The sequence below is a fragment of the Aythya marila genome (assembly GCF_965140915.1).
Source record: "Aythya marila genome assembly, chromosome: 30".
Classification (NCBI taxonomy): domain Eukaryota; kingdom Metazoa; phylum Chordata; class Aves; order Anseriformes; family Anatidae; genus Aythya; species Aythya marila.
Window position 1 is genome coordinate 1,777,002 of NC_139071.1, and position 109,121 is coordinate 1,886,122.

A 109,121-nucleotide genomic window follows, 5' to 3' on the forward strand; every position below is an offset into this window, starting at 1 on the left:
TGAGGGAACCCATAAGGGACCAAGAGAGGACCACAAAGAGCCATGAAGGGGCCATGAGACCAGGAGGGGCCATGAAGAGACCATGAGGGGACCTATGAGGGGACCATGAAGCATTGGACACAATTTGGGTCCCTTCCAACTTGGAATGTTCTATGATTCTATGATGAGGGGCCATGATGGGCCATGAGGGACCCATAAGGGGCCGTGAGCAGACCATGAGGAGACCATAATGGGCCGTGAAGGGCCATAAGGGGCGCGAGCACCCCGCCCCTCCCCTCCGCACCCCTCACAAAACGCAGCAAGGCGCAAGCGCACGGAAGCCCCCCACGGCGGGGAGCTGCGCATGCGCCGGGGAAGACCCCGGCCGAGCGCGCCGTGGGGGCGTGCCCCGGTGCGTGGGCGTGGCAATGGGGCGTGGCAAAGGGGCGGGGCCGAGCGGCTGCCCGGTGCCGCCGCGGGCGGGGGGGGGCGCAGTCGGTGCTGCTGTTGCGACAGGTGCGAGAGGGGGGGACCGGGATCGGGATCGGGACCGGGACCGGGACTGGGGACGGGACGGGACGGGCACAGGGACTGGGATACGGGAACGGGCGTGGGATGGGACCCAGGACGATACCCGGGACCGGGACTGGGACCGGGACCGGGAGCTGGGTCTCGGACCGGGACCGGGGACCGGGGACCGGGACGTGGTGCGGAACCGGTGCTGGGATCCCCCGTCCTGTTCCGGAGCCTGTCGCTGGGGAGTGATCTGTGAAGGGCCGTGCCAGTGCCCGGTGCCCGTTATTGCACCCCTCCGAGCTTCCCCTCCCGGGGCTGCCGGTGAGCAGGGCAGGGCCGGCTCGGTACCGGGTGGGGTGGAAGGCAGCGGGGTCGTGCTGCTGGGGAGCAGCCCCCGAGCTGCTTGGGCAGGTGCCCCGCGCTGCAGCCACCTGTAAGCAGCCCCTCTGGGGCCTTCGTTAAGCGGCGGTCCTTGTTGAAGGACTTTATGAGGTTTGGTCCTGCTTTATGTGGTTTTATGGGGCTTTATGGGGTTTTATCCTGCTGCGAGGTGCCTGGTGGGGTCACCGGAGCCGGGTCGGGTGCGTTATGGTGGTTATATCGTGGTCCTTTCCTTCCCTGCTGGCTCGCAGGTTCCTTTTCTCCTTCTCTATCCCCTTTGGACTCTATGCCCTGTTAAATGTAACCTGCACCATGCTCATGATCTTGTTTAAAATTTAGTACATGCAGTAAAAGGTTATTTCTTGGAACAACTTGGAAAAAGTGTTCAGAACGAGCAGCAAAAGAAGCACAAAAATGCTCAAGTGAGTTGAAGCCGTAAGCATGCAGGAAGGGGCAAAGAATGTGGAATGGCATTAAAAATGCGGGAGCGCGAGTTTCTGGGCATCTTGGTGTTCTGCTTTTTTGTCGTGAATTGTGTCTGAGACTCCAAATGTGCTTCTTAGCTTACCGTTTGAATGACCCAGCAGTAGCTGCTGCCTCTAGGAAGAGATTTTGCCACAACGGTCCTAATTGTCTTAATGCACCTGTGGCTGTAATAGAGAAAATGGAGAGCTGAACAATAAGAAACCAAACAATGACACAACGGGGTGGAAAAATGTATCCATAAACAGTGAGTGCTTCAGTGGAATGCTTAGGCATCGAAATCAGGAGTATTTTCTGCACAATTTAACTAGATTGTGTTTTCTCAATATTTTCCTGAAGCTGTCCTTCCGTGTAAGGTGCACGTCAATCAGCAAGCTGTTATCTCTGCCAGGGGAGGCTTCTAATGAATGCCCTGCTACTGTTTCCTGTGCAAAACTGACTCAATTGAGAGAAAGGCAATTGGAACTGCAAAGTGGGCCTTCAGATGATCTCTTCTTTGGCTCAAGAGTAATCATAAAAGAAAAGTTTAAACCGTAGCATTATGTTTTTTCCTTTTTAACAGAGATGTTTCTCAGGAGTAAATTTTAACTACAGACTCCATGTATGTGTTCTGTGGCTTTGTTAAATCTTTATGCTAAGTGTTTGCTGCTGGGCTTGTTGTAGCAACTGCATCATGTAATCCCAGGAATGCATATTTATTTGTACGTAAAGTGTGCTTGTTTAAAAGTGGGAAAGTTGAGTGCTCCTCGTATTCTAATTAGATCCTTTTTCTTTGTGGATGATCATTTGTGCAGTTGGCAGGGACTGGTAACTATTTTAAACCTGGAGAACAGCATCATTTTTCTAGTTTAGTCTGGACAAAACTTCTCAGGTTAACAGAAGAGGGTAATTTAGTGACGCAAACTGTTTTCTGCAAACTATAAATTTCAAAAAGTAACTCTTCAGGCTGAGTTTCTCTCCCTAGTTGAAAGAGGGATGCATTTTAGAGACTGCCTGAGTTGGGAATGAGTCTGAAGCTGCAGTAAGCTGCAACCATAACACAGATAAGTAGTTTCAGTGTTTCAACACCCCAACAATTTTGGTGTAACTTGTCTCGTTTGCCGTGATAGTTCAACCTGCATATCTAAAAGCACCATCTAAATGATGATCTTGAAAAAACATGTGCTGGCGTGGTGTGTCATTCCCTCCATTACGTCAGGTGAATTAAGGAATGTTAGAGAAAGTCCCACTCTTCCTGACTACATCCACCAAGACAGCAACATGCTCATCTGCTGCCTGTTTTATCTCTACACAGCAGCAGGGTGCAGCACTGGAGAGGTTCCTATGGTTCCAGCATCAAGTGGGCACCTTGTGGACCCAGTGTTCCCCTCTCAGAACTGGAAATCAGGTTCCTCCGATCTGAATTCTCACCAGATCAGTCAGACTCTGCATGCTGCAGCTGAATTCCTTTGGACTGAGGTGTTACAGCATCCCAAATCTGTCTCTTATGAGGAATTGCATTCTATGCCTCTGAGGGTTTCAGAAACATGGGTCTTCCTTACATATGGCTGTTGATATCAAGTTCTCTGAAGGTGTTCCTTCAAATGCGCCTAGTGGTGGAGCAGACCTGTACTCAGACTTCTCGAATTCTGTGACCTAACGGGGCAAATCAGTTAAAGAAACTGATGGAAAAAATGAGAATGAGATCAGCCTGCCCGACGTTAGCGTTGTAGGATCAGTTAGTGCACTTGCTGCAGGCATTGTATGACATGAGGCTAGGGATAAAAGAAAAGAGGAAAAAAGGAAAGGCGTTGCCCCACAAGCTTTATTTTTGTCTTATCAAGGAACTCTTTAAATTAATCTCCCCTCCTTTCCTCCTCCACAAAAGAAAACTAAGTAAAAGTAAAAATCTGATATGCCTTGTTGGCTTCTGTAGTGAAAAGCTGCACAAAATCTCTTCTGGTTTACAGCAAGACAGGGCGGTCAAAAGTATTCCTTTAGGTAACCAATAACAATTGCAACGTGAGGTTTACAGCTGCCTGCATGAACACAAGACTTACTTCAGCTCATGGAGGAAACGGCTGCGGCATTAAGAGTGAATGCTGCCAGGGTGAATGAAAAATGTTTGCATAGGAATTACATCCTCTTAGGTTTCATAACTCAAGCCTTCTTACATAAATGCCAGCACATTTGGTTCAGAAAGCAGAACAAGAGAGGGCACACTAGGGCTTCCTGGAGGCTGTCTGTGTGCACGTGTCTAAAGGAAACACAGAGCTTCACGTTAGCATCCTTTTCAATCACAGCTTGCTTCTTCCTCGTGTTCTGGTTCACAGCTTATCTCTCGCCCCATTTCTTGTGGCTAGTGTTTTTATCAAGGGCCCCATCTCAGTGGCGTCTGCAGAGGAAATTATAACTTCAATCTGATGCTGGTTTTTTTAGTCAGTTGGTGGACAAGATCCTGAATGATTGGGACTTGGTGGCACTAGTATGCTAGGTTCCTGAGCAGTGACTTAATATCAAATTGTGCTGTGAAACTACTTTTCTGCTCTGTATTGACTGACACTGTACTTTCTTCCTGCATAGGTGTTCATGGTGATAAGATGGAGCCTTCCCCATTTAACAGAAGACAATGGACTTCACAGTCTTTGAAAATCACTGCAAAAGAGCTCTCTCTGGTCAATGGGAATAAGTCATCAGCTCTTCTGGAGAGGTTCTCCAGGTAAGTGCTGTGAGGCTTCTGAACACAATCTGTGGGGGGGTTTGGCAGCTGGAACCTTAACAGTACTGCTTCGCTGACAGTTGCTTTGCTTCTCAAAAATAGTGTCACTCTGGAGGCATTTAAAGTTCTGGCTTAATATGTACTGTGCAAAACTTTGTTTAGTTGCTGATGTTATATCGTTTCAGCAATCAGAATTATAATCTCTTCTACCTGCTGTCAGAAAGTACAGCGTTCTCTGTCGAGTTACAATTTGGTTTTGAGGGCAGAGCATTGGAGTGCAGGCAGCTATCGCTGATAAGACTTTTACTCCATCAGAAATGGGCTTTTACAGCTTAGTCACGAGCTAGATCGGCTTCTCTTAACGTGGCATTTCCTGGCCAGTACTTTAAAAAGTAACATTAACGTGTTATCGGTTAACTGGAGACCAGTTAGAATTTGTAGTTCTGTCAACTGCTGGTGATGGATGTAACCCTCTAGGAAGAGCTCTTTAAGGGAATATAGCAGTAGCTATGTTCTTCACAGATGTCACTTCCAGCTGTCTCACAATACTGGTTTAGAAAAGGAATGCTACCCATCCCTTTTCTCTGAGAGATGGATGATAGATTGCAATCAGATCATTAAGTGATATTTTATAAGCTGGGAAAGATGAGTGGCACTAACCTATGTGTTTTGGGGAAAAACAAGCATTTTCTTAAGGAAATAGCTAGACTAGAGCCTGAATTTTCAATGAGAGAGGGGCAGCCCAGTCAGCTAGTCTACTGCATTAACAGTGCACCAAGGTTTTATTTAAATCTTGAGAGTGGGAGAAACTTTATAGAGGCTATAAAGGAAAGATAATTGTGATGTGGACTTTACACAAACATAGCTATTACTCTTCAAGTACTCTGTCCTAGGGAGAAGCCGCTTGCTTTGACCACGCTTGTTAAGGTGATTTATTCACTCATTGAAACTTGATTACAGAACCTGGTCATCTTGCTAAATGTTGATAATCCTTTGGAAAGGGCTTACTGGAAGTAATCCAAACTGCTATTCCTTAATCAAGTGGAGCCCCTCTACATAAGCAGTGTCAGTTCCTTGCAAAAACACAGTCCTACTTACTTTACTGGCTTTGCCAACTCTGCCACTAACAGTGAGGAGCATAATCTTTCTAAATTGCTGATACCTAAATATTTGTATGTGAAAATACTTTTTAAAATTCCCATGGTGTCTAGGTAATCAGTTTTGCCAGGTCAGAGCAATGCAAATTTGCAACAGGCAGAGACTTAAGCAGTGCTCTGTGGTGGGCTGCCTTACCGTGAGCGCTGCCTGGAACTCTTCAATCCTTGTTTATGTTTTCTGCTGTGGTACTGGACTTTCATCCCCATGTCTCTGTTGATTCTTCCCGTATTGATCTCTCTTTCACCATAAACTTACTTTCTCAGCATGTCTCATTCAAATTATGGAAGCTCTGTAGTATAAAAGATATAGGTTAATACATCTGTATTGATTAAAGAGAGCCACCTACAATCCTTTAGCAGCTCTCAGCCTGTACAGTAAATGCAGCTTGTTGAGCAGAAATAAGCAAGGGTGCAATTTGTCCACTCTCCAGCATAACAAGAGAAGAAATGTATGTGGGAGCACACCTTTCAAAACAGGAAAAAAATCACTAAGAAATGAGTTGCAGAACAGGTATTTGCACATAAGTATTTTTTTTTTCCATCTTAGAAGGAACCAAGCCCCTGATATACATTAGTTCTTGGTTTGATACCAGCAATTATTTAAGGTCTGAAGCTGACGACTGTTATAACATTAGTGCCTTGTTTATGGCCTGTAACACATTCACAGTCCTATCAAAAGTAGAATTCCACAGATAAGAAAGACAGAAACATGTTGAGTCATGATTCTTCTCTCCAAAAAGGCAGAGCTCTGGTTAAAAATGGCAAAATTTGTCTTATCTGATTAATTTGGGCATGGCAAAAGCAAAGTGCAGTCACCTTGGGCTGATCGGTGTGGTCTGTGTGCTCCTAGCTGCGGAGTGGAGCGCAGATTGCTGCGTGTAGCGTGCAGATTGCTGGGAGTTTTCTATAGCTTCTTAAAGGACTTTGATTCATGATCCAGGGAGGCTTATCTTCAGAGGACTGTGATTGCTGTTTCCACTGCTGGGATAGTTCAGCTGCTCCTGAAGCAACTGCTGAATTGGTGCAGTTTACAGCCCAGCATAGTAAGATAAACTGGCACTTATGTAGATTTTCTGCGTATGCCAAGCTGTAATTTGTTACGGTTCAGCAGCTGCTGTATAAATAGCTGAGTTATTCCTGCAAAGGGGCACAGCAGACAGCTGGGTGGGAGAAACAATACAGCTATTCCAAGGTAAATTGTCTATATTTGAGAATGAGAGTGCTTAGCTAATGAAAATTATCAACGCACGTTATTATTGTGAGCTGAATGTAAAATGTGGCTATTTCTGTGCATTGTTCAGATACTATTTGCTACTATTTTTCCAGCCTTTGGTTTTATTTGATAGGTCTGGTAAGTGCACAGAATCCTAGGTGGAAATGAAATCTCAGTTATCTTCATGAGCATTCAGTGTCCTAGTTAAAAACTGTTTTTTTTGTTTTTTCTCCATTCTCTTTCTCGAAGGTATCAGAAAGCAGCTGAAGAAGCCACTGCTGAGAAAAAAAGAAGTGTGAGTATTTGTTTCCTAGGCAATAAGCAACACTCTGCATCAAAAATGGATCACCTACATGAAACGTTCCTGTGATAGTTTATTTTGGGAATATCAAAGCTGTTGCTATGTGTCCTACAGAAAACTTAGCTTAGACACAGTGACTGCCTTTGACCCATTCCCCTTCCCTTTCCCAGTGTGAATGAAAGGAAAGAAAATCAAGTGACTTGCCCAAAGCTATATATTGAATCACCAATTCACTTTTAAGCAAAAGGCAGAATGAGTTGGCTGTCAGTCTTCATTTCTAACCACAACCTCTTTGTTCTTAGCTGCAGGCAGTTATGTGGTACCTCTTCCTTTCTTAACTAAATTTAAAAGCCTGCTTAAAAGAAACTGCCAGCCTCTGAAATCTAACATGCATCTCTTTGATAACTATAGAATCTGTTAAAGGGGATCTTCTGGGAAGTGACTTGCAAAGTTCAAAATGTCCCCGAGTGAGGGAAAGCCATCCTTTTTGGCTCTGTTTAGATCCTTGCATCCCCCGTGAAATACATTGCACTCACTATTCTGGGGTCACCCTGGTGGAAGGCCAGGCAGTAAGACTTAGGTCTGTTTTTATAAGCAGATCCTTTAATTTTCCTTTGGAAAGACCAACAATGTTTACAGGATATATAGGTAAGTCTTTGCTAGAGCACACTTCTTTGAGCTCTTTAATGCTTGAGGAGTCGTTCTTCTGTTTGGAATACAAGTGTGGCAAAATAAGTGTTCTAAAAGTTACTCTCCAGTCTTAAGTTTTCTTTGTTGCTTTTATGATCAGGGACGGGCAAGTCCCAAGCAAGAATGACTTGTGTTATAAAGAATGCCAGGACTTCATAGCAATATGTCTCACGTGCAGAGGTGGAAACCTGCTGCACACTTTTGAGTATGTCTGTTGTATTAAAACATTTGCCTTACAACTCTAGTACTTTCTTCTAAATACAGTCAGCAAGCGAGCTGATCTTTTTGAAGCCTAGGTGGATTCAAGTTAATTTGCAAAGCACTGTTCAAAATGTGACCAGAAGAGTAATAGGGTGAGAGACTTAAATCCTAATATAGCCGCTAATCCTGATTAATTCCTGTAAGCCTTGCAGACCTGTTCCACTTGCAATGAGTTTGATACAGAGCACTCTCCATAAGGGAGAGACAGCAAAAATGCAATGCTGGCAGGTATTGGATTTGAATGAATCAAACGTGGGCTGGTCTGTTACTGTGGGGAGAGGTAACTACGTGTAAGTAAAATTCGTCTGGAAAGCATTTGAATGGGAGCAGTATTACTGCTCCACGTAGTACCATCTAACTCACATGGTAAGGCAGCACTTGGGGGGGGTGTGGATTTGTCCTCTCTGAGAGCTTTTGATGTGTCAAGGAAATAGAAGAACTCCAGCAAGCAGTCTGGTGTTTATGAATGGGAGCAGAGAGCAATTTCTTGTCAGTACTTAGCTTAAGCTTTACACTGAGTGGTATAAAATACTGGAGGGATCTCTTGTAAGTAAAAGGCTTTGGTTAGCTGATAGCAGAAACACAAAAGACCTACGAAGCAGTGGTTTCTGTGAGCTAATCAGTAGGTTTTTGGATGACTTCCTAGTTATTGTCTTCTGAACCAGCTGGAAGACACTGCAATGCCTGGCACAGCACCCATGCCTCATGCGGCTGTGTTTTCACTGCTTGCTTGTTCCAGGACTAGAGACCCTTGCAGCGTGGATTTGGGTCCCTTTTCCTCCATGTGTGGATTGAAGCCTTTTGTGGCATTTAACTCATTAGACCTTGACTCCCTTTTTCCTTATAAGGCCATCCTGTTTGCTCACTTCCTGCTTTAGCTCCTGACTTTTCTCCCCCCTCCTTCCTTTCCTATCCTGGATGCTTTCTCCATGTGGCACAGTTGTAACTATTCACAGCTGTCTGAAAAAGCCGAGAGCGGAGCTCAGTGCTGAGCCTTTAACTTCCTTTCGCATAGAAAGGAAGTGTTTTAGTGCTTCATCAGGCATATAACTGGAATTAACTTCTTGTTCTTTGCAGAGCGCAGAAAATCTTCCCCCTCATTTTAAAAGGGGGAATCTGAGCGTGCTAAAGAAGAAGTGGGAGAATCCAGTGCTGGGAACGGAGTCTCGGAAGGAAACGCTCCGAAGCAGCTGTGCTGAGGTTGGGCACAAGGTCGCAGGCTCTGAGGTTGGAGTCGGGAACAGCTCTGCCTCTTGCTCAGACCCGGAGCAAAGCCCAGCAGCCGGCACCGCATCTCACGCCCAGGCCTCTTCTGGCACCGCTGGCCAGCTGCCGGGTCCCGCTGTTGACAGCAAAAAGTCTAAAAGCCACTCAGTGGAGAGTGGTAAAATGGAAAACTGTCTGAGAGAGCCCAGAGAAGCGGAAAAGCCTGAAGCTAGTGAAAACACGGACTCCTCGGGGAAGATAGAGAAGTACAGCGTCCCGCTGAACAAGCTGAAGATGATGTTTGAAAAAGGTGAAGCGGCTCAGACCAAGGTAAGGATCTGTCCTTTCAAATCTTAAGAGAAACTAAAACTTTGCTGCCTCCTGGGCACCAGGAAAAGTCCCTGGAGGGAGTGGCTCGGAGCTATTATTGACTCTGCGAGTAATTGTATTCATTGTTTTAGGTGAAACATCGCGTAGCTGCTGTTACTAACTTATTTGAGCTAAACAAATACGTGTAGAGAGCTTGGATTTGTCAGTATTTGTGAGTGCTTATTGCAGATGTAAGATGGATTTGCTTTTGGTAGAGGTTTGCAGTTTAAGATGGGGAAAATTAAGTATGGAATTTACTGCTTTTCCTCTTTTAAACAACCAGGGAGTGTTTATCTCCTGAGGATTAAGGTGAATTATGTAAACAAATTGTGCAAAACATAAATAGTTACATAGAAAAGAGAAAGTAACTGTTTGAAATGAGCTCAGCAGTCTCGGGCAGCTGAGATGGAAATACTTGCCAGAGTTAGGAGCTTTATACGTGTCTGGATGTGTGTCACACATATAGGTGTATAACAATGCGTGTATCTAAAAGTACTGTGAAACGCTCCCATCTTTTCCTTGCTGTTCTCTCATTCTCATATCTTAACAAATGTTTCTTATCAAAAACCCCTCACCAGGAAAAAAATAAGCAAAGATAGCCAGATGAGCGCCTGCCTTCACTAGTTTTGACTTGCAAATGCACAGGGCTTGCATTTTCCTACAACTGCTCATGAAATCTGATCCTGCATGTGGACTGCAGACTGTGTGTCCCGGGGGAGAATTGCTTAACTAGAAAATGAGTTGCATATGCCAGTGACTTGCAACATAGTCCTGAGGCCTTGATGCTGGTGGATTTTCCAGTTTTCTCATATTTTCCTTTACTTCTGGCTTTGTTTTACTGCGGGTGGTTTTCTTGCAGTACCGAGTAAAACAAATATATTTTGTACAAAATTTTTAAAAATATCTATCCGTTAAGGGCTTCAGAGGAGCAGCTCTGTGTTAAAGTGAATTTTAGGTCTGTATATAGTAATTTTGCAACTTAGGTTTTGTAGTCTTTGTCCTTATGTAAGAACTGCCCATACCATCACGGCTATCGAAAGGCTGGGCTGAAGAGGGTGATCTCTTGATAGCACTTATCTGAACTCTTGCTGTAGGATTCGTCAGCCAGGATTCTGCAGGAAAGTACCATTTTGCAGCTGGACTTGAAGGAACTTTATCATAGCCTGGGGAATAAATTGTTTTGGAGCTGATTGAATCTGGAACTGAAATTGCTGTGAAGCTTAGTCATTCGAATGTGGTTGAAAACCAACTGAAGACAGTAAATATCATGCGCTAAATGTGAAACTATTCAGGTTACGTTCAAATTCTGTTCCTATTCCAAGTTAATCTGGTTGGTTTTTAATTTTGGAAGGGAAAAGGCATCGAGTGCTCTGAAGCTTTTGTGATTAGACTCTGAAGTCTTTGTGATTTGAACACCCCACTGTAAGATTTCTGGTTGTGGGATTTTATCTGAGGCTTTGAGGATGAGATCATGTAGTCCTGTACAATGAAGACAGTTAGGCACTATGGCAACACAGACCTTCTTCAAGAAGGTAGGAAGCAATGTGGTACAAGTTTAACTGCAAGCTTTGCAATTGCATCTTCCATTTATGCTTTTCCTGAACTCTATCTGATGATAAACCCCTGATTTAAGTGGAAGCAATGCTTCACCTGAGGGACGGTAATTCTCCTTAGTATTTACTTCAGCCTTGTGGAATAAGCACTGCCAGAGCTTTCCTGACAAAACATCTGTATAAGCTAAGCAGCAGCACTGCTATAACGTCATGGCAGTAAAGATAAAATAACTTGCCTGGTTGCTGGGTAAGTCCATGGCAAGAATCCAGATTACAGCCTGGATTTCCTGACCCCATCTCACACTCTAAACAAACCTATTCTGATGTTCAGAACTGTAAGCAAAACCCTCTTAGTTTCTTCATCTGTTTGTTCAGATCTTGCTCCATCTTCTGCAATTTAAATAGAAGCCAGAAATTTTTCTTCCATGAAGATGCAATAAAAATGCTTCTTGAGACAATAGTCTGAACCAGAAGCAGGAATATCAGTCTAGATTGGTTCAGCACTAAGCAAAGGCTGAACGTGCAGTCTTTTATCAATTTCAAAGAATTCTTCCAGTAAGCGACAGCAAAAACATACACAAGGATGGTCAGAAGAGAAGAAAGAGACAACTTTTTAAAGCAATATTGTAGATCTGCTTGTTCTGAGTTGCTTTGTGCTTTTTCCTTTAAGGCAAAAACTTACTGTGTCTTGTGGATCTAGCCCGGTGTGCAGGGTCACATTTGACACAGTTATTTATAATGAAATAGGTGTAACTTTTATTTGGTCTTTTGCCCAACAACTCCTCGTGCCCTAGGCGAAATGCTGTTAACTCTGTTTGTGGTACCTCTGCACTCGCCTCTTTTGTCTTAGAACCTTGGGGCTTTCCAGACACGAGGAATATTTTATTTCATTTTGCAAGTAGCAGAAGCTGTGGCACTGGCATAGTGGCCCAGCCAGGACTGAGAAGAGAACTGAGTGCCATAAGCGTAAGGCTGGGGAGTTGGGGATTCCTTCAGGCTAAAGGTGTTACCTCCCGTGAACCCTAATTGTCCTAATTGCTTGTGGTCAGTCTATTGGTGCTAATGGAGAAAGTCCCTCATCTTTGGTAAATATTTTTTTCTAGTACCCTGCTTTTTTTTTTTTTTTTTTTTCCTTCCACAATATAAGACTGTTGATACAAAATCTACACAGCTGTGGCTTGCTATTTGCAGGTTTTAGTACTAATTTTTTTACAGAAATATCTCTGAACCGTATCTAAAACTTTTGTATATTGGTGTTTGGGGTTTTTAATCTCAAAACAGGCAAACTGTGTTATTCAGCTCGTCTCCAGGAAAGTTCTTTAGGGGATGCTGTAACACCCCTAGGTGTCGGAGGGGCCAGGAGAGGAGCAGGCAGGACTGGAGGTGATTCAGCTGACAGTAACTCAGTCTGCCTAGCTGGTCGTGAGATGGCTGCCTCTGATAATTGAACACTTCCTGCTGCACTGGATTCTGCAGCATGGTGATAAAATGGGGGGGAAAGCTGCTCGTTTTCGAGTCAGAACTCATGCAGCCTTCAAGTTAGATGAAGGTAATACGGTCACAGACAAGGCTCTTTCTGAGGAATCCTTAAGTGCTGGTAAAATCTGAATTTTTATTGCTTGGAAGAAGTTGTTTTTATGTGCCTAGATGAGATGCTAACAGCTGATCCAGAACTTCTGCTGGTGGCAACAGGCTGATGAATCCTTGTCAGAATTGTTTGGCAGCTTGCTGGCCCTTTGCCACCTCTCATGTAGAAGTTTAATTTGTTTAATAATTAATTTCAGTAATAATAGCGCTTCCTTTGCCCTCTCAACATGAGGGCAGTTCTGCATGTTACTGAAGGCAAACCACAATGAAAATAAATTGAAATGAGATTCTGAAAGAAAGGAGAATGAGAGGGGACAACTCGAACAAGTTTCCAGTCTGGATTTCTAGCTGCCTTTTTTCTCCAGAAAGATGCTGAGAGTTTCTGGAGTCTTGGAATGCCAGACACGGAATCTAAATTTCTTGACCTTTGTTCCCTGGTCGTGAATTCTTCCTTATGCATGCTGCTGACCAGTTAAACTTCTCATGTGTCTGTACTGCAAGCTTTTTTTGTTCCTTTTGTAGATTTGTCGGTCTTGCTGTGTGCAACAAACTGTATGTGGTGCCATGTTAAAAAAAGATTTAAAAAAAAGAAACCCAGCTTCTCTGAATTCAGTAGGGCAGTGATAAAGTAGTTTGGGGTTTCAAACAGGCTAAGAAACATTTTATTTTCTGTGTCCTCACAGGATGTTGTCTTCAGATATATTCTGCCAATAATGACCTTTCCCATATACTAGTCAAAAGCCAGACCCTTTAATGACAAATTTCTGAGCTGTAAGAACTTCAGGCTCGAGGTGACATGAAAGCGGACATCAGCTTAATAAGAATCATCTAAGGGTAGTTTGCACAGAATGAGGAATCTGCAAGTTCTTACAAGTGTGCAGACACTCCCAAACTGAACCTATCAACACACTCAATGGAAGGAAAAGACTTGTCATAGCTAAGCTCTTTTCCAGTAAGAAAAGTTACCGAAGTCTTAAACCACAGAAATAAAAAATATTTCCCATGCTAATGGAAAGAGAGGCTTTCCAGCTGCATTTTCCTTTCCTGGTAAAGTTGCTGTTTTGTATGCCAAAGCAGCCTGATTTTTCACAGTGATTATCTTACAGTGCGGTTCTGTTAAAATAAAACTTTGGAATTTCCTTCAGTTTGGTGACCAGCAAATAAGAAACTTGTTGGAAGGGGGTGGGGAGGCGGGGATGTGTGGTTGGAGCATCTTGCCAAACCTGCCTTTTTCCTTGCATTAGCCTCAATTGTAATTTCCAACTGGCTCCGTGATTTAACTCTTCTGAGGGAGGGAGAGAACAAAGATCTATAACCTGAAGTATTTCGTAGGATGTCTTCAATAGCTGCAAGTCAAAATATCTTGGTGAAGTCCAATTAAAATCTGCATTTCGTGAGCATTTGGCAAAGCTGCTTTTTCACAATTTCTTTTATTGAGCACTAGATTTTGGGGAGTCAGTCTCAACACACGTGCATTAAATCTGATTGAGCCAGTCAGAGCACTTCTGTGGTAGCTACAAAACTGTCCAGCCTTGCAAGTAGTGATTATCCTGGATATCTGAGAATATTTATCTCTAGCACTCTGCTACTTAAGCCTTATCAGACCTAATTAGGGAATTATTTGGTACCAAATGCATGAGCTACCTAAATCAAAACAAGTAGATCTAGATAACTTTCATTGCAATAGTATTTATTCTCCTTCTTGTTCCTGAAAATCCATACAAATTTTTGATAGCATACTCCTTTCATACTTGTTTCTGATTTAAAAACTTCATAAAATTACCCTGAACATTAACTTCAAAAGAAATTGTATGAGCTGCAAAAATCTAGACTGAAGTTTTGTACTTGCAGCCATAAATGCCTAAAAATCTGGTGTGTGGTTCTGATTTTTCAACAAATATAGCTTCTCAAAGGGCACCTACAAACCTCTGCACAAAATGGTTTTCCAGGTGACGGAGGGTCATGTATTCTGTGATCAAACTTTATATTGGTTAAATAAGATGTCACCTGCTAGAGTTGTTTATTCTAGCAAAGCAGATTTGCTAGTGACACCTGTACATCTTAAAGGATTAAGTGCAACAATCTTTGTTTGTCCAGGCAGCTGATAGGTGGGTTTTGTCTCTACCAGGTCCCTAGAGACCAGAGGAAGACAGCAGTCAGTAGGAGGATTTCTGAAAACAGCTTCTCTTCGGAAGACCTTGATGTTGGCCAAGGAGAGAGGAGCCACAGTACATCAGGTCAGTAATACCCAATTGTTTTTTTTAGTTTATAAAGTTAAAACTTACTTTATACAATACAATGGAAATAATTTTTGCCTTTCAGAAATAGAATTGCAGCCATCTTCCATCTGTAAGGTCCACACGATCATCACATTTAATGAACTGAGTCTTGCTGTGAATGTTAAACCCTTAACTCCTTAAGCACAGGAAACCAAGGCATGGGATAGCTAGCAAGTTCAGGAATGGAACCCATTTTTTTTTCCTGCATTTTAATTCTAGGATAATCCTATGACTACTTTTTAATAGTCAATCTACTTTAGAAACCAAGTAGCTGCTGCTGTCATTTGACAGTAACCCTAAAACAATCTTCAGGGTTGGACACGTGGATGTATTGTTTCTGAAACCAGCTGGATAAATTATGAGATTAATTATGACATAAATTATGAGAATTTGAAGCATTTCTATGTTCTTGAGACCTGGAATTTCTGTGGTCTTAGTACTAGTGAAGGGATGGATTAGTAAATGTTTCTGCACACAAGTCTGTTGGTGTTCACGAAAGTTACTCTTTATTCATGTAATTCTTTTCCAGGGCATCTTGTAGATACTAGTCCTGCACTCAGCCCAGATAGGGCAGAGCCCAAGAAAAGCCTGGAGATGCCCCGCTTATCAGAAACTTCGATAAAGGATAGGCTGGCAAAATACCAGGCAGCTGTGTCCAAGCAGGGCAGTTCCACAGGCCTTGCTACCACGGTAAGTCTGAGCTTTGGCTTGTGCAGAAGTGAGTTTTTGTCCCAGCCTGAGGCTGGAGAGAAGATCTTAGGGCAATCAGGCCATTTGAAGATAATGCCATCTTGTTTTGAAAAGACCTCTGTGCTTGTAGGATTCATTTCTGATGAAGACCCTCTACAGACTGCAGGGAGAAATAAGTACTTGCATCTTGCTGCAATGATCATGAAAGTTTTCAAGGGAATTAATTGCTGGTACCCTGACTGAAGTGCTTCTGAAACATAGCTGAACTTTTTCTTTCTGCCTGTCTGTATCTCTGTGTTTTTTTCTTTTTTGAATTAAAAAGAAATCTGTAATGTGCATTAGCTGCAAGCTAGGGGAAACTGAGGCACAGCAGCAGGAGCAACTTTCAGTGTCCTGCAGTGCACAGAACCCAGATTTCTTGGCCTGCAGCCTTGAGTTCACCAGGCAGTTTTTCTCCCCTTTGTTTTCATCTTCCTTCAGGTTTTCTCACCCATTATTTCATTCCAGCTGGCCTTGCAGTGAGTTAACGTATGTCAGTTGTGCAGATATTTGAACAGGAAGTGAGCAATTAATTGAATCATAGTAAACTGCTGCAGCTGAAGAGACTGCAAGAATCTAAGCTTTTAATAAAAGAAGATAAAATGAGCTTAACTACATTTGCTGGAACTGTCTTATGCTTTTGCTTAATGATGGGAACTTTTACTGTTTAAGCATGCCTTTTGTTAACCATCCTAATAAATTTTAATGGGAGAGACCCTTTAAAGTTATGAAACTTGCACTGGAAGTAAAAGCCAAAAATGTTGTTCCTAGGGTTTAGAAGAATGCGCGCTTCCCACATGTCTTTATAATGATGCTAAAATCTCTACCCAGCTGAAATGATTTTTTGAATTTCATGTGCAGCATGGGCTTAATTCTCCAGCCCTTGGGAGGAAAGTCAAGTAAACTTCATGGAAGGAGTAGAAAGTAATTACATCCAGTGCAACAAATGTCATTAACTGCAAATTGCTGATTTCCAAGTCCTGTTTCTCACCTGCATTCAGTTTGCTAGATCATCTTTTCCAGTTTGTGGCTTGGAGTGGTAGCTGATCCACTAAATTATGTCCTAATGTCAAGAGATTTACCATAGATGTTTCTTGAGACCATAATTTACAAATGTCCAGTGCTATCAGTTTGAGAGTCAGTCCAGTGTCATGCTCTTAGATCCCATTTGGCAGAATCTCTTGATTTTTGGCTTGCCCCATCAATTAGGGCAGCAGGTAAGATGCTGACAAGGCTGTTTGCAGTACTTCCAGTAAACCATGACTCTTGGATGTTTTCTTTCTGTGCTGCCAAGGAAATGATGGGTCTTTGATATGGTAGTGTGCTATTTGTATTTCCCTTCTCTGAAAATGTGCTGCAAAGGAAGGACATAATCTGTCTTGGGAGCAACTGTTTTGAGGGTATTGTGGACTAATTAGGTCTGGAATAAAGCTGGTAGGTGTTTTTACAGTTGGTTAGAGTGAGGGTGAGAAGCAATTTATTTCTATAACATTGCAAGCGATACAGAAAGGGGACAGAGGTGAGGAAAAACATATTTAGAGATCTATGTATTAAAACAACAACACTTAATTACATACCTATCAGACATGATTGGTTTACAGAATCCAGTAAGCTGCTGGTGCTGGCATTTGGCTATTTCTCTTCCATGTTACAGAGAAAACGCCTTGTGAATGGCATGAGTCTTTCTCCAATTATCTTGAATCCTGCGACAATGAAACACAAGACTTCACTGGATTTGTTTTTTAAAGTCTGAAAGATTCTTTTGTGTAGATCTTAAGACAGTTCGTAAAGTACAGAGATCTTGGTAAATAACAGTATTTTTTTTGACTAGCACAGAAACAAGGGTAGTATTTGCTTTTATGTTGAATTATATTAATTACATGGTGCTTTAGATGATGCTTGTCTTGAAATATTTATCACTTCAAGTGAAAAATTAACATATCTAGGAAGGGAAAATGTGGAGTGAGCAGGGGAAAACAAAAGAGCTGATTTCAAATGGAAATCTGGAAGCAAGGAAAAGGGCTGCCATTACCTTCAGAGACTAGAGTAAAATTCTACAGCCCCATCTTTCTTCCTCATTAAAATACATCACTTAGCAAGTGTGTATAGATTTTTATGTTCCTTCCTTTAGTTATCAATGTATATGCTTGGAAAACAGTTTTCCAAAAAAAAAAAAAAAAAAAAGGGAGAAAAATAGGAAGTGCTTTCCTAGGAGAAAAGAACCTGTCAACTTTCAAGTGCTTTATTCTATAGAATGAGATTCAAGCCAGTGAAAGTGAACTCAAGAATTACAAATCTGAGCAGAAGGAGAATATGCCACCAAGTTTTGAGGACACCATTTCCTATCAGGATGGGGAGAAGGTAAGATGCTCATGCTGGTGGAGGTCAAGGACTCCACTGTAAGTGGAACAAGTTGAAGAGGGTTGTCTGAAATACTTGTTCCCCATGCCGTTTAGAAATTGAACCTGAGCAGCAGGTACTATTTACACACTGCAAAATTCCTTTTTTGTTTTTGTTTAGATTATATCATATGAATTATAAGATAGCAGGTCTCAGTGAAAGACTTTTTAAGCCGTTCTAGAGAATATTTCGAGATGAATCTTACCAGTGTTCTTGGAGAGTTCCCCTGTCTTCTCAATGATGACATGTCTGTAGTGTGGCAGAATCCTTGAATATCATGCTTACGTATTCTTTTTTAGGGGCTTGAGTTGCTGACTAGAGCTGAAACCTTTGTTTTTGTGTTCAGTTCCTCTATTTTGACTCTGCCCTTAACATTTGATTACAGTGAAGTCACCAAAATTTTTTTGTCATGTTGCCAACCATAAAATAACGATTCACAACTACGTATTTGGTTGTTTTTTTTCAAGAAATGAAAGTATGAAAAGCTTTCTGTGACACACGTAAGGGGACTTTTCACCACTTCTTCTGCATTTAGTGGCTAAATTTTGCTTAAGGTAGCTGTGAATGACAGTTTGGGCTTGCCCCTGTTTTTGAGCTTCAGCTGCAAATAGAGGCTAAATTACTCCGTGAATACAGAGATAATAAAGCATGCTCAAGCATTTGTATACTAAACTGGGGGTAGCAGACAGGATAAAAGTAGCTGAATAATAATTGGGGTACTGTGTATTCAAGCCATGCTGAACACGTGGCAGCCTAATGCCAGGAGGGCTTTTAGAGCTTTCCAGCCTTCCTTGGGCAGGGGGCCAAACTGTTGCTTTCAGCTGTTCCTCGCTGACAGCTGAGCAGCTTCATGTTTAGCTGGTCCAGACTGCTTTTGCTAAAAGGTGAGTTAATTAAAAAGAGCACTTGTGAAATCCGAATACTTCCCTGCTGTTGAATGGGAGATTTGAATAAAATCTCTTGTATTCAGCAGTAATTGCAAAGTTGCTTGTTGAGGATTCCAGGTGCGATAAAGAGCCTGAACAGAACATTGTTTGAGAGGGAGGATTGTTCCTTTGAAATGACATCATCAAGTTGGGAAGTCTAATTAAAACTGCTATTAATAAACATCAGAGGCAGGAATCCTCTGGTGAAAAGGGAGCAAAAGAAACTTGCTAACCTCTATCATTTTTATACTGAATTCATGAAAGATTTAGTAACCAGACGTGTGACTCAGGCACAGAAAGCACCGATGCACTTCTCACTATTCTAGTGGTAGTGATTTGTTCAGTAGAACTTATGTTAATTTATACATTATATGTGTTAATTTAACTTGCTTCATCTGTTAACTCAATTTGCAAACATCAGTTGCTTGCAATGGACTGTTCAATCATTAAAGTGAATTAATGATGATCTGCATTTAATCTTGTTAGTGTTTCAGTTTCTCAGCTACTTATAACTATTTGATTTCATAGCAATAATGCCAAGTTTAACCAGTCTACATCAAGAGCTTTATAAAAAGCTTGATTTGCACTAAATGTGTCTTGCTTGATGTCAAGGGATTTCTCAGTAAGAAAACCGAGGAGGTACCTCAACAAAATCAACAGGGCTTTTTGATATCTAACAGAGAAAGATGTACAAGCTGCAGGTGCTTGGGGAAACAAAACCCCAATGTTTGTGTGAATACTACAGCAGGTGATCCCTGTGTTGCAGCAGCTGTAAGTGTGTGAGGGTGGCTGCCTTGTAGCCACGACAGAACATCACTGGCAGTCAACTGGCTGCTGTCGTGTGCCTCACAAACCAAAAATAGCTTCATGTGCACCTTAGTGTGGCCAGTCTCTTCCTGTCCTGGTGCTTATACTGTCAAATTGTCTGCGTATTATTTGGGATGTTATCATTCAGCCTTCTGAAGGTCGCAGTATTCATTGCCTAATATTCTCTTGCAGGTTTCCCTAGGTGAAAACAGCTCGTCTTTCCACTCCAGCCTTTCCGAGGATGGCAATGGTAAGCACTCGTCTTCCCACCTCACCAAGAGTAGAGTGCGTGGATGAGGAAAAGCACCAACTCTGCCCAGTAGTGTGTAGGATACTTGAGATCACTCCTTCAGATGATGAATTTAATCCTATAAAAGCCTGTATCATACTGAAAGTGTGTCCTGTGCTGGGTATACTTATTTGGTGATCATCCTGCATTAATATCTTTGATGTTGACCGGAGGTAGACAAGTTCCCGTTTATTAAAGTACTCGAGCATGTTCTTATGCTGCATTAGCTTTACACCTGAATTCAAGCCCATGCACGAGCACTTCGCAGAAATGAAGAGTACTTCGTTGGAGTTAGATGTTGTCCATATTTTAGTTTTCTTTATGTATCAACTTAGGTTTTCTGGTACGTGGGAGGAATAGATTTATTGTTTTTAAATATATTTGTTTGATCTAGATCTAATGGTTTAACAGCAAATGAATGTTTCAGCCCTTAGTTGGTAGGATTGCTGTTTGGTTTTATCAGTATCATAATTATCTTTTCTTCCTGCTCTGCTCCCTTAGTTGGACAAAACCTGGAGAGCGAGACAGAAGTTCAGAAACCTGTTGGCACAAAACAGCAAAACTCTGGTTCCAAATCACTTGGCCAGGCAGATGCATCTCTGCCAAAAGCAGTGAAGGTAAAGGAGCTATTTATTCTGTAACATTGGCAATGGTTAAAACCAACTTTCTTCTCTATTTAATACTACAAAGCCTTAATGCAACATAGGGTCTGGCAAAACTGTTGCTATCTGATCTGGCTGTTCATGAGGGAACTTGAGTTCTGGTTGGAGAAGCACCTCCAAGCTGTCAGTTCTTCTTCAGAGGTGAAGTTGGAGTTGCTTGCTGGGAACTCCCTTGCTGCTGCTGAAGTGGTGTGGCCACCACTTTCACTTCAGTGTGGGGAAAGGGGGTTGAGCAGGGAAATCAGGATGCAGATCCTGTCAGGGTTTGTCTGTAAAGTCAGAGCTCCTACAGAGCAGCCTTCAGGTCTTGATCCTGAACCCCAGAGCCTTCAGAAGGTTGGGATCTGGCCCTGTACCTTCCTCTTCCAGCTGTTCCCCAAGCAACTGCAATCGGTAGGAACTTACTATAAAGGATGAGTGACCCTCCAAAAGATCAAGTCTGGCATTCCTAACAACAAGTCTTTAATGTAAAATTTCCATTAGCAAGGTCTATAAGGCAGATGGAGAACTTCTTTGATAGGAATGTATTTGCTAATCTTATGAGCCACCCAAACTGCAGTTCTGAACATTTTGATCATGCTGTACGTGCCTGTCACGTGCGCTGTCTGGAGGTAGGATGCCTGTTCCCTGGGCTGCCACAGACTTCCTGGCTCGCTCTTGAGGAAACAACTGGGCTTTTGTTGTTTTCCCCATCTTAGGGAGGAACAACGCTGACCTCACTGAGCCCACTGAGATGTGGGTTCCTAGTGTTCTGGAGTGTAAATGCCAGTATGCAAAATCAGTCTGCTGTCTGTGATGGTTTTATAATCTCGTTCTGTTAAAGCACCCAAGATGTGTGCAAGCTACGTGTTTCGGTCCTCTGCAATCTCTTTCTATTAGTATAACCGGTTTAGTTCTCTACCTTGTTACTGCTTTTGATGCTGCACTGCTCAGATAGAAACCCAGATGCTGTTTATTCATGTCAGGTTCCTATTTGTCTCTTCCAGCTTCTGTTTCCTGTTCTTGGTTCCTAATCTCTACTCCTGCCTTCTGCTTCCCTCCTAATGTGAGCTCAACTCTCAGCTTTCTCTCAAGTTTTTTATATTTACTGGACCTCACCTTCCTCCTGTAGCTCCTATTTGTAGTATGCCTGGAAAGGAATTTCTTTCTCTTCACACCCCAAAACACCTCTCATCAGGCACAGGGCTCATTGATACACAAGTAAGTTCCTCTTCCTAGATGGGGACGTGCATTGCAGAAGCACATGCCGGCGCTGTAATGTAATGTTGCAAGCAAAACTGAGCTACTGGGGAGAGTCTTTTTGATGGGCAAGCAAATTGTTGCTGCCTTGCTTCCTGTGGCAAATGTGGATGACCAGATTTTTGCTTGAATTGGTAAATGCTCTCATTTTTTGAGATTCCATTTAGCAATTCAAAATTTGGAGTTCGTATGCAGTTTTGGCGGCACCTAGAGATTGTGGCTCTTTTCAAAAGGAGCTCTGAATTCTTTTTGGTCAAGCTGCCATCATAATTAGAAATTTAATCTACTATTACTTAAAGCAGTGCCTTAAAAAATTTACATAGCTGTTGAACTGGGATTAAATTGGCAGCAAATTTTATGGCTGTGACAAACTGACTTCAGCTGGCTCTGTCTTCAGCAATCTGTCCCTTGCATATTGTAACTTTCATTGCCTAACCATTGTTTCTTGTCTGGTATAAATAAATTGCTGTAATGATGTTTTCCTGTCACCTTCCTGTTTTTTCTCCTTAGCCATATTTTCCTCAAAGGTTTTTACTAAGTTTGTAGCAGGTAATTCTTTGGAAAAGGCAAGCTATGATATCAGAGTGTCTATGCAAACCCATGGATATGGAGCCTAGGCACTTTTACCCTGATGCTAAAATAGTAAAATCAAGGCGCAGCCTGAGAATGCCAATTTTTCATCTGCAAATTGAATTTTTTTTTTTTTAAGGTATCTTCCCTGCTGGCCAACCATAATAGTTTCTGAGAAGTGCGTGGCATCAAGTGACCTTTTTCACGAACAACATACTTGTTTTCTTGATGCTTTCAGAACACAAAGTCTGAAACCGTTCCCATACAGCCCAGCAGCGACACTTGACTCCTTAGCGTTTAAGTTTACCCTTGCACTAAATTCTCAGGAAATTCTCTTAGTGAGTACATAAACATTTTTAGCTGTTTAACCTCAAAGCCCTGCTCAACTTTAAGTCTTGGGTGAGTTTGAGGGCTGTTTGTGCTGAAACCCGAGTATGGTTTCTTTGCTATAGAACTGGAATTACTTACAAATGAAGTCAGAAGCGTTTCCTGCTGTCTGCATCTGTGCAGACTATTTTCTTGTCACTAAAAGAAGGGAGCATTTAGCAAAAATGGATTTCAAACTGCTGAGAGCAGCCTGTTCCACTCCTTTTCTTTCTCCACCATCTAGCTATTTATTTTTGAAGTCATTTCAGATCTTTTTTTATGACAACTTTCCTAATTTTGGTAAATCTTATAATGACCATAATCTAGCCTAATATTTCTTCATCATTTTCCTATAAAGAAAAAAAAAATGAGGTTGGAGAAATAGATCAGGCAGATTTCTGGGAACTGGCTTAAAGTTATAACTGAGTTCTAGTACTTTTATTGTTCCTTCTCAGCCACTGCTCAGCTTGCAATGGGGCAAAATCTTGGCTGTCAAACCACACCGACCCCTGTGGGCTCGCCATACCTGACTCACGCGTTGCCCCCCAGAACCCACTCTACCAGAATTAGCACTGAGCTGCAGAAATGCTGCAGTTTTTCTGAGCCCGCTGGAAGCTGCGCATGAACCCGAGCCAAGTCTAGCAGTTGATTAATTTTCCAGCTAACGAGCTTTCTCTTCTTCCCGTAGAAGTTCCAATTGCCAGCGAAGGAAACCTGCGTTGGGTGTCAGAAGACCGTGTACCCCATGGAAAGGCTCTTTGCCAACCAGCAGGTGTTCCACATCAGCTGTTTCCGCTGTTCCTATTGCAACAGTAAACTCAGGTAAACACACTGCTCTGCTTGGCTGCCTTCTAGGAAGCGGGGCTTTCCTCTTCTCAGAAGCTGAGTAAGTTGTTGTTCAGGCTTAGCTGAGGTGAAGGCAACTACAATGAATTGAACAGGAGCTTATGAGTGGTAATACAGTCCTGGTTCTGCCAGGGGCCTCTGCACTTGATGCAGTCTATTTTTTTTAACTCATAATGTCACTTGTTGGGGGAAAGGTGTAATGTCCAGCTCCTGATACTTGAAAAAAAAGGGTTGTACCAACCTCTGAAAGCTGTAAGATTGTCTTTCCTGAACACATTGGAAGAAATTGGATCTGTTCAGCAGCATAAATGAAATCTACACCCACCGCAGTGGCTGAACGCTAACATTTGACTTTGTGTCTTTCTGAACAGTCTTGGGACGTATGCTTCTCTGCGTGGGAATATTTACTGCAAGCCTCACTTCAATCAGCTCTTCAAAGCCAAAGGCAATTATGATGAAGGCTTTGGACACAAACAGCACAAGGAATTATGGGCAAGCAAAACTGAATGTGAAGAATCCCCGGAGAAAACTCTCCATGGCATAAATGCAACAGACAGTTCTCAAAACCCAGGAGTAGAGGATGCCCCGATTGCAAAAGTAGGAGTTCTGGCAGCAAGTATGGAAGCCAAAGCCTCAGCTTTGCCTGAAAGAGAAGAGAGACCAGCAGAAACAAAAAAGCTCAGGATTGCCTGGCCGCCTCCATCTGACCAAAGTGTTCAAGGAAGTGCCCTGGAGGAGGGCATCAAAGTATTCAAACCCAAATGGCCCCCAGAAGAAGAGATTTCCAAGCCAGATGTGCTGGAGGATGTGGATCTGGACCTCAAGAAGTTGAGAAGATCTTCCTCACTGAAGGAGAGAAGTCGTCCCTTTACAGTAGCAGCCTCGTTTAGAACAGTATCTGTTAAAGGCCATAAAACAGACAATGCAGCTTCTCCTAAGGCAGAGAGAGACACGTTGAAAAGAGGTGAGGAACTAGAGAGAGAGGTGGTGGACAAAAAGCAAAAGGAAAAGAAGGTGGAGAATAGAAACATCCAGAATGCTGAAGAGAAAAATAGAGAGGAAGAGCGGGAATTGCCTGTTACCAAAACAGCAGAGCATAACTTTGTGGAAAATGGCCAGGCGAATGAAGAGACAGATGAGGAAGAACACGGTATGGAAGAGAAGCAAACCCCAAATGAAGAATTCCTTGAACCCGATTCTCCTAAACATTCCAGCTTTTCCAGTGTCTTGACTGCTAAGGAATCATCTCCGAACCAGAATCGCAAATCCCAAGACGTTGGTTTCTGGGAGGGTGAAGATATGGAAGACCTCTCTGTGGAAGAACAGATCAAAAGGAACCGTTACTATGAAGATGATGATGATGAAGAATAAATTGGCCTTTTACTCTAAAACTCGCTGCAAGGTGCTGGGCCTTTTTAAATTGGTGTTTTTAGCTTTAACAAACAGCTGCCCTCCATGCAAGTGATGCTATACTGCACATCGACATTAAGGGAATCAGATGTACAAATGATCTCAACCAGAAAAGTACTGTGGGAGCCTGCAAAGGGGACACTTAGGGGCATGGAAATGAGAATCTGTGGCTGTGGGATGGCATCAACAGGTAGTGGCTGTCCACAGGGTGGGAACAGAGCTCTTCTGTACTCCTGTTGTCTTATCCTTTTTGAACTCTGGTACCTGTTTCGCTAACGACTTAGAGAATGCCCCTGCGCTCTCGGTGGTGTGGAGCAGGCTTTGTGTAATACACTACTTGTACCACTACAAATGCGACTGCAGTGCTTAGGGACCAATTTCAAAGGGACTTTGTGACCTGCTTTAAAACTGGTAACTAAATGCACTTTAATACATGTAAAGGGCACAGCTGTTTTTTTATTATGATAAAAGCATTTGGTTTTGCTTGGAATCCATCAGCTAAAGCATTTTAAACTGAGTGCAACGTGACTTTCTTTCTCAAAACTGCCAATGATCAAGACCTACTACTCCATTTTTCTCTGTGCAACTGGAATGGTGTGCCCACTGCTGGAACCAATGTATTTTAGTGCTGATCCAGAAGCTGTGCTGACTCTCTGAGGGCAAGTCAACATTTTTTGCAGGAGCCTGCAGGGCATTATTTTTGCATTTCATATGCATCTGAAGTGTGTTTTTTGACATTTTTTTTCTCCTTAGAGTTCATCATAATTCATTTAAAACTGCAGATAACGTTTTTAAGGCCTTTTGACAATTTTGAAAATTTACTTGTATCAAACTGCCATAAATCTTTTCATTGTGGCTGTGAAATTCTGCTGCATTATGAAATCTTTGGAATAAAACCATATGAACAGTGAAACTTTCTGATTGCTAGCATTGAAGCTTAGTATGTTTTTAAACTTGACTGCATTTATTTTACAAATAATGGAATCTGGTGGAAGGAGGATGTCCTTTTATATTCGCTTTTATTTGTACTGTACTCATGAGAATTAGCTCTAACTCTATTTGAGGTGTAAAATATTCTGCTTTCTTAACAGTCCTGCTAACTTCAATAAAGTTTGGTCATTTACATAAAAAACTAGGTCTGAAGACTGGATTCATGCTCGTTTTGCAAAGAAGCAGTATTTTAAAAGGACCTGGGGGAATGAGAGGTAAAATACTGGTGTTCTTACTTGAAGCTGGAGACCAGACGGTGATTCTTCTGGTGCCACTAGGTGACACTGTGGGTCCACTCTTTTGCGGAATGTCAGATGGGCAGACTGCTCTCTCAGATACAAGACTGGAAGAGAGATTAAAACACGATAGGCAAAAGAAATTAGGGCATGCAGGTATTTTACGTTTCCATTTCTGGTTTCATCTGTTCCTCACGCATGGTAGGTGAAGATAATTGAGAATTGGTTTTGTTTTTTCCTTCCTAGAAGCTTATTTGTATTGCAGTTGTCTTATCTCAAGCCTGGGGTGGTTATGGTTGGGATAGGTGGGGCTAAGATCTGGAAAAAAATGCAGTAAGTGACCTGCAGTAGCATAAGACAGAATGTGGTGGTTTATGGCATGGGGAATGAGGGGGAGAGGGGAAAAACCAACTGCTATCTAGGTAGGTGTTAGTAGCTACACATTGCGAGGTGTACAACCTGCTGGCTGGTACTTCTTAAGGGAGAGCTGAGCCTTGATTTGAACAGATAGAGGGGTATTGCAGAACTAGGAAAGCGGCTGTAAAAGTACATATGGCTTTCTTTAACCTCTAAATCCTTATCTTTTTCTAACGAAATCCACTTGGTATCAGATTGCCTCCTCAAATTACTAAGCAAGTGGAGATCTTTCTGCCTGGAAGCTATTTGTCATGGGCTCAGATTTATTGGATATGCCTACTACTTGTTTCTTAGGAGACACAATTGAATTTTACAATGCAGCCCCAGTTACGTGATACTAAAGGTACACTGGCTGCAGTTCCCAGAGACTTTGCTGTTATACATCCCTAATTCTCGTTAAATCTGAGGCATCTGTGAGTCCTTGAGCCATAAGGATGCTTACTGCTCGCTCAGCCAGGCTAAACATGTTCGTGGAGAAATTAGTGCTACTGGTACGTTTAAATAAAGTTGTTCCACTGGAAAAAAGTGAACATATTATGAACTAGTCTGTCCTTGAATCTATTAATTATCATAGCATTTGAGTGCTTAATGGGCCATTTAATTTGCTTTCGACTGGACGGATGCCAAAAGGGCTATTATAGGAAAGATGGATCATTTGCTGCAATGGGGAAGGAAGCTGATGCTGTCCGCCTTCACCGAGAATTTGAGAACCTAATTAAAAAGCTGACCTAGAGGCTGGGTTGCATTACTTGGTAACCCCCGCCCCAAGGCTGTCAAGCTGAAAACTATGAGGAATTTTCTGAAAGTTCTGAAAACTATTACTATTATCTTAAACTTTGGTAACAAGCATACCTCTGGCTCCGTGTTTTGTGCTTAAATGTTTAAGCGCGTGGGTGTTATTAGTAAAACTAGTCCATGGTACCTTACCATGAACTCTTCATGTGAGAAATCACACCCATTTTGTGCTTAAATTTTGAACCACATGGGTGTTATTAGTAAAAGTAATCTGTGGTACCTTACCATGAGCTGTTCGTGTGAGAAATCGCACAATGCTGCCTTGGAGCTTGATTTTGAGGTGAGTGAAGCGGGCTGTGAGTCTGTGAGAGGAATTTTGCCCTCAGGGGTTTACTGAGGTGTGTGTGGGGGTTATTTGGGGTTTTATTGAGGTTTATCTGGGGGTTGATTGAAGGGGGCTTTTGTCGAGTCAAGGGAGCTTTTTGTCGGGGATTCATGGAGAGGGGATTTATCGGGGGGGGGGTTGATGGAGTAGGTTTTATGGAAGGGTGGGTTATCGGGGGGGGAGGTTTATCCACCGCCATTTGATCCCACAGCGGCTGCCTCAGCTCCTGCCTCACCCAACCCCTCCCCGAGGCAGAGCCCGAGGCCCTCTGAGAGGAACCTTGCGCCTCAGCCTCACCTCGGGACTTTTCCCGAGGTTTTTTTTTTTCCCCTTCGCCCCACCTCAGGCCGCGGGGGGGCGGTGGGGGGGGGGCCGTTCCCGCCCATTCTCCTCAGCGGGCGCCTAACGGTCCGCGGCGGGGGCGGGGCTGGGCGGCACCGCGCACGCGCGCCATGTTCGAGGGAGGGGAGGGCGGGGCTTAGGAGGCGGACAGGCCCCGCCCCCTGGCGGCCGCGGCTGTGGCTGTGGCGGCGGCGGCGGCGGCGGCGGAGGGGGGCGGGGGGAGGAGGAGGCGGCGGCGGCGGAAAATGGCGGCGGCCGCGGCGGCGGCGCTGCGGGCCTGGTTCTGGAACGAGCGGTTTTGGCTGCCCCACAACGTGACGTGGGCGGACCTGGCCGGGGAAGCGGGTCCACCGGGCAGCGGGCTGCAGTACCCGCGAGCCGGCCACGTCCTGTCCGCCTTCCCGTTGGCGCTCGGTATCTTCGCCGTGCGGTTGCTGTTCGAGAGGTGAGCCCTGGTTCCCCCCCCTCCCCCTCACACCCCTCCGGTCCTCCCCTCAGGCCTCCCGCTTCTGCCTCGGGACCCGTTAGCAACGGGCCTCGAGGCCCCGGGGGCAGCGGGGCTCAGCCCTCCCCCCGTGATAACCGGGCTCGGGCCCCCCCCTCGCCCCTCAGGCAGCTGTGAGGCCTCCAGGCACCCCCCTGCTTTCTTTTTTTATCTTTTTGTGTGGAAAAGGAACAGCAAAACCCACCCTTGGGGCTGTCAGGGCACTCAGAACCCCCTCACGGCTCCCTTATCTCATGATTTTGGGCCCTCCAGAGGCTCCTCAGGTGCTGGAGGCGGAGGTGAGGCGAGGAGGAGAGCCCCAGGAGCTGGGTTGATTTCTTTCTGCTCCTGCCCAGCTTGGCTTGCTGGCGTTCCTGGGCTCTGCCCGCTGCGTACTTTCCGTCCCAGTTCCTGGATGAGGAAATTGGGCTCGTTCACATGGCCTGGTGTATCATTAAACAAGTTGTGGGTCCCCCCCCGCGGGACGGAAGCGCGTGCAGATCAGCGTAGCTGCCCGAGAGCAGGTGTAACGCCGCGCTTCCCATCCGCTTGAATATCCATAAGCGTGTATTAACTCTCCCCTGAGGCAGGAGTTTATCCTTTGCATGATGGATATCTCCTATAGCCGTACCCAGGGCAGGCTCTGTGGGTGACAGGCTAATTAGGAAAGCAGCTTGCTTAACAGAACCGTTAGGTGCAGCCAGCTAAAACACCTCGGGTACCTGTTCAAATAGTTTTTCAAAGGTTGGTTTCGTCTTAACTTTCTGCAAGAAAAGAGGGGAAGTATTTCTAAGTGTGGAAAGGGCTGTAGGATTAAAGCAATTAGGGATTGAGTTGGTGTTATTTTGCAAGGTTTCTGTAAGAAGAGTACTTTTTTTTCTCAGCTTTCAGAAGTTAAGCAACAGGAGGGAACTGGGACTAAGTAAAAAGACAGGAGAACTGTAGAGAAGAATGTAAGGCGGGTAAGCAGAGTAGGAGAGAAGTTTGAGCATCTTTTTATTTCCCTCCCTCTCCATCTGATCTTCCAAGTACTTCAGAAAGCTGCTCTCAGCTCAAACCAGTGCAGAGGGCCCAGGAACACCCAGATACGTGGCAGTGCCAAAACCTCATCTTAGCTTTGCACCCTGCTGCTCGTCTTGGCCAGATGTATGCAGTTGCCAGCAGACAAGGCAAGGAAGCTGGGAGACAGGATGCTACCCCTGGAAGGAGCATTGCAGGAAGGTCTCCTCGCTTCCCAGCTCAGTCCAGGTGTCTTACCTTGGGGAAGAAGTGCAAATGTTTCTTTTCTCTGGATTAAGAGAGATTCAGAGAGCTACAGTGCATCCCATTGTACCTAATACCAAAATCTTCCTGCTAACAATTATTTTATCCAGATAATGTCTGCACTGTGCCCTGGTATGTGAAATTTCTTTTGCAGTGTTGGTTTAGGAAGGACTCAAATGGATAATTAAGTACTCCTCCTGCACAATAGAGCCTGGAGACCACAGGCTGCTTCCTGAGAGGGTTTGTTCCTTTCCTTTAACAGTGTCAGCGCTGTCTCCGTGGTGGTATCCCAGTGAAAGCAGATCATGAAGCAAAATGCAAGGTTGTTTCTAGCGTGTTTATTTACAAAGACCACATTTTTCAGGAAGTGCTTTCTTCTTTCTCCTGCCACCTTGAAGATGTCAGAAGTTCAGTTCTGTCTAATAAAATCCCCTTGTGCAGATACCCCAATTCTGGCCTTGGGGATGATTAAGTCAAATGGTTTCCTTGACACACAATTGGCAATCGGACTTGATGACTCAGAACTTGAATTATAAATGTCTGTATTTCTTTAATTTTAGCTCCTCTCTTCATTTCTCTTTTGTCTGTTTGCCATAGATCTTCAGTGTGAGGAAGTGCTTTTGTTACACTGACACTTGTTACACTGGCACATGTTTCTCTGTTGGCAAATGCTGCTGTAAATTACCCTTTGCATCACGATGATGGCAAAATACTCATTGGGCTGGCTCTACATGGGAATGGTGTGTGCTCAAAACCTGACTGTAGGGATGAGCCAAGACTTGCAGGGTGAGGTAAGGTCCTGACTTGGCAGAAGGTGGATTTTTGGGCAGGCAAGATAAAGAAATACTTCTGCGTACGGATTTGTGTGGCTTATTTTTTTTGTTGTGATTGCTGTGACTTCTTCCTATGCATCTTGTCCCACTGCAGGCACAAAATAGTTCCCAGGTATCTGGGAAAACACAAAGCCTGACGTTCATACGAGGTGTTAGTGTTTACACCAGAGTTCATTTTCACTTATAGGTATTCTTGTCACTCTCTGTGTCTGAGGAAGGATATGCTGCTTGTGCTCGTTCTGGTAGGGGAAAAAATAAAGTGGTTTTAGCTGTTGTTTTGTCAGTGCTGTCTGGAAAATTCGGTACAGTTTAAGTGAGGTTTAATCTTAACACAGCAAAACTGAGAGACTATAAAGAGATGAACTCTTGAGTGCATTAGCTGCAGGATGTGCCTACTTTATAAATATTATTTAGGAGATTGTTCTTCCTTTTCAGAATTGTAGTAGGGATTTACCAGACAAACCAAACTGTTCCGCAAAGGAGGATTCTGAGGCTGGATTTGTCAAGTACGACATGCCCAAGAAGTGCTTGTTATGCGTGAGTCTGCGTGCTAGAAAACTGGTGTTGGTTTCAAAATCAGTTCGTCTTAAAAAGCAGGGTGAAACAGATAGGTTGGTAGGCACGGCTTACATCAATGCGCAGGTACGTGTTCCGAAAAGCCTAATAAAAGTAGTGAAATGATGATAACTCCTTGTGGCGAGGGTGTGGTAGGATCTTGACCTTGGGAATAGTTGCTGCAGTATTTTCTATGGTATCATAAAGTAATTTAGATTGGAAGGGACTTCTTGGTCACCTTTGCAGTCCTTTCCTCAAAGCACGACAGTGTTCTAGGTCAGGCTGCTCGTGGTGCTCTTCAGTTTTGAATATCCCCAAGAATGGGAATTCTGGAAAGAATGGGAATTCTACAATTTGGGCAGTGTTTTTTAGTGCTTAACTACTATTGCTGTGCAGTTGTGTTTTATATTTTTTCTATGAGATACACTGCAAAAATTGCACGTCTGAAAACCTATTTTGGGGCCAAAAATGTAAAACACCACAGCCACCTTAGCTCAGCCCTAAAGGCACATCACCTTGCTGGAACTCCCTCCCTTAGTGTGGCGTGTCCTGTGCGCTTGCCTTGATGTCTGCTTGCTTCTGTGCACCCAGAAGTGTTGGTGGGGGTTTTGTTCTGCTCTGTGCTCACCTGCAGGCTTCACTGAGTTCCTCGAGTCCTGCGCAGTATCTGTAGCCTGTAGTGGACTTTCGATGATTTTTTTTTTCCTGATTTCTGGAAACATCTGTATTTTTTCCCAAAGCCTTCTAGTGAAGGAAGCTTATAACTCAGGAATACTTTTTGGCAGAGTTTTTTTTGTTTGGTTGATTGTTTTTTCTTTTTGGTAAGCGTTGGGTCCTAAAGTGAATTATTTCCACTCATTTCTATATCTAAGGAGATGTTCTTTCTTCTTTCTTTGATGCTTCAGGATTTGAATTCTAAGATAAAGCCACATTCTGTGCATCATGTGAGCTTTCTTAACCATTCATTCTCCTCTTGGCTCTTAAGCATTCTCCTGAATAATAAATGTATTGAATGTGCAGATTTCCAGGTTTTCTCTCACATATGAGGAACTTTTCCCAGCCTGAGTATCGTCAGGCCAGATTGAGATTTTTTTTTTCTTTATAGAGCTGCAAACGCCGTGTTCCAGCAAATGAAATAAAGGTATTGATCTGGCATGCTGTGACTGCACACATGTGCTCCTTTGCTGTTGTCATGGTGTATCCTGCAGGAAAGCAAAGTATGGAGATGGGCGCTTTTATGAAGGTCCAGCCAACTGTTTTATAACATCCTAAGATGATTGCTGGCTGGTGGGCTGGATTGGAGAGGAAGCAGTGAGCCTTTAGAGCAGGGAAGAGCCAAGCTGAAAGGAAATCACCCTTTCCTTTTTTCTTTTTGTGTTTTTTTTTTTTTTTTTTTTTTTTTCTTTTAGCTGCAACTGTTGAAACGAACAGGACGTATGAAGAAACAGGGCAGGACAGCGAAACCTGGTGCTGTGGTGCCTGGTACTTGTTTAGCGTTTTCTGAAAGCAGAGGAGTGCCTTTAGGATTACTCATGAGCTGATCCACAGTTTCTCAAGGGGAAAGCCCTAGAACCTGTGTCTGTTCTTAGATCCAGTCAAAGCTATGTGTTACTGGAATATTAACAATGCACTCCCAAGAAAGATTGCGGTTGGAACACTTAGAGTAATGATCCTGCTGAATTTTAATCTCTTCTTTTAAGCACAGGGAGAAATGGCAACAGATTTAATGGCTGGAAAAAGCAGCGCTTTCTGCTTAATGGCACTCCAAGCCTTCTAAATGGAATACATATGTGTAATAAAGTTGTCTCTGAATCAGCCTCTGTTTTGAAGCAAGGTCGATTTAATGATGCAAATATTGGGTCCTTTTCAAAATTGTTTTTGAGAAACAGGTTTTTTGACGTGCTCTCAAAGTAATTGATGTTTTTCTTGAATTTGCTGTTCCTTGAAAGCTCTTGCCCCACCAACAGGAGGGAATACAGGTCACATTTTCAGGTAACACATGCGTTTTCCATAGCATCCCTTGGCCAACTTGACACAAAGGTACAGCAAAACCTACTTATTTTTGAAGGCATGTATTTTCACTTCAGTTGCATCTTGTTTTTGGAGTGTCTGTGCTATAAAATTCACAAAGTGCTAGATCAGCTTTGAGAAAACATGGTGCATACAGGACTGAGATGTTGAGATCTTGGCTCTCGGACTGAGAGACTTGGTACATCTTCCCCATTCTCCCTAAGGAAATAACCCCCTTTTTTTTTTTTTTTTTTTTTTTTTTTTTTTTTTTTGTCCTCTTGGGGAAAAATAGAACTGCGGCTGTGTCTTTTAGGAACCATGTCACTCGAACTTCCCTTTTTTTCTGAGCTATGCGACACCAGGAAGCATTTTGGAAATAAGGCATTTTGTTTGTGGTGCTTTGGGGGCTCTAGTAGTTTGCAGGGATCTTCCATCAGTGTCTATTATTTATTTCTGAGCTAATATATCCTGCATGCTGATCCTGCAAGCCAAGGGCCTTAAGATTTAACTTTTCATTTTAGGTGTGCGTACGGTATGTGCTGTCTACAATTCCCAGGTGGACTAATAAAAAATGTTTCTTTACCTGTGAAGTTCCTTTGAGCAACATGAGTGAAGATCTTCAAAAGGTTTTTCAATAGGTTTTGCAATTTGTGACTAGTTGGGGTTGTTGTGATTTAGGCAGAGGAGGGGAACTAACGCCTTGTTCTAATGCGGCTCTTTGTTTGGAACTCTTTCAGATTTATTGCCAAGCCCTGTGCCATAAACCTTGGCATTCAAGACAGTGGACCTCACAGAGCTCAGCCTAATGCAATTTTAGAGAAAGTGTTTACATCCATCACTAAGGTGAGTCACACTGCGAATTCTGCTGGAAATGGAGGCCTGTAGGAATGAATGTTGATATTTTTTGTCTTCCACTTCTCTAGTGTGAAGAGTGCATTTCACACTGTGCATGCACAAGTGTGCTCTTTATTTTACTTTGAGATCTTCTCGTAGGAACGTAAATTCTCTTTATGGCTGACCTGAGCTTTTGCACACAGAGGAATCTTTTTTGAATCAAAGTTGTTGCCTTTTAAGAAGAGGCTTCTTCCTTTAGTTCCCTTTGTCCAAATTGTAACTAAGGGAACGGGTGACAACTGTTGGTTGAACAAGGAATTCCCTAGCATCTTTCACTTTCTATTGGAAAAGAGCTGCTCCCTGGAGATCTGGTGGCCAGCCGTGTGAGTGCCTCCATCTTCCTTTTGCCTCCTCTGCGATTGCTCAGCAGCTGTCGCAGTGGAAGTCCCTTCCACAAGCAAAGCCATTCAGTCAATAGAAGCATGCCCTGCCAAATGGCAGGCCGTTGGATGTTGACAGTAGGTATTTCTGTTGTTATCAGCTTCAGGTCTTTTCTCTCACTTGAGCTGACAGCGCTCTTTCCCTTCGGAACGACAGAATTGCGTGCTGTCTGTACTCTATTGAGTATTGACGGTTAAATCAACCCAGATGGTGTGATAGATTTTCATTAAAGATAGTAAAATGGAAGGTTTTATGTTCTCATTTGGTGATGCTGAACTTCATTTCGAGTGCAGCAGATAAAGCGCTCAGTGAATGGAAGGGAAATTCTATAAAAACCTTAGCAAAACTTGCCTCGTGGGAACATTAAAGTTCTGAAGTATTTGGGATGACATGTGAACTGAAAGGCCCCTATAATTTGATGCCATTTGTGGGGAGGACTTTTATGTAGGGGATGTCCTTGAAATTAATGTTCAGGAAACCCATGGGGATGCATGCTGTGCAAAATTTATCTAGCTTATGAAAACAGAGCTGCATTTAACTGTACCAGTATGCTTTCTGTGCTGTTGAGATCTGGAGGATCGGAATGTAGGGTGGCACTGATGCCACTGATGAGGGGAAAGATGTCAGTGCTGTTCTGAAACGGGAGCTCTGCCTGTTCTCCTTTGAGGCAGGTTTGCTTCCACTGCACAAGTGTCAGGCAGCCTGAACCTGAGCCTAGTACAGAGGCAAGAGGTCTGGCAGCGATGGAATTACAAGAAAGTTGTGGTTTCAGTACTGAACATCAGCTGACAGATTATTCTGCTTTTCAGTTCAACAGTCTGGTGACTCTTTATTAAATGAGCATTCTGCATAGCTTTTGGGGTTTGTATATAACTCGAGTGGTAAAATGTGTTTATCATCTTTCAGTTGTAAGAGCTCCCTGGCAGAGCTTGTTAAAAGGACACTGGTCTGAAACTAACGTGGCTTATCTCACCACTGGGCCATTTTAGAGGTAGTTATCAGGTTTTGTTCACTTTGCTCTTATAAATCCATTTATGTCATTGTTCAAACAAATAAACTGCCAGTAGAGTTTCCAGTCGGAGAACAGTGATGCATTCTTTATCGTGCAGTTATTTCTGTTGTCAAGCTTAATTTTATTCATAAATTTAAAAGTGATAATGGAAATAATGCCATCTCCATGATGCTCTTTTTGAATATATTCATATCTGATGTGTTAAACCCAAATTTTTACTTTAAAGTTTCCCTAAACTCCACAGTGAGTAACAACCCTTAAATGTATTCAGCTTTGATCTCTCTGAATTCTGGACAGGTCGAGTTGATGTGCAAGTTTTAACAGGTAGGGCAGGACATTTTAAAAGTTGCTCCTCCTCCCAAATTAAGAAACAGAACAATTGCATTCTGTGTAGTAACGTGCTGTCAAATGACGAAATAGATGAGGAAATGTTAAACCAGAAGTGTTCTGAATAATTAAGTCATTAGCGGCTTTTGATGGTTAAACTTGAATGAAAATTTGTGGCAACAGGTTCTTGCTTTTAAAATGTAATAGTCCATATGTAGTGCCTTTGTAGTGTGTTTTTTTTCTCTGTGCATCGTGTCTGTCATAGTACAGAAGGGTTTTCAGACTGCACGCAGATTGAGAAGTAGGAGAAATGACACTTGTTTCGTTTTCCTTCAGTCTCCAGATGGAAAAAGGTTAGAAGGCTTGTCAAAGCAGCTAGACTGGGATGTTCGAAAGATCCAGCGCTGGTTTCGTCATCGGAGGAACCAGGACAAACCCACCACCCTCACTAAATTTTGTGAGAGCATGTATGTTTGTGCAGAGGCCAAGATGTGCCTTCATCTTAAAGCTCCAGCTGTATGTTCTCTTTTCTAACTGAAATTGTCAGCTGCTAACTTAAACTAGTGTCTTGGGGTTGGCTGGTGGAAGATAAATACTCATATAGGCAATTGCAAGACATTAGGAGGGCTTTTTAGGATTGATTTTTCTCAAATACTTTGTATGTGTGCACCAAAGCCCAGAACACCTGTACAGGAATCATTCCTGTCTGCGATAAGCAGCTTTTCATAGCACACCAGGTCCATAATGCAGACAGTAACACTTCAGGGGGTGTGTGTGCATACATGCGTGTGCACAACTCCAGTAATTATACTGAAGACAAGTCTGCTGTCTGCACGCTTACGTTGTAGACCAGTATTTTTCCCAGTATTTATGGCTTGAACAATGGTGTGTGTACTTTGGTATACAGACACTTCTTGAATTCCTGTTCTTTTCATTTCAATTCATTCTTTTGTTCTTTGTTTCCTTCTGAATGCTTATAGTTACCCCTGTTAGCGTAGTAGCATCTGAACATTTTTTCCTGACTTATTTCTCCTGTGCTGGTTTCTTTCCTTTCCAGTAACTTTCTTCATATTAATTCTTCTCCCCAGTATGGTTTTGTCTACTTAAAGCCACAAGGTAAGAGGGACAAATACAGTTATTAGGATACCTTCTGGATAATATGACTTTTGTTGTTATATTGATTTGTTATGAAAGATGCATGATCACTCTGAACTTGGCTGTTGATACAAACTAGTCTGGTTTGAAAACTCTTAAATAGGTTTATCCTTGCACAAAATATTTACAAGTGGAGGATTACTGATTGGTGGGTGAATGCTTTTTAGGTGTCAGAATTGTTTTTGTCACAGTTTGTTCCAATTTTTGTTACAAATGTTAACCAGAAGCTGTTTCTATTTCATACATTTCATTTTCTGCTTCTTTTTCTAGGTGGAGATTTACATTTTATTTAAGTATATTTTTTTATGGAGTCAGGTTTCTCTGGACGGTGAGTAGATTTTTCACACCTCTCCCTCCATACTCTTCTGTGTGATGTGCTACTGGATTTTGGCTGTCTCCCTGAAGTTTCAGGGTTTGATTACCAGTGTGCCTTGTGTGCTTGCGCCTAGCTTAAAACAAGGGGAGTTTAGTGGTGATAGTCATCTTTGTGTTCCCTTATTTGAGATCCTGGTTGTAAACAAATCTGTCATTATGGAAATATTAGAAACCTCTTTGTTGCGTTACACCAGAACAAGACAGCCCTGCTTTCTTGGTGTGGAGAACTGCTTATTTTCTTGCTAATCTCTTTCCTTCCTGCAGGGATACAGATTCATCTCTTTGGGTCATTATTATTAGAGCTTTATGCTTGTTCTTTGAATTTCCATTGCATTGTACCTTGCCTTTGGGTGCCCAAAGAATATTTTAAATCATTATGATGTTTTTACAATAAACTTAGGTTGGATGGTAGAATGGAGATGCAATTTATGTGAAACAGAATTGTAGTGGTCAATTGCCTTAGATGGCAGTGAATTAAAAAACGATAACAACAACAAAACAATGCAGAATAAGAAATTGTCTTTTTCCTTTAAGGCACCCTGGTTCTGGGACACACGACAGTGCTGGTACAACTATCCTTTTCAGGTAGGATGTAAACACTTACTGGATCCAGATCTTCACAATTTCAGTTCGTATTTTTGTTAATGACAGCAAATTGAAACTCGTTAGATGTGGCTGCTTCTCATTCTGTGCATGCTGCACAGGCTGCAACCTGGTAAGCTTTCTAGTTAGTGAGTGGCCATCCCTTTCTGTAGGTACAAAGATGGCATTTGCCCTTCAGATCCTGGTTAGGTTTGTTAAGAGCAGTGTTTCCTCAGATGGAACAGACTCAGTTCATACTCATTTTGTGTTTACTTGCTGCTGAGGTTATTAAAAGTAACTTATTTACAGTGTTATTTTAATTATGCAGCAAGTATGATTGTGTAGAGGCCAACCAGTTTGGTTCAGTGCCTGGCTTTCCTAATCCAAGAGGCTGCAGTATGATTTGTAAACATTGAACTTTATTCAAAAAGAGTAAGATTCTGCTGTCAAACACAAATGTTTGCTTGTGTGAATAAGCCTAGAGGAAGATGGCTGTTGCTTCAGCTCGTTTTTACTAAACCTTAATTCTGGATCTCTTAACTTACGCCTCAGCATTCTGAAGGAACAGAGTGGGATGGGAAGGAAGGAAAAAGTGGATTTTAATGTAAATTTTGAAGTATTTTGTCTTCTAACTGTGCTATGTTTGTTTGTTTTCCAGCCTCTAACATCCAGGCTTTATTATTACTATATCTTGGAGCTGGCCTTCTATTGGTCTCTCATGTTTTCTCAGTTTACAGACATTAAACGGAAGGTGAGATTAACCAGAATTGCACTAACCACTTTGCTAAATAGACAAGACTAACAAAAATTATGAGTGTGCTTGGCCCGTAGAGCTGAAGCATAGTAATAACTGAATTTTCTTCCTTGTTCACATCTCTGTGTAGCCTACCTCCTTCTGTAATCACTACCCAGTCCTGGGGGAAAGGGAGGAGCAAGCCTGCTATGCAACCTGGTGTAGCCTCAAGAGTCCCTTTCACCTTCCAGGGGAAAGAACAGAATCAGTCAATACCTCCTAATAAACAGTCAGCAAATCATTGAGAGAGGGGGAAAAAAAAAAAAAAAAAGATTTAATTAGAAGGCTTGCAAGAAAGCAGGAAAATAAAATGCTCAAAGCATTACCTTGCTGAGCAGGATGAGAAAATGGCAAACACTAAAGCGATAATGCATTCTTTTTTTGAAAGTAATTTTTCTTCTGTGTCTGTAGCAGAATGATGACTGGTCATGATTGCTGGAATCTAATTCCGTTGTATTGCCTTCTAGGATTTGGCTTATTGTTGCTGTTGGAAAACAGTTCAAAATAAATCAGAGTTTATTGCTTCTGTTATACAAACTGCAAAGTAACAAACTATCCCAATTCTTGTATTAACTGTTCAAAAATAAGTTGTTGTTTTTTGTTTTTTTTTTTTTTCCTTTCTTCCCTGTACTGGAATATTAGCTCCAAAATATAGAGTAGATGCAGAAAGAGTGTGATTAACAGCATCTCTGATATAATTTGTTTGTGATATTTAGTTTTGTGCTCTGTGTATTACATTCCTCATGGTAAGGTACACTGAGGTGGTGTGTTAGTGTTGTACCCAGGGGACTGAACTGGAACACAGCCTTGAATGTAATGTACGTGCATTGTGAAAACTTTTTTACTGGAGTGGCCTAGCTCTTGCTGTTGGATTATCTTCTGTTCTATGCCTGCTATGCTCTGGCAGGTTTTTACATGCTGACAACAGTAACAGCAGCGTGCTTACGGTTTGTGCCAAGAGCTGAAAGGACTGGCAATATGACTGCAAAACCAAAAGGAGCCAAAAATAAGGACCATATGTTGTCCTATCAATCTTTTGAGAGGATTCTGCAGCCATACGTATCTTGATCTTGCGAGTATGTGCCAAAGACTGCTGTACTTCTGTGTGCAGAATTACAACCTTACAGAAGCACAGGTGCTGGGAGAGACCTTTCTGGAACCTCTAGCGATCATGACAGATGTTGTGTGATGAGCTGGGCTTTACATGAAGTGGAGTCAAGTCTGAACTGAACTGAAGTAATCCTCTGACCCCAGCTAGTCAGTTTGGTGGCTCTGCTCTAAACATCTGTATTTGTTTGACAGCCAAAGGCTCTGAATTCTTTTTTCTGTTTCCAGGACTTCCTGATCATGTTCGTCCATCACTTGGCTACAATTGGGCTCATTACATTCTCTTACATGAATAATATGGTGCGGGTTGGAACGCTGGTGCTGTGTCTCCATGATGCATCCGATTTCCTCTTAGAGGTGAGTTTCCTTTCAGATCTTTACCTAACACTAGTGTAGTCTCAGGGGAGCAAGCTGACTTTCCTGTTCTTGCTAAAACAGCATTAAATATGCCGTAAAACCTGTGTTGCTGATCCTGCCTTGTCAGCTTTTCCTCATAACTGCTGAGAATAATCCCTAAATGTTCCTAAGTCCTTACAAATGTGATGGCTTGAGGGTTTTGGAGCTCTACAGCCTGGTAATTACATGATTGCATGAAGGGAATAACACTCTCATGTTTCTTTCCTTTTTTAGGCTGCAAAGCTAGCCAATTATGCCAAGTACCAGCGTCTGTGTGATGCCTTCTTCATGCTCTTTGGTGTCGTATTCATTGTTACACGGTTGGGCATTTATCCTTTTTGGTAAGCACCTTGAGGTGTAAGGTCTTGTTTGTTCTTCCAAGCCCTTAAGCAAAGCCTTTGTACCTAGACTTCTTGCAAGCAGTACAGCCTGTCCCCTCAAGGCAGCCTGAAGTTGCAGACAACCTAAGTATCATTTGGAGCAGTACTTTCAATCAAAAATATGAAGAAACCTCTCAACAGTCAGTTGAGAGAGTGTGAAAAGCGACTAGAATCTTAACGCACAGCTGGCCCCTCTCCTCTTACTGCAAAGTGATGACAATGCTCATTAGCTGGAGCAGAGTCAGCTGGTATCTGAACGACTCAGAGGGTTGTTTGCTTCTCTTGACTTGAGAAGTTTTGGAAATAGTTACAGTTGAGGCATGGTCTCTTGAAGTAAAATTAATTTCTGAGTATCTGGCTTAGTCATCATTGCTGCTTTTGATTTCTTATGGCACTTTTGTCCTACCCTTGAGTCGTGACTCTGTAGAGCCTAAAATAGGTCTGAGGTTTCTGGAGAGGTAAAACCCTGGCTAAATGGCTTATAGCTAATCATCGTATAATGAGATTCCCTCTTGCTCCAGCAGGCTTGGTGAGGTAGTTCTGGTGTTAGCCACTTGTTTCTGTAGAAAGAGTGTGCTGAAAATGTGGTTATAGTTGATTATTATTCAATTTATTTTGATTTTACTGCATACATTTCTTTCCTGAGCGACGGACAGCCTGCATGGCTATTCTTTTGGTGTACATTAGTGGCAGACAGAAACAGTCCTTCCTTTATGTTTTGATATCAGGGTTGCAATTAAAGCTCCTGCTTGTTTCCCAGAAAACGCATCAAAGAAATCTGCATAAGGAAGGGCCTTTAATCCCTTTGTTTCCACAGTCTCCTTCCAGTGACAGATGAGGTAGTTGTTGTTGTTTTTCTTGCTGTTGTCTGTCACAAGGTGATGCTCTTGCATCATGCTATTGCTCAGCAGTCCTGTAAATCTTTAATGTATTTTCCACTGGCTGTAATGTAATTCCACAACTTCGTGCAGAAATCTGGCAAGCTCGCAGTGGGTATTGCAAACCTTAGGCTGCTTCACTTCATGTATATTCCCGTCCCTAATTAGTAGTGTAAAACATCAACAGACCTCTGGAGTTGCATGTAAGTCACCGATAAGCCAGCTAGGAGGTAGATGTTTCTGTGACTCTGTTTTGGGGGGGGCGGGGCTCGGGTTCTTCTTTGAAAGGCTTGTTTTTCTTTTCTGCGAAGTGTTCAAAGCTACGTGAAACTAATGGCATCTTTAAAGGTCTCTCCACACGTCTCTACTTCACAAAGTCTAAAATGTTTATTAAATTACTGAAGTACTGGCAGTAACTCCCAGCGATGAGAACAGCAAAGCAGCAATGAAAGGAAGCACAATGCTTTGGCCGTGAACTAGTTTCAAGTCCTCCAGCTTGGCAGGAGAAACCTATAAAAAAATAAGAGAGAAGGGAATAGCACACAGGGAGGCAGACCTACTGGGAACAAAATTCTTCTGTGATCTTTAAATATGGGTGAAGACGGCCCGAGTAGGAATGTGTTAACACTTGTTTTGATGGCCGGAGCAGCTTGACATCACTTCCTGTAAAGTTATTACAAATGCTCATGCTGTTGAGAAGGAAATTGGCAGCAGATCTGTGTGTGTAACCAAACTGCGGAACGTTCGCATCTTCTCCTGTTTGTTGCTCTGTTCAAATGTTTCTAATTAGCTTTAGTCTGTCTCCTAACTCTGGCAGGAGACTAGATGCATTGCTGCTCTGACAGGAGCAAAGCAACAGATGCTTAAATGATACAAACTGTTGTGCAGCTGGCCACTCGTCTTAATTTAGAGCTGGAAGCCATGTTACCAGCACAACTGATCTGTAATGTGTTTCTGGATCTCTTCTAGGATTTTGAACACAACCCTCTTTGAAAGCTGGGAGTTGATTGGCCCCTATCCTTCATGGTGGCTCTTCAATGGCCTTTTGGTAACCTTGCAGGTCTTGCATATCATCTGGTCCTATCTCATCATTCGCACCGCCTACAAGGCCCTCATGCGGGGCAAGGTAAGTCTGGTGGTGACTGTTTTGGGTCCTCTTTCGGTAAGCTCTGAAAGAACCCTGAGAAACCAAGCCCTTCAGTGAGGGCTGGTGCTAGTTCTCAGTGTAATTGCATCAGAAATGTTTTGTAGAAGAGCACTTTGATTTGTTTTTTCACCCTGGTTGCTCTGCAAACTTGAGGGGCCAGGTAGATACAAAGGCAAGGATGCTGTCCTCTCTGCTCTGGTCATACAGGGAAATAATGCCATTACCCAGAACACTGAGATGTTGTAATAATGATGGTGATGACGGATCTGTTAAGTGCTTTGTTTAGAGTGTAAGGCATTAGAAAGCTCATTTTGGGTTGCGATGAGGATTGTGCATCTCCTGCTTGTTAGCAAGGACAGAGGCTTCTGGCTGCCAGTGCATGGCCAGGCATTGAGCTGCAGCATGCAGAGGAGAAAGGGTTACCAGAAATTCCAGGGAGTATGCTGGCTGTTACTGGGGTGCAGCCTAGTTTCAGTCTTACGTATTCGAATTTTAATTGTGTTGGGGTCTTAGGGAGAATGAGGGTGAAACTACAGCAACTTGCTGGCAGCAGATCGTACCCTGAGAGCAAACAATGCTGACTTTTGGCTGCAACCTAAGTTGCCGAGCTTAAAAGGTGCACTTCAGCTGAAGAGGCACGAGACAGGGAAAGCCAGTCTGGGAACTAATTTGGCACTTGGCCAGCCCATCAGGAGAAGCTGCTTCCTTCCATCTACCAGAGTGCAATAACTGATTTACTAGCACAAAATGCCTTTTTTATTGTGTACCTGAGTTTCTCTCATAGCTCTGCTTTATTTTGTTTGACTTCTTAGTTGCCCTTACACATGGCACGTGACCTTGAAGAATATATCGTAGCTGTTTGTGGTGCTCATCACCAGAGGAAGACATTTTAGAGCATGCATGTGATTTTTTTCATCTGTTTGCCGCAGCTGCTACTGCAAGGCTTGTTTTCTGTCTGTGCAGCTGTTCCTACAGCTGAGGTCTACACCTTTTTTCCTTTCCTTGCTTCTCTCCTGTCCAGGTGACCTAGCCAGAGAAAGGACTCTAAGCTTTGTCTTCTTCATTCTTTTCTCACTCCTTTTCCTCTGTGCCAGATTGGAGCTGGACAGTTTCATCCTTTGCATGTAAGTGTGATCTGTACTTCTGTTTCTACACTGAAACACATCTGTGTCTGTTTCTAGGCCGAGTTGAACGCAAAGTTATGGTCTTGGGGTTTCAGATGGGTAGTGCCTTCTCTTAAAATGTTTGTGTCCCAGTTTTGTACAGTGCTGGCTTTGACAGTATGCCAAAATGCAGGTTTTTTCCAAAGGTCTCAGAGGTCTAAGCAGTGTCCTGTGGTGGTTTGTTCTTCTGCTGTCAGATGGCTGCATGACTTTGACCTTTCTGCTTCTGCAGGCCCACAGAGACTCCGATGTCTCTCTTTAGTGCTCATTAACAATCTGCTGGGTGAAAGAGGGCAGCAGAGAAGCAGTTCTTTTTTTTTGTGAAAAGGATGACAACAGTCACTAGCCCCCCAGATAATGGGGAGAAATACTGAGGGATTCCTGCTTCCTTCCTGTCACCCTTTGAACTTCCAATATAGGAGAGTGGGGAAAGATACCAAAAGTTTTGGCAACACACAGAAGCCAGTACGTCCAACAGGCCTGTCAGAACCAATCCTGGAGATCATTAACTTGACCTGGCTTTCCGCCACATCTTCCTTGGAGCTGAAAAACTTCCTGGCTGGTACTGTTTGAAAGCCGTAAGCCTGACTCAGAGCAAGCAGAGTAGGATCAAGTCCCGAAGTGCCTGGAAACATGCTAGCCACAAAGTGCTTGCATCTGAAGCAAATGAGGGCTATTAGTTGCAGCCAGAAGTGTGGAGAGCCCGCCTTGGGGTATGTAAAGCATGTGCCATTCACGCAGCCACAGCTCGGCACCGGTGCGTTTATGGCTCTGGCTCCCAGCCAGCGACCAAGGTGCTTATTTGCAGTTAGGGCCGGGTTTGTGATCCCTTCCCGTCACCTTCTGGTGCACTTGGCTCTGCGGTGTTGGTACACTGCCCTCCTGTGGTGCTCTGAGAGCAGCTAACAGCGGCATGTGCCCGACCCCTGGCCAGAACCGTGCCTGGAGGGGTTTCCAAAGGTTCAAAATCCCACGTACGAATGGAATTCAGCTGGCTTTGCAGCCCATCTTTTAACTAAAACCATAACTCTGTAGATCAAATCTAGATTACCTTGGCTGAGATGCTCCTTCTGTACCTGAACTGTGTTTTGCTGGATTAGGTAGTTGTTTCTTTCCTACAGCCTGCTGTCCAAACACACTTTTGCTCGTAAATGGGATCTCATGTGTGAATCACAAGCTGTGAAAATGGGAGGTGCTTTGTGCAAACAGTGATGTGATAAATATAGCTGGTTAATTTGTAAAATATCAAAGGCACTCCCTAGAGTGTGTTCTCTAGAAGTGATATATGTATATTTTGTCATCATACCTGCTGATTATAAAGGTGTGAGATTTATTTTTTTCAATTTAAAACACACTTGTTGTTTGGAAAAGCAGCCTTTAACCAATCTAAAATGAGGCTCTTCAAAGACAAAAGCAGGCAGAGATCTACAGCATCCTCTGATCTAGTGAGTGAAAATGCGTAGTGCTTCCACAGATGGACAGGGTATTTGAAAAATGGACCTCGTAGCTCCCAACTGCCCTTTCCAACATCTTTCTTGCTTTCTGTACATGAAGACAGGCTCTTCCTAGTAAGTTTGAATTTACTACGGCTGGAATATAGAAGGTAATTGTAAGTGAGCAAGGCTGGTTAATCACATGAATGCAACCTTTTTACTGCTGTTTCCTGTGAATTTATCAACTTCCCTCTTCCCCTTCCCACTACCCAATCTCTTTTGAACTGTTTAGGTATCAAAAGATGACCGCAGTGATGTAGAGAGCAGCTCTGAAGAGGAGGATGTGACTTCCAACAGCACAAAAGGAGTTTTCAGCACTTCGAGCAATGGCTCCAACCGCGTTAACGGCCATGTGGCGAGTGGCCAGTGGACAGAAGAGGAGTAAGGCTGTGGGTCGGCCTTGAGCAAACACGAACTTGTCTTTAAATATCTAGATGTGTTGAGCTCCACATTCCCAAGTGATCTTTAATCAAGATACCCCTTCCCCAGAAAACCTCCAGCAAATCTGAAATGGGCACAATCCAGACCAGGCAAAGGCTTTGCACGACAGAAGGGAGAAAGCCGATTACTAGGGCAAAACCAAAGCCACAGATTCCATTTTAAGCCATGTTGTACCCCATCTTAGTCCCATTGATGTTTGCAGAGGTGTGTTTGTATGTGACAAACTGGTTTTTACTAGGATCAACTCAAGGCGGAAACGAGTTTGGATGAGGCTGGCTGCTGCCCCCAGGAGGGGCCGGGTGCCATCTCGGTGACTGTTCCCTGCGGCTCCTCGATGCACTCCAGAAGCTGCTCAGAGCACGGCGCGAGGGGTGGGTTTCTGGTCCACCTCCGAGCTACCCGGGCTGTAGCAGAGACTTTTCTCAGCCCTACTGCAAGCGCTCTGGATTACAGCCACGCTTTGAATTGGATTGTGCTACAACAAAACCGTTGTTGTGACTCGGTGGTGGGGTGCTGTAGGCTGAGGAGGAGGTTTTCGCTTGTTATCTCTGCTGTCACGAGGGACCAGGCCAGCATTTGCTGCCTCTTTTGGTGCTGCAAGCCCCTCTGAAGTCCTACCTACAGCCTTCCAAAAAGGGGGAGGGGGTTTGCTTACTGCCCCTAAGTCAACTCTCACAATACATGCCTTAATTTTTCATTTTTTTTTTCTGTTTCAAGACATGGTTTTGAAGACTTTTCTAGATGTACTGGCTCGAGTCAGCTAAGCTAGGACCTGAGGGTGGCCCAGGGTTGGGGGGCTGCTCCTAGTTTTCCCCAAACTGTTTCCAGTCCTGCTTGTCTGTACTTCTAGCCAGAAGTGAATGTTGCTGCTCTGATTTTTTGCAATTCTGTGGAGGAAATCACTGGGCTGGCGAGGTGGCCAGGCCGTGGGCTTCGCTTCTTCTTTTTTACTTGATGGTACTTGGGGGCAGCGGGCAGCCCTGCGCGCTGAGCAGGAGCAGAATGTGGGAAACTCCTTGAGTTGTTACCGTTTTATACCATTGTTTACTCTTATCTCCGATTAAAAAAAAAGACAAAAACGCTTCAGAACCACGCCTCGCCTTAAATAAACCCCAAAATCCCTCAGAAAAACCCCAAACCTGATGCACCCCCAGCCCTGGGGCGGGATGAGGACACGACACCGAACTCGGGGGCTTCTCCGGGGGCTTTTATTGCGCTTTTTATGTGGGAATCTTAGTGTGGGGGGGAGGGAAAATCCACGGTCCGAGCCCCCCCCCTCAGCTCTCGGGCCTCGCCGCCGCCGCCGCCTCCCTCTCCCGGCGGCGCTGCAGCAGGCGGTAGGCGCGGACGCCGCACAGGTACCCGCCGTACACCGTCAGCAGCATCATGGAGCCGGAGAACGCCTTGTAGCCGAAATCAGCCAGCTGCTTGCCCGACACCATGCCTGTAACACAAGGCGGCGGTCAGCAAGCGGCCCTTCCCCTCCCCTCCCCTCCTCTCCCGGTCCCGGTCCCGGTCCCTACCGGCGCTTCCGAAGCTCCGCCGCCACCTCAGGGCCGCGCTTCCCGGTAGTGCCCCGTGGGGATGGCGGGGCCGCGCTGCCTGCTGGGAGTTGTAGTCTTTATGGGGGGGGGGGGGTGAGGCTGTGGCGCCATCTGCTGTGTGGCTGCTTCTTCGCCTCAGGAGCCCGCCATCCCCCAGGCGGTGTCGCCTGTCCCTCAGGCTCTGCCCCCTGCCCCATGTCTCTCTGCACAGCTCCCTCAGGGTCTCCTCGCTTCTTAGCACTGTGTGAGGCTGAGGGGCCAGCCCCTCACACGGGCGCCGTGCTCCAGCCCTGAGGTGCTCGGGACACCCCAGGTCCCCGCTCCATGCCTGAGGTGGTCACTGGCTTCTTCACCCTCCCTCAGGGCCCAGGCTGTGCTCACAGCTCACAATTTGGAGAACTTGTTTGCCTCCAAAAAGCGCCGCGGCTGCTGGTGGCACAGTGTGGTGCTCTCCCTCCAAGCCCCGAGCTCCTTGCTTGTAGTTGAGGTTGGAAATGAGGAGATATTTCTTGTCAGAAAGAGTGGTCAGGCATTGGAATGGGTTGTCCAGGGAGGCGTCACCGTCCCTGGGGGTGTTTAAGGACAGGTTGGATGTGGTGCTTGGGGACATGGTTCAGTGGGTGATAGTGGTGGTAGGGGATGGTTGGACTGAATGATCTTGGAGGGCTTTCCCAACCCTAATGATTTTGGGATTCTCGGATCCCACAGGCACAGCACAGCCCCAGGCTGTGGGCTCTTTGAGGTGCTCGGAGTGCAAGAACTGGGGCCACCCCCTCGTCTGCGTCTTCTTGCTCAGGCTGCAGCAGCCCCGGCGCTGCAGAGCCCTGAGCTGTGCAGACCCTGCAGTGCCTGGATGTGCTGAGGCTGCAGAACATAACTCCAAATGTTAAAGGGAAGACTTTTTATAGCTCATGAACTCCAACGCTAGTGCAAGGCACGGGCTGTCTGAAAGCGAGGGATGCATGCGCTGGCCACCCCCAGGTGAGACTCGCGACCCTCAGCAAATGCTGACAAGGCCTGGAGGAGCTCAGGCACTGCCAGCTGTGTGTAATGGCAAAGAAAGCCGCGCTTGGAGCGATGTACTTCTGCAGCTGATGAGCTAACAGCTAAATTTAAGTCCAAAACACAGCTCCTGATCCTGCTGCAGCTCCAGGCAGGTGCTGGCAAGAGCTTTACATGCTGAGGTGAGAGCCTGCGATGTGTCTAGGGAGGAGAGCTTGGACGCTCTCTCCCCTGTATGAGCCTCGTATCCAAACACTTGAGCTGGGATTCCTGAAGCCCATCAAGACAAAAGGAACTAGAAGTTGTGCCAACCCTGCAAGAAGACACTGGACTTCCTTTATTTTCCCTCCAAGCTCATTGAAGTTTCTCAGAGGAAACCGATGTTGGCTACTTTCTGAACGATCGCTGAGTTGAATTTAAAGGTCGTAGGGTGCTACCGAGAATGCGTGTCTAATAAAAGGCACAGAAACAACTGCACTGCCAGCAGATTAAATTCCCCTAGCAAGAGGGCGAGTGGAGAACTAACAGTCCTGGAAAGGTCACTCAGTACGAGATGTGTTTCAAAGAAAGGCAGGGATGAGGCAAGTCCAGCAGGGAAAAGAAGCTGGAGAGAGATGAATAAAACAGCACAGACCGTCCCAAGAAGCTAAGACATCAAAGTCTGGGGTACAGGTGGCACAGTGGGACCCTGGCACGGTTCCTGCCGGCCCCAGGTTAGGATTCTGGACCCAGCTCAGCGCTGCAGTTTCTGCCCTCCCCAGCCCTACAGCCAGACTTGAACACAGGAACTGCTGCTGAGAAAAAGCAAGTGGGACACCGCGTTATGTTCTGAGCCAACATTGTCCTGCAGGGGCACTCTTACTCATTTTTGGAACAGCACACAAGGGTGCAGAGCCAGGAGGGAACAGCCAGTGCCCTCTCCTGCACTCTTAGTGAGACCAGCGGGCACCAACCCAAAGAGAACGATGCACGGGAACCGCAGAGAAAAGCGTGCGCCGCCCCTTCCCTCTCCAAATTTATTATGATTTTAAACATTCATGAAGTACACTGCTAGTCAGAGACCCAATGGCACTAGGACCCGGAACGGGGGCGAGATCTGCAGCAGCTCCAGCAGCCTGCCAGCCCAGACAGAGATCAGTGAACCGCCGGCCACGCGGCCCTGAGCAAACACGAGCAGAGTGAACCAGCTTCAGAGGCCCAGAGAGGCACGTGGCAGCCAGCTGGACAAGGGGCAAGTTTCAAAGGCACAGCATGAGGCACGAGACCTCTGTCCTCTCTTGTGATGCTGGAGGTCTGCCTGTACCCCTGTGGATCACGTCCTGTGCTGCCCCTTGCGCTAGCGGGCAATTTCCAGCACCCTCCCACGAGGGGCGGCAGGGAAAACGAGGAACCTGTTTTCTCAGTTCCTATAAAGCCACGGAAAGAAGCAAAGCCCAGCCTACGGCACAGAGCAGAGCGAGAGTGAAGGCAAAAGCTGCTGCGGGTCACTCATCTAAAAGCACCACGGCCCAACTGCTTCGGCAGGTACACAGCCAAGGGCTGCGCTGCCTGCCAGCTGCTCAGAAAAACTTTGGGGCAGTTGGTCCCTGCGTTGCCAAAGCCAGCCAGAGGACGAACCAAGGCGAGGGAGGAGGGCTGCCCAGGGACAGGCAGCGGGCATGGAATTAGCACAGACAAATCGGTGACAAAAGGGGTCAGCGGCCAGGCTTGGGTGTGAGAGCAAAAAGCTGAATAATTGAGCTCCGAGGGCTCCCTCCGGAGCCGTCCTCACACACGCAGAGCCTCGGCCGTCCCGTTCAGCAGGAGCAGCTGGTGGTGGCTGGGGAAGCAGCGCATGGCAGGGTGGCAGAGCTATTTTCTGTGCTGGTGCTTCTTAGAAAGAAGAGTGCTTGTCAGCTCCTTTGAAAGTCCTCAGGAGCTTCAGTCTCTGGTGGAGCCTGGCAGGGAACCGTGCCCCCTCTGCGATGCAGCAAAGCCCAAAGCAACAGCAGCAAGCAGGAAAGAGCTGGTGTCATGCGAAGTGGCCCCATGGGGCTAATAGCAAAGCTTGCCCTCCAAGGCAGTGCCTCCTGCACTCCTGTATTGATCAAGACGACTTAGCAGAGTCCCTCTGAGAACGGAATCCATCGCAGCGAAAGAAAGTGAAAGGAGGAAGACGCTCAGCCCCGCTCAGGGCAGACCCTAGACAGAAGCAGAAGCTAAACGAGCCCTTCGAAGAGAGAGGGGGATCAGCAGGTACCTCCGTGCAGATGCCAGGCTCAGGCTGGCAGTCTCCAGTGCTGAGAAGGGGAACCTCTGCCCTTCCAGCGCTCTGCAAAGGCTCCCAGGAAATCTGGACTCCTCGCAAAGCTGTGGCAGCAGCAAGTTGGTGCGGGCAGGAGCTCTCTGCTCGTCTCAGCAGGATCGGTGCTTTTGCAGGCAGAGCCCACTTACATGTGCTCGGGGTGGTTCTGGAGACACTTGATGACATCGGTAACAGGTTTGCCCTCGTAGCAGATCTGATACACGGCTGTGAAGAGGGGGAACCTACGGGCAGGATGGACAAAATCAGCCCTTGCTGCATTCCCAGAGCACCTCCACTTCTGGTGTGCCACGCAGGACCGTGGGGCAGGAGCAGGTGGGACTGCAGCGTGCTGCCTCACCCACCAGGCTGGATGCGGGCACTGCAAAGCTTTGCCTGAGCTGCAGGGACACTGAGGGTGAATTTCCCTTCCCATATCTGCGGGGAAGATCCCAGCCCAGCCTCAAAAAAAAAAAAAAAAAAGCAGACAAGGGGGATGAGAGCACTCACTTCTCCACCATGTTCTTGCTTTTGAGGATGCGATGCAGCTCGGCAGACGTCTGGGGACCCTGCAGCTTCTGCCCGTTCAACATCTCCTTCTCCAGCTGCTCAATAGACTGAAACAACCCAACAGAGAGGGGAGCTGGAGCCTGCGATGCCATCCACTGCCCCACAGCTCCTTCCCTGGAGCCAGGCTGTGGCGCTGGGCAGGTGAAGAATGCCACAAGGCTCGCTGGCTCCCTGCCGCTGCCATCTCAGCAGATTGATGCAGGTATTAAGGTCCCCCTCGTTGCCTGCTCCCCGCTCTGCTCACCTTCCCAGTCTTGGCAAAAGCCTCAGCCACCTTGCGGTTGCGACCGCCGTAGCAGGTAGTGATGAGATCGGCCACCCCGCAGCTCTCCAGGAAGGTGGAGGGGGTGACGGGGCCCTTGCAGAAGAGTTTGGCGAAGCCGATCATCTCCATCAGGCCCAGACGGATAACAGCAGCCTTCGTGTTGTCCCCGAAGCCGAGACCATCACAGAAACCAGCCCCTACAGCCACGATGTTCTGCAAGACAATAGCACGGAGCGATCCGTTCCCGCTAGAGCCCAGGGCTTTGCCACATCCATGAGCTGCCCGTGTGATCCCGAGAGCAGGCTGCTGCCTGCCCCTGCCTGTCTAGCAGCCATCAATCCCTCCGAGGAGCCGAACAGGACACACACAGCTGCCTCCAAAACCTGGCCTTTTGCCCAAGCGTCTCGGTGAGCCAGGGTGCAATATCCAGAGGAGTTCATCCAAGTGGCAGCCTCCTCCCCAGAGCTCCCCGCAGAGCTCAGGCTCTGCTAACAGAGACCTGCAGACCTCAGCCAGCAGCTCACCCACCTTCAGGGCCCCACAGATCTCTACGGTGTCAGCCTCCTGCACCACCGTGACGCGGAAATTCGGTGTCTGCATCAGCTCCTTCAGGATCTGCCCGTACTGCGCGTTCTTGCACCCTGACGAGGTAAAAGGAGAAGCGTGAGGAGAGAGGGAGACGTGAAGGAGACCCCAGAGGAGGGCTGCTCTCTTCTCCTGGTAATTTCCTGCAGCGTAGCCCTTGCGGCCAGTGCAGGGAGAGGAATCTCTTGCTCAACTGCTGGACGTTGCTAAACGTTTGTGGGACCACAAAGCGCCACCGTACAGTGCCTGGCGGATAACCAAGGTTCAACCTTGGGATTCCCATGCCTGCCATCGCATTGAGCAAGACAGAAGTGGCATGCCCAGTAGATTAAAGGCGTCTTCAGAGACTGCGAGTTTGTGTTTGGAGGCTGCTGCTCTCTCTGTTCCTGCAGGGCCCTGCATGGGAGCGTTGCTGTGCTTGCAGCGACAGCAAGCTCTGCTTCCACGTCTCCGGTCTCTGCAGCCTTCTGCACGCCTTGTTTGCTTTTGTTTAAAGCACGGACACTTTGAATCTTGTAACTTCTAACCCAGAGAACTGTTCTGTTGGTTTTGGCTGCTCTGTATGATTCACAAACAGCACGGAGGATGTCAGGAGCTGCCGCCAGATGAACTCCCAAGTAGCCCTGGTTAGCAAGGACATGAGATCCAGGTGACTGTCCCTTGAAGCCCCGTGAGATAAAGGTAGGTGAACTCTATTTCCTAAAGGGTCTCTCAGTGTCCATCCCTTCCACTTGGACCAGGCTGCCTGCCAGATGCTCCCAGTCGGTGCTGGCAGCTTTCAGACACACGACTCCGCTTTTAATGAAGTGAGCGCTCACACTGCAAACCCTGTGGATGAGTTCATCCAGCTCCTACGGAGCCTCGCTGCCTTCACAGGCAAAAAGGGACGGCTCTCTCTAGGCAGCACCACGCTCCCCCCCGTTACGTCCTCCTGCTCGTCAGAAACGAGGGCTGCTAACGAGGAAGGACGTCGGCTCCTTACCGATGGTTGTTTCGCAGAACTTCTCTTCTGCCACTTCGTTAGCGATGTTGGCCCCCATGAGGACACTCATCTCGATTCCCAGCTTCTCGTGGATAATGTCTGAGATCAGCCTCAGCCCGTCTGGTCCTTCGTCCACCCCCTGGGAGACAGCCAGGCACGGAGATGAGCACCTGTCCCCTCCAGGACCTGGCCCCCGCTGTCCCAACCCTGTCACTCCCCACCCTGCGATGCTGTCACCCCAACAGCCCCCCCAAAGCTCAGCTGCACCCCACTCACAGCACTTCACACCCCCTGCACGCCCTCACATTCTTTTCTACTCCACAAACACACCTCCAAACCCCCACAAAGGCTTCCCAAACCCTCTTGTACACCACTAAAACCCTGTAGCCCGCTTTTTACTCCAACCCTCCTGGCTCCCCTTTGCAGCCCCACAGAATTTATGACCCCCCAGCCACCAGGGCAGCACTCCTCCTGCTCACACCTTGATGAGCGACATCCCGATAGCATCTTTCTTCACGTGGCCCTTGAGCTGCTCGCACACCTTGCCGATGAACTGGTGGGGCACCACGAACAGGAGGACGTCGGCCCCGGCGCAGGCTTTCAGCAGGTCTGGCTCTGCCACCTGCAGGGTGGGACCGTCAGCACTCACACCCCATTTTTCGTGGCCAGGAGCCCGCCCCAATCCCCAACGAGGGGAAGAGGGGCTGGAGGGCAACTGCGTGGGGTTTCCCTGGGCAGAGGGGCTGGAGCCTGGCAGCACAAAAGGCTGAGCGTACGGGCTCGCTGCGCGCCGCCGATGCCAGCTCGGAGGCAGCCGCATGGCCTCGAGCCCAGCCTGTGGGATGCCAGAGCAGGGGCAAAGGTGGGCAGCGAGGGTGGCCAGGGCTGCGGCTCATCCAAGCGAGCTGCAAGGTCACTGGGAACGTTTAAGCGAGCCCCGTGCATCCCCTTTGCAGCCCGCGGGGCCGCGGCAGCTCCCGGCACGGCTTTTTATTGCCTGTCACCAGGGAGCCCGGCTGCCGGCAGCGGATCTCGTGCTCAGCCACACTCACCACGTTGGGGGGCAGCTTGTGTCCCGGCAGGTACTTGACGTTCTCGTGCTCCGTGTTGATGATTTCGGTGAGCCGCCGGCCGCCCACCTCCTCCTCCAGCACCCACATGCTCACCAGGTTCTCGAAGGTGCTCAGCCGAGCCGCGTTGCTGCCCGCGATCTTGGCGATGGCCGAGCCCCTGCACGGGCAAAACGGAGCCGTAGGCACCGAGGCTGCCAGCACTGGGGGGAGCCCGGGGCACCCCACGGCACTCGCACGGGGGTCCCGGTGTCCCGGGGAGAGTGGGAACCGTGCCACGCTCCGGGAGGGGATGCGGAGTGGCCGAACACTGGGTGCTCACCAGTTGCCCGAGCCCACGATGCACACTTTCTTGCCGCCCATGGTGCAAAGAGCCGGAGCGCTGCGCTGTGCTGAGCCCAACGCCGCTATTTGAAGGCTGCCCCCGAGCAGGGGCGGCCCCAGCCCGCCTCCCGCTCCGCCCCGGGGCAAACCGGGCACCCGTGGCCCCCGGGGGCCGCCCAGGTCCCTGTCCCGGCCGCAGCCGGTGCTCGCAACCCAACGCCGAGCAGTGCTGCAGCCGCAGATCGCTGCCCCGAAGCAAAGGTGAAGAGCACCGAGCTCAGCATAGCAGGGAATGGTGACTGCCCAGCTGCTTCCCTCCCCCCGTTTTCTGCTTAAAATCGTTTTCTTTTCCCCCAAAGAAGGCTCGTCCCCCGAGTAGGAAACGTGAACCATCTGATTGCAGAGCCAGGAGGCAACGCCAGCCTTAATCTCGGCGTTAAGCAGCAGCAGCACCAACTGCTTGACCTTACGCAAAGCGCCCTTTCTTCTAGACACAGAGGATCTCTTTCTCCTGCAGCAAGGCTTTACAAGTGTTCTGTAAAGCATTACGTTTCTACTCCGATAAACAAGGCAGGGTGCAAAGAGTAAAGCCCCGTTTGCATGCCTTTAAACCCATCTCTGGAACCTTTAATACAGTTCCCTCACAATCATGCCTGAATCCCGTGGGGCTTGCAACAGGCTGTCACCGTTCTGCAAGGCGGCAGGGTGAATACTGGGCTGTCTAGATTTTATCAGCACCTTGGCCACTGGATTTCCAGATTTGCTCAAGTTACTTTGCTTATTTCCCACAAAAGCACTCTGCACAGGCTTAGCGGGCGCTGCAAGCCACAGATCCTTACCTGAAAAGGCACTGTGTAACAGGCCAAAACGTGACGAACATTTTCTCTGCAGTTTCTTAAACCAGTTAAAAAAAATAAAGTGAAAATAATCCCGTCCCTTCCCAGGCAAATACACGAGGCATCATCCACCGAGGCAGCTGCTGAGAGAAAGCGTGCTGTCAGCACAGAAGGAGGGAGGACAGCTTCCTTCACAGGAGGCTTTTATTAAAACTGGGTGACATCTACAAGGATACAGTACAAAAAAAATTTTGGTCCATGGAAAAACCCATAATATTCAGTTAAGAAAAGCAGTTATTCTGCAACAGCTATGTTTGCCTACGCAGTACTCAGCATCCTTCATGTGTGACTACCCTGAGGAGTCAGTGGGCTGCTTCATCAGCACCAAGACCTTCACCCCAGTACCACAGAGGAGCCATTTCAAAGAGGGTAAAGGAGAAGGGAAGTCGAGAGCCTATTACTCACAGACATGTAGTAACACAGACACAAGGAGTAGGGCCACCCAGGCTCCCAAATTCATAGTAACCTTCCCAACCACACCAAAGCTGGGTGTGGAGAGGAGGGGGGCTTGTCAGTAATGTGGTTTTGCAGCTGTTTCGAGAGAATATGACCAACTTTTGAGTCCTTTTGCATTAGTCCCGAGCAGAAATACTGAGATCTGGGTTAGAGAAGCCGTTCTCTTACACCTGACCACTAGTTCACTAGTAAATCGTTCCATGACGAGGCATGGGGGCTGCTACTCCCCACAGTAAAGAAAGTCTACTTGTACATTCCTGATCCATGCTGGGCCTTATGGCAGCCCTGGAACCTAAAACTTGACTAAAAACCACAGGAGCTTCAGCATGGAAACATCTCCTAACTCACGTATGCTTGGAGCTACATCCATTCCCAAGAACTGTCCTGTTACACTCAGGTCCACAGAAAGGAGCCTCTGGTCCCCACAGCAAGTGATGTATGACAACTGTCCCGAAGGAATGAGTGTACAACACTCCACCCCTGCACAATTACACGGGCAGCTGTTGCATCCTCTCTCCCTGCTACAGGGAAAAGAAGCAGCCAGGTGGCTTGCTGGAACCCCAAGTGCTCTGAAGTGCAGTGAAGTCTCAGCACTCCAAACACGCCCCTGCAGTAAGCCAACGCTTCATCTCCCCTGTGATTCCCAGCCTAAAGCAGTCTGTCATGAACATGAAGGGAGCAGGACAGGAAAAAAGGGAGAAGGGAAGAAGCGATTCTCTACACAGTCCAGTAACTTCCTCAAGGAGGAGAGGGACCTGTGGGGCAGCCCAGTGCAGCAGCACCCTCCGCGTGAAGGAGGGGAGGGCTGGAGGTATGTCAACTCCTGGTGTCCTGCCCGCTCCATCTCCTGGTACCTTGCTACAAAAAGAGGCAGGGACAAGATTAGCCACAGAGCTCCACCCTTAGAGCAGGTCCAGGCTTCCCAGACCCAGGTCTCGCGTGTGCCACAACTAGATGCTAGTTGAGGAGGAACGGGCTGTGGTTTCTGAACTTGAGAAAAGCTCCAAGTCAGCATTCATACTGGCTACTGGGGACACTACAGGCAGTACGGAGTCACGGAAAGGCTCTCAGAAGCCCTGGGACTGACAAGGCAACAGTCAGGAAGAAAACCAGGTAGAAGTGTGTGCTCGTTGGAGCCCGTCTGCTTGCCACTCCCCAGAAGACCCCAGGTGTCCTAGAGTTGCCCCAAGAGGGACAATGCCAGGATGGATAATGGTGCAGGCCTCAGTGCCGGAGTGGGATTACGTGAGCCATAACAGCGTACTCTGCAGCTCTGTCTCCACAAGTAGCTGTGATGCCTTCTGGCTGGGAAGGAGCGGAGCGGCCTATGTGTTGCGGATCCCCAGGGCCTGCTCTAGTTCCTGCCGTCTTTGCTGTACCTGCAAGAGGAGCCAGAGTTGCAGCATTAACACACAGCAGCGCAGCAAACAAAGTACCACAGGGCCCAGGTGGAAAAGGGGGGGTCCAAACTGGGACCAAGATGCATCAGCAGTGCCTCCAAGTGAGGCTCAGCAATGCCACTTCTCACCAGCCGTGAAAAAGGAGTGCCAGGTACGCTGAGCCACCACGTACAGAGGGGGACACCTGCTTGGGGACGCTCACCTTGGAGTAGAAGTATCTGCACACAGCTTCCTGAGCCCACGGCTGGAAGTAGAACTCAGCTCTACGCTCCTCTTCAGGATTCCCAACAACATCAGTCATCGTCTGGAAAGCACAAAGGACAAAACAGTTCAGGGAGTGTGAAAGCTCTGGCTGTGCTGAGCAAGCCTGCACAGACACCCCCCCTTCCACAAAGAAACGTCAGTACAGTCAGGTCAGGTTCTTATCCTTGACTTCAATACACGTCTTGCTTTCTGAAAAGGAAATTGCCTCTCTCCCTGTCTCTCTCTCTCAGTGGGAGCTAGTAATAATGAGGAAAGAGTGTGACTGGATCCACCTTCCCCACAAGACAAAGCTTTTACCTTCAAGTCCCGGCACTGGGACTGCAGCCAGTCGTTGATGAAGCCCTGAGGATCTCGGGCAAAACTCAGCATGAACTCACGCTGGGTCTTCAGCTGGTTAATTGTCTCTATTGTTTCATGGATCTGAAGGAGATAAGCACAGCAACGAGACTGCTGAATAGGGGAAAATGTCAGAGAAACATCAAGAGATCCAACACACGAGGGTGAATTCTTATACTCCCTGGCTCACTTATCAGATAGGATTCTCAGCTCCCACCTTCCTACTCTAAACATTACCAATTTCCCCACTGACCTTTTCCTTTAAAACTGTGCTTCCAGATAACGCCACCTATTTGAAACCACGGCAGAACTGTCTCCAGCTTCCAAATGCACAACAGCACAAAGCCAAACTGTCACAGTCAGGGGTCACTTTGCTCCACACACACACTCCTACCCAGCACTGAGGACAGCAGACCTGAAGGAACTCCTCTCACCTTGTTATCCAGAGCAGCAATTTCTTGTTGGCTAGCCGTTGAGAGCAGGAATGAATTCATCTGAGTCTTCAAGGTATCATCCACCTCCACATCGATGTCATAGCAGGCTGTTTTCTTCTGGTCATTTGGGTCAACACTAGGGGCATCCAAAAGAATCCAAAACAGGTGAGTAGTTCAAGAATTGAACTACCAAATTGTGGCTACTCTAGGGTGATGCTGCATAAGGACTGCAGGCAGGGACAAGCCAAGCTACTGTTAGCTTCAGCTATAACACCAAACAGCACAGCTCCACGTGGCTTTGCAGCACACGGGCTAAGTAACTGTGTAGATAGAAATCTGCTTGGAGCAACTGTCATGCAAAGGATGGCATGAACATGGGAGAGCCTGGTGGAAAAGAAGGCTGTGATAGACAAGAGGTGGCCATTCCTGGACAAAGAAATGATGACTGGCAACACAGGGGAACTGCTACTGAAAAAGGAGAACATTACATCATCTTCCTGTGCAAGCCTCACCCATCCCTTCCACTCTTCTTTCTGTAAATACAACGCCAAGTGGAGCAGTCTCACCTGATGACGTGATTGATGATGATCGGTTCTGGGGGCATGAGCAGCGCGTGAAGCCTTTGTGGGATTTCAGAGAACTTCATCCGCTGAGATTCAAATATCTGTGCCAGAAACACGGGGCTCAGCGGAGAGCTCAGTGCCAGGGATCCCTGGCTGCTCACAAAGAAACGCTGAGGCAGCCCCAGCCACCATTACCTGCTGGAGGTATTTGTCACAGATGACATACTCCCGCTCGTGGGGGTCCTGGAGCTTGTGGGTCTTGATGTATTGCCACAAAGCCTGGATGATCACCGGACGGGTCTGAGTGTGAATCCCCAGCAGGCGAGCCAAGCGGGGGTCCAGTTTGAACTGGGGAGGCTTAAACAAAATAGCACAGAATGATGAGATGGGAACGTGGCCACAGACATGGCTGAGCAAACACTGCAAGCCCAGCATTTTGCTCCTGACATCTTACCTGATAATCGAGCATCAGAAGGACAGTACAGCGCACGTTGACGTCTCCTGGCCTCTTCACCTGGAAGCCATCCGTCTCCTGGGTTGTTGCAGTCCTGTGCCACTGGAATATGTGGAACAGGAGAGGGCATTCAGATGCACTCACATGCTCGATTTCCTTTGCTCCTGCTGCTTGGCACCCAGCATGCTCGTCAGTAAACCACACCCACTACAGAAAATTCATCTTATTCCCATTTATAGTTTGTAACGAGAGTTAATACATTTATTCAGACCCCTAGCAACTCCACGGAAGAAGCTAAGAAAAGAGACTTCAAGCCTGGCTCCCAGCCACTTGAGCAAATCTTAAATACCCTCACCTCTCAAGTTATACAACATATATACAAATATATACAGTCTCCTGAAACAACAACTCATTTTTAGAGACAATACAGCAAAAAGAAGCTCACCTCTACCAGGTGATTGTCAGGGCCATAGAGGTCTTTATCAAGTTCAATGACCAGAGACTTAAAGAAGGATGAAAACTTCCTTTTCTGCTTGGTGGCATCGTATTTGGACAAAGCAGACTGCAAGCAACACAGGAAGGAAGAGAGTCAGGAGAGCAAGTCCCAGGAACGCAAGCACAGGCACGGCGCCCACAGCGTACCAGCGTTCCTCTACGTTCTGAACGCTTACATTCATCAATACATGGAAAATCAAGTTCCAAGTCAAAAAAAATGGTGAAAGACTGGAGACAGAGATGAGCTTGGAGGAAATTAGCTCACTCAGCAATCAGATAAAATGCAAGCACCCTGGTTCTAAGAGCCACTGACCGTCTCTCACCATTAATTCTTATAGCTATAAGAACTTTGTATAACTCATGTTCTGCCATGGGGATACCCAGCGGTCTCTGAGTTGGGCTCTCGGTCTCGTCACCATCAGACTCCTTGGAAAACAGAGATGAAGGAGGATATCAAGCCCTTAGCTACGCTCTCGGACACTAAGAAACTGGTTTCACTGTCAGTTCCAGATCCATAAAGTCACCTCTGTGGTGTAAGTGTAACTCACACTTACATCTTCCAGCAGCCGTCCTTCCACCCGAAGCTCCCAGGAGGCAACTGTTCCTTCTCCGTCTTCTGCATCTGACTTGGCTGGATTGAAGGTGTTGGAGATAAAAATGCGTAGCTTTCGCTTTTGCTAGAAGAAAAAGCATCAGTTCAGTGTTAATTTTGAAGTAAACAGATGGCTATCCTGCTTATGCTTTGCCAAAACTGAGCTTAATATTCTTGTTTGCGTCCTATTTCCCCTCTCCTAAGAGGAGCAGCAGGGAAAGAAGCATTCCTGGTTCTGCTCCTTGGTTATTCCTGGAATATTAATTAAGATTCCTTATAGGCCACGCTTATAGGGACGAGACCCAAACTTCAATGCCCTCCTCCGCCCTCCACCAAGGTAAGATTCTCCAATCCTTGCTTACAACAACCACGAACGCAGCCCCCACCTACCTTAATGGGTCGCTTCAAGGCCTCCTGGATATCCAGGCGCTTCCTCATGATCGTCTGGTCCAATTTCCTTTCAAAGGCCAGCAAGTCCATATAGGCCTGAGACTCGGGGACAAGCTCACGAATCTACAGCAAAGCACGAGCCAGTCAAGAACCCGAATCACCCCCGGCGCCCTCACGCTCCTTTCATATCATCAGGGGCTGCAACCACGCGTGCCACTCACCCTCTGAGGTAGAATTTTGTCTGCCATCTTTTTCTTTTTAGCGCTGCAAAGGAAGGAAATGAGTGTTAAAACTGTGCAAATTACCAACAGGCAGTCACGAAAGCAGCAGCGTGGTGGCTTGTTCCTTGGTTTAGCCTCTCCGCAGTGACTTGTGATTTCCAAGACCGACTTTTCTAGGAGACTCCTTTTAAACCAAGGGATGCACTGCCAACGTTACCGAGGCATTGCATGGTTCTGCCAGAAACCTAACACAAACGTGCCCTTCTCTAGTAGCTGCGCGTTATTCTTGTATCTGCTGGAAGCTCCCCTCTCCTAAAAAAAGGGGCTGCACACGAAAGCTGAACTCCCTTTCAGCCACCCAACAAAAAGATGCAACGAGAGGCCCGGGCGTGGCGTGAAGGCAAAGCGCTGTGGACACGGGCACACAGAAAAGCTTTGTGCTGCTGTGAGCAGCCAGCAGACGACACAAAGTCAGCCTCGGCTTTGGCAAGGCCTTAGGGCTCGTTCTGTGATTTTGGCAGTGCCCTACCCGCACCCCAAAACCCAATCTTTCCCCATGATGCTTCTGGGGAGAGAAGCAATAAATGTGAGCCTGCCCGGGGATGTTTGAGGGGATCGGGGATGCTTGGGGGGGGGAATCAGGGATGCTTGGAGATTTTGAGGGATGTTTGGGGATGCTTGGGGATGTCAGGGGATGCTCAGGGATGACTGGGGATGGCCAAGGGTGCTTGGGGATGCTCAGGGATGTCCGGAGATGCTTGGAGGATCATTGGGGATGTCTGGGGATGTTTGGGGATGCTTGGGGATGTTGGGGGCTGTGTAAGGATGCTTGAGGATGCTCAGGGATGTCAGAAGATGTCCGAGGATGTTTGAGGATGTCTGGGGATGCTTGGGGATGATCAGGAGATGCTCGGGGCTGCTTGGGGATGCCCAAGGATGCTCAGGGATGATCAGGGGATGTCCAGGGATAGTGGGGGATGCTTGGGGATGCCCAGAGATGCCTGGGGATGTCCGAGGATGCTCAGGGATGCCCACGGATGCTTGGGGATGATCAGGGGATGTCCAGGGATGATTGGAAGATGCTTGGGGCTGCCCAGGGATGTCTGAGGATGCTCGGGGATGACCAGGGATGCCCGTGGATGCCCAAGGATGTTCAGGGATGTTTGGGGATGCCCGGGGATGTTCAGGGACGCCCCGCTACCTCCGCCCCTTACTTGTGGTTTCGGTTGGGCACCGCCTGCGGCTGCACCTGCTGAAGCTGCTGCGGCGCGGGCCTCTTGCGGGCCTGATCCAGGCCGGCCTGCGCCATCCCGGGCCTCACCGCCGGGCTCCCACCGTAACCGGGAGGCCCCATGGAAGGCCCTTGAGGGGCCAAGCGGCTGCCCGGCAACATCCCGGGGCGCTGCGGAGAGAAGAAAAACGCTCCAGAGCCCGCCGGGCCGGGGGGACGACCCCGAGCCCGAGCCCGGCCCCAACCCCTCTCCCTCCCGCCCCGCCGGCCCCTTCCCCGCCTCACCGGGTAGGCGGCCCCCGGCAGCGGCGAGCGGTACAGGCCCTGGCCCGGGGCCGGGCCCATCCGGACCGGCCCTCCCGGAGCTCCCGGCCCCAAGGCTCCGGCCCCGGCAGCGGCCCCCCCGCCGCCACCGCTGGGAGTCACCGACTGGAAACCCGCCCGCGCCGCCATCTTCTGCCAGCACAAAGGGAGCGGAGCCGGAACGGAGGAGCCGGAACCGGCGGGGCCCCGGAGGAGAGCCCGGCCCCAGCCCCAGCCCCCGGCTCCCTGCGGAGAAAGAGGGAGGGAGGAGGAGGGAGGAGGGAGGAGGAGGAGGAGGAGGAGGAGGAGGAGGAGGGAGGAGGAGGAGGAGGAGGAGGAGGAGGAGGGCGACACCTGGCGGATGGGGGGACCTTGGGGGGGGGGGAATGGGGACGTGAGGGGATGTGGGGGGGTGTGGGGGGGGACAAAGGCGGATGGGGGGACCTTGGGGGGGGGGGAAATGGGGACATGAGGGGACCTGGGGGGGCACCAGGGGGATAAAGGGGAGGACAAAGGGGGACACGGGGGGGACAAAAGGGGACACAGGGGGACATGGGGAGGCCGGGGGGGACACGGGGGGACACGGGGGGATGTGGGAGGACGTGGGGGGGCGCAGGGGGGACCAAGGAGGGGCACGGGGGGGACACAGGGGGACACGAGGGGACCTGGGGGGACGCTGGGGGGATTAAGAGGGGGAACAAAGGGAGGCACATGGGGGGACAAAGGGGGACACAGGGGACAAACAGGGGGACACGGGGACACGGGGAGGCTGGGGGTGACACAGAGGGGACCTGGGGAGATCACAGAGGGGGACAAAGGGGGGCACGGGGAGGCCAGGGGCGACACAGGGGGACATGGGGAGGCTGGGGGGGGACACAGAGGGGACCAAGGGGGTGCACGGGGGGGAGCAAGGGGGGCACAGGGGCAAGGGAGACACAGGGGACACAGGGAGGCTGGGGGGGGGGCACACAGTGGGGGAGGGGGACACAAGGGGACATGGGGAGGCCAGGTGGACACTCTGAGGGGACTGGGGGGACACAGGGGACATGGGGAGAAGAGGGGGAGCAGGGAGGGGGACAGGGAGGGTAGGGCGGTTATGGGGAGTTCTGAGGGGTGGAGGGGTCTTCGGGGGGTGGGGGGTTCTGAGGGGGTGCTGGGGTCTTGGGGAGGGTCTTGGGGGGTGTAGGGGGTATGGGAAGAGGCAGGGTCCCGAGGGGTGCAGGAGCCCTGGTGGGAGTACGGGAGGGAGCGGGGTCCTGGTTGTGCTGGGGGCGATGTTCCTGGGGAGCCTGCGGGCGATGTGGGGGGTATGGGGGGGCTGCTGCCAGGAGCAGGGGCTGTGGGGAATCAAGGAGGGGGTGTCTGGGCAGGGGGGAGCCGCAGTGGGAGCCCCGGGAGCTCTCATCTCTGGGCAAAGCCACCTGCGAGATGGGTTCACAGCTCCGAATTCCTCATCTGGCAGCTGTCAAGCGAGGCTCAGGCGTGCTGGGGGACTCATCCACCTCCCTCAGCCGCCGCCGCACCTCGCTCTGATCCCTCCTGTCCTAGTTTAGCCTGGCTGCTTTCCCCCACAGCCGTCAGCTACTGCACAGGGGTTGTCGCTGCCAGTGCTGCTCTGGAGCTGAGGAGGGTTGGGGTGTTGGTCCCATGTTTGCCAGCCCCTACCTGTAATGCTCCCAGTTATAAATCTGTGCCTCTTGCAGGAGATGCTGGTCCCAAAACCTTCCCATTTTGGGATGTGCTTGGAGGAAGGCGGCTTTGCCTGCCCCAAGGCTGGAGGAATCCAACCTGCAGAAGGGTCAGCAACGCCTCTCAGCAGGACGTCTTGGGAAGGAAGCACGTGGAGCATAAATGGGCACGTTTTCATATCATTTATACACATGGGTGTGGTATGGCTAAAAGGCTTTATCCAGGCGGTGATGGGTGCCCTGCAGGTGTACAAAGTTAGCCTTGGGAGCTGCTCGTGGAGTCGTGCAGAATTGCTCTTTGCATGTGGGTGGGTGTGAGTTACGGAGAGACTTGGTGTGTGTTCAGAAAGGGGCTTTCTGAAAGCGATTTTCCAAAGCTGAAGGCAGAAACCTTGTCTCAGCGTACAGGGCTCGAGCCTTGATGCTGTGTGGCTCAAGGGACAAGGAGGGGAATTTGTGGGTGCAGACTGCCGGGCTTCACGGGCTCTGTCCCCTTTGTGCAGTCCATGTTTGGGGTTGGTTTGCTCCAGTTTAGGCTGAGCAGCTGGAAGCAGGATTCCTGTCTCCGTTGACAGTGGCCTGGGGTGCTACAGAAAGCGTGATACTGGAATTAAAGGCCACTTTCTGCAAGTATTAGCGTTACGTTCCCCTGCTCCCCAGAGCACTTATCCTTGCGGTTGTTCAGAGAGAAGAGGGACACAAATCCAGCTAGCATTAATCTGTGAAAAACGCCGAGGGAGCAGTCACACCACAAGTATTAATTAAGCAATTAATGATGACCATGGGTCATTTAGGAGGCTGCCTTGTACAGGGCATGGCGTAGTTGAGCGAGGAAAGAAGCAGGGATATATTTGCACCTTTTCTACCAGATACAGCATTTCCTATCCTCAACGAAAAACACGAAGCTCTGAGCACAGCCATTAACTGTTGTCTCAGCATTCATGTGTCCGTGCAGTTAATTTAATGCCACCTCCGACAGGCTTGGCGCCCAGCTGCCTTATGAAATATTCATGGAGAGGAAAAGCAGTGGAACTTATCTGCTCCATGTTGTTCAGCTGCAACTTTGACTGAGACTTAAAGCCTGGCAGGAGCCTTTGGGGCAGGCTGGAAAGCTGCCTGGCTCTCCTGGGAGGGGACACCCGGAGTGAGGGGAAGCGAGGGCTAACCTGAGAAATTCAGAGAGGGAGGTGGGACATGGATTGCTGCTCAGTTTGGCACAGGGATCAGGGGAGCTGCAGGGTCTGGAGAGACCCCCCCCAGTCGCCTCAGCTGGGGATGTGACCGCAGATCCCCGTCCCCAGGGATGCTCCTTTGCCAGTCCTCGGTGTCCCCTGTTTTTAGCTGTCTCATAAGAAACGCAGGGACAAAATATCCCCGGCTTCCCCGGCTCAGTGTCTCCTTACACTTGTCCTTTCTCCTTCCCTCTGCCCTGAGGGTTTGGTTTGTTCCTCCCAGTGGAAACGGCTGGTGAAATGCCACCCCGCGCACCTTCATTTTCCTGCACCTGCTGGCACAAGGCAGCTCCTCTGAAACCTTCCTCCCCAACCCGTATGGCGGTAGCTCCAGGCAGCCGAGCAGCATCCAGGGCTGTGTAATTATATCTCAGCGCCTGTTTCTGCTGGCAGCGTTCGCAAAGAGCAAGTGGTAACCGGGAATTATTGCCAGGGAGGAGAAGAGGTGATGCTATCTCTGCCCGTGGCTATGTGCACGTTGCATGATTAATCCGAGCTCGGGAGGGTTTCAGCAGCCACACGATCCGCAAGGTAAACACAGCAGTGTGCGAGCAGGTGCTTCCCAGCAATCTCAGACCTGGGTGCGTCGCACCTCGTCCTCACGTGGATCGGCAGAGCTGCTTCCTGCGAGGTGTAATTAACTCCTTGTCTTGCGCACAGCGGGAGGCTCGTGCCGCTGCGTGCCTCGCACACCGTGCAGGCTGCCAGCCCCTCACAGCCCCTGCGTGGTAATCCCCAGCTCAGGCTCCCCGTCCCGTATGCTCCGGCGGTGCGTGGATCGTGTGTTTCCTTGGAGCCTCGAGTCAGAAAATGTGCAGCGTGTCCACTTCGTGACCGTGCTGCTCCCGCTGGTGGCCGGCTCCTGGCTGGGCACCCATCCCTCACCTTGCCTCGGCTCCAGGGGTGGGAAGTGCATCAGCTGTGCTGCTTTTGGGGTCCTGGCAACCCCTCTGTGAGGCTGTTCCAGGCTGTGGCTCACCGGCATCGCTTCCAGCAGCAGCAAAACCCTCAGGCAGTCGTGCTGAGGCTGGGGAGGTGCTCGTGCAGCACCAGGCTGTGACAGATGGGTGGCCACCTCCTAGCACAGCCCAGCACGTTAATGGGGAGCCCTGGAAGAGCTGGAGTCGCTGCCTGGTCCCTGCAACAGGAGCCATGTGAATGGCACCGAGGAGGAAGCGGGCACGGTCAGCTGCTCTGGCTACTCACAGTGTCTGGCTGCAATTAATTTAGGTTCATTAACTCCCTTCTGGGCTTTGCTGTATCATCTTGTTCCTATTCAAAGCCCACCCCGTGGCCTTTGCAGCACCAGCTCTGGCAGAGAAGGACCAGAATAGCAGCGAGTCTCTTCTAGTTTAAATGCAAAACACCCGTCTGCCATTTCCAGGAGCAAGAAGGACGTGGCCGGAGCCAAGCGACTGGGGGGAGTTTGGCATTTTCGTATTCCCTGCCCACTGCCCATTCGCTATTATGCAGCCTCCACAGGGTCCTGAGGGGCCTTTTGAATGCCCAGGACCCGGAATGTTGCTTTTGCTCTTTGCAGCTGGAAATCTGAAGGACAGAAGCTGTGTTTGCATAGGCCTTGTACTACAACTGCTACTAACTTAGTTAAATTAAAACCAGGTAATATTCCAGCCGGTGACTCATTTCTGCTGAATCTCAGGTAGCTGTCCCAAAGCACAGAAGTGTTAGATTTGTCAACGATCAGCAGCTGCACGTATGTCAATTCTCCTCCCCCTGCTTGAGAGCAAAAGTCAGCTCCCATCCTCCAGCCCTGAAGCATCCCTCGGGGCACATTGGCAGCACAGGACCAGGCAGGGATAGCAGGGATGCCGTGTCGGAGATATATAAAGGGGCTCTTTAGTGGGACTCTGTTCAACATCATCTCTGTTGTTGCAGGTATTCACGTGAGCATTTGGAGGCTGTACTGGAAGTCTGGACCAAAGCTTTATCCTTCCCTTTCCCCTTTTGGCTCCAGCATTTCAGGGATGCCTTCAAGAACATCCTGGGATGCTGCCGTCCCCCCCCCTGCCTCCTTGGGGAGCATTTCCTGCAGCTCCGTGAGAGAGAGAGGCTCAGTGCTCGTGAGTTATATCATTCTTTATATCATCGTTAAGAGTAGCAGGTATTGATGTACAATGCATCTGTCATCTTATTGTGCTTCCTATGAAAATGTGTGTACATAGTACAGATACCAGAGAGAATTCAACACTTTATACACTTGAAGGCATTCAGAGATCAGTAACAGAAAAAAAAAATGGCACAAGAACAAGGCCTAAATGCTACGGGATGGGTATCTACACTGATATGATGCATATATAGATATATATATATATATGTACACATATATATATAGTCATATATATTATATATAAGAAATATAAAATGCAGATGGCATAATAGAAACAAACGAAAAAGTGTATGCTTCAACAGGCGAGCATCAAGGTCAAATCCCAGCCCCATCTTTAAAAGCTTTAGTGGGAGAGAACGAAAGAAAATAAATAAATGACGTGAAATGAAACATTAGGAAAAATCCATAAGAAAATTTATGGATGCGGCCGACCTGTCATCTTTGGGTGATCGCTGGATAACAAAGGACTGCCCCCCAGTTCCTAATTTTGGTCAGGAAGCAAATAATAATAATAATGACAATAAGAAGAACGAAAGCACACCGTAGAAATAATAATTACCAAAAAGACTTATTGCAAAAGCTCTTAAAGATAAGTGGCACTTCAGCCCCGGGAGGGCTTTTGCTTGATGCCAGGGGGCCTGGGGGCTGGCAGGGGCTGGGGGAGGCCGATTGCCACTGACCCTGGAGCCAAGTGGCCGTGCGCTCGCGGGTCCGGGGAGCGGAGACTCGGCCAGAGCCGGCCAGCCGGCCCCCACTGCTGGGAAGGGGCAGCGACAGGAGGAGCAGCGGGGGTCCCAGGCGGCGAGCTGGCGGGCACCCCAAAGGTGCCCGGGGCTCGTGGCCCCCGGGGGTGGCTACTGTTGGGGCGGGGTGGGAGCCTGCGGTCCCGCAGACCGGAGCACCCTGTGCCGTGGGGTGTCCCTTAAGCCTCCAAACCCTTTTGGTGTTGGGGCTCCTGTGCCCGCCTGGCTGAAGGGGTGCTGAGGGGCTCTGCCTTGTGCCCCTAGCTGAGCCAGGCCAGGAATTGAGGCCAGGAGCTTTCCTTATGCCTTTCTCCCCAAGGATGGCTCTTTTTGGGGCCGCACGGGGTAGCTCCAGGTTCCCTGGGGACACTAGGGACTGCGGGGAAAAGCCCAGGAGAGACAGGCAGGGAGACCACCCCGTGACACAGCCGAGGCAGAGCGACTGGGCAGCGGGGTCTTCGATACCAAAGTGGCACCCCCAGGCTGGGTCCTCCACGGCGCTTGCAGCCACCGGCGAGCTCAGCGGCCGGGCACCGCCGTCCCCAGGGCAGGTGGCCGAGGAAGACGTTTCGGAGAGGTGGAGCTGCCCCGTCTTTGTGCACGTGGAGCAGCCGGGGGTGCCCAGACAGGGTCGTGGTGAGGGTGGGCTGCGGGCCACCGTGGTCCCAGGGGGCAGCGAGGCTCTGCTGGGGCCGATGAACCCGCGGCCGTGCCCGCTGGCCACGCTGCAGGGCTCCGCGGCGATCCCTCCCGCCGGGCGCAGGGCCACCAGCGAGCGCCGGCCGAGGCGTGGGAGCAAAATGGGCATGGAGACGACGGATGGACAGACGGACAGGGCTGTGGATGGAGACCGTGCGGCCGAATGGCTGCTTCTTCTTGGCTTCTGGGTTTCTAGTTAAAAAGGCTGAGGGGAGCCGAAGGGGAGGGGACGGGGAAGGCCCGTGCCCCAGCCCGCTGTGCGTGTCGCTCCCCGCGCCGCGAGGATGGCTGGGCTGGAGCGTCCTCGAGTCTCTGAGCTAGCGGGGCAGGCACGGAGCAGCTGCCGCGGAGGCTGCACGCCAGGTTCGAGCGTGGCCCGAGCCGACCGCCTGGCCCGAAATCCGAGGCCGTCGCTCTTGTCCATGTCCCACTGTGGCGAGGAGCGAGGTCCCCTTGGTGTGTCTCTCCGCTGGCGCTCGCAGGGAGAAGGGCAGCTCTCCGGAGGGCTTTGGTAGCTCAGGTTGTACATCCAGACGTCAGTTAGCAGGTGAAGTCCTCAAAGGTGCCCCGGGCCGGGTGATGAGGTAGGATATTTGCTGCGTACGTCATGCCTGCCGGGTGGCCCCGTATGCTTTCACAGGGATTCTGCGGGGCAGAGAGGCTGGATGGGGTGCTGGGCTCACCGGCTTCACCCACAACCCTGCCGAGTGGGATTCCTGGCTCCCTACAACATCTCTGCCTGCTGCCTCTGCTTTTCCCAGCTGGTTCCCCAAGCAGTGAGCCCACCACCGCCGTGAAACACCGCGGCACGCTCGGCACTTACGTGGCGTTTCACGTCGTCCATGCTCAGCGCGACGCCCTTGTCCGTGTTGTTCCTCTTGTGGTTCTTGCGGCACTTGCCCCGCCGGCACAGCCGGTGCTTTATCACCTGCAAGAGCCACATTTCAGCTCCACGCTGGCTCACAAACGGCTCTGCCCCGTGGCCAAGGTGCAGGGAATGGCCCAGCACCCCACAGCGGGCTCTGCCAGCCTCGGGGGAATGTGATGCCAAGGGGAGGATGGGGTTGTGCCAGCCCTGGAGGAACAGAGGGGACTGGGGGGGAGCACTTTGGTGTTCCAGCATCTCCTGGGCCCCCTCGCAGCCAGGGGATGGCAGAGGTGCTCACCTCATAGGCGTAGTCAAACAGCTCCAGCACAGTGAGGATGCTGGCCCCGATGAAGAGCCCCATCTGCCCTCCAATGTCACCTGGAGAGGGGAGGAAAGGAGAGGAGAGGGAATTCGTCAGCGGGGCATGAACCCAGGGTCTGGGGGCAGATGGAGCAAAGAAAGGGCAGAACCCATCACTGCTGTGATCCGGCGGGGTGCCCTGCTCTGTGCCCAAGCTGTCAGCACACCCCGGTGCCTCGGGGCTGGGCTCACAGCACGCGGGACCACGTTGGAGGATGCCCTGGCACAGGGCACAGCCACTCACCCAGCAAGCCGGCCACCTCGTACGCCTTCTTCTGCTCGATCGTCTCGTAGTTCAAAGCTTCAAAGAAGATGTCCAGCACCAGGATGTTCTCCCTGCATGGAAAAGAAGCGGCGTCAGGTCGAGGTTTGAGCCATGGGGGACGCGATGCTGCCCTGTTCTCCTGGGGGGTTACCCGATGTACTGCTCCGACTTGTTGTACTTCTTGGCCAGGTACTTGGCAGAGGCCTTGCTGGGGATTTTCACCATGGAGAGCTCCTTGCCGTAGCGGGTCACGTTGCAGGGCATCTCGCAGACGCAGTACTCATTGTCCTTCTCCACCAGGAAATCTGAGCAGGGAGAGAGAGGGATGAAGAGAGGGAAAAACCCAACACTCAGCCCCTCCCTGGGGGGCCGGGCAGCCTCACCTAAAGCCGGGTCTGCGCACTCCTTGTACTGCTCCGGGGTGCAGTAAGGGGCATCGCCTGGAGGAGAGAGAAAGGATTCCCATGGGACCGTGTCCGAGGGCAGAGGGGCCGGACCCGGCGGCGCGCGGCTCACCCGGCATGTGCACCATGCGGCAGTTGCAGTTCTCCACCAGGTAGCGGGTCTCGCAGTCGATGCGGCAGGCGGTGATGCTGTAGGTGTCGTAAAACTCCGAGTCGCCCGCCACCGCCTTGCAGTCGCCCCAGGGAGGCGGCAGGTAGATGAGCTGGGAGAGGGAAGAAGCCAGGAGTGAGGAGAGGAGCACAGGGTCTAGCCCAGAGGGTGGGAGGAAGCATCCCGGCACCCCCAGCCCCTACCCGCTGCTCCTGGCAGGACACGAAGGTCTGGAAGCCGGGTGCCACCCCGAAGCCCAGCTGGTCGATCAGCGGGGGCTCGTCCTGGCTGTGGATCTGCACCTTGATCCCGGCTTCGAACGAGGTCTCGTCTGCAGCAGAGAGAAGCAGAGAGGGGCTGAACCCGGCTGCCAGAGGGAACGAAATTTCTGCCTGCCACCCTTCCCGTCAGCAAATCCCTTCCTTTGCATGTCCAGCCATCCGTCCATCCCTCTGCTGTGCCTCGTCCTCGTCCCCTCCACCTCTGACCCCTGCAGCCCAGAGCTTGGGGAGAGCAGCAGGGAAAGCGCTCGGCTCTATTTATAAACAAGTGACGGCTGCTTGTCTAAACTGATGGGGGGTTGCCATGGCAAATAGCACAGACAAGGAGGGAAAAGGAAAGCGAAGGACCTGAAGTGGTGAGAAATGGAAGGAGGGAAGAGGAGGGAGCCCGAGGGACGTGGCCCTGCAGCGTGAGGAGCTGGGAGGTGGCTGGGGAGCAGGACAGGAGCTGCTGGCACCCTCTGGGGCGGTGGGTTACCTGTTTCCCCCCACACCGGCAGGTACTCATCCTGCTGAATGTCCAGCATGATCTCCAGGCCGTTGCCGGTGCCCCCCTTCATGGTGATGAGCCGGGGCTTCCCGTCCTGCCCCGCGTTGAAGGTGTAGCACTTCCCATAGCGCGTGAAGACCTGCGGGAGAGAACACGGGGCTGAGGCTGGGGCCCCTCTGCTGACCCCAAACTGCCACCGGCACCGTTGCGCAGAGCTGGGAGGGCACCACCAGCCCCAAAATGCTGCTGGCCCCAACCTAGGGGTACGATCCGACCTGGGATCCTGCCCCACGGGGGGTCTCTCACCGTTGGAGCTGCCTGCTTTTGCCCCGAGAGAGGAGGAGACACCCGCACCAAGGCAACGGGCACGGGAATGGCACGGGCTCAGTGGAGACGCTTCACAGATTCACAGCACCACAACCCCACGGACCCCACGGCAGCCCCAGATCCCCGAGACGGTGTCGCTCAGCCCCATGCCAACACCAGCACCTGCCCCGTTCCTCCTCCAGCCCCATAGGGGACGGGGCTGGACAGGATCCTCAGCTCCCCACTTCTCAGCTCTCACCTCCGGCTACCGGCACGGCTCCACGCTGCTCAGCTGCTGCCAGCCTGGGCAAGGGGCATTTAGGGCCAACAGGCTGCACGGTGCCAAGCCTAAGAGTGGTGGTGACACAAGGATGGAGGTGCCAGGCACCTTCTCTGCAAGCACAGCCCCGGAGCTGCTCTCCAGTGGGGCCACGCAGCCGGCACCATCCCCGCCACCAGCGAGGTGCCTGGGTGCTGGAGGATGGGGTGAAATATCAGCCTGTGCCCATAGGAGCTGGGCAAGGACAGAATCGCTCGCCTGATCTCATACAGTGCTGGCTGGAGCTGCTCCATGCTCCCTTCCCTCTCCTTTTGGGGCCAGAGGACAGGCAGCAGGAGTCCTTTGCTTCTCCCCACCCCGAGCTGCGAACACGGCGCTCACCACACTGAGCAGCCCCGGGTGGTGGGAAGGGTGAGCTGGGGCGAGGAGAAGGAGCAATCGTGGGGCAGGTGAGGGGTAACGGGAGCCGAGCAAGCCAGAGAGCAGCAGGATATTTGGTGGAGACGACGGTGCCGGGCAAAAGGAGCGTGCTGCCACCCGGGGCTGTGCTGGGGCTACTCACCGCCACGAAGTCGCTGGGGCCGCACCGCTCGCCCCGGTAGCTGCAGCTCAGCAGCATGTCCTCCAGCTGGTGGCAAGTGCGATTAAAAAACACGTACAAATTTAGGGGCTCGTCCTCCTCCCAGGAGCTGGGCTGGGCTGGGGCAAAGCCCAGCTCCATCCCGGGCTCGTAGTCGACCAGGGGTGCCAGGTAGAGCAGGTCCTCGTGGCTGAGCTGCGAGACCCGCACACGGTTGATGTTGCAGAAGGTGACGGCGGGGAAGGTCATCTCGGGGCTGTCCTCCTCACTGAGCAGTGTGACGTGGTGGTACTCCAGGTAGTAGACGATGCGGTCGGCCACCTGGTAGAGGAAGACGGACAGGGAGAGGAGGAAGGCGAGTGCCCAGAGCGCTTGCCGGGCTCCCAGGCTGCCCTCCACGAAGATGTGGCTCAGCCCATGCAGCGTGCAGCTGCTGGCAAAGGCCACAAAGTCCGTGGCTGCTCCCACGTCCTCCTCCTCCTCCTCTTCATCCTCCTCCTGCCCGTACAGGAACTCATCCGCTCCGTCCTCTCCCCTCCCGGCAGCAGGGGCATCTCTTGGTCCTTCCTCGCGGGAGAAGGAAATGGTGCAGAAGATCTGGAGGGGCATTGTCCAGCGTGGGGGTCCTGGTTCTGGGGTGGTCCTGGCCCCTGATCTTCTGGGGGGTCTCCAGCAGTGGCTCGAGGCCGTGTAAGGTGGGCGAGAGGGGCTGGGGGAGAGCGGGGAGGGAGGAAGGGGAAAGTTCAGGAAGGAGAAACGGGAAAGGGAAAAGAAGCGAGAGGCACGCTGATGCGCGGGGAGAAAGCGAGAGCGAGGGGAGAGGAGAGGAGCAGAGGGCTGCTCGGAGGGGACGGAGAGAGGAGGGTATATGAGGAGCGGGGACGAGGAGAGGAGGAGCGAGGGGCGGTTCTGCGGGCTCCCCGGTCCCGGGGGACCAGCCCGGCTGCGGCTGGCAGGACAGAGCAGAGACGTCTCCGGCTCCAGAAGCGCTGCCGTGCTGGGAGCTCCTGGTGCTGCCCGGGGAAGCCGAGGGGCTGCCAGGTCCCGTGAGGATGGGTGCGTGCAGGGGTGTGCGCAGGCACCCGGTGTGCTGCGTGCTGCATCCTCCGTCCTCCCGGTGGGTCTCGTGGTCCTGGCAGCCTGACCGGCTGCTCCAGCCAGGCACACCCCGCCGAGGCCAGGCTGTTTCCGCAGCCACCATATGCTTGGCTCTCCGTGCTCTCCCTGCTCTTCACCACGGCGGCCGGAGCCTTGCCCAAAACGCCTGCGGCACCGTCCCGCTGCGGTGCCCGTCTGCGTGGTGTCATCGAGAGCGGATGGATGGATGCTGCGGTGTCCCCGAGCTCTTGTGGTGCTCGCCCTGCCCCGGTGGCACCTGTCCCCTTGCGCTCCAAGGTCCGTCGTCCTCCGAGCCAATTCGGATTTGCAGGATTTGGCACTGCCGTGGTTTGGGCGATGACTCCTGCAGAGCCCAGCTGCTGTGCGGTGCATCACCTCGTCCTCCACAACCCTGCGGGGCACGGGGAGCCACTGTTTCCCCCCCGGGGATGGCGTCCAGGCTTTGTGCCGGTGAGCAGGATGGGACCAGGGGACCCGGAGAGGCAGCCCCGAGGTGGGACGGGGGCACGGAGCCAGGGCCGGGTGAATGCCGGGAGCAAAGGCATCCCCCACTGCAGCCCTGCGGCAGCACAGCCCCTTCTTGCGGTTTCGCTTTTTTTCCTGCACTCAGCACTTCGTAAAAGCATCCGATGCGACCACAGAGCAATCTCCAGCCCCATCCCAGCACCGCAGCCGCCGTCGTGGACCCGAGGGGAAGGGGAGCGTCTGAATCCAGGAGGCCTTCGCTGCGCCAGAGCTGGACGGGAGGTTTCTGATGCTCGGGTGTGATGAGCACACCCCAGCCCGCTGCTTCGGCTGCTGTGCCTCCTTCCCTGCACGCACCACAGGGCACATCGGGGCCCCTCGTCCCTGAGCACATCATGGACACGGGCACCCCCAAATCCGCTGAACAAATACAACCAGGAAACTTCTGCGGAACGGATGGGAGCCCGGTACAAAGTTATCGGCTCTTCCTGAGAAAGAGGTGCTGGTGAAACGTGCAGGATGCACCCTGAGGACCACTGCCAGGGCAGGGATGACAAGAGGTTAAGGTGTGATAGCACGTGGTCCCCCAAGGGTCTGCCCCGGGGCCCTCCACGCTTCATATCCCCCAAAAGGGCCCCAAAAGTGTAAGGGGAACGCTGGCAGAGGCGCTGAGCACAAAGCTGGGGATGCTGTCAGTGCCTGGGAGAAGAGGGGGTGACCTTGGGGACGAGTGCCAGAGCCACAGGATGAAATTTCATAAGGCTGGGAGCAAGGTCGAGCCTTTCAGGAGCAACCTGGAGAATCTGAGCTGGAAACTCATCCCGGGAACAGGACTGGGGTCACATCCTGCCCCTTTGCCTTTTTGGTGGAGATGAGCTGCAGCTGCACCACGGGCAGGGCTGGATAAAAGCATCACCTGGGAGGGGGCTTGGGGGCATGGGGCTGGCTCAGCCCTGTGGTGTGAGCAGGGAATGGGCACCAGAGGCTGCTTTTGTCAGGGAATGAGGCTGGCTGAGGTCAGGGTGGGATTTGTCACGTCCCTTGGCTATGGGACAGGGAGTTTCAGTGACAATGAGTGGAGGAGGGAGAGGCAAAGAAGGAAAATGGAAGAGAAAGGGTTTGCTTCGCCCTGCTGGTCCCTGATGGTGTGAGCAAGGTGCTAATCTGATCTAATGGCATGGAGGGGGGACTTTTAATGTGTCTTCTCAGGAGCAATTGCAGCAGGGAGAGGGAGGTGCTGTAATGAAAACGCTCCATCATCGGCTGGAGCCATTAACCTGTCGCGCTCGGCTTAACCAGCCTGCGGAGAGCACCAAGGCCGCTTCCCGGAGCCAAGCGCTGCCTGGGCTCCAGTTACCAGAGCCACCACTCAAACTGGGTGACCAGTTGATGGTCCCAGCCAGGAGCACGGTGGCACCGGTGCTTGGGGGACCCCGTCCTGCCCCTACAATTAGGGACAAACCGTGGCCGTGTCCCCGTGCCGCGGGCAGGGGGTCGCCGTCCCAGTTTGCGCGAGTTTTGGAGATGCCGGAGCCAGTCCTTGGGCTCGCTCCAGCTCCTCCCGCAGCAGGAGTTATTTTTACCCTTTTTCAGGTAAAGCTTTTGCGGGGGAGAGGGACGGGGGATGCTATAATTAGCTGTGACATCAGCCCCCGTGGCGGCGCGTGCTGGGACGATGCCGCCGTGCCCCGACCTGCGGCTGGGGACCGGGGATGCTCCGTGCCCTTGTCCCCTGCTGCGGTGGGGGCAGCGGGACGGTGGCAGGAGCCTGGTTGTTCCTGGCTCCAGCTCGGCGTTTGGCCGCTGTTTGGGGCGGTTTGGCCCCGCTCTGTGCCTTGCAGCTCATCATGGGCTGGGGAAAGGAGGTTCCCCAGAGCGGGGGAGCACGGAGGCGGCGTGGGGGGCGGGGGGGGGGAGAAGGCAGGAGGGGGATTTGACGGCAGCAACAGCGCATTTCACAGCCTGTCACGCTTTAATGGCAGAGGAGATCAAAGCCGGGATGGAGTTATTCATAGAGATAAACCAATCCCCGAGGAGGCGAGGAGAAAACAACATTGCAAGCTCTGTTATCCCAGGCCTGCAAGCAGCAGCCCGGCCCCGGGGAGGCTGTTGCAGGAGGTGCCCTGGGAGCCAGATCCGCTCGGCTCCGTCCCTGGCAAGGCCTGGCCAAGCTGGGGCTGGGCTGCCTGCACCTTCCCTGGGGGGGTCAATGAGGTTGGATGCAATCCTACAGCACCCAGGAGCAGGATTTGGGGGCGGATGTTTGGTGGGGCAAGCGGGCTGCCGTGCGCCTGCGATGCACCGGAGAGGGGGGGGGAAAATTCAGGCCTGCAACATTTTGGGGCAGCTGCAGCTCCCGAATAAGAGGCAGAATCGGGGCAGCCTTCACGCTGCTCCTGGGCAGAGGAGGCGGGTGAGCAAGGTGGGATTGCCCAGGCGGCCAGGATCTCTGCTGGGACTAATCCTGCCGCACTTATCAGATGCTGCCACCTTGCCTCTGCTTGCACCGTCGGCCAAGCCAGGCGCAGCTTGTGTTATCCGACCCTTTATCCCCCCAGATTAGACGCTTCACAGTGGATTAGCATGTCACATTCTAATGCAGAAAAATTGATGATTAAAAAGGACTTTTTCTCTGTATTATTCCCCACCTCCGCCTCTTCTCCACCCTGTCCCCATGGGCCCAGGCAGTCCAGCCCCAGCTACGCACACCGGGTGATGTGGGAGTCCTTTCCTGGCTCGTGCAGGGGATGGAAAAACAAAGGTCCCGTTTTGGGGCCGCGCAGGGCTGCTGTGCTCCATCCTGGCTGGTTTTGGTGACAGAGCTCGGGGTGCCTGCAACCAGGATGCTCCCAGTCCCTGCCGGCCCCGTGCCATCCTGCCCGGGGCTGTCGTCTGCAGCCCCAGCATCTGCAGCTCAGGACTTTAATAAAAAGCACATTATGGTGAGTAATGCGCTAAGTGGACTTCATTATGGACCTGGGGCCTCCCTGGCTCCCGTTGTTCCATATCATTTCATATCAGACGAGCCTTATCTCCTCTCCAAACGTTTCCATTTAAACTCCATTAATCTTTCAGAACCTCCCTGGCCCGGCGCTGCTCAGCGCTTCCCAGCCAGCCCTGCCTGGTGCCGGGGCTGTCGGCATCGTGGTCCCCTGTGGTCCTGCTGCTGGGGGGGGATCCGGGGGGGCTCCGTGGGTATCCACGGCCGGGCTCCTCTGTGTATCCACCACGATGGCTCCAGCAGCCGCCTTATCCTTCTTGCTGAGGACCCGTTTACACTCCTATAATTGAAACAGTTTGTAACGCCGAGGGCTCGCTGGGTGATTTACCCATCTGCAGCAGCTCCCGTGCCTTGGAGGGGGGCAGCAGCACCGTGCTGGCTCCTGCCCTACCGGGAGCAGAGGAGGAGGCTGCCGAGGTGCCGCTAATTCTGGGGCTGCTGGGATTATTCTCTGGGCGGACACTTATCCGAAAGCCTTCCCGTGTTTCCTGCTGCCTGTGAATTACCCATAAGCAGGTTGCAATTTTTTCCGACATCCTTCACAATTGCTTAGACAGTTCATGCAAACACTCAAGCCGATGTTTTTATTGGTGGTGGGGGGGGGGGGGTGGAAATTGTATTCTGAGCGGGTTTTCTCGCTGCGTTCGCCTGCTCCAGCTCTGTGCACTGCATGGTTTTCAAATCAAATCTAATCCAAGCAAGGTGGTTACACAGCCCCGGCGTGTGGCTGCTCTGCGTGGGGCTCAGCGCTGCCTTGTGGGGCTACTGGGGCAGCGAGAAGGGGCTTAAAATCCTCCATAAACTGAGGGTGGGGGGAGCCCCTGCCCCAGTGTCCCTGGCTCTGTCCTGGTGCTGGGATCCTGGGTGCAAATGCAGCGGATCCTCCATGCAGGGGGGAAAAATATTCAAGAGGAAAAAAAAAAAGTTGTAATATCCAAGTGTCAAGGCCTGTATAAATAAATAAGAGCCTGAGATGGTGAGGTGCATCTTGAGTCATGGTTGTTTCGGGAATTGCAGTGATGCCTGCTGCTTCGAGAGCCCCGGCTCTGACCAAACTCTGCAGGCGATAAAACAAAGGCATCTATAAAAAGCCAGATAAATTAAAACTGAGGCAAAAGGCCACGAGACAGTTAATTTCCCGGATCTCCCTGGGGAGATCTCTGCCTCCTGCATGGCTCCAGGTGCTCAGGGGAGCTGCTCCCCCTGCCCCAGGTTGTCCCCGTTTAGCGCTGGTGAAAAGGAGAAGCCACCTGCAGAGCTTTCCTGGGCGGATTCTTTGAAATACCCTCGGTCACCGAACGCGCCGTGTGCTCAGCTGCTGCTGCTCAGCTTGGCTCTCAGATAAAGACTGAAGGGAGATAAAGGGGAAATCGTTTGGAAAAAAACAAATTCCATTTTCTGGTGGTGTTTAGGGGTTGTATTTTCAGCCTGTGGTTCCCACGAGGGCTGGTGTCCAGGGTGCGTGTGCCTGGAACTCCGCGGTCGTGGCATCCCTGCTTCCATCGCGGCCAGCCAGATGGTGCTCGAAAGCCTCCTCATCTCTTCCAGCAGCTGAAGATACCATTAAACCTTATTAATAATAATTAATAATTAATTTCCTAATGATTTTGTGTGCAAAGGCATCTCAAGAGGAGCAGGAATAGCCTGGCGGGGCCCCAAAGGTGCATCTGAGGCGCTCGGAGCTCTTGGCACGACACCTCTGGGTGCGCTGGGGTGCGCGAAGGGCTTCGGGTGTGCAAGACAGCTCTGGGGGTGCAAAGTGATTTGGGTGTGCAAAGCAACTTGGGTGTGCAGGGTAACTCTGGCTGTGCAAAGTGCTTTGGGGGTGCGTGATGCCTCCGGCTGCGCAGCGTTCCCGTGCGTGCGTGGTGCACGCTCGCATGTACCCAGCTCTGGGCAGGGCTGTGCACGCTGATGGGGATGGGACGGCTGCGATGCCAACCCAGGACCTAAATGACCCCCGGCTGGGCCTGCTCCTGCTCCTGCGTGTCCTCCTCTCTCCTCTCCTAATCTCCTGCTGGGGTGAACGGGAGTGATGTTGCTCGGTGCTTACAGGTTCGAGGCGCTAAATGATTTACCTGCTCCGTGGCAGAGCTGCTAACGAACCAGCTGCGAGGCTCAGGCACGCGTCAGCCCCTGCTGTGCCGTGCCAAGCAATGATGTCCTCTGCCACTTGTTCCTGACCCTCTTCTGCTGCTTTTGGCTCTGCCAAAATCCCAGGGGGTTTGGGGACGCCGCTCCCATGCAGCAACGGGGACTGTCTCGTGCTGTCCTGCTGCAAAATGAGTAAAATGCAACTGGATTCAAGCAAGAGTCGCTCGCTGTGTGTTTTTGTGGGGCGAGTGGAGCCGTGGGTGGCCGAGGGATCCCAAATTCTCCCACCTGCACCCCGCAGGCACCGGTGTCCAGAAGACCTCAGCAAGCACCGAGGAAATGAAGCAGCCAAGGAACAGCGCTCATCGGTGCCTCCGCTCTGCACCTGAGGGCTAAATGGCTCTGGGCTGCTTTCTGGATGATTTCCTTTGAGCGAAATACCGAGATCCTTGAAAGCTTCCTAGCTGGCCGAGTCGGGGTGCTCCTGACCCAGCAAATAGCTGCGGCCCTGTCTGGGGCTGCTCCTCTGCTCCGTCAGCTCCAATTATTCCGCAGCACGCAGCCCGTGTCCCACGCGGTTTGCTTCGCTCGCGTGGCAAGCGATGCGAGCTCCGGGGTCAAACGAAGCCTCTGCTCGTCGGTGCTGATGGCTGGGACAGGAGCTTGCACTGACACAGGCGGGGATGACACCGCCGGGCCCCGGGGACCACGGCTGGGATGCCGGAGGTGAAGCGCCGCTCGGAAACAACAGATAGAGGCGAAGAGTTTCAAATGCTTATAAGTTATTTAGGAGCCCTTGTGCCGCGTTAAGAAGTGATTTACATAAATCAGTTGAATGTTTTACAGCGTTTGTAAATGCATCGGCTTCGTTGGGCACCGTGGGGAGCGCCGCCGGGCTCATTGTGCTGCTGGTCCCAGGCCGGGGGATGATGCTTTTTGGGGTCAGTGGCCGGTCCTGCTGCCCGCGCGGTCCCCAGGTTGTTTTTTCCAGAGCCAGATGAGCCCGTGAGGTTTATTTATTAACTCTCTACAGCTCCAGGAAATATCTGGGTATCGGTAATTCCCGCGCCTGGTCTCTCCAGCTGTGTTGGAGATGTTTTTCACTCCGGCTCCATGATTACCCACCAGCGCTTCGCCGCGGGGATGCTGCGCTCACCGCGGGGCTCCGGGCTCGTGACTGCCACGGCCCCGATGCCTGGGTCCTCCGGTGGGTGCTGGGGTCCCCCAGGGCTGAGCGTTGAGGCAGAGCCGTGGCTTTGGGATCTGGGGGGGGGGTCAGAAAGGTGCCTTGGGGTTTGGAGGGGCCGTGGGGAGGCTCAGCGGGGTGCAGCGAGATGGTGCTGGGTCCGTTCTCCGTTACAACAGCACCCACGTTGCTCCGCGGGTGGGAGGAAGGAGAGGAGGAGCGTGGCAGGGGGTTGCTGGGGCTGCTCCAGACCTCTCCTGCTCCCTGCCTCGCTCATCCTCCGGGCACTCGTTGTTTCCAGGGCAGAGGATGCAGAAAGCCGATGCAAAAGGCAGCGACATGATCTCCATGTCAGACTCAATTCTCCCGAGTGCCAGCTCAGCCCCGGAGCCTCATGGAAATGGTCCAGAGGTCTTAATCCTCTGCAGTTTTATCTGGGGTGTCCCACGTGCGCTGCCCTAAGGCTCCGAGGCCGGGCACGGCTCCCGCGCCCCGAAGCAGCAGGGGGATGGGGATTCGGGGACGTGACTCTCCCCCAGGACAGGCTGGAGGGGTGGAAGATGGGAAAGCTGCAAAATCACATAGCTCTGGGCATGGCTGCCCACGTCACCCCGACCCCAAAAAGGGGCTGAGCAGAGCAGAGTGTGCCGCTCCGTCCCGAGGTTTAATGATGGTTTCATGTGGGACAGCCCCAATTCCCATCCCGTGACCCCTGCCATGCCCCAGACCACACTCCGTGGGGTGAAGAGGAAGGGTATCCTCGTTCTCCCCTTGGTGGAAAGAAAATTAATGGGATTTAGAGCCCAGAGATGGGGCTGCTGGGCAGGGAGCAGATCCACGGGGGAGCGAGCAGCACTCCCGGGGCCTCCGCATGGGGAGGGAGGGGAAATGCAAGCGGGGAGCCAGTGGGGCCGTGCATTCCCGCAGAGGAATGAGGGCTCGAACTTATAAATAATGAAGAAGCAGGCGAGAAACATTGATCTCTGCTGCTAATGAGCACGATGGGGAGCACGGCCCCAAAACGGAGGTGAAAGCTAGGCCGATTCCCCCATCCCCAAAAAGGAGCCCTGGAAGGATGCCCTGTGAGCAGCTCTGTGGGGCTCTGGGCACGGCCCCGGTGCTGGGGATGTCCTCACCCCATATCCTTCAGGGATGGAGGCTCTGGGGGGGGGTTCATGCCCCACGCCTTGTGCTTGCCCCACAGGGTTTTAAGGCCGTGCCAGGATTTGGGGGCTGGGGAGAGGAGGCGGCTGCAGCTCCCTGTGCATCCTCCCAGGTCTCCTTCAAGGGCTCAGTCCCCCAAAACCTACCCAAAACCCACCCCCGGAGCATCCCTACATCTATCTACAAGTAGCTGCTGCCCCTCGCAGCATGCAGCCGGGTGGTGATGGAGGGGAAGGAGCAAGGCTGGGCCCCCCCCGATGTGTCCCGGGGATGACACATGACAAAAGGGGAGGTGGGAAAAGCCCCCATGACCCCAGGACGGGCTTCCCCTGGCATCCCGCACCAGCCCTGCGTGCTGGGGGATCCTGGGCACGTTCCAAGACCCCTCCATGCAGGGGGGCTGCAATGTGCCCCCCCGGGATGCTCCCAGCATTATGGGGCCACGCAGGCAGCCCTCCCCACATGGGGGGGGACCCTAGGGCTGCCGTGGCCACCCCCCAGCGATGCCCTCCCACTGTCCACCAGTACAAGGGGGGGGGTCAGGACGGCGGGCAGCTCCAGCCCCCTTTATTTTCACCCCGGATATTTCGGTTACGGCCCCCCCCCCCGGGATCTGCATTCTCCGTGTTTCCCCCCGAGCCCTCCCTCCTGCCGGGGACAGATAACGCGGCGGCCGCGGTGCTGGCGGTGGAGCCGCGGCTCTTCCCGTCGCCTCCCGCGCCGGCCAACATCAGCATGCAGCCGGCATCGCCTGGGCGGCCGCGCGCTCCCCGGCTCTCCCCATCACCCCCCGGCTCTCCCCATCGCTCCCCGGTTCTCCCAGTTTCCCCCCCCCCAGCTCTCCCCATTGCCCCCCCCCGGCTCTCCCTCCAAGCCACAGCGCTGAAGTTGAATGGTTGGGAAGGGGATGGGTATGGAAAGGAGCGAGCTCCATCCCTGCCTGCACGCAGGCAGCTCCCCCCCAGCTTGTGGGGTCTGGGCAGCCCCCAAATTGCCCCCAGCAGGGGTCCCCTCGGGTGCAGCATCTCCTCTGTATCAATAAGGGGGGGCTGTGAGAGCACCTCCTTGGGCATCCCGCTAGCCTGGGTGGTGCAAGGGGCTCTGAAAGAGAGGCAGTGGGATCTGCAGTGGGGGTGACACGGGTGGGGGGACGATGGGGCACCATGCAGAGCCAGCGGGGCACGGTGCAGGGATGGTCCCAAGGGTGTCCCGGCACCCACCGGCCTCCCTCGGTGCCACGGGGCCCAGAGCAGTGCATGGACAAGCATGGACAGACACAGCAGGGAACAGCGTGGCAGCAGGAATTATTAACCTTTAAGACAAACGCCTCTGAAAATGGCCTCAAGCCCCGTTTGGGGACAGGGCAAAGGTTCCTGAAGGGGCTCGGAGGGACGGGGCGGCCGCAGGACCCCGCGTGCGCAGGCGGCGCCGGCCCCAGCCCCGGCACGCACAGCTCTGCCTGCACAAGGCTGCAAGGGGAATCCAAAGAGCAACATAAATATAGCACTGAGCCAGCTTTTTCTAATCAAATCCATTAAATCATCCAAACCTGCTTGCAAGGAATAATCCAGGCAGTAATAATAAACCAGCTGCAAGTCTATTTTGCTTCTCCCGGTCGGAGCGGATGAGGGGAAGCGGGGTATTTGGACCCTAACAGATGGGTGGAAGGATGAAGGATGAGTTCCCGAGGATGCTTTGGTGCAGAAAACACCACCAGGGAGGGCCAGGCACCACAACCACCTGGTGACTGCACGTGGGACCTGACCCCCACGGGGGGGATCCAGCCCCCTGGGGCTGCAACTTGCCTCCATTTACCAACCGAACCGCCCAACCGGTAACAACAGAAGGCTGCTCTGTCCAAAGAGCCCGCCGAGGGAATTTACTGCAGATGATTAAAACCACTCGTACGGCGCCGGGACCTGGGCAGGAGCCCTGGGAACACCCAGCCAGCGCCTCGGCACGCTCGGTGGCTTTGTCCTCGCTCAGCACGGGATGCAAGCGGGACATCCCCAGGCCATGCTGGGGACAGGGACGGGGACCCCAAAAGGCGCAGAGCGGCGCACGCCACACCAGAGCCGGCTCACAAAGAGCCATCCCGGTTGCCGAATTTATTAGGCAGCGTCCGAATGGCCAGCACTGTGTAATTCCCAGCTGGACGGGGGAGAGGCAGCCGCGGGGGGATAAAGGCTTTATTGTGCGCTGGAGCTGAGCACCAGTGCGAGCCGCAGCCTCCACGCCGCGCTGTGCCACTGGGACCTGCTTCCCCCAAGGGCCTGGGGGGGCTCCCTTACGTCCCCGCTGGCCATCTCCGTGCCTCTCCCTGCTTTTCCATCCTCACCGTGCGGTGGTTTCCAGCACAAGGTGTCCAACCCGGCACGCACAACCCTGCTTGGCAGAGCCCGAGTGATCCCGGGGAGCTTTGCGCACGCAGAAGCGCCCTGCACCAGTGCCTCGGGGGCACCCGGACCTCTAAAGCCCAGCACCATCCCCTGGCATCCCCTTAATGCTGCTGCTGCCCGTTCTTTCTGAGCCAAAAGGAGGCAGAAATGGTTACAGGCGGACCAACACCCTCCTCATAAGGTGGATTTGCGGCGCTGGGAGGGGGCCGCGGGGGCACTCACCACTTTGAAGTCTTCGGGGGTGCACTGCTCCCCGCGGAAGAAGCAGGACAGCAACATCTCCCGGATGTCATGGCCAGCCCGGTCATAAAACTCCAGCATGTTGAAAGGTTTGGGCTTGAAGTTTCGGAAGTTTGCCTTGTCCTGCAGGATTTCCATCTGCTTCTCGTCGGCCGTCTGGGTGTCCGGGATCTCGTATCTTAGGGGAAGAAGCAGGCAGAGGCTCAGGCCTGGCTGCAGTGGCTGCTCCCGCTGCCAAAAGTCATTTGGGCTTCACACGAGCTACTTCTGCCCCAACCCCTGGCAAAAGCCCTCTGCCCATGGCATTTTTCAGAGCTTTCAACAGCACGAACTGGCCCAGAGGTGTGAGATGGGGCGGGAGGATGGGCAAGGAGGAGCTCAACGCATCCAACCATCAGCATCCTTCTCCAAGGGCCACCGTGACACCTGTGGCACCAGAGAAGCTTGGCATTGGCAGTGACCATGTACCAAACAGAGCCTGCTTGCCCCCCAAAATCAGTCCTGCAGCACCAGCCCCATTTCACGGCAGCCCGGCTGCGTGCTCCATGCTGTTGGTGGCAGGCTGGATGCGGTGGCTGTGCCCCACTAAATGAGCACAGGCAAAGAGTGCGCCTTGATGCCAGCCCTGAGCTCCTGAGGATGTCTTGGCAGCACCACGGAGCTGCTGTGGGCATGGGGATGGGCTGGGGTCTCACCCTGGGTGCTGCACCGTGGGGTCCTGCAGCCCAAGGCATGGCCCCAGCGTGCAGGTGACACTCATCAGCTTCACCTCCTGGCATTGCTGCACGTGGGGACCGGAGCCAGGCTGGATCCATCCAGGGAAGCTCCAATGTGGGAGCCACGTCCCCAGGAGCAGGAGCAGGACCTGGGGTCACCCCGCTCATGGTAGGGCCATGCAGTGGCCACATCCCTCTGCAGAGCTGATCTAGCTCAGGATCTGCCTCCTCATGGAGGTTAAGGAGATGCCACCTGCACCAGCCACCTTGTGGGCACGTGGGGCACCCGGTGGCACGCTGAGCCGTGGCTGGAGGTGTCCCCCGGGGCCACCCCGGAGCACCCAGCACCCACCTGTTATTGAGCAGGGCGAGGAGCTCGCCGGCGTGGTACAGGTCGTTCTTGGTCACCCGGCTGAAGCGAAACTCGTTGAGGTTGCAGAAGGTGACGGCGGGGAAGGTGAGCCTGGTGGCGGCCACCTCGTCCAGCTTGGTGACGTGCGGGTAGAGGAAGTAGTACTGGATGCGGTTGGTGCAGACCAGGGCGAGCAGCGCCAGCGAGCCCAGGAAGCAGAGCGCCCAGACCACGCGCTTCAGCGACAGCCGCTCGTAAGAGAAGATGTGCGAGAGCCCGTGGAGGGTGGAGCTGCTGGCGAAGGCCTGGATGCTCACCGGCTGCCCGCTGTCCACCTCTTCCTCGTCCACCTTCAGGTCCATCATGGTCCGTGCCGGCACCCTGGGGTTGCCACTCTGCCGAGAAGGGAGCCCGTGGGTGCCTGCTGCCACCGCAGCCTCCAGGGTGCTGCCCGGCCCGTGGCATCCCCGGGCAGGGCTGCTGGGGATGTGCCCGGCGGCCCTCGCGTGGGGCAGACGCTTTGCCGTGCCCTGCTCTCCCCCCCGAGCCTCCCTATTTCATCCGTGTCTATTTATTTGGGTGCAGCCCCTCGCATTTCCTCCCCTCCCACCTCCTCTCCGCACTCCCCATCCCACGGCAAGACCCGGGTGCCGAGCCCCACCGGCACCCCACCACAACCACCCCCCTTCCAGCACCCTCCGGGGGCCCTCCACGCATCCCCCGAATGGCACCGGCGCGTCGACAAAGAGAAGAAGGAGTGGGAGATGCAAACCTGGAGTCAGGGCTGGCGGCCGGGGCCGGAGCTGGGCTGGTTCTGCTCCGTGGCTGCCGCCGCTGCGACGCAGGTGCCGGGGCTGGGACGAGCCTCCTCCACCGCTCGCTGCTGGCTGGGGAGATGGCAGCGGGAGAGGCGCAGGCACGGAGGGTGCGAGCAGCAGCACCGAGCCCGGCAGCGGCGGGCGAACCGGAAAAGAAGGGGGGGGGGGGAGAAATAAAAATAGCCTCGGCGGTACCTTGGTGCAAGCGTGGGAGCGGGGATGCGCCGGGGCCTCGCTCAGCGCCGCGCGGGGGGACCGGAGGCGACCATCGGCGGAGAGGAGGCAGCTGATGGGTGCGAGGAGAAAAGAGGGGGAGAAGGGAGGCGAGCGGGAGGCTGCTTCCCTGCCAAACACATGGATACCTCCCCCTGTGGCTATCTGGGAGCTGGTGATTTCTTCAGATGCATAATCCGCATGAAGTCATTGTCTGTGCGCTGGTGGGGCCGGAGGCCGTGGAGGGGTGCCGCAGGCCGGTGGGCAGCGAGGAGGAGGAGGAGGAGGAGGAGGAGGAGGAGGAGAAGGAAGAGGAGGAGGAGGAGGAGGAGGAGGAGAGGCGGAGGAGCGGGGCGCTCCAGCGATTGCAGGCTGCTGGCAGGGGCTGTTGGTGCTGCTGCCGTGTGCATGTGGGTAATGTGTGTGTGCGTGTGCCTGCGTGTGCCGCTCCCATCCCCCAGCGCCTTCCAGCCAGCCTCCAGCTCCCCGCGCCGCCCGAGCCCCCTCCAGACCCCCTACGCAGCCCCGACCCCGCTGCCCCCATCCACGGTCTCCAAAGCCCTCGCGGGCTTCGCCCACGGGTGGCCCCAGCCACCCCAAACAGCAGGGTGGGTGCTGAACACGCGCGTGGCTCCATCCTTTTCTGGAGGACCGGAGGCAGCCACCTTCCAGCACCTGCTCGGGGTGGCAGCGGGGCTCTGGGGTGCCTTGAGCACCTTCCCCGAGCTCTCTGGGTGCAGCCCCGCTCCTTGCTGCCAGCACAACCCCGGCCGATGCTCGCTGCAGCGGGGACAAAACCCTGCTGGAGGTGCTGGGCTCCTGCCCCGTGCAGGGTGCGCTGCCTTTTTACCAGCTGTTCACCTTCAGCTGCTTCCAAAATCATCAGGAAGGTCCCCAGGGTGCTTCCCCGCTGCCCAGGGCAGGTTGCACAGGGTGCTGGGTGCTCTCCTCCTCCCCATGGTAAAGGAAGAGGGTTTTGGGGTGCTGCCCAGCCAGCGCTGCAGCATCTCCAACCCCTCTCCACCTCCGTGTCCCCCCTGTGAGCTCCTTGGGGATCTGGGGGTCCCCACAGCCCGAGCTGAGGACGTGCACCCTGCTGCAGACCCCAGCCCAGCTGCAGCAGCGCAGGGAGCAGGGGTTGCTGCAGTGGAATGGAAGTGATGGCTCCCATGTCCTTTATGGGATGTTGGAAAGAGACAGGCCGAGCCTGGGCTCACCCCAAAAGCTGTGTCCCAGCCCAAAGGTGTCCCCCCCCAGCGTGCCTTCGCTGCCTGACCCACGAATAATGGGAACGCGGGCAGTTTGGGGTACAGCGAGGTCAGGCATGCGTACCCTGTCCCTAAATCCAAGGTCTTGGCCACACCAGGTTTGACCCCATTCTGGGGCATCCTCTCCCAACCCAGCTCCTTGCCCATTCCTTCCTGGAGCAGAAACCTGAGGGCTTTGGGGTGGGACCCACTGGGGGACATCCACTCTAGCCCTGTGGGGACAGAGATGGGATCTGGGGCCACCCCAAGGAGCCAGCACCCCCCTCGCTCACCGCTGGGCACAGGAGGGGCCCTGCCAGCGCTCGGGGATGAAGCCACGAGGCCGGGAGAGCGGCGTTAGATTTTCCTGTTGGCACCAGCTCTGCTTTTCCCTTCCCCACCGCGCTCTGCAGCGAGGCTCATTGCTCCTTGCCTGGCCGCCAAGCGCCTGCTGATAGCTGCCTCTCCATCAGGGCTCCGGATGGAAACCCGGAGAAGGATGCGCCGCTCGGATAAGGGATAAGGACATTAAAAAAAAAGGGGGTTGTTTTTTTTTCCTCTGTCCCCCCCCCCCAACCTTTTTTATTTTTTATTTTTTCCCCTTCCAGATGACAAGTCATTCTCTGCAGTGGTTTTATTGACAGTAAATCCACCGGCAGTGGCAGGGCTGCACGCGGGGAGGGATGGGGTTTCAGGCTGGATGTGCACGTGGACGCACTTGCGAGCCCTTGATTCCCCCCCGTGCAAGAAACCCCAGCAAGGTTTGAGCCATCCCTGTTGGGAAATGCACTTCCCGGGGGTTTTGAGGGGCTGATGGAGACCCCAAATGTGCCGGGTTCTCTTTTCCTGGGGGAGCTGGGGAGGAGGTGAGCAGCCGGAGGAAACTTCCTCGCCGCTGGCCCCTGGCCAGGAAGGATGCAGCTGCATCCTTGGAGTCGAGTGGAGCGTGGGGAGCACAAGCGTTTCCGCGTTATTTTTCGGGGGAGCCACGTGATGGTTGTGCTGATTCCTGCAGGGAGAGGCAGCGGGGCCAGCTGAGGGCCGTGGGGCTGGCCAGGAGCTAACGATTAGCGCCAGGTGTTAATTGGTAACAGCAAGGCAGCAGGCACGAAGGCTTAAAGGGCGGTAGCCGAGGGTGGGCTGGGACCTGAGTGCAGTGGAGGGTGAAGAGGAGGAGGTGAGCTGCTGGGGATGTTTCGTTTCCTTCCTCTGGATGCTCGGTCCCAGTATGGACCCAGTAGCCAGAGCTCCCCTCATCTGGCCGTGCCTCAGGCGTGCTCGCAGATCTAATTAGCAGCAAAAATGTAATCAAGGGAAGGTGCGGCACCGCTGAGGCTCCCAGCGCAGGCTCCGGCAGGCAGGCAGCAGGGTGTCTGGAGAACACCTCCTGAGCTCAGGCCCGGGGATAACTCAAACCCTGGAGGGATTCCTTCCACTCCCAAGCAATGCTTGTCTCCATTCCACCGCGTGCATCTTGCTTACAGAAGCCAACTTCCATCCTGCTGCTTGGAAGAGCGTCCCCAGGGCAGGAGCATCGCCAGGGCAGGGATGGGTAAATGCTGCTCGTCCTCCCCACGGCCCGGGCTGCGTCCCGCTATCGCTCCCTCGGACGAGGCAGCCCTGCCTTGCAAATTGCTTCTTTATCTGCACCTGCCACCCAGCCACGGCACAGGAGGCAATTTAATTCCTAGCGAGCTATTAAATACTGCGTGAGCTGGAGGTGCTGGGCGCTGCTGCTTGCTTTCCCGGGGTGTAACCGCCCTTGGGGTCACAGCCCCTGCGATCTCTGGGGCTGGCCGTGGATTTAAGGGGAGAGTTTGAATTAAAAGGCAAGCAGCATGGCACATCACAAAGCCCTCCCTGCTTGCTGCCAGGGCCTCGGAGGCGGCGTTTTGGCATCCAGCTGCTTGCTGGGAGGATGCTGCTGGTGTTTGCCCCGTGCTGTGTGCCTGGTGTTGCTCTGAGCCTTGCTGGTGCAGTGTCTGGCCCTTCCTCATCCGATCCTGGGGGAGATGGGAAGATCCAAGCCCCCCTTGAACCTGGGCTGAGTGACATGTAAAACATCTTTGCAGCCGATTCCTGTTAATGGCTTGCAAATTGCTTCCATCAGCTCTGGTATTACAGATTGCTCATCTGAAATTGCTTCCAGGAGCCCATTTTGGGGCCAAACGCTTCCTAGCTTGGGGAAATAACCATCAGCATCATTAGCAACAGCAAACTGTGCTCAAATGAGGCACTGTGGGGCCCCACCAGGACTTCCTACATGCGCCTTCCCCGCTGGTGGGCAGCTCTGGGATTAGGGCTGTTGTGTCCATGTGGGGCTGGGCACCACTTTTCCCCATCCCTGTCGCTTTGGGGTTCTCCCCCCACATGGCTTTGCTCCAGTTCTGAACCAGGAGTGGCTTTGGTGCCTCCACATACCTCCTGGTAGAGGTCCAGGGCTTCCTAATTCCTGAGCCCATCGCTAATTATCTGTTGGAAGCCAAAGCCTCACATCTCGGTGAGCCTAACGAGGCTGTTAGCAGAGCCACCTCCAGCCCTTGCTGGCTGGGAGCGTGTTGCCATCGTGGGTTGGGCAAACAGTGGCCAAGATAAAACCTCACCTTGCTTCTTTTGGCACCTAATCTCCCTCGCTGTTTCAATCCCACCTGACCATTTGAGACGTCCCCAAATCAAACCTCTGCCTCGAAATCCTGAGAACCGAGCACACGCCGCTCGCGCGGTGATGCGGCAGGGTTGCAAAATTAATCTCCCCCACCTCCCCAGCGGGGTCGGATGTGAAGGGTCAGAGCCAGCCTGGGTCAAGCTGTGGCACTTGGAGGCTTCCTCGCCGGGGTTACCCCGAGGAGGACGTGATCCTCGTGCTCAGCACTTCGCTGCCTCCCCACTCTGAGCCACTGGGTTGCTCGCCCCCGTGCCGAGCGTCGCCGCCTGATTTATGCCGTGTTGTGCCGTGCTCTCGCTCGCACCCGCTTGGCTCTCCCTGCGCTGGGAGCAGCCAGTCCATTAAACACTGAGTCATCCACAGCGGCTTTTAATTTCGTGAGGGGCAGCAGTTTGGATAATTAAAGGCCTCCGTGGCCAGAGCTGGCGGCTGCAGAGAGCAGGGCTGCCGGGGAAGGCGAGGACACCCGGCAGCACCGATTAACTGGGTGCCACCACCCTGGAGGCGAGGCCCCGGTGGAGCGGTGGCTCCTCTGCCCACTCTCCCCTCTCTGCTTGGATTTTGGGGTGGTTTTTAACCCTTTCCTGCCCCAGCAGAGGGCTTCCTCGGCCAGGTGAGTGCAATGATGCCGTGTGCTGTTTGCTGCCCGGATTAACCAGGTCCTGATGGGATCTCCCGTGGGCAGATATGCTATCTGGAGGCCTCGGCTTATTAAAAGGACAAGCTGTTCGGGGAGCTGGTAATAAAGCCATGAAAGCTTTTACGAACCAGAGTTGAAGGCACTAATATCGCTGTGCTCTGCGTGGGTGAGAAATTAGACAAGAGTTCCTCCATGCTGATGGGCTTTTTTTTCCTCCCCCCTATTCATCTTTCTCAACAATTATCTTTTATTTTGATATCTTTCTATTTAAACCTTCAGAACCGCGCTCGGGATAACAAGGAGGCTGAATCGCTTAACAACCAGGCACCTTGCAGCGCGGGTGCGGGGGATCTGGAGACGCAGCGGGCGGTGGGGAAGGTGGCTCGGGCTCTCCTGGGGGTCTGTGGCTGCAGGAATTGTCCCCAAGGGTCAGGGATGAAAGCCCCAGGGCCGTCTCCATCAGGAAAGCTCCTTGCTGGCAGCCTCAGGAAGAGCCGTGCTGCTGTATCTGTGTTGCACCAGTGTTGCACACCCAGGGCTGGATATTTGGGATTCCCTCTGGCTGCTGCTGCTCATCACCCTTGGATGTGGGTGTCCCTTGCATGCTCTGGGTTTGCTGCGGTTTTCTTACAGCCCCTGTCTCTGCTTTTCTGCTGTCCTGGAAATCTCGTGATGGTTCAGCTGCAGCTTTCCCAAGTTGTGACCAGCACATCGCAAACCGAAGGTGGATGGAAACACTGGGAAGTTGCTGAGCTGCGTGTGCACCTTCATTAGCTCGAGCAATTAGTGCGAGGAGCATCCTGAAGCGCTTTCCCTGTGCACCATCTCCACCTTGTCTGGCTCCTATCATCCTGGCTTGTTTTACCCTGAGTCCAGAAAAGGCTTCCTCAGCTGGGACAGACGCAGCCCAGGGCTGTTCCCCCAGACCAGGGGGCCTGAAGCAGCCCAGGAAGGATGGGACCCACATCTGGAAGTGCAGAGGCCCTGCAAACCCCTGTTGTGGGATGCTGGGTTAAGCAGGGGATCTGTGCGGTGCTTGCGGTCCTGCAGCGCTGCCCGAGGCCATCCCTTCTGGCTCCTTGCTTTCTTTGCTCTGATACACACATCAGACACTGAAGCTGTTTTGGAGCTACATGAGAAGAAACTCGCCACGTCGTCAGTGGCCACACCGGTGCTTCTGCAAATGGGCCCAGCAAGAGCAAACACGTTCCTGCTGCCCCAGCCCTCGCTGCAGTCCCAGACCACGAGTGGGTTCCAGCATCAGGAGTGTGCCCACGGAGGTGAAATGCAGGACATGCAAGGTGCAGCACGGGACAAAGGGACCCCAGTTTCTCCCTGGGTGCAGATCCAGCCTGTCCCCTTGTGCCACCCACTTGTCCCATGCCATTTGTCCATCTGCAATCCTCTGGCTTTGCTAGGGGCTGTTTGTCCCCGTGCCTTTGTCGCTGCCATAGCACCCCAGAGCTGTGCTGGAGAAGGCAGCTCGTGTGTCCTGAACGTGCAAACACATTTTGGCAGCCCGGGCGACCGTGCAGGAGCTGAAGAGTTAACGCTGCCAGCATCAAGCATCCTCCAAACAGCACCGATGGGAGCAGCGAGCCTCTCCGCTCCCTGAAAGCTGGCAAACAAATTAAAGCAATGTTGCAACGAACGCGTTTCTTTGCAGCAGAGAGGAGGAGAAGCAGCGCTCAAAGGCTGAGGAGACAAAGGCAGTGCAGATGGGTGCTGGGGGACCCGGCGAGCGCCACGTGCTCTGCGCTGCTTTGCTCGGAGCTAAGCTGAGATTTGCTGCCACAGCTCAGTGACAGCGGCTGGAATAACCTGGGGAGGATTTATGGGAACCACATCAAGGCCGAAACGGGAACCTGGCTGCGAAGGGCTGTGGCTGACAGTTGCTCTGGTGATGCTGCTTCTTCATGTTTTGCCTCCAAGACTGTTCCTCCAAGAGGAATTGGGCTGTGCAGGGAGGGAATAAAGTCCTAAATACCCCAGGCGGCTGGATCAGCCTGTCGGCTTCCCAGCAGCCACCCGACACGCACAGCAGTCCAGCATCTCCGAAAATGAGGTCCCATTTGGCTTCTTGTGCTCATATTTGCCTTAAAGAGAAATTAAGCTGGGAGATGCAAATTCCCTGAAACGATGAAGTGAAGCTGGTAGCTGAGGTGGCCCCGGTGGAGCCAGGTTTGGTGCATGGCAAGGGGGCTGGTGGCACCAGTTTGGTGCGTGGTGCAGGGACTGGTGGAATTGGGCAGCTGGGACCTGAATCTGTCGTCAGAGCGCTGCTGCTGGTCCCTGGCATGGCCCTGTCCTTGTCCCCCAGCCCCAGAATTGACTGCTGGTGGTGGTGGTGGTGTTCCTACCCTCCCCCAGACAGCCAAGCCCATGCAAGGAGCAGATGGAGCCCATCTTGAATGTGCAGTCTCAGCAAAAGCAAAGCCAATAAGCGAGTTAATTACCGGCGTGTTATGTGAGAGCTGGGGATTCCCAGGAGATGGCGGGGACGAAGCAACCCCCTGCTTGCCATCCGCAGCCCTGGGAGCTGCTGGAGGAGCCGGGTGACCTGACTGGCAGCCTGTTGGCAAAAACCCTCAGCAGGAGGGATCGGAGCTCTGCAGAGATCACCGAGGTTGTATCTGTCCCTTCCCCTGCGGTTTTCCTGCCTGTGTCTGATGAGGCATGTTCATGGGGTAGCTGCAAAGTGCCGAGCAGTGTCTGCAACTCACAAGGCAGTCGTGGCTCTGACTTTGAAAACATGAATACACCCGAGGGCACGGCATCTTTTGCCTTTGCCTTACTGCTGAATGTAATTGGGAGAGAAAGAGGAGCAGCTCCCAAACTCCCCGGTCTAAATGTAACTGGGCTTGAAGAACTGCTCAAGATCGTGCCAGTGCTTTTGGGGCAGCTTCATCGTGTCCCCCTCGGGTGTTTGATGCCTGCCCGGTGACGTGAGGGGCATCCCAGCCGAAATATCAGCCTGGAGGCAGGGTGCCTGGCTCTGGCCACCGGAGGATGCAGACATGCTGATTTGCCCTTGGTGCTTCCTCTCTGCTCCCCATCAGCTGAGCTAATGAAGTTTGGACTCGTTAAGCCCACAAATGGTTTCAAACTCGATTGCCCTGGGCTGCCTCGCAGCTCCCATCCACCCCTCCCTTTGCGTGTCTGCCCGGGAGATAAGGATGGCAGTGGCTTTAATTCCTCACTTATGCATCGACTGCCAATTCTCCTGCCCGCTCACCCTTGATAAATATTGCACAAAGATTTGGCTGCCAACGTGCTGGAGATAAAGGTCCAGTCCCGCCAGATCTCCTTCCTCGGTGCCTTTTGTCTTGTTCTGTGTCCAATTTGTTAAACAACCCACCTGCTGCAAGAGAGGCTCTTCCCATCTCTGCTCCTGCCTCGGCTTATTGCTAAACCTCTGAGTGAGCTCCCTCCTCCCCGCGCCCAGCCTTGGGTGGGAACTGAGGACTAAGAAAAGGCGCTGTCATTTCCAGGCCTTGAATTGTCATTGATCGGGGGATCGATAACGGAGCCTGCTTTGGCTCAGCTCTCTCCCAGGCCCAGCAGGATCCTGCTCACCAGTGTCATGCAGGATTTGGGGATGCTCCTGTGCAGCAAACCTATAAAGGGAAGCACCGAAGGCTCTGGCAGGGCTAAGCCTTGCTAAAAATCCTCTTTGCACCCCTCTGGCCAGGCTGGATGAATGCAGTTCGGGTGCCAAGAGCGGGGCTGAGGCTGGGAGGCATCACCGGGACCTGAGCTGCCTCTTGCCCACCCACCACATCTGGGTTGCTGGAATTCACTCCCAATCCTGTAACCATCCAGGTGACTTTGGAGCCAAAAACTGCTACCTGGTAGTGCACAAATATCTTATGGAGAGCACAACGCTGATGAGAGATGCTTGATTGTGCTGTGGTGAACGACTGTGGTGTTCAGCCTCAAATTTCAGGGCTGCTGTAGATGAGAGGACAGGCAGAGGCTATTGATTGGGGTGGGGAGGGAGAAACTGAGGATGGAAAGTCTCCAGCAACCTTGTGGTTGTGTAGAGATCTGGTTGGCGGCATCTGTTAGCGTTGATCTCCCCCTTTTGCATCCTCTCAGGCAGCATAGCGTGCTGCTGTCCTGAGCGTTGTCTCTCTTTTAAGATCAAATTGCAAAAGAAAAAACAAAACCACAACGAGTGACGGATCTGGAAGCATTTGAATTCAAATGTGGCTTCTCTGACACGTGTCTGTTAGTCATGCTGTCCTGCTGGAAGGGCAGCTGTCCTGGGTGGCTTCAGATGCTGTGCAGCTTACAGGTGGCTGGATTCCCTAGTTTGGAGGTGGCTCTGACAATGTGGTTTGATCACTATCACTTCTAAATCCATAAGAAATGTCATCTGAAGTGCAACAAATAACCCTCTGATTATCTGCTGGATCCTAATGCTACTCCCTGGAGATAAAAGGCTGCAATTTTCCCCCTGGGCCATACAATAATCGCCCCAATTACTCCCAGGCAGTGGTTATTAAACTCATGTCACTGCTTTAATTTACAAAGCGAAAATAATTAAGCAGGTGTCTATGCTTGCTGTTTGGCTGGGAGTGACCGGGGTTATTTCTGCTTTGTTCTGGGAAAGCAGCTCTCAGAAGCTATGGAAAACCTCTGTGGCCTTTCTGCTCTGTGTGGCACAGTTCTGTCAAAAAAAGGTACAGAGAAGCTGCCGGATGAACGACCAAATAAAATACAGTTGGTGTCTCTTAATGCTAGGGTTGGTATCCCAAAGGAAGTAACCTCTATTCGATGATAACATCAGAGGGATTTAGGGAGATAGCTTGGTTACTGAAGCTGAAATGTGATGGGCATGTGAAATCACCCTTTAGGCCCTTGCAGAAGTGGTTTGGTTTGGTTGGGTTGGTGGCAGGTGTCTCCTGGATGAGTGCAGACACTTCTGAGCATGGTGCTGCCGTGTTTCTGGGTGCACACGCGTGCTTGTTCCCCCTGTCCAAGTGTGCTTCTGCACCCACATGTGTCGCCTGGTGTCCTTCAGGCTCCCTTGGACAGGCAGGCTTCCAGTTTTTGTAGGAGATCAGTGAAAGCAGAGAAAGGGATGACCGGACAGAGGGAGGCAGTGCTGGTGAATTATGCATGACAGAGGGAGGAGAGCTGTTATCTGCACGGACAAGGGCCTGTGCCAGGCAGCCCAGCTCTCCGCTGTACCTGTGCCTTCCTTTCGCCCGTGCTTTATCTCCGCTCCCAGCTTGTAATTCAGCCCAAATATCAGAGGAAGCTGGAAGATTAATTTTCTCTGTTTGCATGGCAAAGGAGAGGGGACACACTCTCACTCCAGGCTCCCAGCTGCTTAATCCGCTGCTGAACCCTGCTGAAGGAAGAGGCAAAAATTTATCAGCGTTGGCAAGTTGCTGGTGCGAAGAGGGTTGTTGGGACCCAGTGGCCGTGCCGAGCCTGGGGCTGCACACCAGCAGGTTGTGCGCTCTCACAGCAGGGCCTGGTGTGCTTGAAGTGGATGCAATTGAGATGGGGGCACTAGGAAAATCCAAATCCTTCCCCCAAACCCCCAGTTCGAGGGACCAAAGAAATGTGTGGGGCTTGGGAGAATCGTTCCCTGCCCTGCCACTGAGCCATGACCTTTGTGTGCCACCAGCATGGGAGTGCTCATGACTGCAAGTTGCTCAAATATTTAAGAGATGACAACTATATTCATATAAAAAAAAAAAAACTCTAGATAAAGATCCCTTGAGTTTAAAGCAGGAAACATCAGCTCAGCTCTTATTTTGCAACCCTCTCCTTTAGCTTACTCCCTGGCTTAAATGAAATCATAAATATCAGTCCACAAAGACCCTTTGTCACTGCATGTAGCTCCTGGCGACAAGAGGTCATTCATTAAAGGCCAGATGAAGGCAATAAAAAGACTCCCATTGTTTTTTAACGAGTTCAGGATTAGGCTGTGGCTCCTCCGCCGACATCAATGCACCATTTAGGTGCATGGAGCAGAAAGGATGGGCTGCGTGGTGCCGCAGACAGATTTGGCTGATTACATCCAAGCGCTCTTTACCCTGATGCTGGTCACTGCTGGAGGAATCATGCAGGCGGACAATCACAGATAAACCTGGCTGCTTTGGCTTGATGGTGCAAGCTCTGCTCCTTTGGCACCCTCGTTGCAGACCACACGGGCAAGGAGCCGAGCAATATTTTGCACAGCTGAGTCGTGGCAGAGGCCTCGCAGCGCCCAATACCACCCAACGGCATGAGCGTGATGCCATCTGCCGGCCTGCAGCTCGGGCCAACCACGAAAAATTAGGAATTCATTCCCCAAAATGTCCAGCTTCCTCCGGCTAAACCCAGGCTGCCCTCCCTGCTCCGCCTGCTGGGCGTTTTCCAAATGCTATTGAATCATTCTTTTTTTTGAAATCAGTGCTGCATTAAGAGAAGTGCACCAAAGATATATATATATTTCTTTCTGCTTTTTCTTCCCTAGAGAAAGGTTGCCATCTTAAAGTTTCTAGCTCCCCTTCTTTGTCCTTTTTTTTTTTTTTTTTGGATGACTGTTCATGAAGACCATCATGCTCTAACTGGTTTTGGATTAAGAGGAACTTAATAAAGGCTTCCCCTAAGCACAGAACTGCACAAATGGGTTTGCAATTCTGGAGTTAATTAGGCAGGAGCCAGGCAGAGAGATTTGTGCTTGCGAAGCTCCACCAGAAGATGAAGCTGGTAGGAAAGGTTTGTTGCTGCAGGGCTGCTTGCTAGCACAGTGAGGTACTGGGGCAGTTCCCCCTGCTTTCTGCCCCCAAAAGATGGAGGCATGGGGTCACCCCTGAGCCCAACAGCATTGTCACAAGCAAAAGTCCTGCGAGCGCTGCCCAGCGAGGGAGTTGCCAGCAAATGGAGGAGGCGAATGGGCAAACAACCAACCGAGTGAGCCTGCAGAAGAAGCTCGAGGAGAATTTCTGCTGCCTGAAAATGTGAAGTGCTTCCGCCAGTAATCGCCGGAATCATCAAATTAGCATACATTCTATTAATGGTTTCCCAGATGAGACATTTCAAGGCTTCTCCCCCACCCCACTCGACACAAACAAAAGAGAGTATAATTACTTTGCAATAAAGGCCCTCAATCTCGTGCCTTGTCTTCTGCCTTGAAGTAAAGTGATATGCGGAAGGTGCTTCTGGCCTCCGTGCTCTCACCATGTGTCAGCCAAGGAGGAAGAAACAGAAATCCTACCAAGCTTCAGGGCTCCTGCTTCTCTGTCCCGTTGGCTGTGGCCAAGCCATGGCAGCAGATGAGGAGGTTTCTTGCAGGAGCCTTTTTGTGGTACTCAGCTCCTGACAGCCTTCGAGGTTCCACGCACAAGATTTCAGAGGAGGTTTTTTGGAAAAACGATGCCTGAAATCATATGGAAGAAATCTAATTTGCTTAACGTTGAAAAACAGTGCCTAATGCGGTAACTCACTACAAGCACCATGGGGGCCATAATCTAAAATAATGTGCCTTTTTATTGGCACAAGAATGCAGATGACAATTTAAAAGGGGGAAAATTTGCTTATGAGCAAAAGGCTCCTTAACTCTTAAGAATGACACTAAAACAACTCGCCTACCTATAAATATGATCTGCCAATAGAGACATCTTAGCTGCAAAGATTTAATTACAGGCAGGAGATGCAGGAGACTCAGGGCTGTTGATAAAAGAACTGAACCTGCTCAGAAATGGAGTTACAAGGAGAGCCCGGATGGTCTGTGTGTGTACCAGAGGCTTTCAGCAGGACCAGGTCTAACTACCAACCTTTGACTTGCTTTCCAGACTGGGTCAAATTGGGATTTTGGGTGATTTTGCATACCAAGAGGTCAAATATCAAGGTCACTGTCTTTCTTTTGCTTTGCCATTGGCTCAGAGGATGAAGAATTTATTTTCCAGGTCACATTTCCCCTGTAAAATGTAGATAATTTTGACCATCTTCTGTGAGGAAGCCTCATTACTCTTTACTCTTCAGGGAACCTTGAGGCTTTTTGAAAACTATTATGAATTAATTATTATTAATTAAGTTAAAGCAGACTATATAACCTAAATAAAACAGTCCTGAAAAAGCAGCTGGATGTTTGAGAGCAATCTGCTTTACAAACTCACTTTTCCAGTTAGCAATTTTAAGCATTTAGTTCCGCTTTCTAATTGCTAATATCCATTCTTCAATTACCCGCTGTTTTGTTTCAGATTTAAAAGATTAAAGTGCATTGATATTTTATGATTATGCGATTTCGCTTCTTGTAATTGTTGGGTTTTGGCTTGTGTTTTATCTGTTTGCATATTAAATGCCTGCGACTGGAGGAGTCGTACGTGGCATGAAATGGGGCTTTGCTTTTTTTTTTTTGCACATGGGACAGGTGGCTGGCTGTTACTCAGATCAACATTTCAAAGAGAAAAATCAGCCAAGGCATCATTTTTCTCAAGGGACAGCATTGAATAAATGGCTTTCTAGTGAAATATATCAGCTCTCTGGGTCACGCTGAGTGTTTTATGTCACTCTGCAAAACCAGTGCATGGGGGGCTCTCAGATTCTCCCAACCTTTGCCATTGGCATAGCTTAAAGTCACAACTGGGCTTCAAACTGAGGCTTTTTTTTTCCCCAAACACCCCAAAACAGCAGCTTTTTCTGCCCAAAACAGCCCTTTGGTGCCAATGGCTGCAGCAGAAGCAGCCCTCGGTTTGGGGAGCTTAGGCCCTGCAGGCATCGCCTGCCTGCTCTTTTGCTAAGCAACGCGAGCTGAAAACAGCTGCCAGCAGTAAAGATGGCGCCACTTCGCCTTCATCACGGGGACAGTCCGGGCCTTTCCCACGTTCGCTCCGCTGCGCGGAGGAGAGAAACCTTGCCCTTAGCAAACATGGCGCCGGCTTGTCTTCAGACGCGCGGCGAGCAGAGCCAATGAGAGGCCGGGAAGGCGGAGCGCGGTCCGGGATTGGCTGGCGGCAGGGATTCAAACCGAATCGCGGGGCGGTTAGGCTGGGCGGTTGGAGCCGGAGCTCGCGCCGCGCCGGGCCGGCGGCTGAGGTGAGTGGGGCGGGGGGCGGCTGAGGAGAACCGGGGGGGCTTCGGCACCGGGCTGGGCACCGAGCTTCGTCCCCCCTTTGGGGTGAGCCGGCGTCTCAGCCCTCCACCACCCAGGGGAGCCGCCGTCGAGGCCTGGTGCCCGTTTACCCGTGAGATTTTTTAAAAAAAAATTGATTTAATTTTATTTTATCTCCCCTCGCCCCTCACCGGGGGTTTTGGTGCCGTAAGCGAAGGCACAAAGCTCTCGAAGTGCCCTTTGCGACGAAAAAAGCAGCCTACAAGGAAGGCTTTTTAAGCAAAAAGCCCCTCTATACCTTGTGGTCTGTGTAAGATTGAAAGCCCCAATAATTATGTGTCTGTAGGGTCCACACGTGCCCCCACATAAATATATGTGTCTGTAAGGTCCATAAAAGCCCCCTGTATATATATTTATATCTATATGTGTGTCTGTAGGGTCCATATGTGCCCCTATATAAGTATATGTGTCTGTAGGGTCCTCACATGCCCCTATATAAATATACGTGTCTGTAGGGTCCATAAAAGCCCCCCTATATATATATATATGAGTGTATGTGTCTGTAGAGTCCATAACTGAATAAATAAAGCCCTTTGGAGCTTTCCCTGGTGGTCTCCAGAGCCTTCTGGTGTGTGTTGCCCCCATCCTGCACCTCTCAGCAGTGCCTGCACCTGCTGCTGATTTTTTAATTGGGTTGCCCTATGGACTCCAGCACCCTCTTGCATTGGAGAAGTGATTTCTGCAGTGCTGAGCTGGAGACTTTCCCCTTCATTGCTTCTGTTTATGCCATTGTTGCTGCTGCTCGAGGAAAATGTGCTGACTGTCTGCATTTTTAAAAGCTATTTGTGGCAGGAGCTGTAACTTAAAATGCAGCTAAATTTATTAAAATTCCCCAGAATGTTGCTTCTATTTTTATTGTAGGAGCTCTGAAGACTTTCAGGTTTTTAGTGGCCTATATAGTACCAAGCTACTCACAGCCTGGGCACAAGCTGTGCTTTGCAGCCTTTCAGAAGGAAAATAGTTTGGGATCCCTCACTTTGCCTCAGGTTCTGAACCTTTGTAGTGTCCTGGGGGTTATTTGAGGCAGTCAGGTGAGGATACTGCCTCTACATATGGCTGTGCTATCCTTAAATTGTGGAGGACCAAGGATTTGTACTCCCTAGGAAAGTGTTTAGATGTGTATATCGCCACGAAACATTTCTTAATGTGTTTTTGTTTGTGCAGCTTCCAAAACTTGCCTTAAAAAAAAATCCTGAAGCAAATTCTCTTTCCTTTGGACTGGTAACTCATTTTCCATTCGGAGGTGGGAAGAAAGGGCTGGGCTGTTTATTTAGTTCTGGTTTCTTGGCAGGAAGATGGAGGCCGCCACGCTGAATTTGCTGCGTATGTTTGATCAACTCGTGCGCCAGGCTGAAGTTTTAAGTGAAGGAAATGAATACCGTAAGTTTTGTTTCAGTGGGCAGCCTAAGTGGGATGTTGTGCTTGTTTGTATGTTTATAAACTTACAGCAAACATTATTAGCTGTTACTGAAGAATCTGTTGACGAGGTGGTGAGTAATAAGACTGCTACAGGCACTCAGATTTTGAGTTTTTTTCCTCCGTTCTTGAGAAATGCGAAGTCACGGACTGACAGTAAGCTGACTTGATCTGTGCAAGGTCTCATTTAGGGTCTTTTCAGACCAAATCCTATGTGTCAGTATCAAGCAGAAAAGCTGTGAGATGCTGTGAGCATCTAGAGTGTAGCTGGGTGTGCTGAAAGGCCAGCTTTGCAACACTCTTCAGTTAAGAGCAAGCTATATTAATAGAAACCTACCCTCAGTGAAAGGAGGGTTGCTGCATCTCCTCTGTTTGCCTGAGTAGTTAAAGATGTATTTGCCTTCTCTCCAGAATTTATTCAGCTAGCAAAGAACTTTGATGAATATCGGAGAAGACTGCAAAAAACGGAGCATGAGCTTGGCAGGTACAAGGATCTTCTGATGAAAACCGAAGCTGAATGTAGTGCTTTGGGTGTGAAGTTGAAACACGCTCGCAATCAAGTGGATGTGGAGATCAAACGCAGGCAAAAAGCTGAAATGGACTGTGAGAAGCTGGTGAGTATTTCCTTTATTACCAGTTAGCTCCAGTTAACGTGAAGAGGAGGTGGTTAAACTGCATTGATCTATGGAAAATAAGGACTGGCACTCGTGATATCTTGTTTCCTGGAGAGGAAAACAAAACAAACCCCACCAACAACAAATTGGCTTGGCTCCTTGTAGCAGCCTTCTGCTTTGGTTTGGAAAAAAGTGGCTGCTATTCAGAGTTACCTGGCAAAACACATGCTTTGCAGCTCTTAGCAGTGTAGTGTCACGAGTCCTGAGAGTCTATCCGTGTGGTATCTCAAATACCTGAGATTGGTTCCTACAGTAATTAAACACAGTTTATCCCATGGCAGCTTCTGATATTATCTCTCTTTCCAGGAGAGGCAAATACAACTGATTCGAGAGCTGCTCATGTGTGATGCATCGGGGAGTATTCAGCTAAGTGAAGAACAGAAGTCTGCCCTTGCCTTTCTTAACAGGCCACAGGTTTCTATGGGAGGTTCAGGCAACAAAAGGTAGACAAAGTAGTGTTTTGTCTAATCACATCAGTAGCAAATATTGATCTAGCTGCACGTGCATCTGTGATGTGCTGCGTCAGTATCAATGGAGTTTTACTTTATAGTCCGGTTTGAAATAAAGCTCTGGAGAGATCATTTTGGGGGTCGTGGCTGATGGAAGGCCAAACTAATGATTTTTTTCTTCTAATTTGTTTTTTTAGGCTGTCTACAATTGATGAATCTGGCTCAATTCTGTCAGACATCAGCTTTGACAAGACCGATGATTCACTGGTAATGTAACTCGAAGTCCTGAAGTCTTCCCCTATAAAACCTCAGGGATAGTCTCCAGAGACCCCTTGTGTTTAGATTACTGTAGTATTAGACTAGTAGAGCTGATCTGCATTTCTCTGGTGTGTCATTGGGTAAAACTTAATGAAAGCCCAGACCAGAGGCTGTGTGGTATTTACACTGAACTAACCAGTACTGTTTATTTCCCACAGGACTGGGATTCCTCTATGGTGAAAGCTGTCAGACTGAAAAGGAGAGAAAAGCGGGTATGTTCAATTCTTCTGCTTCAAATAGATGCTGCTGTTAGCCCTAGGTAACACAATGTCACCATCTGTCATCTCGCAGCTGCCTATAATGATGTTGAGCTGCTAGTCACAGTCAAACTTCAGACGGGTGTGCTACTGCTATACCTCTGCCCTGCTGTGTGGATTCTGTGTGAAAGTTAATTAAACGTGTACCTTGTGATGGCCTAGGGTTTGCTAGAAAGCATTTTAAAATCATTAACAGCTATTGTGTTAGGAAAAAAGTCTGTAGGAAGCTGAATCCTCTTCTGTATGTAAAGGAGCTTGTGATAGTTTTGGTCTCCTGTTAGCATGCAGTAGGCACGGGTGGGAAAGGACAGCCTAAAATCATCACTAGTAGAGTTAAGAGTCTGGGATTTGATCAGTTACTGCTTATTTTTTTTCCTCTAAATTGATATTGATGGATTACAAAGCTGGCTAGGACAATTATTGGAAAGAGCTGCATGTTGAGGCCTCCTGATTATCTTCTGGTTTGTAACGAAAAGTGGTACTGTAGAGAACTTAATGCTGTTGTGCTGTGTGCAGACGATTGTTCTGCTCCTCTAATTCTACTGAACTCCTGTTGACGGTGTACGTGCCTTGTAGACAAAAATACTGTATCTCTTCAGCGATCTTCTAGGCAGTACATTGAAGGCCCACCAGGTCCTCAGAAGAAAATACGATCAATTGGCTCCACTGCAGACCAGGTATGGTGGTCCCAGCTGGGTTCATGTGCATTAAAATAGTTGGTCTTAGTGTGTACCTGTTTCCGGGGCCAACAAACTAAAATCCCTCGTCCTGTCACTATTGCTGTCACTAACAACGTACTCCTTGTTACAGGGAAACGAATCCATAGTAGCAAAGACAACTGTTATGGTCCCCAGTGATGGTGGCCCAATTGAAGCCATCTCTACCATCCAGACTGTGCCTTATAGCCTGAGAAGTCAGAGGAAGAGTGGTAGGTGTCATGGCTCCATTTGTTCTAGTCATGAAACAATTATGCAGTGGGCTGGAGGCTGTCCTGTAATGCCAGTTACCTTCCTCCAGGACCTAAGCAGCTGCCTCTGATTTATAATGCATTTTTTTTTGAGCAAAGATCACACAAAGGACCAATTCCCACCTAGCCAACACTCCTCTTCTGTCTTCCAGGTCCTTTGCAGCCTTGGAACAGTGATTCAAACTTGGGCAACAAGCAGCTGGAATCCAAATCGGAGAGTAATGGCTCTTGCACCCCTCAAAACAATGGGGGAGTGAGGCTGCATGAATTTGTTTCAAAAACGGTAGGTCAGGAAGAACTTGCAAGTTCATCTCGCTTCATTAAATACATGTATGTGTGTGATTGTGATATCAAGCTATTGATAAGAGGCTATCAGCTGTTATGTCTCAAGTCAATATTAACTATACCTATATAACATGTTCTGAATCATTAGGTTATCAAGCCGGAATCGTGTGTTCCTTGTGGAAAGAGAATAAAGTTTGGAAAAATATCTCTGAAGTGCAGAAGCTGCCGTGTGGTCGCTCATCCAGAGTGTCGGGACCGCTGTCCCCTTCCCTGTATCCCCACCTTGACTGGCACTCCTGTCCAAATTGGGGAAGTAAGTGTGTATGGGGAGCCTGGGGGACTATAGCTGCTGACACAAGTAATCCTAGGTTAGAGGTGGAACGTGCTTAGGCTCCAAATTTGTCTTCTACAGAAGAGGGTCTGTTGCTCAGAGCTGCTTAATGAAATACAAATGAACTTGCTAAAGTATTGTTCCACGACAATGGATGATGGGGGTGATTTGTTAGGAGAGTCTCAAGTTGTGTATATGGCAGCTCTGCACACGCAATCCTGCAGCATTGTGCTGAGGGGTGTGGTATTGTGCGTCCCAGGGATGATGAAGGAGAAATAATGCATGTTTTTGAGTCTAGATCTCTCTAGATTCGTCTTGGAGACCTGAATACCTTATTTTTTTTCTGCTCTTCTGCCTCTTAGGGGACCTTAATGGACTATGTTCCTTCTGCTCCTCCAATGATCCCTTCCATCATAGTGCACTGTGTTAATGAGATCGAGCAGCGAGGGCTACATGAGGTAAAAACAAAATGAGGTGTGAAACAGTGCTAATGAAACAGGTTGTGGTGTTAAGAGAAGCAAATCATTAACCCAAACGTCTCTTGTTTACTGGGTGTGTAGCACTGCTCAGTGGGGTGACTGAGTGAGCAGCAGTGTCTACGCTCAGGTGTGGAGGGAAATGTGGGAGCAGAAGTATGTAGGTTTTACATGCACAGTCTATATTCTGCCTGTAAGCAAGGCTTTCTGTCAACAGATGGGCCTTTACCGGATATCTGGCTGTGACAAGACAGTGAGAGAGCTGAAAGAGAAGTACCTGAGATCAAAAAACATTCCTTTGCTCAGTAAAGTGGATGATATCCATGCTATCTGCGGCCTTCTGAAAGACTTCCTACGCAGCTTGAAAGAACCCCTTCTCACGTTCCGGTTAAACAAGACTTTCATGGAAGCTGCAGGTAAGGAGACGCTAAATGACACCCTCAGTACTTTATAAAAGGTTTGGTGGTCACAGGTTTATCTGACATGTGAGCTGGCAGACTTCAGTGCTTCTGCTGCAGATATGCAGTCAGCTGGGGAGGTCTGTTCTGCTGTAGTGTTTTGGAAAAATGAAAATTCTAGTGCTTGGGCAGGATATGGAATTATTAGAATGGTTATTTCCTAGTTTCCTTGTTCCTCAGGCAGCTCTTACTGTGAGGGGAATGTTACAGCTGTGCATCTAAGACTGCTTTCTCAGGTCTAAACCTTTTTTCTCCTCCCCCAGAAATCTCGGATGAGGACAACAGCATTGCTGCTATGTACCAGGCAGTTAGTGAACTTCCGCAGGCCAACAGGGAAACCCTAGCGTTTCTCATGCTTCACCTGCAGCGGTATGTTCAGATGGACTGAGAGTCCTGGAAGGGGGGGGATATTGCCACTGCTCCTTCTCTACTTGTCTCTTATGACTGCTTGTGAGCAAGAAGTCTTTGTTCTTTTGGAGGCTGAAGTGCATATTGGCTGGGGAGCTGTGTGGAAGGTAAAGGGAGGGAAGCTACTTTTATTTTTTTTTCTTTAAATATAGAGTCGCTCAGAGCCCAGACACTAAAATGGACGTTACCAACTTGGCCAAAATCTTTGGCCCCACGATAGTTGCTCACGCAGTGCCTGATCCTGATGCCATGACGTTACTGCAGGACACTAAGCGGCAGCCCAAGGTAGGTCAGCAGATGTGAGTAATGTGTCCCACGTGAAGAATTCTGTCAGGAGGGGAAATGAGGTGATGTCTGTCTGTGCATTAATGCCGTGTACCACTTCCTAACGTTAGCTACTCGTGGGTGTTTCTGTAGGTAGTGGAGCGGCTTCTGCTGCTGCCTGTGGAATACTGGAGCCAGCTGATGCTGGTGGAGCAAGAAAACATTGACCCAGCACACATAATTGAGAACACCAATGCCTTCTCCACTCCACAGACACCAGATGTTAAAGGTAACAGCTGAATGGTGCTCTATTGGCTGTGCAGCTGCTGTATGAGAAATAATGATCCTCAATCAAGGCTGCTTGTGAGACTTGGAACTAGCCATCCCTGCATGCTTTGTGCAGGAAGAGAGAAGGAAAGCATGCCAGAAAATACCAGATTTGTCTAGTATCTTTGACAGATGCTAGGCAATGTCTAATGTTGCTTGCCTAGCAGTGAAAACTCAGCTGTCCTCATGTTGCTCACTTGATTGCTTGTGTTTTGACAGTGAGCATGCTTGGACCACTCACCACCCCGGAACAGCAGCTGTCCAAGACGCCGTCATCTAGCTCCCTGTCCCAGAAGGTCCGGTCTACCTTCAGCATAACCCCCAAGTAAGTGCTTCTGGGTGCTTTTATGGAAATGTTGGTATGCTACAGGTGGTGTGGGTGTTCAAGAAGAAGTAAAAATAGACTTTTGGACAGAGTTCTGAGAGCAGCTTGGATTTACTACTTGACCTACTCTCTCCCTTCATGCTACAGTAACAGTGCAAGCTGCATAATGGTTAATGAGTGTGACCTTACAGTAGGGAGTTGGAACGCTTTAAGAGGCGGGTAGAATTTGAGTAAGTAGACCTCTATAGCCAAACCTCACTTTTCTACTTCTCTTGAACTAGATTTGGGAGCAAAAGCAAGTCAACAAGCCAGCTGGGGCGTCAAGCCAACTTCTTTGCCTCTCCTATGCTGAAGTGAAGTGGACCTGGGAGTGAATGTCGTCCTAGGATTTGCACACCAACACTTATGAGTACAACGAACACAACTCCCCTCCTTGGCAGCTTGTGAAATAAGATATTTTTCCTTTTACCTTTCAGCTTAACTAAGAATTTTAATGGGTTTTTTATTGTGCAATGTATTTTATTATCTAATGCTTTTAGTATTGGTGAAGAAAGTAACTACAGGATCTATTCAAAGTATTAATTAACAAAGAAATGGCTGAACTCACTGACGCTTTCCAATAGCATCCTCTACCTGTGATAAGTGAAACAGAATTGTAAGCTGTAGTTTTTTTTCCCTAGTATGTAGGCTGCTCTTCACACAGGAGCGACCCACACTCCTCCTCCCATTGACTGAGCTGTGTCAGAATCCAGTCTTTCAAACAGCACAGAGTCTGTAATTCTTGGCTGCGCTGTGGCGGTGCAGCCTGTAATCCTGACGGTGGCGTTGTTGCATTTGTCTCATCAGGCAGAAGACACTTTAATTAACTGCCACAGGGACTGTGACTTTTCCCAAAGAAACATTCCCTGGTACTGTGTTTACAAGGGGAAAACTTTGTAGAGGAAATCTTGTAGAGGACTGTATTTAGATACAAGGATACCGATCCTGAAGGATTCTTGGGTACTCAAAACTAATTAATAGCAGTGTTCATACTGGTGAGGGGAATGAGGGTCGTTTAATAGCACCCTTGTTTTTGGGAGTCTCTGCTTTCTGAAATCAGATGTGACCTTGTGTACTGCTGCATGGAAAAACTTTGGGAGAACACAAAAGTTTATCAACTGTCTTTTTTTTTTACTGAGCTCTGGAAAACTGTCCTAACCTGTGCAGTGAAGTAAATCTTGAATGTCTATGTTTCTTTGTTTCCCTGGTGTTGTTACAGGAAGCAAAATAGCTTTGGTTGAACACGGGGGCCTGTGTTGTCTCCCTTTGGTGTGGGGTCTGCAGGGTGAAGGTTTCTCCAGCCTCGTTTGCACCCTGCAGGAAGTGGGGCAGCTGGGAGCTGCCACTACTGTTCCTGATCCCAGCAGGATCCACTGCAAGGATGGCTGCTGTGCACTTAACACACTTTGCTGTGGGCGTAAAATCAAGTGGAGGAGCAATAGGACAAAAGGAAATGGCCTCAAGCTGTGCCAGGGGAATTTTAGGTTGGATATTAAGGAAAACTTCCCTTGAAAGGGTTGTGAAGCATCAGAGCAGGCTGCCATTTGGTTGAGTCACTGTTCCTGGAGGTGTTTGTATTTAAAAGACATGCAGATGTGGTGCTTAGGGAGGTGGTTTAGTGGTAAGCTTGGCAGTGCTGGGTTAATGGTTGGACTTCATCTTTGAGGTCTTTTCCAACCGAAATGGTTCTGGGACTGTCACTGGCAGGGAGCAGTGCCTCAGGCTCTGCCTCTTTTGGTGGGCAGTGCAGAGTCTGAGGTTTACTGAGTGATCCCTCAGCGGAGAAAGTACTTCCCTTCTGGGCAGGATAGGGGAAACAAAACTGAAAGAAAGCAGCTTAAATCAGAAAAGAAAGCATCCTGCTCTACC

General features: G+C 50.6%; 7 protein-coding genes across 10 annotated transcripts; 3 read left to right on the forward strand and 4 right to left on the reverse strand.

The window, feature by feature from the left end:
• The first annotated feature begins 467 nt into the window (after positions 1–467).
• LIMA1 (LIM domain and actin binding 1) lies at positions 468–26,043 on the forward strand. 2 transcript variants are annotated; one of them, XM_082781438.1, is made up of 11 exons: positions 468–495; positions 3,922–4,057; positions 6,677–6,722; positions 8,757–9,215; positions 14,523–14,631; positions 15,203–15,363; positions 17,656–17,763; positions 19,728–19,785; positions 20,326–20,441; positions 23,350–23,483; positions 23,879–26,043. In XM_082781438.1, exons 2-11 carry the CDS (start codon positions 3,939–3,941, stop codon positions 24,876–24,878), a joined length of 2,310 nt encoding a protein of 769 aa, XP_082637564.1. In that variant the 5' UTR covers positions 468–495; positions 3,922–3,938; the 3' UTR covers positions 24,879–26,043. The 2 variants fall into 2 exon arrangements, with proteins under 2 accessions (XP_082637564.1, XP_082637565.1); XM_082781439.1 differs by lacking the exon at positions 17,656–17,763.
• A 2,161-nt stretch (positions 26,044–28,204) lies between these two features.
• CERS5 (ceramide synthase 5) lies at positions 28,205–46,764 on the forward strand. The gene is made up of 10 exons (XM_082781271.1): positions 28,205–28,467; positions 33,905–34,010; positions 36,118–36,248; positions 37,207–37,264; positions 37,846–37,896; positions 38,552–38,644; positions 40,022–40,150; positions 40,424–40,530; positions 42,417–42,573; positions 45,483–46,764. The coding sequence occupies exons 1-10, from the start codon at positions 28,268–28,270 to the stop codon at positions 45,633–45,635; spliced, it is 1,185 nt and encodes a 394-aa protein (XP_082637397.1). The 5' UTR covers positions 28,205–28,267; the 3' UTR covers positions 45,636–46,764.
• Positions 46,765–46,877: 113 nt separating this feature from the next.
• On the reverse strand, positions 46,878–47,346 carry COX14 (cytochrome c oxidase assembly factor COX14). Its single transcript, XM_082781286.1, has 2 exons — positions 47,215–47,346; positions 46,878–47,135 (listed from the first exon to the last, which is right to left on the reverse strand). Exon 2 carries the CDS (start codon positions 47,131–47,133, stop codon positions 46,969–46,971), a length of 165 nt encoding a protein of 54 aa, XP_082637412.1. The 5' UTR covers positions 47,134–47,135; positions 47,215–47,346; the 3' UTR covers positions 46,878–46,968.
• A 952-nt stretch (positions 47,347–48,298) lies between these two features.
• On the reverse strand, positions 48,299–54,392 carry GPD1 (glycerol-3-phosphate dehydrogenase 1). The gene is made up of 8 exons (XM_082781285.1): positions 54,313–54,392; positions 53,973–54,150; positions 53,402–53,542; positions 52,921–53,059; positions 51,882–51,994; positions 51,333–51,566; positions 51,029–51,135; positions 48,299–50,763 (listed from the first exon to the last, which is right to left on the reverse strand). Exons 1-8 carry the CDS (start codon positions 54,351–54,353, stop codon positions 50,667–50,669), a joined length of 1,050 nt encoding a protein of 349 aa, XP_082637411.1. The 5' UTR covers positions 54,354–54,392; the 3' UTR covers positions 48,299–50,666.
• Positions 54,393–55,340: 948 nt separating this feature from the next.
• On the reverse strand, positions 55,341–62,577 carry SMARCD1 (SWI/SNF related BAF chromatin remodeling complex subunit D1). Of its 2 annotated transcripts, none has more exons than XM_082781220.1 (13): positions 62,332–62,577; positions 62,030–62,217; positions 60,816–60,858; positions 60,595–60,717; positions 60,167–60,289; positions 59,563–59,679; positions 59,118–59,219; positions 58,859–59,020; positions 58,667–58,764; positions 58,101–58,236; positions 57,628–57,750; positions 57,269–57,370; positions 55,341–57,045 (listed from the first exon to the last, which is right to left on the reverse strand). In XM_082781220.1, exons 1-13 carry the CDS (start codon positions 62,497–62,499, stop codon positions 56,992–56,994), a joined length of 1,539 nt encoding a protein of 512 aa, XP_082637346.1. In that variant the 5' UTR covers positions 62,500–62,577; the 3' UTR covers positions 55,341–56,991. The 2 variants fall into 2 exon arrangements, with proteins under 2 accessions (XP_082637346.1, XP_082637345.1); XM_082781219.1 differs by having other exon boundaries at positions 60,161–60,289.
• Positions 62,578–69,349: 6,772 nt separating this feature from the next.
• On the reverse strand, positions 69,350–86,596 carry ASIC1 (acid sensing ion channel subunit 1; the record flags this gene model as incomplete). Of its 2 annotated transcripts, XM_082781462.1 has the most annotated exons (12): positions 69,350–69,484; positions 69,663–69,767; positions 70,006–70,085; positions 70,312–70,403; positions 70,484–70,637; positions 70,716–70,772; positions 70,849–70,999; positions 71,091–71,218; positions 71,647–71,797; positions 84,475–84,670; positions 85,561–85,955; positions 86,574–86,596. In XM_082781462.1, the coding sequence occupies 11 exons, from the start codon at positions 85,923–85,925 to the stop codon at positions 69,380–69,382; spliced, it is 1,584 nt and encodes a 527-aa protein (XP_082637588.1). In that variant the 3' UTR covers positions 69,350–69,379. The 2 variants fall into 2 exon arrangements, with proteins under 2 accessions (XP_082637588.1, XP_082637587.1); XM_082781461.1 differs by lacking the exons at positions 84,475–84,670; positions 85,561–85,955; positions 86,574–86,596 and adding an exon at positions 72,807–73,433.
• A 13,558-nt stretch (positions 86,597–100,154) lies between these two features.
• RACGAP1 (Rac GTPase activating protein 1) lies at positions 100,155–108,386 on the forward strand. Its single transcript, XM_082781478.1, has 17 exons — positions 100,155–100,182; positions 101,550–101,638; positions 102,086–102,288; positions 102,655–102,791; positions 102,995–103,064; positions 103,274–103,327; positions 103,972–104,049; positions 104,183–104,300; positions 104,492–104,622; positions 104,773–104,937; positions 105,318–105,413; positions 105,649–105,847; positions 106,153–106,258; positions 106,450–106,582; positions 106,715–106,850; positions 107,108–107,213; positions 107,495–108,386. The coding sequence occupies exons 2-17, from the start codon at positions 101,554–101,556 to the stop codon at positions 107,568–107,570; spliced, it is 1,893 nt and encodes a 630-aa protein (XP_082637604.1). The 5' UTR covers positions 100,155–100,182; positions 101,550–101,553; the 3' UTR covers positions 107,571–108,386.
• The last annotated feature ends 735 nt before the right edge of the window (positions 108,387–109,121 follow it).

What these genes read in the sequence shown, in the direction of transcription:
- SMARCD1 (XM_082781219.1), bottom strand. Translation starts at nt 62,499, where the DNA reads ATGGCGGCGCGGGCGGGTTTCCAGTCGGTGACTCCCAGCGGTGGCGGC. An exon ending in GGCTGCTGGAAGATGTAAGT is followed by an intron (nt 59,680 to 60,160) that starts GTGAGTTACACT and finishes TGTTGCTTGCAG; the next exon opens with TCTGCTTTGTCCAAATACGA. An exon ending in ATCATCAATCACGTCATCAG is followed by an intron (nt 58,237 to 58,666) that starts GTGAGACTGCTC and finishes GGATGCCCCTAG; the next exon opens with TGTTGACCCAAATGACCAGA.
- CERS5 (XM_082781271.1), top strand. Translation starts at nt 28,268, where the DNA reads ATGGCGGCGGCCGCGGCGGCGGCGCTGCGGGCCTGGTTCTGGAACGAG. An exon ending in TGTTTACATCCATCACTAAG is followed by an intron (nt 34,011 to 36,117) that starts GTGAGTCACACT and finishes GTTTTCCTTCAG; the next exon opens with TCTCCAGATGGAAAAAGGTT. An exon ending in GGTACAACTATCCTTTTCAG is followed by an intron (nt 37,897 to 38,551) that starts GTAGGATGTAAA and finishes TTTGTTTTCCAG; the next exon opens with CCTCTAACATCCAGGCTTTA.
- RACGAP1 (XM_082781478.1), top strand. Translation starts at nt 101,554, where the DNA reads ATGGAGGCCGCCACGCTGAATTTGCTGCGTATGTTTGATCAACTCGTG. An exon ending in AAATGGACTGTGAGAAGCTG is followed by an intron (nt 102,289 to 102,654) that starts GTGAGTATTTCC and finishes CTCTCTTTCCAG; the next exon opens with GAGAGGCAAATACAACTGAT. An exon ending in ATGAATTTGTTTCAAAAACG is followed by an intron (nt 104,623 to 104,772) that starts GTAGGTCAGGAA and finishes CTGAATCATTAG; the next exon opens with GTTATCAAGCCGGAATCGTG.
- COX14 (XM_082781286.1), bottom strand. Translation starts at nt 47,133, where the DNA reads ATGGTGTCGGGCAAGCAGCTGGCTGATTTCGGCTACAAGGCGTTCTCC.
- LIMA1 (XM_082781438.1), top strand. Translation starts at nt 3,939, where the DNA reads ATGGAGCCTTCCCCATTTAACAGAAGACAATGGACTTCACAGTCTTTG. An exon ending in CTTCTGGAGAGGTTCTCCAG is followed by an intron (nt 4,058 to 6,676) that starts GTAAGTGCTGTG and finishes TCTTTCTCGAAG; the next exon opens with GTATCAGAAAGCAGCTGAAG. An exon ending in GTGAAGCGGCTCAGACCAAG is followed by an intron (nt 9,216 to 14,522) that starts GTAAGGATCTGT and finishes TGTCTCTACCAG; the next exon opens with GTCCCTAGAGACCAGAGGAA.
- GPD1 (XM_082781285.1), bottom strand. Translation starts at nt 54,353, where the DNA reads ATGGGCGGCAAGAAAGTGTGCATCGTGGGCTCGGGCAACTG. An exon ending in ACAAGCTGCCCCCCAACGTG is followed by an intron (nt 53,543 to 53,972) that starts GTGAGTGTGGCT and finishes CCCACCCTGCAG; the next exon opens with GTGGCAGAGCCAGACCTGCT. An exon ending in TCGGGATGTCGCTCATCAAG is followed by an intron (nt 53,060 to 53,401) that starts GTGTGAGCAGGA and finishes GCTGTCTCCCAG; the next exon opens with GGGGTGGACGAAGGACCAGA.